Source organism: Myxocyprinus asiaticus, chromosome 34 (genome assembly GCF_019703515.2).
Source record: "Myxocyprinus asiaticus isolate MX2 ecotype Aquarium Trade chromosome 34, UBuf_Myxa_2, whole genome shotgun sequence".
Taxonomy (NCBI): Eukaryota; Metazoa; Chordata; class Actinopteri; order Cypriniformes; family Catostomidae; genus Myxocyprinus; species Myxocyprinus asiaticus.
In genome coordinates, this window is record NC_059377.1 from 10,045,087 (window position 1) to 10,189,265 (window position 144,179).

A 144,179-nucleotide genomic window follows, 5' to 3' on the forward strand; every position below is an offset into this window, starting at 1 on the left:
TCAAAGAAATCATAGTATAACGGGCCACTGATCCAGAGATTATTATTTTATTTTTTTTTAAATATGGATTTTGCTAAGAAAGAAAGAAAAACTGAGAAAGTTGTGCAGTTGTGTGTTACACAAATCTAACTGGGATCAAATTCAAATGTGCAAAATTGTATCTCCACCTGTCAAAACAGAAGTGAGGTGCAATAGAAACTTTGTAATGCAGCACTTTTAGTAATACTAGCTCCTTAAGATGAATCGCTTATGTTGTGTCCTTCCACATTTTGTCAGTCACTTTGGATAAAAGCATCTGCTAAATGAATAAATGTAAATGTAAAAGTAGGTGCTGAACTGTAATTAAGTATAACTGAGGTTCAGTAATTTTTTCATTCTTCTGTGGAACACAAAAAGAGATATTAGGCAGAATGTTCAGTCACATTCACTTTTATTGTATCCTTTTTTCTTTTCTTTTTTCCATACAATGAAATGGTTTGAATGAATGGTGACTGAGGGTAGCATTCTTCCTAACATCTCCTTTTGTGTTCCACAGAAGCAAGAAAGTCATAAAGGTTTTGGACCAACATGGAGGTGAGTAAATGATGACAGAATACACATTTTTGTGTGGCATCCCTTTAATGTTCTCTTTTTCTATTTTGTACTTAGTTCCATATGTGTGTGTGGTCAAGAACAAGATTTGTATAGCACATACTGTACCTAAGGTAGGTTAAATTATAACATTTTGTCTAACAAGAATTTTGCTGCTGCTCTCCTCATTATCATGACTTCATTTATAATTAAACTAAAGCAGGTATTTATAATTTGTATCTTTGATCTGACAACATGCTATTGATAAGCTACAAATGCCATGACTTGGGACCAACAGAAGACATGTCAAACATTTCCCACGACCATTTATATAAATCGACACACAGGCAAATAAACAACTCTGGAAAACGATTTGAAAAGTATGTGATGGCCTACAGAGTGGCAGTAATAACCCCAAAATTAGGAAATTAATTAATATCAAAATTGGACATGAAATAAATAGAGATACAAACAGGAAAACATTGACTAATAAATATTCATGAGAATGAACACCCTAAAAACATGAAAAAGTTATCTCATTGTAATATAAAACTATTATTACATGTATGTATAGGAATATATTGTGTTTTATTTCTTAATTTTGATTTTAATCATTTGTGGCATGCTCTAACTTTTCCATGCACTGACACCCTGAAAAAGAGCAAAGAGCATCTCAAGAACACGTGAAAGATGTCCTTACAAGGGTTACCATTTGCTGTTTCACATAATTCATTTAATTATTGATATATAATGTACATAATTCTGTTTTACCATCACTCTTTTGATGGATTTGCATGCTTTTCCACGCTGATGCATGGCTCCACAGAGGAATACTGGACAAAAACAATTAAGATCATAAAATACAGTCTTAAGTTTATACAGTCATGGTTAAACATTTGCAAAAGTTCTGATTTGTTACAAATAAATATAAATGTACAGGGACACATTATTTTATTTCAAATTAAAGAATACATAATAATCTACTATGCACAGTTGTATAGGTTTTATTTTGGGCCAAAAAACACTAAATATGTTGGTAACACTTTACAAAAAGGTTCCATATGTTACATAAGTAAACAACATTAGTTAACTTGAACTAACAATGAAGAATAATTTTACAGCATTTGCTAATGTTGGTTATTGTTAATTTCAGCATATAGTAATAGATTTTTTAAATCAAACGTTGTATATATATTAGCATTAGTTAATGCACTATAAACTAAAATGAACTAACAATGAACAATTGAATTTTAATTAACTAACTTTAACAAAGATTTATAAATGTTATAAAAAATATATTGTTTGTTCATGATACCTAATGCATTAACTAATGTAAATGAATGAAACCTTAATGTAAAGTGTTACCAATTTATCAAACATAAAAAAATAAAAATCAGAAAAGAGTTGAAATTGTAGTAAAAGCACTAACAAGACAGCATGGCCTATATCTTGTTGTGTGAATTATTTCTTGGGGGGGGGTTAGGCTCCAAAAATGACAAAAACCATAAAAGTACCATAGCCTAAATCTAATCCATTTGACTCTTGCACCATATTGTGAGTCTTCTGAAGCTTTGTATTAGGAAATTCGGGTTGTCATTCGCTGATAATAAATTGGTATTTAGTGCGCATGTGGACTACTTTAACAGTACTTTAATGTTGCCTTTTAAAGCTTATTGAAGCTTTAATGGTGCTTTTCTGAGCTTGAGGGACACGGTCATGATAAACTGTCATTCTATGGAAAAGAACTGTGAATAGATTTTTTTATTTATTTTTTTATTCTTTTTTAGTGTTCCAAGGACAAAATAACAAGGTTTTGAATGATGGCGAGAAAATAATGATTTTCATTTTTTGAGTGAACTACTCCTTTAACTTTATTTTGTTATTACATGACTTATAATAGAACGTACTCTATAGGCCTATGTGTCTTGCTGCAGAAGCTGTCAAATGTTCAGGTGCTGAACAAAGGCTCAAACTTTGTCCAATATCAGCACTGAATGTTATTAAATATTACATAAGTATACACTGAATACAGTACTGGAAAAACAGAAACAGCAATATGCTAGTACTGTATGCCATTCCAAACATGCTGCTTCTCTTAAGGTCTTGGAAGCAAAAGGGTGTATGCACATCATAACAGACTTTACAGGACAGTCAAAACCAATTTACTTGAGCAAATCCTTAAGCACAATTTAACTGTTTTGTTAATGAACAAAATAATTCACTGTTAGGTCTTCCACTTTTTCATTCTTATTTTATTTTTGGCAATGGGCTATATTTGAAAAAAGTACATAGTGGCATATTTGCTGATTTTCTGAACAAAAGTAAGACAACATATGCAGAAATGTATGCTTCTTACCATGACAGACGAACTGTCTTCTCTCGGTGTGCTCTGTTTATCTGTTGAAGGGCAAATAAATTGAAACATTAACAGTTAATAGGTTAATATTTATTATTACATACATTAAAATACATAGGAAACATACCATATTTGGCTATACAGTTTTACAGAATAATGGTCATATTACCATAGTTCAGAATTTTGTGGTGAGCATCTTTTCTTGTGAGCCTGAAAAAAACAAAAAAAGAATTTCAGTTTGGTACTATTGCTTCATATTTGAATCATACATTAACGGTACTGTTTTTAAGTTAGGGGTACACATAATACTGACCCTTTGGACGTCTTTGTCGCACGCATCTCTGAGAATTGGAATGGAGAAAATTAAATGCATGATTGAATAGACTTTCCACAACCTCAACAACTAGTCCATTTTAGAGTATATGCCTCCTTTTCCTTTTATTCTTCCAAATTATTGTTATATTCCCCATTATATATACTGTATTTATTTGAATTCATACCCCAATAAATGTTTGTTTTGAATAATATACATTTACACAGTGGTTAAACCAGCACAAATATTTTCCGAATTAGATATTGTTTTGAGGATTGTAATATTTAAGCCTATAAAGTAGCCTATATGGTACCTGCAGTAGGTATCTGAAAATTTCATAAAATGTATTTAATATAACAAGCTTGACACATGTGTTCAGTTCACCATTAATTTAATAAATACATAGGTATAGGCCTATAAACACCTAAACATTTTCAAGATTCCCCATGTTACAACTCTTTAAGATTATCTCCAGGTTTTAGTTGTTCAGAAGATGCCATTTCGTTGCATTTTAAAGGAATATTCTGGGTTCAGTACAAGTTAAGCTCAACTGACAGCATAAGAAAAACAAAATATTTCAACTAGTCCTTCCTTTTCTTGAAAAAAAAAAAAAGAAAAGAAGCTCAAATCTGGGCACTAACAATGGAAGTGAATGGGGCCATACGTTAAAATACTCACTGTTTCAAAAGTATAGCCACAAGACGTAAACAATATGTGTTAACATGATTTTAGTGATAAAATCACTTACTAACCTTTTCTGTGTAAAGTTATAGCCAATTTTACAACTTCGTTGCCATGATGACATAACGTGGAACAGTAGACTGCCACAAAAACAATGATTTAAACAACTTTACAGCTGAAATAATACACAGGTTTTATCAGAAGAATTAATATAAGTGCTTTAATAAAATTACAAGCTTCACATTTTTGCCAGTAAACACTCAAAAAAAAAACAAAAAAAAAAAAAAAAAAACAAATTGGCCCCATTTGCTTCCATTGTAAGTGTCTCACTGTAACCTCGATTTTTGCCTTTTTAAAGAATAGGAGGGATGAGTCAAAATAAATTTTTCTGGTAATCAATATTATGCCACAAATGCTGTCGATTGAGCATAACTTGAATTGAACCTGGAACATTCCTTTAAAATCTTTCCTCTTACAACCAGTCTTGGTCAATAATTGTGAATAGTCTACATGTTTGTAAAGTCGTAGTCTGTAATTTGCCAGGCGACCACACTGAACAGGATTACCTCTCTCTAATCAAACAAACCTGACAAGGGCATGGCCAGCGAAACAAAATGTATCCACTGTACCCCAAACATCACATTTAGTGTTTATTCTGTAAGGTCGTATTCTTCATAATATGTAGGCCTACTATATTAGTACCAACTTAGTACACTCAAAAAAAAAAAAAGAAAAAAAAAAGAAATTGTGTAATGATTAACCAAATTAAATTAATAAAACTTAAAATTAGTAGTTTTATTTTTTTTTATTTGATTTCATTAAAGATTACTCAATTCAATTTGGTAGAATTTTGTTATGAAATTGAAATGCATACATCTTACTATATATATATATATATATATATATATTGTACAGAATGAAGAAATCCTGTCATTTTTAGTTTGGTAGAAAAAAAAATAACTATTCAAATCAGATGCGTTAAACCCTTACCTCGGTACAAACACACAGAGATAATGGCAGTTACAACCATGGTAAGGAATACTGCCCCACAGCCGCCGTACATAAGCCAGGAGCATATCTGTTCAGATTCTAAATGATAAGAGCACAATTATTATAGACCTATATAGGTGAATTACTAACTAATAGTGGGCAACGTTCCAGACTTAAAATGAGATTATGAAAAATGAGTGGACAAAAATACGTAAGACTAACATCTTGCTTCTTTCTTGTCTATCATCATTAACGTACCCCATCTCATCAGAGTTTTGGAGAAGTTCTCGCTATTATATTTAACAATGCACTGAATTTCATCATCTCTAGTCCACTCTTCAGCAGGAACAGAAAGATGAGCACGTGTGAATTCTGTGGCTGAATCAGTGGCGTTTGTCCAGGCTGACTCGGTCCATCCTGTGTGCTCTTTCTGACCAATCATCCAGAACACCCGGACCTGAGATGGGACAACTCCGGTCACAACACACTGCAGTGGGACGGGTGATATGACGGTTTCTTGTGGTGAGTATAGGATGGATAATTTAGGTGTAGGACGATCTACAAAAGAACAGAGTTAATTCAGCATGTAAAAGTGTTATAAGTTTCAGTAGCCTGAACGTGAATCTAGAAAAGTATAGATCAAATTTCTCTCCAAATTTACCTGTAACGATCACATTGGTTCCATTGCCGATGATGGTCAATGAATTTTGTTGGCTAATGCAATAGTACAAGCCCGAATCTTTCAGAGTTGCCTCTTTAATAGTTAAAATGCAAGTTTTATCATTGTACATAGAGATATTTGACTGAAACCTCAAGAGTGTGAGTTCACCAGTCCTTGGATTCACTTTGTACCAAGAAACTAAGGAATAGCAGTACATAACTGTCTGGTCAAATACACATCTTAATTCAATGCTATGGCCCACGGAGACATATGTGAGCGCTGGTGATTGAGTCACGATAAATGAGAGTGTAGCTGTAAGAGAATTAAATTACAAATTTAAAAACACAAAAATACATAGTCTGGATAAACAGTATGTTTAGAATATAATTAATTAACAAAAAGACACTTTACTACTTGATTGATGAGGTTAACCTAAAATGTAAGCAAAAAGACAGAAGACTTACTGTGTAAAGCAGAAATGCAAAACCATAACAGCATCCAACAGCTCTGCACAGTACCCATGTCAACACCTTAAAAGAATCCTATGCACCTCTTTTACCATTTAGAAGCAAAATAATGCAATCTTAATGTCAAAACCCACTCAATGCACCTGAGTTTGACTGAAAATGGCCTGTAAGGAGAAAAAATCTCTCTCTTTGTGGGTGGAACTTCCTTGCATATATATATGTAGCAAAGAGAAGGAAAGGGGAAAAGACCTGTTTCACAGTCTTCCCAGTGGTGTGGGGCTCATTACAATGGTGTCAACTTCTTATGCTAGTTATGATGCTTATGGGAAACATGTTGCAAAGATAAAGTAGCATCTATATACTGCTTACATTTAATTTGGTGGTTCTTGAAATGGGCCCAAAGCTTGACATACATAATCTCACTACTTTTGACTGCTTGATAGGGATGGGCGATACTACTTATTTTCTTTTTGATCCGATACCAGTAATTTCAAGTCCAATATCGTTGATACCGATACCAATACGATACTTCTATTAAATACTTATTTTATTTTATTTATTTATTTATTTATTTTCGATTTCTTTGGATAAAATGGGTAATTTCAAATATAATATGTCATAAATCAAGTCATTAATTTAATTTTATTTTTTTTTACATTTGTGAGCATAAACAGAAAATTATTAGACTTCTGTTTTGTTTACCCTTACAAAAATTAACCATAATTTCACTACAGTAACTATAGTTTAACCATGGGATTTATTTAAACTATAGTTACCACACAATTAACCATGGTTACTACAATGATATTACTGAAGTAAACTATAGTTTTAAACTATTTTTTTAATTACTTATTAAGAACAATTACACACAATTAGAAGAAATAAGAAATGTCACCTTTAGATATGTTGTTATTTTAGCATGAATTTACTCCAGAAGCAGTGTAGTAGTGTCTGAAGAGGTGGGCATACTGTGAATTTACCCCCCATAAAAAAACACATGCACCCCATCTCTAAAATTAATTTACATTTATATAGAGTACTTATGTAAAATGTGTAATATATAAATATATATATATATATATATATATATATATATATATATATATATATATATATATATATATATATATATATATATATATTTTTTTCATTAAAGTAATTATAGTCCCACATTAACTTACAAAATGTATATCAGGATACTAATAAGAACAATGATATGGTAGCTTGATGTTAAATATATATTTAAATTAGTAGGTGTCATTAATGTTCCTTTTATTAGGCTACTATGAAAATTGTAGTAATGTTCACATTAACACATTATCTTGTATTACCATATAGCCTACATAAGAATGAATGGTTATTTGTTTTATTTGTGTACTGTTATGTTGTTTTCTGTGTATTGTGAAATTGTTTTCCTAAATAGAAATATAAATTGAAATGATTTGATATCACATGAAAAAGGCACCACCGACAGCAGTAAAAGCAACAACAACAACAACAACAACAACAAAAATCTAGCAGGGGTGCAATAACATGAAGTTTAATTGCATAAGTTAAATGTAAATATACATATAGAGAGAGAGAGAGAGAGAGAGAGAGAGAGAGAGAGAGAGAGAGAGAGAGAGAGAGAGAGGGAAATAAATTTACAGTGCAAATTATGGTTACTCAGGGATGCTTGCAAAATGCCCATCACGCCAAGAAATCACTTGACAGGGACCAAGGCAGCTGCAAGGAGAATCACACCATGTGAAGAAGGAGTGTCATCCGAAAGATGATATTTATTGACGGAGGTGCAAAATGTGGACATGAAAACAGTGTTAAAGAGTACATAAAACCAAGGTCATTAAAAGCTAAAAGCTAGACAGATTTTTGGGTACTAAAAGCAGTACCCACTCACCTCCCTCAACAACAGAGTATATCGTGCTCAAGCAGCGCTAACATAATCCGTCAACTAGTCTAGTGCCTCTAGAGGCAGCAGGCTCATATGCACACAATTTTTCCCACCTATATGATTTGGAACATACCATTTATATAAAATAAACTTTTGCCTTATCATTCAATTTATGAGGATAAATAATGACTAAGAACAAGAGTTAAAAAATGAAAGTTAAAATAAACACCAATGAATACAATAAATGGGACAGATAAAACATCTGCACACTAAAATAGCTCAAATGAGCACCCCCCCACAGGTGCCCGCTTCCTTGGAAGTTATGATCTTGGAAATCAACAATGCAAACCTAAAATAAATACTGAAAACACATTAAAATCCAGTGATGTGAGACTGACCCACAGGCCTTATGAACTTGAAACCTGATGGACTCAGAGGCCATAAGGATGTTGTGTTATTGTGTTAAATAATATACCCAGACAGGAGCTCCAAAATAATGGGTAGTTGATATCCACAGGTTCATCCAGAAAATTTCAGCATATAACCCACAAACAAAATCACTATTGCTTTTACTATAAATTGGTTGGTGTGGCTTTCTCTGTGTTGCACATTTAATACTGTTTTTATCATTGCAACATGATCACAGGGGAAGTCGGCATGTTATGTCCGAGATTTCTGGTACCCTTGGATCGAACACATTATGCCGACTGACGAGCGCCATCTCCTAACTTACATTTTTGCATCATCTCTAGCATGTTTACTTTCCCCCAGTGGCACAACCGAAAGCGTGTTGTATCAGCAGTGTGGGAGACCTGAGTTCATTACATTTTTACTCCACTGATAGTTAGGTTTAGGTTTGAGTTTTGGGTTGGGGAGTGCAGTTTATAAAATATGCATTCCTCTTCACTGTATTACAGTCTGTACAGCTGAAAACAACTTGCTTCACAACTTGCTTTTGGCACCCCTCCGTGGACATTACACCCGGTAAAAGGAGCTCACACTTGCTCATACACCCAACAATACTTACAGTTTTGTCCACTGGAGGCAGTGTTTTGTATTTCGGTAAGCACAGACTGATTTTAGCCAAAGAAATGTCAACCTACTGTTCCCGATTTCACCAGAAAGGTCAATACTCAGCAGGTGTTCCTCTTGTCAGTTGCTCTTTTTGGCAAGTGAAGTTGGAGGCTGCCACTTGTTTTGATCTAACCACACGGAGGGGAGATGAAAAAGAACAGCATGGTGAGAGAAGAAGGCCAATGCTCAACACCCACACCTTTGCTTGCAAATTGACAATATGGTTTCTACACCCTGCTCTTCAGACACCTATATGTGCATAAAATATGTATTTTATGAACAGTGTATATATAAATTATTGTAAAATATATTTAATTTCCCACTGAATAGTTCAAGTGTTTCTGAATATGTTATAAGCAATTCACCAAAAAGGGATTTTTACAATCGAGGTCGTAAAGCACTACAGGGTGCTATATACTAATGAACAAAACAAAACAGAATGCAATGTTTCTCCAGTGTGGAAATAAGGTACTCTGTGTTATTGACTTTTTTGCTGTAATTCACTTCAGTTTCTGACTCATTTATTTTTTTCATTTTTTGTTATTGTTTACTGTCTTACATTAAGAATACATATCATTTTAATCATTACATTCCTTAAACAAATGCGAGCCCATTTATTGGTCAGCACATCATAACACCCACAACAATGCAGTTATTTAGGTGGCAGTCTTTAGGAATGTATATGTCATGGTACACCCTCATCTCTAACATCCTGCTATGTATGTCTGCATGCACTTTTTTACTTTGGCCGAACCACACGGTGCTCAGAAAAGAACAGAAAGGCCATCATGATACCCAATGCGTTTTATTGTTAGCGTACATTGTGGTTTTTCAACCCTTCACAAAAGTTAAATGCATATGCACAAAATCTCAAACAAAGATGTTTCTACCCTGATCTAACTTAGGTAATAAACTTAAAATTAGTTTTGTTTGTGTAACCTAATGTATTTAGGTTGAAGTTAAATAACATTTTTGACTTAATAAAACCAGTTAATATAGATGTTAAGCTCATTTTTAGGTAAAAGAAAATTTCAGTGTAGCATTCAATGAGTAACTGATCCAATGTTAACCATTTTTAAGGTTTTTATTATTTATTTGTTTATTTATTTTTAACTAGCTTTGCTAAGAAGAATAGTGAAAGTGATAAACATGCTTAAAGGTGCTGTAAGCGATTTTTTCATGAAAAGGTATGCAAAAAGATATTAATGAAATAAGTGTCCTGAGATATCTCACCTGTCTCTGTGACAGCTCTAGACTCTGTAAACAGCAAATAAAAATGTATACGCCATCCACGAGCAATGAGGTTTTCGACCTGTCAATGATTTTGCGGGTTCTCATAGTGTTGTAATTAAGGCAAACTATTGAGGCTTAATGCCATTTTTCTGCCATGCTGTTCATAACAGTTGCCAGTTGAGGGTGCTATTTTGCTGCTGTTGTTTTTAACAACCGTTTCTGCATGATGTCGGTCTCAATAAAGTTCATATGGTACCTTTGGAGTGCAGGGTTTTGGAAAGAGGGGGCGTGGCTAATTCAGTGGCTCAGTTTGTGGAAGTAGAACGGTTAAAATCGCTAACAGATCCTTTAAGGATTATTAGATTTTATTATACAGCTTTTTGTTTCTCTGCAAAGGCCTGTGAATTTTCCAGTTCATTCCCTCTGAATCCCTCAGGCTACCAATTTACTTACTGCTTTACATAGCAACTGTACATCCAATGGCGCTGCACGGCCTTATTTTGCTTCCGGACAAAAAAGGACATCTGAATAATCTTTTCTTTTGCACTATTTTTTTTATTCTATCTTTTTTTTTTTTAACACCCAAAACAAAAAAAGAAATACAACTGATTTTACTCTCCATCAAAAATTCCTGTACAGTACATACAAGTCATTGCCTAAATCAAGTGAAAACTGAATGTTTACATTTGTAGGCTTTCATCTAATTTTGGCTGAATTGTTGCGGTTCTGTGTTGCAGAAATCTGATAGGTTCCAAATCTGCATATATCACTTCCTGTTAAGAAAGAAGGTATAGATTACTGAAATGTCATTATAAGTCAATAATAATAAAAATAAAATACTACAAACGATAGGTTTCTTCACAGTTAATCGATGACAGATGCAAATGAATGCCTCAGTTTTACTCCACAAGGTTCTGTAAGAATGTGAGAATTTAATAGTGTAATTATTGTCTTCCATGTAAAATCTAGGCTATGGGGTTTTCAATCTAGGGTCCAGGGCCGTGAGGGGGTGCTAAGGGGTCTGTGGAAAATTTCAGAGAAAGAAAAATAGTGTTCATAAATGTAAAAAATAAAACAAAAATAATAGTAATTCAAGTAATTTGAAAATTTTAATGTTGTACTGTTTTTTTGTGTGTGTGTGTGTGTGTTTTTCTCTTTAGGTTTATACATTCAACATTGCTCAATGCAAGGCAGAAAAAAGATACACTGTCACCTTAATATAAAATAGGCTAAATATTTTCCTGACAATATTAAAAGATTTCTTTTGGCTTTTGTACAATAACAATATAAAAGCCAATAGTTTAAATTGTCTCTATACAATAATATATATATATATTTTTTTAATCAGTTTAATTGGCCTATATACATGAAAATATGACGACCTATATGTTTTAGGAGTATTTGGGGGTCCTTGGCATCAAAAAGTTTGAAAACTCTATTAGGCAACAACCCAAACTGATCATTTAGCTACAAAAAAAGAAAATGGACTGGAATAATGCACTGTATAGATACCGCATGGATGCCTGTGTGTTCACCTGCTGCCAGACCTGAAATAATAAAACAGTTAACAACTCATTCAGCAGCTCAGATTAATATTGAGCAACATTTCATTGTCAAGGAAGAATCCACAAATATAGCTGTAGCCAGGGGCGGAGCAATCATTTCAAAAGTGAGGGGGACAGAATGATTAGCGCAAGCCGAACATAAATATATAAGATATATATATTTTTAGGGCTCTCAATCGATTACATTTTTTTTTTTTTATTGAATTAATTACATGAATGAGCAGTGAATTTTAACTTTTGCATTTACACATTTGCTGTAAAAACATTTGCCATCTGAAAACGTGCAGGGGACGAACTTTGGTTTTATGGAAATTTAGGGGGACACGTCACCCACACCCCCAGCGTATTGTACGCCCTTGGCTGTAGCCGATGTCGATGTTCATTTTCGTAGCTACTCTGGTATCGCATATAGCTATAGTATTTAGTATATAGCCTATAGGCTAGTATAGTAAACTAAATAGATATGTTTTTACCTCGGCGTGAGTACGCGAATACGATCACAGCTACAGCAATGATAAGTAAAGCTGCTCCAGAGCCCGCGTACAGCAACAATGCGCATGCTGAAATTGAGCCTGAACGGTGAAGTATAGTGTGTTAAGACAAGAATTAAAAATTATTACCGCTTAAACGTAGGCACGTATGTAAAGAAAGACTTCACCTCTAATTTGCAGACTTTTAGAGATTGTATTTCCATTAAATGTGACGATGCACTTAAATTCAAAACCCTTTGTACATTCCTCAGCTGAAACAGAGGCATGAGCTCGTATGTATGGTGTTGAAGAATCACTGTTGTCTATCCAGCTCGACTCCGTCCATTCAGTGCGCTCTTTCTGATCTATCATCCATACCACGCGGATTTGAGAGTGAACTACCCCCATCACCAGACACTGGAGAGGGATGATGGATGGGTATTTCTCGTTTGAAATGGCTCCGGTGTTGTCCTCTGAGATGTACAGTGTTAAGGAGGGTTTGGTACTGGGATCTAGACGTAACAATCACAATCGAGTTGTTCAAAGAAATAATGCAGTGATTAATAAAAGTCAAGTAATAAATATTATTGATTGTAATTACAAAATTCTACCTCTGCTTTGTGCACGTACCCATGATAACAACGATGGTGCCATTGCCAACATAAGATAAAACACCGTAATATACAGAGCAATAGTAAGCGCCGGAGTCCTTCAGGGTGGCATTAGGGATGATGCCAGTGCACAGTTGGCTCTTATGAATGTTGGGTTGCGACCCAGTTGGGTTGCTTTGATGAGCCCTCACAACGGTTATTGCTTTCATCTCTCTTGTACTTTTGGATACTTTAAACCAAGAAATGCGGTCACAAGATATCAACAAGTCCGATATGTGGCAGGTGAGATTAATGTCGCTACCGATCGGCACCTCCATTAACCCGGGAAGCTGCTGTAAATAACTGTAAACAGCTGTAAAAGAAGCAAACAAACGGATTAAAATGAAACCCCACGTCCAATAATAGACTAATACTGTAGTGATGATAAGTGATAAATGTACTGTAGCTTATATTGGCCACACTCATAAAAATGAATTTAAATTATTCATTTATACATTTATTTATATACTGAAAAAAAAAGATTACAAATGGAGAAGCAGTGTGTGTGTGTATATATATATATATATATATATATATAAACAAGTGTTCCTACACAACTGTAGATACTGAATTTCTAAATAAGTTAACATAAAGGTGCTTCATGTGATAAATAAACTGGTTTTATTCAGTCAAAACAATAAAAACTGCTTATAATTAAAGTATAAAAAAAAATCTACTTTTTATTCAAATGTAAAGTATTTAAGGGTTAGATAAGCTAGAAAGAGTTTTGTAAGGTACCAAACAAACACGTTCAGTTTAACAGTGTGCAAATGAAAAGATCAAAATAATAACCATTACTTCATTGTGGCTTCCTTATCAAACAGGCTGCTGTATATTTTAGAGCGAGACTTTTTATTTTTATTTTTTTATGTTAATTACATAAAGAGAAATGCAATTCACTTACCTTCTAAAGCAAAGACATACAAAAGAAACATTGTGCCAGCTGCCATGATGAAAATACAAAATGTCCAGCGTTCACTTCACCTGGCTGGTGTTTGTGAGAATTGTTTTTCAACAAACCTCAAACTGTCCAAATTGACACTGGGATCAGTGAGACTCAACATCACATGATATCTAGTGTCGGACCACATATGATCAGATAACAGCGAGATTAGTACATTCAATACATGCTGAAATACTTAGATATAAATACTTACTAATATAAAGCATAAACAGGATACAGGGCTATAGGCCTATATATTAAGTACTTTAATTTTAATGCCCGTATTATACAGACCAGTGGACTGGCTTGCAGTTAAATGCAACTGCAATCTACAACTGATGCTGACAAGATGACATGACACTGCACTGATGGAAATGAACCATAGAATATGCAACCTTATCCCCCTTCAATGCATTTGAAATCTAGATGCTTATAAGTTTTAAGACTACTTTTTTTTTTTTTCCAAGTAAATTATAATTGTATTTATAGTTTACATTTTAAATGGTTGATATATATTTATTCAATTCAGAAGACTTTCAGACACATTAGAAATGAAGAGTATTGGGTGATGGTGTTAAATGGGAAAACATGTTTGGTGGTAAAATAGCCTACATAAATCTTCAAAGTGGTGAAGGGTACTGTGAAAAGAAATTTGCAGATTCAAACACACTGCTGAGTGGTCCAGGAGCTGACCATTGTGCCCTTGCCATGAACTGGGCATAACCTCAGGTTGCTCTATGAGGACTGTCCCTGTAAAAGTCATATTGTCATGCACTTTGGATAAAAGCATCAGCTGAATGATAACTTTCTATTGCATATGACACATATGAAACATATGAAACATGTTTAATTACATAACAAATGGAAACTGAAAACAATCAGTAGCCCCATTCACACAAGTAACCAGGTAAATTACAGGAACATCGTTGGGTTGCATTTACTGGTAAATTTATTAAATGAGCTGTTCACACACACCATCATTCAGGAAATGTATAGGTTTATAAATTGGCAGAGCAAATTTTACCAGTATTTTCCAAAGGGTTGTGTTCACACATGACCTCTGAACTGGAAACTGAAGGTAATTTTCTGGGAAAAAAAACTGTGTAAACGGGACAATTGTGTAATTGATTAATTAATTGCAAAAATGCATTGAACACCACAGTAAACACATGGGTCATATACGACCCACATAAAGTAATGAAAATTCTCTTTATATATATAATATATATAAAATAAACTAAATGTTTAAAAAGCAAGTTCACATGGCCAAAGACACCTTAATTGAGGAATACCTGGAGTGGCAGATCAAAAGACCTCTTCATTTATAAACAGGGTTGGGGAGTAACGGAATACATGTAACAGGATTACGTATTTAAAATACAAAATATAAGTAACTGTATTCCACTACAGTTACAGTTTAAATCATTGGTAATTAGAATAGTTACATTCAAAAAGTATTTTGATTACTGAAGAGATTACTTTGCATTTTACTGACATTTGTTTCATTTCATATTTAGCCCTTTCAGATGGAAAACATTTATACATATAAATGATGCGATCCAAAGTGCATTTGAACAGCAGTGAAACACTTTCTTATGATGTGTTACATTCATACGAGCAGACAGAGAAGTACGTTTAAAGTAAGTCTGGAGCAGAAGAAATAGAAATAATCCTTGTGTAAATTGTCAGCTTTACCCTAAGCTAAAATGCTATTTCTAGCCATTTTGCATGCACATGTTACCAGGCACAATCATATTTTTTTTTATCAAGAAAATTCACGTTAGATCATAATTTCTTTTTTTCTAGTAAGACCTTTGATATTAGGGCAAAAATCTTATTCTTGATAATAATGTTTGTATTGTTTTCCTGTAAAAATATAAAAAAATCCTTAAAACAAGATCAATTTGATGTATCTTGTTTTAGAAACAACACTGCATAAGATATTTAGGTTTTTCAGAGAATGTATTTTTAACATGTGTATTTTGTCTTAATGTACTGGTAGAGTTTTTATAGTCAAAACAAGTGAAAAAATCTATCAGTGCTGAAGAAGTAATCCAAAGTATTTAGAATACGTTACTGACCTTGTGTAATCTAACGGAATATGTTACAAATGACATTTTACAGCATGTTTTCTGTAATCTGTAGTGGAATACATTTCAAATGTAACCCTTTCAAAAAGCATTTTGGGGTTTAAGCATGATCGAGTGAGGATAAGGTCAGGTGTATTATTGCGTCAGAATGCTCTTTTTAAAATATTTTCAATAGAGACAGATTTGTTTTGATTAAGCAATCAACAAATACATAAATCGATAATTACATTAAAGCAAATAAACTGAGATAAGACTTTAACATACCCAAGCACATTGCACATATGTCCTATTTCAAATCAGACAATGATATCAGCACACCACAGATTTGATTTCAGCCACAATACTAGTCAAACAGACAATAAGCAACATTACAGTGAAGTGCACAAGCAACCTTTTGCGCACAAAATCCAGTTTCGAGGTCGGTGCTAATCCTCAAATCTTCTTTGCTCCTATTAGTAATCTTACCGCCCGCTTGCCTGTCGTGTTCGTTCATGACCTATAGATGAAAGCCAGTCTCGGTCATTATTGAATATACTGACTTGCATAACCTGCTCAGCAAATATAACAGAATATAACAGCGGGACTGGGATTTGAGAGAGCTGTAAAAGTAATCACCTGGCTCTATCATTTAAGTCACTTAAATAAACACGGACTGCACAGACGGAACAGATGCGATGACAGTTGCGTGTCTCTTCGAAGTTCTTCTGAGTAATAAACTGTGTTGCACTGTGTAGCCTAACTTATACACGCGTTTAATATTGCGCGTTTGGCTTGGTGGGCTTTAGTGTTACTCCAAGATAACACATGTGCTGAATGGTTAAGGCTTCATCTTTTATTTTAGCCTACATGAGCACGAACGCTAAATTGAGCTTTCAACCGATTAGAGAAGCCTTTGGATGTATCTGGGATAATCGAAGGAGAAATCGAGGTCAATGAAATTACATTAGCCTAATGTGTTGCCTTGAGAAAGCCAGGTAAGTTTACTATTTAATATATATATATATATATATATACATATATATAGGTTTATAAGTTTATGTGTAAATATTAATGCTAGTCAACCGCATTAAATCACACAGCTAAATACATTTTCGTCTGTCAGATGTGCTGACCTAACAACAAATACTTTGGCTATTTATAAGGGTTTTGAATTCTATCCATTAGGCCTATGCCCATAGTTTAAAAAAAAAAAAAAAAAAGGGCCTATTTTGAAAGACATTTAAGATTGAAGTTTGAAAATTCTCCTTATAATTTGCATATTGCGAATGACATGTATTTGCATATGGAATTGTGATTGGTCTTTTCTTTTTATCTGTCTTACATCATCTTTGCATATTACAATCAACATATCTCTCTCTCTTTTTCCCAAAGTGAAAGTGGAGATTTAGAGTAAAAAAAGGACTTAAATATTGATCTGTTTCTCACCCACACCTATCAAATCTCTTCAGAAGACATGGATTAAACCACTCAAGTCTTATGGATTACTTTTATGTTTCCTTAATGTGATTGTTGGAGCTACAAAGGTCTGATCGCCATTCATTTGCATTGTATGGACCTAAAAAGCTTATATATTCTTCTAAACGTCTTTGTGTTCTGTTGAAGAAAGAAAGTCACACACATCTGGGATGGCATGAGGGTCGGTAAATAATAAGAGAATTTTCATTTTTGGGTGAACTATCCCTTTAAGAACAAGATGCATTTACTTTTAAATTGTAACATATTTAGATACAAGTTTGGTGTGTACATGATAATCATGCATCAATATATTATCACAGTATATAAACAGAAACATTTGATAATTTATTTTTCACTACACAAAATAAAAAATTATGACAAAGGGACATTTTACCCCACTACTGAAGTAAGATGATCCTCCACCTGGGGCAAGAAGCCCCTTCAGAGAAAACTTGTCCCAGCTGTCATCTGACTTTTACAGCACTGTAAAAAAGAAATCTGTTAAATTTACGGTAAAATATCAGCAGCTGTTGTTGCCAGAAATTATACGGTGACCATGTTTCAGGCTTTAAGGGATGTTATTTTGATGCCTGTATATTTTATGGTTTACAACCGTTTCTATGATGAAATTATAGAAATGTAATATTCTAACCTTCTGGAACTTTAAAAGTCTGCTTTTTCACTTTAAAATATATTGTTAATCACTATAGTAACTACAAAAGGCCACATGATGACTTAAAGTTCATCAAGAGTGACCCTTCCAGGAGCAATAATTAATAAACATGTTTACAAACACAACACATGTAACACTAAAATGATGCAATAAACATTAACTAAACTACATAAAATATAGAACAGAATTTTGTATTATTAATATTTTTAATTGAAGGGAATTGATTGAATGATTCCACTCAATTAGCCTATAGGTTATAATGAATAGTGAAGATGCTTGAAATGTAAATGTATTAAACAATATCCAAATTCATTATAGTAATTGTTAAATTAATAAAAACATCAGCATCAACATGCCACTGGGGGGCTTTCTGCCCCAGTTCTGAGAGGCGGCATTTTACTTGACCTTTTCATATCAAAATAATAACAGTAGGTTAAATACATAAAAAAACAACAACAACAACAAAAAAAAAACAATCCCGCATTAACAAATAGACATCAAACATTTTAAATATCCAGCATGATAGAATGTCACAGATCACCATTCTCCTCTCATCTTCCCCAAGTATGTAAAGTCTGTACCCTATATACTGTACATAATGATAAATTAGTAAATGTAAATAGTGTAGTAGGAAAAGAGCCTTCAGTAGGCGCCATGCTGTTCTGTATTTGACCGCTAGATGGCGCTCGTGTAAAGTGTAACAGCCCCCAGTGGACACAACGATAATCAATTATCAACAGCGTGGACAGACACAAAGATACTGGCGTTGACATGAAGACGAGCAACTCTGGATTATAACGAGTTCTGCCACTAAACACCGGCTTTATGTTACTGATTTTCTAACATCGATTGGGAAAGTCGGTTTGAGGATTTTTGTAATTCAGAAACAATATTCATGATCGGAGGACTATCATAACAGACCCCGGAGACGCACATTTTGATGTAAGTACAACCGTGAAACCGTTGCACAGCCTTTAAAAGTTAAAATGCATTGGTCAAATTTGAGCTCAAGATAGTAAAGACTTTTCTTTTGTTGGTGAAAACCTGAACTGTTATAATGATCAATACAAGAGAGTAAAATGTGTTTGTGCTGAAAGTGGACGGTTGGCGTCATGCAAAGTTGAGTTGTACAACCATGTAAGTCTTGCGTCAATCATACTGATGATTTAGCATTTGAGTAGCGGTTAGTATTGTTTAGATGAACTTTGGTGAAAAGAGGGAGAAAGAAAAACACGTGCTTCTCACCCTGTATGTCCATGTTTGCCGGATGTTTTAGTTTTCGACTGGTGGGCTTGTTGGTTGATTCTGTTTGTGTCCAGAGTTCATTTGGCAGTTTTCATGTTTTCCTAAACTGACATTTGTCCAGGTCTTGCCGGTTGCTCACAGTGAGATATCGAATTAATACTATAGATCCCAATTATAGGTATTAATACACCTAATAATGATCATTCTTTCATCATGTACTCACAGAAATGCAAGTCAGTGGGGTCTAAAATGGACAAATATCGGCAGCAAAGTCGAGTGGTTTAAAGAGATAGTTCACCCCAAAAAATGAAAATTCTCTCATCATTTACTCACCATCATGCCATCCCAGATGTATAGGACTTCCTTTTTTCTGCAAAACACATTTGAAGACAAACAGAAAAATATCTCAGCTCAGTAGGTCCTTATAATGGATGTGGATGGTAACACAATATTTGATGCTCCAAAAAGAACAGACAATCATGATTAACGTCATCCATACGACTCCAGTCATTAAATTAATGTCTTATAAAGCGATACGATTGCTTTTGGTGCGAAAAAGATGAATATTTAAGTATTTTTTAACTATAAATCATTATGTCCGGTAAGAAGCAGTATGCGCGTTCACGAGAGGGCTGAGGTCACGCGGTCTTTCCAGGGATGGCATGACAATGATTCGTTGCAGCAGACGCTCTCTACCTCTGTTGGCATTGCCTAAATGTGCTCCACCACTTCTCCTGAGCGCTCTATCTCTATTGGGGCTTTTCCACTGCACGGTACAACTCGACTCTGCTCGCTTTTGGGGGGGGGGGGGTTCCACTGTGGATGGTACCTAGTACTTTTTTTTTTTTTTTTTAGTACCACCTTAGTCGAGGTTCCAAGCGAGCCGAGCCAATACTAAATGTGACGTCAAAACCCTGCAGATCACTGATTGGTTAGAGAAAATCGTCACTACCATCATTTGCTATAAGCTAGAGGGCAGGTTAGCTTACCCTCGTGCGTTGTCTTTGAGCTAACACAGTGATGTCCTCGTCTGCGCTTTGGTGTATGATTTCCCAAACTCTCCTGTTTTTTTAACTGTATTTTGTCTTGCTGCCGTCCGCCTCTTTTGAAACAAAGTTTGTCGTCTTGCTGTGAAAAACAACCACATGGCGAGAATCAAGAATACCATTCCTTCGATATCCTCCAATGTTCCTTTATTGTGTGTTTGTGTTGAGTTTAAGATGATGTCACGGCAGTAGAGGCGGCGCAAATATGACGATCAGCATATAATCCCACCCACGTAGAGGCTGCACTAAACTGCTGTGGAAAAGCAAGCTTAGCAAAGTAAAGCGAGCAGAGTCGAGTCGAACCGTAACGTGCAGTGGAAAAGTGCCATATGAGGCTTGTTACTCCAGCCTCCTCCATCGCCCTGTGCTCCTGGTCAGAGTACTTGGGTTCAAATAAATATGGCTGTGCTAAAACTTGTATCTCCTCTTTGTTTACAGCATTCGGTCTGTACAGCGCACCTGTTCAGTTGTAAACAGCGCTGCTCTTTCGAGTGTGTCGCACATGCATCACTTCTCGCGTGAACATGCCAACGGCAATACGTCACACGAGAAACAGTGTGACCTCAATCCTCACATGAATGCACATACTGCTGCCTAACAGAAGCGATTATTTATAGTTAAAAACATACTTAAATATTGATCTTTTTCGCACCAAAAGCGATCGTAAAACATGAGACATTTAATGATTGGAGTTGTGTGGATGACATTAAAGCTGATTGTCTGTGCTTTTTTGAGCATCAAAAATCGTGTTACCATCCACATCCATTATAAGGACCTTCTGAGCTGAGATATTTATTCTATTTTATTATAATTTTTTTTTTTTCAAATGTGTTCTGCTGAAGAAAGGAAGTCCTATACATCTGGAATGGAATGAGGGTGAGTAAATGTTGAGAGAATTTTCATTTTTGGGTGAACGATCGCTTTAAGTCATGTCGTTTGAATTGATAAGATTGCTTTGGGTGAGAAACAGACCAAAATGTAACTTATTTTTCACTATATATCTTGACATCTGCAGTCTCCAGGGCACGTTCATGCAAGAAGCTCGATTTACGCCAAAGTATACTTAATTTTTCCGCGTGCCAATACATCTTGAGCACAGTACACTACGCATTAGGGGTGGGTAAAAATATCGATTTTCTGATGCATATTGATCTTTGTTTGAACGATCTCGATATTAATTCATAAATCCTAAGATTGATCTTTTACTCTGTGTGCAACCCTCCACTACAATGAGAGGAAATCACTCGCTTTAGCAACCAAATTTTACGCTATGCTACTGAAATGTATATTGTCAACTGGCTGGTAAATGTTTAGATTTCACTCACCAGTAATTGTCTTGTATAGTGGTGAAGAAGTTCAGCAGCAAAATCCTTTCACTGCATGTTGAGAGTAAAAGTTATTCCGTGTGATGTTTGTCCAAAGACGAGATCCACGCTACCCATTTGTCATTGAATAATGTCTCTCTTAATACCCTTTCTGTTCTCTACTGTAAGTTGTTAATCAAAAAGAAACATTTAATTCTAAGCATGCGTAGGACACATGAGATAAAGCCACTCTAGTCTCTCTAGTTAACATGCGCTAATTTAAAGACGCTGTTTACAGAAATGCCATCTTTCTTAAAGAGACAGTACCGGTTTTTAATGTGTCATCAACAAATCCATGTAAATACTTGTAAATAGTACAAATAATGCAAATAAACATGTAAAAATATAATAATATATTTATTGATTAAATACATTGATTTGTTCTTTTTAAAAAAGCTAAAATGTGACCAAAATGATGAAAAACGAATAAAATGTAATTATTAAAATTAATATTTTCATAAAGTAACTAGTTAGAAGGTCCCCTACAGCATTAGCTGGGAGAGAATTGATTTAATATGTAAGCAAAAGTGACATTATAACTGAAATATACCCATATTAATCTATATAGAAACGAAATCAGAACTGAATCGTGAGCGAATGAATCGAAATCGAATCTGGAATTCTGCATCAATACCCAGCCCTACTACACGTGAAAAATTTCGGCGGAGCATGCACCTGCAGTTGACCGTACTAAAAGAGTATCACAAAGCAATCATAATGTGCATGCGTCCAACGTGTCCATATGGGCTCGCAGCCAAAAGAGTGTACTTTGATATGCTGACCGTGTGCAAGAAAAGTAAGTATACTCTAGCTCTTATACTTCCTTGCGCTTGACACATGCACGGAGCTCATTTTTAGGTGAACTATCCCTTTAAGAGCATATGTGCAACAACATTAAACTTGTTTTAAAAGGCATCGATTACTTATAAGTTCACATTTCCCCTTGAGAACCTTTTATCGACTCTAGGGACTAATCGGTCGGTCTTCATGTGCTCAAATCTACTCAGTTGCCAGTCCTTACTATCAGACAGATGATTTTTCCACATTTAGAACTTTTAATTTTGTAGTTAGAACTGCATTTTATTCTATTACATTATGGGATTACCTAAACAAAAATGTCAATGTTACTACTATAATCTGTTCCTAAGATGCAGTTTAAAAATGCATTATAAACAAAATTTTAAGCTAAGTGGTGTGTATTTTTAAAGGAAAATAGATCAAGCACACTTTTAAGCCCAACATTTTACAAATTGGTTTTATAAAAAATAAAGGTAGGTATTCTGTTCAAAATGAAGACAAAAAAAATTCATAAAATATTATTCCTTGTCAAATCTGTCTGTCTACTCATTGTTATCCAGAGGCACAAATCACCCAAACTATACATCACAAACTGCCTGGAGCAGTATTGCAGGTTGTTTTGTTGGATTGCATTCAGAAAACAAATATGCACAAAAGTTTTTTTGCATTCTCACATTCTCGCACCATGCCTTTGTATGTCGGCTTTTATAACATGCATCAGCACACTGGCACACGCATAACACCAGTGCTGCCTGGTAATCATATCAGTTGTAGTCATGGCAACTGTGCATGGGGATCAGAGCTTTCACTGGGAGAGCAGTTTTCTTCCCCTTCACTGACTCATCGCTTTCCTCCAGGGACCAAGACGAGTTACCTTCTTGCACGCAAATGCCACCATCGTTTTCCCCTCAGGGCATCAGTGAATGCTCTTCCGGAGGCAGATTTTTCTGCATCATCTTGACGTAAATAACATATGGTGTAATTTTTTCTTTGGAACATTAAATGAGAATTTTTAATGAATCGTGACACGCAGTGTCATAAAAATAGTCCAAAGGACTTGTGCATTATATTCCAAGTGTGTGGCATTCATCCAGGTCTTTTTCACACAATGAAAGTTCATAGTGACCAGGGTAATCTGAAAGCTCATTTGTGTCTGCATTCATATACAAAAAAATGGTCTGAGCTCTAACGGCAAATACTGTTGGTGCTAGTGTGTTGTAACAGAAAACAGGTGCATGCCATTTCAAATATGGAGAATGAGATTTGAGAGCTGCAGCAGAGGGGAAGCTTTTCAGTGAGTAAAAACTTCTATCTGTTCCTCAAAGTTATTTCAGAAGATTTGGAATATAACACCCAAGTCATATGGACTACTTTAGATTAATCGTGTTTTGTGGACCTTTTTAGAGCTTGACAGACGTGGTCACAATGAACTGTCATGTAGTTCATGATATATTAGTGGCCAATATATTATGAACAGATAATTGGTATGATTAAAATGATTGTTATCGTGCCGATATTGGAATTAGTAGTTTTTTTTTTTTTTTTGCTTGTGGCAGTTAGTGTTAATTTAACGTCTCGTTTTGGTTTAATTCGTTATTACATCGGTCTCTCTATGTTTAACTTCACGATTCATCAGGATTGCAATGAATCCTCATTTGAATGGACATGATACAAGGTTTACAGTAAATAAATGGACACCCCACAATTTATGCATGTGTAATATCATTATTTCTCATTCAAATCAGCATGCATCTGTAAAATAGCCACAGTCTGGTTCACTTTACATCCGCCAAACCTTAAAATGCATGAGTTAAGAGTTGGTGAGATTGTAAAGTCTAGATTCCAAACTTTTAAACTAGGGGGTCTGGACCCACTAGGGGCCCTCAGCACACTTCCAGGGGGGCCTCAAAATCTCTTAAAATTATTTAAAATATGATAGATTATTATAATTTTAATATAACTATTATAATTCAACTTACTGAAAATGCTAAATATATGTAATAACTTCCTTCAACAACTTGCTTTTTATGAAGAATATACAGTTCTAGACATTTCTGGAATTACAAGTTTTATAATAGATTTGTCTTACAGATATCTAATAGCCTACATGGGGGGCCTTCGAATATTTTCTCCAACAATGGGAGGCCTTGGAGTCAAAAAGGTTAGAACCACTGTTTTAAAGGACACCTAATTTGTTTCAAGTGAGAAATGTACAATTAGTTAACTGACATTTCTGGTTTAGAGTTAAAATGCAAAAACTAAAATTATCTGTGTATTATTGGTTATCTGTATAGGACCAGAAATTCCATACACTGCTGAGTGTAAAAAGCTGTGTGAAGATTCATCAAATTTTCTCTTTGTATGTTCCATGTAAAAATAGCAGCTTATGGTTTAGGAATGACATGAGGTTGAGTAAATAATGACAGTTTTCTTTTTCTTTGGATGAACTGTTCCTTTAAGGTTTAGCCCTTTTTAAGCTTCATTCAGTTGTGTGAAATATTTGCCAGTGAAATATTATCTTACCTCTAGTCTAAGACCATTCCTCCCTTCAATCCTCTTCCCTTCTCCTTTTTTCACCTTTCATAAATCTATGTGTGACTGAGATTTGAGAGCTTACCAAAAAACACTGGAAAGGAATTTCTTTAGGCCCCTTGGGCACCCCAGTCAGCTTCAGAAGTCGGTACTTAATCATGTCATCAACACTGGGCTTTTTAGTCACCTTGTGAAGTCTTCACTCTTTGCTCTTCTTTAAAGTCCAGATTCTCCTCTAATGATCAGACCTGCTTTGATTACCTGTTATCACTGCCCTAAGGTGTTTCCCTGGTTCAGTTTCCTGAGGAATGTTGGTGTACCCCACCTAATATCCCACCATAACAACTTGCTTTTGGGCTTGTGCATGTTAAGTTGTGAATAGGGCTGGACGATATGGCTACAAAAATTATATTTAGATATTTTTCAGCTTATTGACGATATTCTATATTAGTGTTGTCACGGTACCAAAATTTCAGTAGTCTGTACCGACACCAGTGAAATTTCATGGTTCTCAATACCAATTTCAGTACCACAGCATAAATATGCTAATATGACAATGTGCTACTGAACACACCAGTTTAGCCTATTTTAAGTTACATTTCAGTGTAAATAATAAATTAAAAGAAATGCATGTTTCCTTCAAGTGTTTCACAATCAAGGATGCATTGCTTAAGTGTTTTTAAGTAGCGCCCTGAAATCTGTTTTATTCTTTACCAAATCATGCTTTCCTTTTTGTTGTTGTTATTATTATTATTATTATTATTATTATTATTTTCCAGAATTCAAAATGGTGTCTAATCAAATCATTCTTAAAACTTTTAACAAGTGAAAATAGAACTTTCCAACATGTCATTGCTTTTTTTTGCCAAATATTTATTCAACAGCGCTCTTGCTTGTGATATATTGCTTTATTATTATTTATTATTATCATTACAGTGAATATTACATTTTACTATACAGTTGTAATGTATTTCTGTCACTCTAGCTTATATTTTGAAACGTGCTTTTATTATAACGTGTATTTTTTGCCGGAAACTTCATTTTCCGTTTAAACAGTTTGCGACGCAGACATTTAAATCATGTCTGAAATCTCATCTCTTTACATTGACCTTTGAGTCTGACAAATTAAATGTAGGACACAGTTTTGGACTGTTTGTATTTTAGACTTTTAGAAAATTGGTGTTTGTGTATATGGTAATTTTTAAATGTTATGTTTTACATTTTATTACTGTGAAGCACTTTGGTCAACTCTGTTGTTTTAAATGCTTTATAAATAAAGTTGAGTTGAGATTAAAGTGCAAATGCTGTAATTTAATTATACACCAGTGTTTCTGCAGCACCGTTAGTACCGAGCACCGACTCGATCTGGTGCCAGCGCGCAGTATGACTGACACACGACTGCTTTAAAATGCTCATTTTGAGCGCGTGCTCTGTTACTGCTTACACTGAACTCGCATCTACTCGGCGGGCTATGGAAGTGATGAGGTAAATTAGGCCTTAATATGTTGTTGTGGAGGCAGTCAGATGCAAATGTCTACCACAGTGTGACATCACAATGTGGAGGAAGAAGAGAACATGTCATTTTGGGAGCTTGATTTCAACAAATGCTCTTTTTGCAGTTAGGAGGAAGTTTTGAGTTCTGAAACTTTACAGTACAATGACCTCTTGTATGTCAAAAGATCAAGGAAGATTTGATTCTTCATGTCTTGGACCCCTTTTGCAATTTACTTATCACATATTACCATATTGCTATTTTGATATTATTTTGTTAGTTATGCAGCCCTGAAGGATTGTGAAATTAGTCTACTGATGCGCTCTTTATGAAACTTTATGGCCAAATAAAAAGCACATTTAGATAATCATTCACGATATTGCTTAATTTTGTCTTGTCAACAAAATCATCACAATTTTATCGTAAAAATTTGATGTATCACCCAGCCCTAGTCGTGATTGTTATTGCCAGAGTCTTTGCATCAAGTATGGCAAGGATTCCTGATGCGATATGGTCTTGTACCTGTAGATATTACACCCATAATTTCAGTGAGTTATTTATTTTCAGTAGTTCTCTTCAAGGCCTCGTTAAAGCCTGAGCTGTCAGCTACACCGATGAAATATGTTTTTGAGTTAGATGTCAAAGAATGAGATGCACATAATTTGTCCTTAAATAATTTGGTTATGACTTATAGAAAGGCTGCTTGTTTCCAGAAATAGACAACAACTTAAAGGAATAGTTCACCCAAAAATGAAATTTTGTCATCATTTATTTACCGTCCGAGCTTTTCTTTTCTATAAAATGAAAGCATATTGTGACCATGGCCTGTCAAGCTCCAAAAAGGGCATAAAAAGCAGCATAAAGTAGCCTGTATTAGTGGTCAGCTGATACAAGTTTATTTTAATGTCCGATGCCCATACCAATATCTAGAGAGCAGGAAGACCATTATAAATGCAGATATAAATAATACAATTAAACATTAGCAAATAAGTGCACAACATTTCTTAAGTGACAGGTATGATGATTTTATACAATAATTACTCCTTTTCGCTTAAACTTGGAACAAACGAAACCTTAATCAGATTTTTACTATCCATTGACAAATTTGTTGGTCGATTTTGGGACTGACACAAGGGATTGGTAACACTTCTGTTAATCGGCCAAGTGAACATTATTATCGGCCGATTCTGATAATCGCAGAATGGCCAAATATCGGTCAATATATTGGTCTGTCACTAGTATGACTTTTCTATTCCCAGCTATATTCTATATTCCAAGTCTTCGGGAATTGTACTGTAACTTTGTGTAAGGAACATACCAAAATGTAAGTTATTAATGTGCCTTAATATGTTGATTTGCTGTCATTTTATGGAAAAGAGTAGCTTAGAGATTCTTCAAAATATCTTATGTTCAACCAATTTTATGTTTCAGAGAAAAGTCATACAGGTTTAGAATGACATGAGGGTGAGTAAATAATAACAAAATTTTCTATTTTAGGTGAACTATTCCTTTACCTATATGAAATAAATATTGTCATAGATCTCTATTTATGTTTATTTGGGATTAAACCAAAGCTGTGGAAAGTTTCCGTAATATGAAGTAGAATATTTCGGTTATGGGTGAGAGGCCATGCCATCACCTACATCTCCTTTTCTTGGTTTTAAAACAACACATACAGAAATGAAAATTGTCAAATGACCTTACAGTAATGAAGAAGAGGAACTCTCTTAGTTAAATGAGCCATTGTTTTGTCTTGAAACTCTTCTTGACCCCATGAAGTTTTCAGTTTAAATCTGGCATTGTTAATGAAGACATACTCCGTTTGCCTTGTGTATTTTTCTGCACCTTGTATTTTAATGCTGTATAGTATGACACACATGTGACTCTGTTTGTTTAGGGCAATGCAAAGAAAAGTACAGCAAGGCTCCGAGGTCTATGCTGGTTGTAATATAAAGTTTGTTGTGTTTGTACAGAGCTTGTGTGACTTCCTGCACTAGATGTGTCACCTGTCCACACAAACATTTGACAAACGATTGTTTATCATTTATCAAGAAGCTGAAGAGATCATCGCTGCATATCAACAGTGGCTCATCTTGAATTGACTAATTCTCAGTGTGCATACTTTTTATATCCACTTAACATGACTTCACCTAAAGGCCAGGGCAACACCTTGAATTCTTCATCATGTTCCTCAAACCATTCACGAACAATGTGTGCAGTGTGGCAGGGCACATTTTCCTGCTGAAAGAGGCCACTGCCATCAGGGAATACCATTGCCCTGAAGGGGTGTACCTGGTCTGCAACGATGTTTAGGTAGGTGGCATGTGTCAAATTGACATCCACATGAATGGCCAGACCCAGGGTTTCATAACAATTTGGTTACCTAGTATAAAGTTCCATCTTAACCACAAGTGGTTAGCCGAGACAGTTCGGCATTTACACCTGCTAGTAACATGCGTCTCTTATGCATCGACTATGACAACTTATGTTTGAATTTGAAGAGGATTGTCTCTCTGATTTCATGATTGCAACGGCAGTGTTTCTTTCCGGAATTTAATTTTAGCATTTTAATATACCGGTAAACACAGATGTGATGATTCAAGCAGTAATTTGAGTGGACTACTTGTATTAACTAAACTTCAGTTGCTTCATATTATCTGTGTCACTGCATGGTTGATATCAGGCATACTGAAGATGTTCTGTAAAGTCTGTAAGAAATTTTCCAAGATGCAGACGGTTATTTTTTTTTAAGCCGCACCTAACTCGCATTTTTATAACCCTTGTTTTAGTGCAGTGGGTGATTGGCAGGTGAGTCCCTCACTGTTTTCCAGGACACATTAGGATGGATTACTGTTTACAAATGCAGTGTGGTCACATGCGTTTTCTAACACTTCCAGATGTGGTTGAAGTGGATGAATTTTCAAAAAATTTTGCACCCCGTTTACTCCTGCCATACCGCCAGCCACAGGTAAAGTGGGACTGCATCATGGAAATGAGGAAAAAAAATACAGTCCTAATTTGTAACCAGAAAAACATGTATTGGCTTCCCCGTATTTGACCGTGGCATGGATATTTTTGGACTGGTTTGATCCTCCACTGGCTCAAAAAAACAACTCTGTGGTTAAACCTATTAAAGAGACTTGTCGGGGAATGGACAGTGGCAAAGATTTTGCACCTTTGGCTTTGATCTGTAAGCAATGCTTCCAGGTGCCTGTCAGTCCAAATTAGAAGAGGCTACATGATGCCATGATTGACTAGCAATAGCAAGTAGCAAGTCATGATTTTGCTGAGCTGTGACAAACTAAAGTGTATATTGGCTATTCAGAAAAAGACAAACCCTTTGATATATCCCATCCTAACTTATTTTTTCAGTGGAAAATGCATCAAAACAGGAATGAAAATTGCATTCGCAAAACTATTCCATGGGGTATTCAAGATCTCCGAGATCTTCTAAACTGAAGAACACTGCTGTATGATCACAAAAGAGGTGGAATAGAAACCCTGTCTGATGTTGTCATACTAGATGACTTGCGTACATCTCTAGAATCTTCACACTTCTCAGTAAATTGTGAAGTACTCATCTGACCTGTTCTCACCATGATTACTATCTGTAGGTTAATAGTGGCTGGAACTAGAGACCTGCACTCCCACGGGACACCCATCGGTAGCCGGCGCAACAGAGTGCGGCATGGGACAAGTTTTGATTGCTGTGTGCGGTTGCAGGCAGGAAGACACTGATGTGTGCGCGGGAAGCGGGAGAAAGAAATTACTCGCAGGACTCCCGCAAAACCTACAAATCTAAAAATAAAATAAGTTACTCATTTTATTTTATGCTTTTAAGGTACAGAATGTTATTCCTGATTTTCGTCTATTGAGTAAGAGCAAAAATAAATAATAATAATAATAGTAATAATATATATATTTACAGGTGCAGGGTTGGTGGTGACTAATTCATACAAATTCTTTCTCGTGCTCTATGTGGTGGAAACTTAAGTATCTGTGGAAAAATGTCTGAGCATGAAGATGGATCCCTTAGTGCCACATGTGGTAACTCTTTATTAAAGAAAGGAGCATACAAAACTTTGAAACCAACCAAAGACAAATTGGATTTTTGCCAACGTTTCTCGGTTGTTTGCGACAGCGAGGGAAAGCACCTTCCTTTTTCCTGTTGTGACAAATGCAACAAGGTGATAATATACAGTGGGCAGAAGTCTGGCAATTCAGGTCTTAAGCATCATGTGTGTTCAGTTTTTAAAGGCCAAACTTCCCTTGCATTCATGGCAAATCAATCAAGAGTGTCAAGTGCACTAAAAGATGAAACGACAAATGCATTGACTTTGATTGTGCAGACCTACGACCTTATGGCACTGTCTCTGGCAAGGGTTTCATTAAACTAACACAGCACCTCATAGACACGGCAACCAAGATAGGCAAATCTGATGTAAGGGAGATGTTGCCCCATCCAACAACAGGGTCACAACATCTGGGTGAAAGGGCACAAAAATGTAGAAGGACTGTTGTCAATGACATGATGGAGACAATAGTGAAATACGGGTGTGCTGTGACAACTGATATCTGGACTGAAAACTATCAGAAGACCTCTTTCCTATTCGCCACCAGACATTACATTGATTCAAACTACAACGTGGTGTCAAGGGTGCTCTTTGCAACCCTGTTCAAAGCAGGCACTTCAAAGACTGGCGAAAACATCCAAGCTGTCTTATTTTAAAACCTCAGAGTCTTTGGAATTGATTGTTTACAGGCAAAGAAACTCGTCGTCTTCACTGATAGAGGTGTGAACATGGTGGCAGCCCTGCATGGCTTCACAAGATTTAACTGTAGTGCCCACATTCTCAACGTGATTCTTTCACATGCATGCTCAACTGCTGTGATGGATAAAGCACCTGAAGTTTGCCAGCTTCTGAGAGATGTGAAAAAACTAGTCACCGACTTCAAAAAAATTCGTAAATATTAAATATTTACATATTCAGTAAGCCTTTTCTACTTAAGCCCATTGCTGTTTGTTATTTAAGGTTTGAGTAAAACTGTGACCAACAGGCAAATTAAGCAAGCTAAATACATTTATTTATTTCTTGAGTCACTATAGACCTAAATGGTTTACTGTTCTAAAGCTGTCTTTAAAAGATACATTTTATAGCTTGGTTGGAAATCAAAAAATCTAAAATTGTTAGGCACTATGCCTAAATATGGATGCTGTAAAAGTTTTTTTACAAAACATATTTTTCCCTTTACATGTCAGAATAAACAAATAAAAAGAGTATTGATGAAACACGTTTTCTTGTTCCGTTTGTTTTACAGGTGGGAATTGAAAATAGATGCATATGATGACACGAGCGGAACAAAAATCCACATAGACCTCTACCTGCGGGCTTTTGCGGGTTGGGAGCGGGACAAAACGTTAAAGTTGCGGGTGGGAGCGGGACAAACAATGGCATATTTTTTGCGGGAGAGCGGGTCTGAAAAATCCATCCCGCGCAGACCTCTAGCTGGAACTACCTTTGTGCTTCATCAGGTGTGAATGCCTCATTTGCAGTGATACAAATCTGCTGTCTTATGACGGGAAGTCAAGAATTACTCAGTTGAAATCCCATTCAGCACAGTCAGGTGGTACTATCTATTATATTTTCTAGCACTTAGTTTAGTTTCAATCATGCATCCAGCTGGAAACTGCACAGTTTTTTTTTTTGTTGTTTTTTTTTTTTTCGCTTTTTATAGTTTAATAGTTTTGTCAGCAAAGATAAAGTACAGTATGTAAATTGGGCCCAAAAATGGTTACTGCATAACCCAATTAAATCAAAACAATGTATTAAATCCATTCTTTTAAATCCATACATTTAAAAAAAAATGTTTTTTGTAATTGTTACTTTTGTAGAGAGATTCATATAGGCACATTTTATATTTGTTCACAGAAATGAATGGATTTCAGACTTTAGAATAAAATATTTTAATATCATGAGAAAATAATTCATGAATTCAACTGTGTCCAAACTACTGGCTGGTAGTGTATTCTGTTTTGTGCTTCAATTAATCATTAACATAGGATAGTTCAGCTGAGAATTGATTTTTTGGTCTGGGATCAAGTGTATTATACGGTTTCTTATTGACCTGCTGAAGCTGCAACATGAATCATGCTTCCAACATGAGCAAGTCTGACTAAATGAAACCACTAGTATTAACCAACCAATCATTGACTTTTGAGGAACTAATGGTGTATTGGGCAATTGTTATATGACTGTTCCGGTTTATGCCAGTGGGTGGATATACTAATGCATTGAGAGACTCTGACAAATGCGTGCTAATCCCACTGCCTGAATTATGAATGAATAATTTGGGTTTATATGTGGGGAGATTTCTGGGTCAAGAAGGTTGCAGAACGACATTGTAATTCACAAGAAATAAGATTGGCCAGTTTGTTTTGTTGTGTAGGTGTGTAGTTATTTAAAAAAGAAAAAGTTTCCCTCAAGCTAATGGACCAAAGCAGTGGTTAAACCTTAAGTTTTCTCTCTCATGTCTCTTTACGTTATGCAGACATGTCATTACTATTGCAACGGGCATAGATATAGCGGATAAATTAACAAATTTGATTTCATCATTTGCAAAATGATTTAAAAAGTTGGAATTATGTGTGAATCAATCCATAGAGACTTGGTGGTGGGCTGTTTTGACTTGGGCCAGTAATCAACCAACTAGGAACCAGCCAGAATACCATAGAAACAGTGTGCAAAAAAAAACAAACAAAAAAAACACACAAATACTTTAACCCACAAAAAATAAGTAATCAGTTACTCTAAATTTAAAATGTCAGTTATAAATATCAAGTATGAGACATACCTGAAATTATATTTTGTTTTATTCACAAACGTTACCAAGAACGGTTTCAAAATAAACTATCTTCAACAAATTTTGCTTTTCTTTTGGGGGAAAAAAGAAATTAACAATATGCATTAATAATAATAATTTAAAAAAAAAAGATTAAAAAACAAACGTTTGCACTCACCCGGAGCTTACATAGAAACCAATACTGATGGCATTAGCTAATGCACATATATAAACTCAGTCTACATAGGCAATCACTTTGTATCATTACACATGTTATTATTCAAGTGGTGAAAGTTGGCTTTTTATCAAATGTGCTCTGCCCATATTCAGATTTATCGCACATACACATAATGATCTGATAAGCTTCTGAGTTTCTTGTACCGTTTCGCAGTTTACTCGCCCATTGGTTTGCATGAGTCCAACAAGAACTGAATACCAATAGAGTAGAATTCAATAAAAGTTCAAATATTTCAAGTATTGCAGCACTTGGCTTTGCTTGAAGGCACACAAAGACCATCAAGTCTTCACTCTAATCCAACACATCTGATGACACACATCCACAGCGTCTCCCAGTGAACTAAATTCAGCTTTGTCCATGACAGGCAAATGCACAAAGAAAAATAAACTAGGGATTCTTTTAGTCGTGTTTTTAATAGTCGACTAGCTGGTGCAGAACGAGAACTTGATTAGTCAATTACTGATGAACATTCCTAGTTTGCAAAATGTGTAGTGCACAGTGTATAGTGCATCATTTGAGACAGCTTTAGAACACCTAATCAACCACATAGCAACACTCTGGCAACCACCCTAAACACCCAAGTATTGTTATTTACTGAAAACATAAAATTCATGTGATTCTCTTCCCAACAGATGGAACACTGTTCAGTTTTTTCCTTTCTTCCATATTAGTCTGTAGAAGATGAATGCATGATAGTCAAGAGAGCACTCCACATCAATAAGTGGTGAGTAAATCTTGGTTTGCCCAAGGCAAAGGATATGAGTCAAAATGTTTTTTGTTCTTGGCTCATAGAAATTTCCATCATAAAGCCATTAGATTAGCAGCAATATCACAGATAATTGCACTACGGCAATCATGTGCTTATTGATGTCATCCTTTAACCGCTTCTTAAACTTATGCAAAATACTGAAAGAGGAAGAGGCTACTGTGTCTTTAGAGGAAGTAATGACTTAAGTGCTGTCGCCTTCCTCTAGAGTCTAACACGCTTTACATTATTCCTGTTTAGATGAGATGACGGCTGACTACTTTGACTGTTGGAAGTTGTGTCGCTGTGGACTACTCGGAACTGAAAGGCCAGGAACAGAATCCAACACTGAATGATAGATCTGTCTCTGGATTTAGCTGTTCTGCTCAGCGGCCTCCTGATTTTCCAACAGGATGGCGCATTCGGGGTCACTCTGTGCCTGTTTGTCCTTTCTGATTGTCCTCAGCACATGCCATGTCATCCCCCGCATCTCTTTTCCCATGGGTAAGTTTATAGAAGTCTTTGTTTTATAAATTGGAAGATTTTTAAACTGATGTTATAGCAATTAAAAAATAAATAAATAAAATAAAATGTATGTGCCGTAGATATTGGAATAAAATAACCTTTTTGAGTTCCTAAGCACCTCTTGTACAACTGTGGTGCCAAATGCTGCTGCTCAGTTAGCTAGAAAGCAAGAGGCCTTGCTAAAATTTGTATATTTATATGTACAAGGGCTGCAACAATGTAAATAGGAAGAAAACAGTGGTTTTTTCCCTCTTTGTGTCACTGTTTTTTAGTGTAGCTCTTTGTTTGTTTGTAGCTAAAATGCAAAAGGTCTGAATTTGGTTCTTTTTTTAAAGGACTCAAATGTAAACTTTAAAGAGTAGCCAAAGTCTTTGGCAGCAGAACATGGGAAAACATGAAAACATTTTTATCAAAAGGAAACACTTGCTAGTTTTTATATCACTAGATACTATCGCAATCACTTACTAGTTTTTATATTTATATTTTCATATCGCTGTTCAAATCACAATCACAATATTTTTCAGAATAATTGCAATATGACTTCTATCATGCATCCCTAATATTTACGTATTTGTTACACTGATGAGCCAAAATATTATGACCACTCGCAGGTGAAGCGAATTACATTGATCATCTCCTAACAAGGCCACATGTCAAGGTCTGGGTAGATTATATGTTGAATGCAGGAGAAATGGGCAGGAGTAAAGACCTGAGTGACTTTGACAAGGGCCAAATTGTTATGGCCAGATGACTGGGTCAGAGCATCTCTGAAAAGGCAGTGTTTGTGGGTTGCTCCCGGTCAGCAGTGGTGAGTACCTACCGACAGTGGTCCGAGGAGGAACAAACCAGCGACAGGGTGTTAGGCGCCCAAATCTCATCAATGTGTGATCAAGTCTGGTCTGAACCAACAGAAGGTCTGCTGTGGCACAAGTCACAGAAAATGTTAATGATGGTTATGGGTGGAATGCTTCACAACACACAGTGCATCGTACCCTGCTGCATATGGAACTGCGTAGCCGCAGACCGGTCTGAGTGCCCATGATGAGCCGTTGAAAGCACCTGCAATGGCATGCAAGCATTGGAACTGGACCTTTGAGCAGTGGAAGAAGGTCGCCTGGTCCGAAGTGTCCCATTTTTTTTTGACATCATGTGGACGGCCGTGTACATGTACGCCGTTTACCTTGGGAAGTAATGGCACCAGAAGGCCGGTGGAGGGAGTGTGATGCTCTGCTCTGCTCTGCTTCTGCTGGGAAACCCTGGGTCCGGCCATTCATGTGGATGTCAATTTGACATATGCCACCTACCTAAACATCGTTGCAGCCCAGGTACACCCCTTCATGCCAATGGTATTCCCTGATGGAAGTGGCCTCTTTCAGCAGTATTATGCGCCCTGCCACACTGCACGTATTGAATGGTTTGAGGAACATGATGAAGAGTTCAAGGTGTTGCCCTGGCCTCCAAATTCCCCAGATCTCAATCCAACTGAGCATCTGTGGGATGTGCTGGACCAACAAGTCCGATCCACGGCAGCTCCACCTCGCAACTTACAGGTTTTGAAGGATCTGCTGTTAATGTCTTGATGCCCGATACAACAGGACACCTATAGGGTTCTTGTAGAGTCTATGTCTCAGCGGATCGGTGCTGTTTTGACGGCACGTGGAGGACCAACAGCATATTAGGCAGGTGATCATAAAGTTTTGGCTCATCGGTGTATGTCCCTAACACTTTAGAACAAAAGTGAAAGTAAAGTCGGTAATTTAAAATGATTTTGGGTTTGTTACATTTTGTGCTGCCTGAACAGAAATACACTGCAGATGAGCAATGCAAGAAAAATGTAACATTAAGTTTTTCTTGTGTTGCTCATTTGATTAAACCAAGGCATGGATGCGATGTAAGATAAGTGATTTATTGTGCTGTGTAGATAGCTTCATTTATAGCGGGAGCATTCGCGAGATTGCAGAACTATGTGCAGAGCATCAGTGAGCATTAGGGATGTTCCAATCAGGATTTTTACAGCCGATACCGATCATTTCACCTTTTATCAGGACCTCTGTCATAACTGGCTATATGCAAGCTTTCTGCACATTGGCACTATTAATTGAATTTTTTTCTTCCCAGTAATATCACTTTGCTTTGTTTTTGTTGACCCAGAATAGGTTAAAAAGTTTAAAAGGCTTATTAAAAAAGCTTTTTTAAAGACTTTATAACAAGTATAGGCTAAAAAATATTCTCTTTATTAAGATAGATAGCCCTATAAAAGAAAATGAAGCTTAGTGACAAACTGATGACCCATAAGTGCAATTAAACAATGTGACATTTTTGATTCATTGATTCATTATTTCATATAGTTATTATTATTCCTTATTTTTATTTCTATTTTATTTTTGCATTATATTCAGTACATTATATAATAGTATCTTAATATTGTATAAAGAATTATTATATTTATAAAAGAGATTTGTATTTGATGACTTACAGAAATCATTTCACTTTGTGATTTTTTTTTTTGTTTTTGTTTTTTGGAAGATTTTTCGAACTGTGGTATGAGGGAAACAAAATAGACTATACATTCGCATTTCTGAGAACTGAAGCGTTCATTTGATAAATGACTTTTCCATTTAAGTGCTGTGTGAACGACTTATTTTCATATAAATATTTCTACCCCGTTACCTCTAGGGGGCGCTTTATTTTGATATTAAGTAAGTAACATAAATGCAGAAGTGATGGTTATCTCTGAAGAGTTCAGATTCTAAGCTTTCAAATGATACCTCATATGCCTGACTTATGTATATGGAGACTTTAACGTTTTAAGTGTACATTTTTTTCACAAATTAGTGCCCCCCTTTGGACCTCCCGGCATGTCCAATAGAGATAAAGTGGTTAAGTATAGCATGGTAAGTTTAACCTATCATTGAGTTTTATTTTTTAGAAATTTGAAGTTGTAAATGCCTTCATGTTTTGAAGGACATAGCCGCATATGTTTTGGCTGTGCACTGCAGTAACTAGTTCTGGTAAGCTGATATTTTGAACCAAAAATCGAAACAAAAAGCAGTTGAAGGATAACGTGTTGTTAATTTAGTTATTTATCTGACTCCAATAAAATAACCTGACTCTATTTAACATTTTCAAATCAATGATAAAGGAGATATTGGAAAAACCTTTAAGCAATTAAAGTTATTTATTCACCAATGCAAACTCAACAATAAAACAACAGAATATTAGGATGGACGGAGTGACTATGCACCACATTGTGCACCACGAGCTGAGTAACAAGCAACTCCCTGAGCAAACTTTTAAGCCTGTAAAGTGGAAAGCTAAAACACAAAACAATTGAAAGTATATAGCAATACTTTACATGCAGAGATACAACATTAACTTTTACAGTGCATCTGGAAAGTATTCACAGCGCTTCACTTTTTCCACATTTTGTTATGTTACAGCCTTATTCCAAAATAGATTAAATTCATTATTTTCCTCAAAATTCTACAAACAATACCCCATAATGACAACATGAAAGAAGTTTGTTTGAAATCTTTGCAAATTTATTAAAAATAAAAAATGAAAAAAAAATCACATGTACATAAGTATTCACAGCCTTTGCCATGACACTCAAAATTGAGCTCAGGTGCATCCTGTTTCCACTGATCATCCTTGAGATGTTTCTACAACTTGATTGGAGTCCACCTGTGGTAAATTCAGTTGATTGGACATGATTTGGAAAGGCACACACCTGTCTATATAAGGTCCCACAGTTAACAGTGCATGTCAGAGCACAAACCAAGCCATGAAGTCCAAGGAATTGTCTGTAGACCTCTGAGACAGGATTGTATCGAGGCACAGATCTGGGGAAGGGTACAGAAAAATTTCTGCAGCATTGAAGGTCCCAATGAGCACAGTGGCCTCCATCATCCATAAATGGAAGAAGTTTGGAACCACCAGGACTCTTCCTAGAGCTGGCCGCCCAGGGGAGAAGGGCCTTAGTCAGGGAGGTGACCAAGAACCCGATGGTCACTCTGACAGAGCTCCAGCGTTTCTCTGTGGAGAGAGGAGAACCTTCCAGAAGAACAACCATCTCTGCAGCACTCCACCAATCAGGCCTGTATGGTAGAGTGGCCAGACAGAAGCCACTTCTCAGTAAAAGGCACCTGAAGGACTCTCAGACCATGAGAAACAAAGATTGAACTCTTTGGCCTGAATGGCAAGCGTCATGTCTGGAGGAAACCAGGCACCGCTCATCACCTGGCCAATACCATCCCTACAGTGAAGCATGGTGGTGGCAGCATCATGCTGTGGGGATGTTTTTCAGCGGCAGGAACTGGGAGACTAGTCAGGATCGAGGGAAAGATGAATGCAGCAATGTACAGAGACATCCTTGATGAAAACCTGCTCCAGAGCGCTCTGGACCTCAGACTGGGGCGAAGGTTCATCTTTCAACAGGACAACGACCCTAAGCACTTAGCCAAGATATAACAAAGGAGTGGCTCCGGGACAACTCTGTGAATGTCCTTGAGTGGCCCGGCCAGAGCCCAGACTTGAACCCGATTGAACATCTCTGGAGAGATCTGAAAATGGCTGTGCACCGACGCTCCCCATCCAACCTGATAGAGCTTGAGAGGTCCTGCAAAGAAGAATGGGAGAAACTGCCCAAAAATAGATGTGCCAAGCTTGTAGCATCGTACTCAAAAAGACTTGAGGCTGTAAATGGTGCCAAAGGTGCTTCAACAAAGTATTGAGCAAAGGCTGTGAATACTTATGTACATGTGATTTTGTTTTTTTGGGGTTTTTTTTAATAAATTTGCAAAGATTTCAAACAAACTTCTTTAACATTGTCATTATGGGGTATTGTTTGTAGAATTTTGAGGAAAATAATGAATTTAATCCATTTTGGAATAAGGCTGTAACATAACAAAATGTGGAAAAAGTGAAGCGCTGTGAATACTTTCCAGATGCACTGTAAATGCCAAAAGGCCTAGAAAAATTATCTTGGAACAAACATGCTCTAGTTTTTCACTAACAACAGAAGATAACAAGCATAGAGCTTAAGAGAGATCATAACAAATACGTTTTGATGTAAATCATATTTATTGCTGTGTTAGAAATCATTGACTGGAAGTGGAATGACAGACTCCATTGTTTTTCTTTTTGTCATCAAATTGCAGCAGTCCTTTTAAGAGGAAGCGTATATCCTTCACCTCAATGGGTGATTTGATGCATGGCAACTTTTTCTAAAACTTCTAGATTAGGTTTCATTTCTCCTGTGGCCACTCCTTTCAGTCACTAACTTCAAAAGCAAGGTTCATCTGTCAGGTTGTCAACATCTAAGAACTTGCAGTGGTCTTTATTTCCAGATATTGTCAATGATTTTGCACTTAACTAATTTTATCCTGTAACATTCATCAGGGATTTGCCATCCATATAAGCAGGGTAAGCGGTGCTTAACTAACTGAAGAGTGAAAAGAAAAATGACAATATGAAATATGATATAATGACTTCAATTCAAAGCATTGTTTACTGCCCTTTCATTCAACATTATACGTTCATTCAAACTGAATGACGCCTGCTATACTACAAATGGCCAAGGTAAGCATGCTTACCAAAATGAGTTAGCCAATCAGAATCTCCTTCCTTCAGTCATGCTATCTGATAGGCTAGGTTTTTGTTTTGTGTCAACATGTTCAAGTTCACGTAACTAATGTGTTAAGCGCTAAAATGGATATCGTGTAAGCATCGATGACCTACGTGGATTTGGCAAAGTTATTTTCAATAAAAAATCGAGAAAGAGAGGCTATCGAAACTTAAACAAGAAGGCGACTTTTACAACAATGTGACGGAGATATTCATCCGCAAGGAGAGACACATGGATTTTGTGTTCCAGTAAAGGTAAGTTAATATGTTTATTAAAAGTCTGTGTTATTGATACTAGGTCATTGTTTCTGGTTAGTCTGAGGCTATGGAGTGGTGATCTGGCAATCATATCCTTTTTGTGTTTTGCTCTGTCTGTTTTATAGTTCTATTGTTAGGGCGCAGTGTCTGTTTAAAAAAAAAATAATATTAAGGGATGTCTGCCATGTTTACGTTACATTTTGCCTTGTGCATTAAGGTTAAGATTGTTGTCTTTGGTGGTCAGATTAGTTAATTGCTGCTGTCCATTCCAGTGTTTCTGAACTGTGGGAGGAGTGACGGTGAACCTAGTAACTTGCAGTCTTTATTTCTTTTTGTTTTATATCAAAACAAGCTCTTCTGCCACTATGCTTCATTGATTTTGGCAGATTGATTTAGGGGTCATAAAATTAGGGTCACAGACAAGGAAGTAAAAATGGCCTACTTTGGAGATACTAAGTAAGCAAGCAAATGAATCCGCTGATGTAGGTGAAAACAGTTGTCTATTTTTAATGAATAGAGTCCCTTGTTCTCTGAACCACAGTTATTTGATAAGAGGCCTGTCCACAAGTTTTTAAAGCAGGGCTAAATGAGGCTGACCTGGCATGATTTTTCTGTGAGAGTCATGAGAATTTGATGCAATGAGCTTCTCCTTAGCGGACTTGACCATCTGAACGCATCAAGAACAGAGAGACAAGACTACAGATGCTTACCTATGCAGATATGATGGTTTTGCTGATTCAGGATCATTCATTTAACCTGTGAATGTTTGCTGCACCTCCAAATGTAAATTATTGATCGTTTGTGAGGATTAAAGGGTTTCATTCAGGTTGTTGTAGTCCTTGTGTTCCTGCAGTACCAATTACAGCCAATTCCAGGATGAAACAGGCCACACTTAAGCAGGTGACTGAGGCTGATTTTGTGCTGACAGGCAATATGCAGTGACATGTGCAAACTTAATAATTGCTGCTGGGATTTTAGAGTTTTAAAGTTTCAAATGCTTTCAAATTACAGTGAACTCCATCTCTCCATCTCAAGAACAAGAAAAATGTGATTTCTCATGATAAAGACTCATTTAAACACCTCTAGCATCACTTATGAATTAGGAAGCAGCATAAGTACAGGTTGGTAGCAAAACAAACTTCTCTTACTCTGCCATTTTGTCACTTTTGATGGGGGAAATATATAATTGTTGTAAAACATACATTTTTCCATCCACTGCATGTACAGCATGCATGAACACTGTACTAAAGTACTCTAACTAATGAATCTTATGAACTTGTACTTTTGAATCTGCATCATGAAACACACAGTGACCCCATTGTTTTCCCATTCCCGAACGAATCTAATGAGCCAGTTCTTTTAAATGTACTGCTCGAAACATCCGCTTCTTCTGATGTAGTCCTATTCCAGAATGAATTACACTTAAAGCCCCAGTATACTTCATACGAAGTTGTGACAGGTGTCTGAATGTTCGCAAACATTATAATGGTGCTCAGCTGTTTCAAAGTTCTTTTTACCCCTTTGAGCGAAGAACGAAGAGGAACTTCTCAGGGAGTATATCGGGGCCTTTATGAGCCAGTTCTTTTTAGGCAGTCCTATTCCAGAATGAATTACACTTAAAGCCCCAATATACTTCATACGAAATCAAAGAACGATCAGGTGTGATGTTATTTCGAACACAATCTGGCCAAAAAGGTGTTTCTGCGTTCATTCTGTGGTTCGTGACATCTCGCCTGGGCGAACTTTTTGGAAAACTTCTAACCGGCTGCTAAACACTTTCTTACTGCCATTGGCCACTTCATCAGTAGGTGTGACCTGGAGCTCCACCTACCTTGAGGCTGACAGCTAATTCAGTTTATGTTGTTCAGTTAGTCAACATGAACACACTGGCATTCAGTTATTTTCGAGCTGGTGCAAATGTACATGCATCGGTACGATCGTTCGTGTAGAGACATTTTCCAAGAACGTCATGCCTTTTTTTTTTCTTTTTTTTTTATTAGTCTACAAAAGGATTAAAAACTACTTGAATACTCTTAAGTGCCCATTTACTCATTTGTTTTAAATGCTGCTTCACTCATGTGCCTTTTGCTGTGAAAACCATTCGCACATCTGTCCATAATAAGGTATGCCTATCATCATTCTTTTGTCTGTATTCTACCCATTATACACCCTTCTTTTCAGTAGTGTCAGTGTCATCATAAATTACAACAACAGAGTGTAATTGGCACATATTATGGCTGTGTTTAGCGCATTCGCGCATTAGCGTCATGAATTCAGAATGTAAACAAATTGGGCATTTTCTATTGCATAGACTGTATATTACTTTAACTCATCATCGAGTGGTTGTGACAGGTGTCTGAATGTTCGCAAACATTATAATGGTGCTCAGCTGTTTCGAAGTTCTTTTTACCCCTTTGAGCGAAGAACGAAGAGGAACTTCTCAGGAAGTATATCGGGGCCTTTATGAGCCAGTTCTTTTTAGGCTACGCCCACAATAATCCAGATAAATTTGAAAACGTTTTACAAAAGTTGCTCGTTCACACTGAAACATCTGAAATTGCTTAAATCCCTTTACTGCGCATGTGGAAAAAAACAACTAAATAAAATGTGTCAAGCGTGGCCCTACGTCATTTCCATGAAGGGTGTGAAGCGCAATTGTTCTCATGTTCCGCCGCCGGACAGAAATTCTGAGTAAACTTCCCATCACCTTTAAAGGAATGCAGTGTGAAGGTTGTACAAAGTAACATTTATCTTTAACAACGCTATCAAAGTGGATAGCAGGCACAACAACACGGCTACAACATAGGCCGCCATCTTGATTTGATCACATGACTGCATCACATGACAACAAATACGTTATCATTTACGAATATCTCCCGTTTTCCCTGTCCCTGTGAGTTGATTGACAGGCGATATCTTTATCTAATAGGTGACTGGCTCTTTTACCTATAATGCGGGTCTTCCTTTCTACATCAGTTAACCATTGGGTGCTAGAGCTTCTTGGTTGGGCGTTCCAATTTCTCCATTCATTTAAGTGGAAGTGGTCCATCTCTGCTAAATAGTCTGTGGTTATAAATAGATTTTTTTGATGGCTAATAATTCTAAAAGAACTTTGTGAATGACAGACGTTCCAATTCTGTGGAAATCTGTGGCACTTTCTGTAAGCTTCTGCAGGCGGAGTTTCCGTGTGGGCCTGCTTATCACTAATTTATGATTATACAGAAGTTTTCATATGAAGTATGATGCATTGTAAAAAATAGGAGGAGGAAAAGTGCTGACGCCTCGCTTGCTCAGAGGGGTGCTTGGAGAAGACAGCTGGTATGCCATGACTCAGGCTCGGGGATTAGCCTCCCTATGGAGTGGAATGTTTTCATCCCAGGGTCACTCGTTCTTTGCCAAAAAAGAACTGCGCTTGGGGCTGAACTGTGTTGATTTTGATAGGACTTCGATTAGCTTTCTTTGTGAAGTCAGAGAGCTTCCTTTAAGATTTTACTCTCCCAAACACTCAGCAAAGGCCCAGATAGTGGTTTGTTTCTGCAAGCATTGGCAGGAATTTTCTAGACTCTCTGTTTTGAATTGTTTTGTTGCGTAACGCCACCTCTGTCCTTTTCCCCCAGATTCCTGTACAGAAGAATGTGTATGAATTCTTAGTTGAATACACACACTTCTGACATCTCTCTCTCTCTCTCTCTCTCTCTCTTTTTCCCTGAGTATTTACCTTTATTTACCTTCCAGTCCCATGCTTACAAATGTATGGATTGGGATTGGGGTTAAATCAATACTATATAATGTCCAGATAATATTTAAGTTGTTATATTTAAAGATTCAATTTTATATTAGTTATGTTTTGTTGCTCAAAAGTTACTCAGTACTCCGTATTTATGGTAACATTCTACAGTCTGCAAGTATGATATACTTGTTGATTCACTAACTCCATTTAGTTTATCTTGTGATTTGACAATTCATTTTGGTACATTAGAAGTATTTTATTTTATGGTGTAAGACTTTCAAATACTGAATGCGAAAAGTAACACTTTCTCATGGTGAGCAGTTTTTGCAACTGTGGCTTAGTGTTCGTTGTTCAGATACTACACAAATTAAATTTGACATGAAATTTGACATGAAAGTTTCATATTCAAGACTAGAGCTGACCAAGTGTCGGAAACAGACAAAGAAACGGTCGCTAAACTCATGCAGCTCTTTTTGTAGATGTAGACTAGACTTCACCCACACATAGATGCATTTTCCCATGTGTAAGAGGGGCTTTTGTGGTAGCTCTTTTAGACCTGACAGTATTCATGTTGTCTTACCTAAACCACAGTTTCACTTTCTTAACATGTCATAGCCCATAGCAGTGATGTATTTGGTTGTCTGTACTATCCTCACCAACCATGATGAGTTTTTTTTATTTATTTATTTTATATGTGATCAGACAAAATGGCAACAAAATTGAGTTTTGCATGACTGTTTTGCGTAAAAACAGCATAATTATAATTTGCAGGATTACAATTTTGAATGAAACTGCATTATGTGGGCATGCTACTTCAGGTAGATTAGGATGAAAATAGTGTGTTGTATAATGGTGAAAGTTTGTAATACACCTCTTCTATGATGAACCCTTATCCTAAACTCACACAAGCTATTCCACCGTTCACACACAACCCATGCACAACATTACTGCTTGCATGAATGCCAGTCTAGCATGCTCATTTTCGAATGTAGATCATGGGCTTGGGATATCATAGACATCACCAGTGGTAACAATCGTGTTGACAGGCGGCATCTAACCCTCACAGCATATATATGGATATATGCATCGTTTAGTTGCTAGAACAGAACAATCAATCAACAATTCATGTAGCCACTTACGTTTGCTGATCCCATTGTTCTTATTGATCTGTGTTGACAAAGGGTTCTATTGTGGTTTAGTTATTGGCTTTACAGTAGAATTTTTGTATTTGTGCACACGTGTGTTTTTAATGGATTAGTGGCCTTGAATCAGTGGTTTCAGTCACAAAAACTCAATTTAAGAAGGATGTCTCTAAGTCTTTTCTACCTTCATCAACCTAAAAGAATAGTTCATCCACAAAGTTCACCCTCATGTTGTTCCAAAGCCCTATGACTTCTGTGGAACACAAAAGGAGATATTTTGAAGAACGTATTGGTCGTTTTTATTTTTCCACGCAATTACTAAGAATGGGGACTGGAGCTTTCAAACATCAAAAAGGACGCAAAAGCATCATGAAAGTAGTCCATATGTGATTTATACTGTATATATTTCTTCTGAAGCCATACGATAGCTTTGTGTGAGTGTCACTTGTCCTACTCGACCCGCCCTGAGCGGAATTCAAACCTGCAGTCCCCGGCATGGGAGTCAGATGCGCTAGCAAGAAGGCTATAAAAGCCATGGTCTCTAGCCTCGGTCACTAGTGCATCTCTTAAGGCCAGAGAGTGAGGTTTACACACTGCATAGCTTTCATGGAACTGCTGGTTACTGTTATATGAGGAAGAGACTGAAATGTTAGTCTTTATTCACTGGAAATTAAGGCTGTCAAATTAAATTGTGAAATTGGAATATTTGTAAAATTTAAGATAAAAATGCTCATTCAAATGCTAAATTCTTGCATCTAATTTTAGATGTGTGCCAAGCACTGACTATGACTTTTGGGCCGTTCTGACCGATCTCATTCTTGGGTCAACACAGACAGCAGCACAACGAATAAAACCGAATGTATGTGTCCTAGGATGTGTTTAAAAGGTTGAATTTTCTTTTAAATCGACACAGCATCTAATAAGATGCAGAACTCCTGCATGAACGCGAAACAATATAGACGCAGCGCAACGGTCAAAGATGTCTGTCTAGCGCATGCGTTTTGAGTATATGGGCCTTGGGTAGAGGTCTTTGGCTGTTGTCTTGCTCTCTTATCAGCGTTTCGCTGCATAAGCATTATGTATGTACACACAAATGTATTTAATGAAAAATACAGTGGTTCCACCAGTATTATGAAGCTCGAGTCCGTGGTAGTACTATGGCACCGGTATAGGCTACTGTGCCGCACTAAGTTAACATAGAACCGTCTATTGAAAAGTTTGCTTTCTCCTTTTACTTTTTTATGTGAGATTTGAGAGAATGAACTGGCTAAATATTTATAATTTTACATATTTTATGAACAGCCAAATATGGTTTTTTTTTTTTTTTTTCAATAAGCAATAGCTACAACATGCTGTTTAGTTTCCTTTATATTGATTAATTGCGCCCACTTGTAGACGTAGCAGACAAATTTTGATTTAAAAATCAGATGTCTTGCTGCTTTTTTCCCCTACCTAAACTAATGTTTTTAAAATTCAAATTTAATTTGAACTTTGTGAATATTTAAGGCAAAATTTAGAATTTAGTTTCTTAGCCCTGTTGACAGCTCTATTGGAAATCTCAGATTGGGTGAATGAGAGAAGTAACAATGTCTGATTTGTGAGCGAATCATCCTTTCTGCTTTTTTTTTTAATCAATCGGTTGATTTGGTTCACGAACGGGTCTGAATAATTGGTCCATGACTCATTCGGTTCTCAAGCAGTGTTGGGTAAGATACTACAAAAAAGCAATCCACTACAAATTATTCTCTAAAGTCGTGATAAGATTACTTAACTGATTACCTAATCAATTATTCACATTTCTAATTACATTTGTTACTTTCTAAAACACTTCCCAGAAGTTTGTTTTACCGCTCAACAAATTTAAAATATAGTCTATATTTCCTGCTTGTTTATCGCGCACAAGTCACGTTTCTCCCTTATGCCTCCTACACACTACACGACTTTCAAAGGCATCGGATTGTGGTAATGCTCGTATTACACAACTATCTGTCTTGTCATGGAAGTCGTAGGGTTTTCAAATTACACGAGGAATCGGCAACAGGGGTGAACACATTACGAAATATTTCACTATTGACGAATCCCCGACGACTCTGCCTGGACTCCAAATTACGTTTCACAACAGAGTACACGCGAGAAGTGATACGAGAATTACACAAGATCACGCGTGAGTAGGCGTTCTTATGCTTGTCCGGGCGGGGTTTTGAAGCTTGCGATACACTTTGTTTGTGCGCTGATTTACAGCGAAAAGTCAAAAAAGAAGAAAAGACCATGGAGGAGGGAATGGTTGGGGAGACGCGGGCAGCAAGGATTGTCTGTTCTGCAGAGAGACTTGGAGGTAAATAAGAAATGTTGCAATGAACACCGGTGACTGCCTGCTGGTGTTTTTTTTTGTTTTTTTTTTTTGTTTTGTTTTTTATTTAAATTATTGAAAAAAGTTACATGCATGCAAAGTTATACTAATACAAGCTCTGTCTAGTTTATTCTCATTGAAACTATATTATTGTGCTCACCATACCATAAGATGCATGATAGGACTGGGTTCAAAACTTCCCGTGCCCCGTTTCTTGCTCTCTCATTGGCTGTAGGTCAACGCTGCAGTTGTATTCAGTCAAAACACATTTCACATCGCAGACAGGTCCAGATATTTAACATGCTAGATATCTCGCTGACATCAGCGACGCGTCGGCGCTTCTCTCAGATAGTGTCTTTGATAATTCATACATTGTGTTCGTCGCTCACGGAACGATCTCTGATTTGCCTATGATTTCGGGCTTTTGTCGGCGATCTCCACAAAACTGTCGGCGAGTGAAAATCGGGCCTAAAATCGTGTAGTGTAAACTCGACATTACAGTGACTCATTAGTGACTCTTCTGCTGTCACAGAAATGTAAGCTGACATATTTATTAACATAATGCTTTAAAAGTATTCTACATACATAATTTAAAACAAATTAAAAATTAACCACAGTAAGGCAATTTACTTAAATTTGAAAGTCAGTAACTGTAATCTGATTAAAATATGCAGCTTTACATGATTGTTTCTATTGTAATTACAAGATTACAATAATACATTACACTACTTTTAAACAAAAAAGTAATTAGATTACAGTAATCAATTTCTTTGTAATCAGATTATGGCCAACACTCGAAAAAATGCATTTCCATCTGTTCCTCACACAGCTACCATATGGCTAAAGAAGACTTGAGATATAGTGTACAAGTCTGTTTTATGATACTTTCAAGGTGCTTTTGCCTTTTAAAAAGCTCAAGTTCTTACAAATAGTACATTCTTCAAAATGTCTCCCTTTTTGTTTCACAGAAGAAAGAAATCCATATGGTTTGCAATGACATAAGGGGGTGATTAAATGATGACAAAAATTTTCATTTCTGGGGGAACTATTCCTTTAAGCATTCACTTGATCTCTGAACAAATCTAGAATAAACTTGATCCTTCCAAAATATATCTGTTGTGGTTTTTGAGTGAAGACTGTGCTACAGAAACCTGTCATTGGCTGCTTAAGCAAGTGTTTGCTCTGAGCAAGCAACACCAACCACATTCACTTTTACACACAAACATCAAACTTGAGGTGAGCAGTTCATATTTTTGAGAAACTACGTGACAATTTAAATCAAATTATAAAATGACCAAAAGCACATTAGGTATGCATGACAACGTGATACCATAAAGAGTCTCGACTTTAAAGAATAAACAAGAAGTGAAATTCTTCATACGCTTTGAGAATAGACTTCTCGGAAATAGCATAGTGCCTTTCATCTCAAGACATACTTCACGCCTCTCTGCTTCCTCAGACTGCTGTATATTTTTAACCTTAGATTTAACGCAAAGATGAACTTATGTCAGACATGATTGTAAAGAGCACATTCTGAGCTTTGACAAGCATTAAAGAAACAATCGCCAAATATCTTGCTTGTCCAGGGCTGCGTTGAACTAAATGTTATCTTGAAAAGCTAACTCATGGACGGAGCTCCTGAGATCCAGCTGTACCTCTGCCAGTCACTGCACTTAATGGGGTAATATATCGCTGCTCACCAAGCACTATTACTATTGCTCATATTTCGGGTTAGGGATTTGAACAAACCCCTTAGCCTAAATGTTAAAAATGGGTGTGTAATTTGTAGTATTGACATGAATGATACCTCAAATTGTTCAGCTTGATGAGGAGCTATCTGTGCTTTCTAAGACTGATGAGTGCATGGCAAACAATAAAATAATTGAGAAGATCCCACAGAAAATGTAAAAGACTGGTTGTTTATGTATTATGCGTTTGCATGTCTATCTTTGACCCAGATCTCTCCAACACAAGCACACAGACTGAAAGGACTCACTCTAATCAAAACACATCTGTCTGCGTCATTCTTTGTCATGCAAACTGTGATTTTTTTCACTTCTGTTTATAATTAATAAGCACATCTAGGTTTGCTTGGTGTCTGTATAGTGGTTTGGCTGCCCCCTGGTGTTTCTCCAGTATTTTGTCCATTTTATGTTTTACTCTTTTTATTTTTTTCCCTCAAGTTGTGTGTCCTAGAGAGTCTTTTCCCTTAAGTGTTTATTTATAATACATATCTCCATGGCTCACTTCATAGAGACCACCAGTTTTGACAAATTGAATGCGACACCTGTCATAATATCTTACATCAGCTGATGTTAATGGCAAATGAATGTGCTTGGAGTGATAAAGTCACTGTAAATGTATCTACTGTAGCTGTCGGGATCACTGTATCATAACAACATTGAGCTATTGCACTTGTCTGCTTTCATAGAGTATTTTAGTCATAGCTTTTGTAGTTAAGAGCTATGTATTGTAGTAACTTAGAATGCACCCAACTCTCCGCTTTGTAATGATGTATAAAAATTTTAAAATATTACAATATTTTTTACTGCATTACAGTAATTAGAAAAGAGATTTTTCACTCACATTAATTACTTTTTATTGATTTTACATATATATATATATATATATATATATATATAGAAGTCAGAAGTTTACATACACTTAGGTTGAAGTCATTAAAACTCATTTTTTTAACCACTCCATAGATTTAATATTAGCAAACTATAGTTTTGGCAAGTCATTTAGTACATCTACTTTGTGCATGACATGAGTAATTTTTCCAACAATTGTTTACAGACAGGTTCTTTCACTTTTAATTGACTATATCGCAATTCCAGTGGGTCAGAATTTTACATACACTAAGTTAACTGTGCCTTTAAGCATCTTGGAAAATTCCAGAAAATGATGTCAAGCCTTTAGACAAATTGCCAATTAGCTTCTGATAGGAGGTATACTGAATTGGAGGTGTACCTGTGGATGTACTTTAAGGCCTACCTTCAAACTCAGTGCCTCTTTGCTTGACATCATGGGAAAATCAAAAGAAATCAGCCAAGACCTCAGAAAAAAATTGTGGACCACCACATGTCTGGTTCATCCTTGGGAGCCTGAAGGTACCACGATCATCTGTACAAACAATAGAACGCAAGTATAAACACCATGGTACCATGCAGCCATCATACCGCTCAGGAAGCAGACGCATTCTGTCTCCTAGAGATGAACATAGTTTGGTGCGAAAAGTGCAAACCAATCCCAGAACAACAGCACAGGACCTTGTGAAGATGCTGGAGGAAACAGGCAGAAAAGTATCTATATCCACAGTAAAACGAGTCCTGCATCAACATAACCTGAAAGGCTGTTCAGCAAGGAAGAAGCCACTGCTCCAAAACCACCACAAAAAGCCAGACTACAGTTTGCAAGTGCACATGGGGACAAAGATCTTACTTTTTGTAGAAATGTCCTCTGGTCTGATGAAACACAAATGTAACTGTTTGGCCATAATGACCATTGTTATGTTTGGAGGAAAAAGGGTGAGGATTGCAAGCCGAAGAACACCATCCCAACCGTGAAGCATGGTGGTGGCAGCATCATGTTCTGGGGGTGTTTTGCTGCATGAGGGACTGGTGCACTCCACAAAATAGATGGCATCATGAGGAAGGAAAATTATGTGGATATATTGAAGCAACATCTCAAGACATCAGCCAGGAATTTAAAGCTCGGTCGCAAATGGGTCTTCCAAATGGACAATGACCCCAAGCATACCTCCAAAGTTGTGGCAAAATGGCTTAAGGACAGCAAAGTCAAGGTATTGGAGTGGCCATCACAAAGCCCAGACCTCAATCCGATTGAAAATTTGGCCCCCAAGAAGGGCCTACAAACCTGACTCAGTTACAGTATACCAGTTCTGGCTATAGGAATGGGCCAAAATTCCAGCAACTTATTGTGAGAAGCTTGTGGAAGGCTACCCAAAAAGTTTGGCCCAAGTTAATCAATTTAAAGGCAATACTATCAAATAGTAACAAAGTGTATGTAAACTTCTGACCCACTGGGAATGTGATGAAAGAAATAAAAGCTGAAATAAATCATTCTCTCTACTATTATTCTGATATTTCACATTCTTAAAATAAAGTAGTGATCCTAACTGACCTAAGACAGGGAATGTTTTCTATGATTAAAATGTCAGGAATTGTGAAAAACTGAGTTTAAATGTATTTGGCTAAGCTGTATGTAAACTTCTGACTTCAATTGTGTGTATGTATGTGTGTGTATATATATATATATGATATATATATATATATATATATATATATATATATATATATATATATATATATATATATATATATATATATATATATAGGTTTAATTTTATAATGTTTTTTCTTTTGGGGGAAATATGACATTCCTTGACATGTTTTGTTAGATTTACCCATCAATGAAATAAAAATAGTGGTAATTAGTGGAAAATCTGTAGTAATAATAGTTTTTTCCTGCTCTGTCACAGGTAGTCCAGGTCGTTCCCTGACTGTCTTCACAAACCCTGATGTTTACAACACCACCACGCTGTTGCTTAGCTCCGATGAGGGCACATTATTTGTTGGAGCACGAGATGCCATTCTCTCCATAGATGTCAGTCAGACTGACACTATGGCCATGAAGGAGAAGGTCAGTGTGGTTTTCTGTGGTACATGAATGGCTAAAGGATATAACGTGTATAACAATATAAAATATATTTCAGCACACCCAATCAGAGGTTCAACCTAATGATGCAAATACCTTTGTGATAAGCTTTCTTTGAGTCTGGTGAATGCACAAACTTACCCCATTTGTTTATTTCTTTATTACACTCCGATTTTAGATGGACTGGTCGCCCTCAGAAAAAGACCTAGCTGATTGTTCCATGAAAGGAAAAATGAAGGTATGGAAATGCATAAAGATAAATTCCTATTCTCAGATTCCTATAAATGAGCCCTATATGGAGAACGTTTTGGGAGGAAGTCATGCAAAGTGATTATAGCCTCTTATACAGTGATCATCCACAACATGAAAATCACCTGCCTAATATTGTGTAGGTCCCCCTCATGCCACTAAAACAGCACCAACCGGCATTCTGAGATGCTATTCTTCTCACCACAATTGTACAGAGCGGTTATCTGAGTTACTGTAGACTTTGTCAGTTCAAACCAGTCTGGCCATTCTCTGTTGACCTCTCTCATCAACAAGGAAATTTCCGTCCACAGAACTGCCGCTCACTGGATGTTTTTTGTTTTTGGCACCATTATGAGTAAATTCTAGAGACGGTTGTGTGTGAAAATCCCAGGAGATCAGCAGTTACAGAAGTACTCAAACCAGCCCATCTGGCACCAACAATCATCCATGTGATTATCTACTAAGCCAATCATGTGGCTGCAGTGCATAAAATCATGCAGATATGGGTCAGTTAATGTTCACATCAACCATAAGAATGGGGAAAAAATGTGATCTCAGTGATTTGGAGTGTGGCATGATTGGTGCCAGATGGGCTGGTATGAGTATTTCTGTAACTGCTGATCTTCTGGGATTTTCACACACAACAGTCTCTAGAATTTACTCTGAATGGTGCCAAAAACAAAAAACATCCAGTGAGCGGCAGTTCTGCTGATGGAAATGCCTTGTTGATGAGAAAGTTCAACAGAGAATGGCCAGACTGGTTCGAACTGACAAAGTCTACGGCAACTCAGATAACCGCTCTGTACAATTGTGGTGAGAAGAATAGATGCGCAATAGATGCGGGTTGGTGCTGATTTGGAGGCACGAGGGGGACCTACAGAATATTAGGCAGGTAATTTTAATGTTGTGGCTGTGTATAAGGGTTGGAACTGAAGCGTGTAGTGATGGCTTTAAATTTATCATTATTACTTGGTTTGTACCTCAATTGACAACCATTTTAATTTTTTCATTAGGGTTATGTTAGGGTTACTTAGGTTAGGGTTATGTGAAACAAAGTGGGGAAATGTCTGTATTTCTTAATCAAACACCCCTCTCCACCCCTAGACAGATTGTTACAACTTTGTGAGGGTTCTGCAAGTGCTCAACTCTACCCATATGTACACCTGCGGAACATTTGCCTTCAGCCCACGCTGCATCTACATCGTAAGACGTACTCCATCCATCTTTTTAGCTTTTCTTAGTTTTTTTTTTCTTTTTCCTGTTATTCTTTCTTTTGAAGTCTACATGAAATCTAACTTGATCCTATTAACTTTCTTAATACATGTTACGCATCTTATTGTTAGATTCTGGTGACTTTGAAGAGTATATGTAGCACTAGCTAAAACTTAAAAGACAGTAACCGTTCAGAACAAAAGCAAGAGCAGGTGTCTCGAGACGTGTTTTTAACAGTTGAAGTACTTTTTAACTTGACATGGCGTGTAAACATGCTGTTAGAGATGCTAAAAACAGTAAAAGTGATGTAGTGGTCAAAAACATCCATCTAGCCATGTTTGGAAAACGATTGAAAAACAGCGTCAGCGTGATCGACCCCTTATTCACATGGCACAGCACTAGCTCAAGTTTCTCAAAGTTACCTCCCAAAAGGGCAGCATTTTGTTTCAGTTGATTGTAGGTAAATATCCACTTCATTCAGTGCTTTTTGTTTTGTGTTCGTAAATATGCCAATACTGTTTTACTGTGTGAGAAACCGCTCCAAATGATTCAGTGAGAGTGTGTTCTGAACTAATTGTACCGAATCATGAATCGATTAAGACTGTTTTACAAACCCGTTTGACCAATACACTGAAAAGAATCACAATGGATAAAATCGAGTTTTACTCAGAAATCACATTAAAGTCACATTATGGAAATAAAATAGGTTGCGGATGCTGTTTCAGTTGACTTCACATGTTCATGGATGTTGTGTAGTATTCCAGTATCTACTGTATGTTGGGATATTGCATAACCCTGCTGTGTTTTTAATATGTTCAATCATCCACATTCTTTATAGAAACTTATTAGTAAGTTATTAGTAGTTTTTTTTATTACTATTATGTGTTAAATGCTTTTATGGTAATATCTACCTTTTAAGAAACTTGCGTGCTTGTTCTTTACACACCATTGACCATTCTGTAATCCTCTCATGCGAACACAGCAGTCTTGAGTGCTGGTTCCTCTGTGTGTGTGTGTGTGTGTGTGTGTGTGTGTGTGTGTGTGTGTGTGTGTGTGTGTGTGTGTGTGTGTGTGTGTGTGTGTCAGGAGAGATGTGCATGGCAAAAAGTAAACCTTGCATGAGAAACCATCTCAGCCTGTGCATGATTTTCTCAGTGTCTAGGTTTAGTGTGTGTGAATAGGGTTGGAAATCAAGAAACCGGTTCTTATTTATAATTGGTTTATAATTGGTTTTGTTTAAAAAAATAAAAATAAAAATACAGTTTTTTTAATGATATTCATGATGTTTGTTTCTGTTAAAAAAAAAAAAATTCTGGGTTCAATACAAGTTAATCTAAAGGCCTTAAAAAGTTTTAAATATCTTAAATAAATTACAAGAAGTCTTAAATTTCAGTTTGCTGAGGTCTTAAATTTTGGGGCGTGAATAGAGGACACGCAAAAAACAGCAGAATCTGCGCTAGTCATAATCATCTCTCTCTTTCTCGTGCGTTTAGCAGCTGACGCTTGAGTTTAGTGTGAGCGCGTGCAGGGAAATGCATTTTTACTGAACTTATGATGTTACACATGTATAAACCTTCATAACCCCATTAATCCGAAATGCAAATGCTGTTATTTTGTGTCTCTAACTGTTGCTCCTGCTTATAATCGACAAAGCGGTCAAGTGACAATTTGCAAGCGCGCGAGGTTGGAACGTCTTTTGACGCCTTTCAAATCTTTACGCTTCCTTATTTGACACTACCTTTTGACAATAGTTGTAAAGCTAACAGAACTACTCAGCTGCAGAGTTACACCTGTTATATCTCTCATCTCCATATCTCTAGATGTAGGGCTGAAAATGCAATTGACACTGTTCTCACCCTCTCATGCCACACGTCCGTTTTATCACGCAGTGATAATAACGTCGCGGTACAAAGAGGACATTGACAGCACACGGACAGACAAGACGGAGCAGACTGCATGATGCTGCGAGTTATTCCGACCAATCAGGGGGAAAACAACAGCAAAGCGTCTCTCCCTCTCCTTCTCTTTCATAATTTAATCTGTTAACATTTTCAATACATATTGTCAACTTTAAACGGCCATTTTTAAGGTAACTGATGAGTTTTTATTTGAGATATTTCACTCAAAAATGAAAATTGTCATCACTTACCTTCATGCTGTTGCAAACCTGTATGACTTTCTTATTTCAGTGGATATCAGAAGGAGATATTAGGGAGTTTCAGTCACCATTCACTTACATTGAATGAAAAATAAGATGCAGTGACTGAGACTAAACATTTTGCTTAACATCTCCTTTTTTGTTCCATGGCAGAGAAAAATTCATACACACTCAAGGGTGAGCAGTGATGACAGAAAATTCATTTTTAAATGACTACCTGTTAAAGTATTTGTTAAAGGTATCTGCCAAGAACAAATATATAAATGTTATTCAGCACATGCTGGATCTTATTCACAGCAGCGATATCTTTGATTTTTAATGACAATGACAACAAGGCTGTGCGGGATAGACGTACAGTCTCTTCGATGAGATGTGCTGCAGTTTAAAGTGTTTTTGGATCGTTCCCTGTACAAAACATTTAAAAAATATCTTTTCAAGGACACTCAGTAGACAAAAAAACTCCAGACAACATGAGTTGTGGAAAATCAGATGGGATATTGGAGCTTTTTACAGATTTATACCATGCATGCCATTGAAGAGATGGTAAGTCTATCCCTCACAGCCTCGATTCCATTCCCATTCAAAATCAAACATGGCGCTTCTGTGAATAAGGTCTATAGACCAATCCTCTTGTTTACAGTAAGTGGTTTGACAGATTAGAGGATTAAACGAAAGTATGACACAAAACCATCATAAATACAAACATATTCTTAGCAATACAATTACTATAATGATATGAGTTAATAACAAACATGTAAACGTGTTTGCTATAAATTGATGCTGCAAAGTTGTGAGTTGAAATGATCTCCTCAGTCCAGTCAGCTCTGTTGATGATCTTGAAGCCACAGCAGTCAATGAGACCCCTTCAACAATGTAATCCAACAAAAGTTTATTTTTTGCACATGGTTTTTGCCACCACTTCCGTGTTTGACATAAGCGGTGACATTGCCAAAGCATTGGTCTATTGCGTCACGTCTTGCTGGAAAGCAAGTAACTAAAGAGAAGGGTCACAATATAGACTACATACTTTAGGCTACATGCATTCTTAATGATTTCATTTAGAGTTTTAATGTTGTATTAACTTACTAACACACAAATGCACAATAAAATATATTAAAAAAAAAACATGTCCAGAGACATTCAAGTAACCTCAGTGGTTTTGTATTTACCTGCTAATGAATTAGTGTGTTACAGTCTTACATTTTTCTTTTATTTGGCCTTAAAAAGTCTTAAATTGTATTCCTTCAAACCTGCAGATACTCTGCTATAAGAAAATAGCTAAAGTGTTGAAAATACCCATTTCTACCATCAGGGCAATAATTAAGTTCCAATCAACTGGAGATCTTAAGAATCGGCCTGGGAGAGGATGCATGTCTATATTGTCTCCAAGCACAGTGAGGAGGATGGTTAGAGTGGCCAAAAATTCTCCAAGAATCACAATCTCCAAAGATGGAGAATTGCAGGAATTAGTTGGGTTTAGGGTTCAGAAAGTCTCCAAAACTACAATCAGACATCACCTACATCACAACAAGTTGTTTGGGGTGGTTTCGAGAAAAAAGCATCTTCTCTTATCCAACAACAAACTCAAGAGGCTTCAGTTTGCCAGACACTACTGGAACTTCAAATGGGACCGGGTTTTATGGTCAGATGAAACAAAAATAGAGCTTTTTTCAGCAAACACCAGAGTTTGGTTTGGCACACACAGAGAGGTAGCCATATGGAAAAGTATCCCATGCCCATGGTTAAATATGGTGGTGGATCTTTAATGTTGTGTGGCTGTTTTTATGCCAGAGGTCCTGGACATCTTGTTCGGATTAGGGCTGCAACTAACGATGAATGATTATTAGAACGATTATTCGACTATTCTGCGATTATTGCAATGATTAATCATTAGCTCTTAACCAATCTTTCAGCTTGTGCCCTGACTTAAAATGTTGTATTAAACGTGCTTACGAACAGTATAGAGGACAAAATCATCTTTTAAAAATACCTCTTAATGACATTCACTGAATTAAAGGGGGAAAAAAATACTTTTTATTAAATTTAATTCAGTAAAGAAATTCTCTGCAAAAAAATCCTATTGTCATCAAGTGTTTTTGTCTTGTTTTCCATTTCAAATCCTTAAAACTAGATACATTTACTTGAGAAGCATCATATAAGATGTTAAGAATTGCTTTCGGAGATTGTGTCTTGAATATAAGTGTATCTTGTATATAAGTGTATTTTTTCACTTGGTTATACATCTGCCAGTGCAATAAAGACAAAATATACTTATATTCAAGATCTATTCTCTAAAAGCAAGTCTAAATATCTTATATGCTGCTTCTCAGGTGAATGCATCTTTTTAAAGTAAGTTGTTTTAAGAGTTTTAGATATTTATATTGGTACCCTGTGGGGACCCGGGGTAGAATAGGTCCCTAGCACCCCCTTGCTGATTGTTAAAGGCCACAAATGGGGCGACTTCTTTGCCGTAAGTTGCAACCTGTGTCTGGGGAGGTTGAGAACCTGGTATTTGAGGAATGTGTATGCTGCGGCTGACTCAGATCCAACACAATACTTTGGCTTCGAATTCACATAGACGGGAGGTTGGAAGGGCCCGGTCCAACCAATCGGCTGGTCAAGATGTACCCGAAAGGGCTTTGGCTTAGGGTCAATTGAGTAAAATGAATTTTTTGTTCCTTTTGCTCAAGTATATCACCCCTGTATCCTTGGTGCATATCCGGATGATAACCGCGGCTCTGTGCATTCCCCTGTTGGGCTCCGAGGTGGGTGGGGAGCAGGAGTGATGAAATTCAAAAGTACAAACATGGCTAACAAAAAAAACCCAAAACGACAGATGACAGAACAAACATTGATGATTCAGATACTGGATGTATTTACTCACAAAAGAGTGAAAATTGGCAGAGATTTATACTGTTAGAATCACAAATAATAGACATGCCTCTTACAAAATTGTCTCCATTTGCAATATAGAAAGGCATTACAGGGATAGCAGGAACAGTTAAAGACGTTAAAAAGCTAAGATCCGGACAAATCCTAGTAGAATGCTCCAAGAAAAGCCATGCTGAAAACATCATGCGTGCAAATATGCTGGCAAATGTACCGATAAAGGCATTTTATCACCCATCATTGAACAGCAGCAAAGGAGTTATACGCACTAGACAGCTACACGACATGGATGAGGCTGAAATAGCATCAGAATTAACTCAACAAGGTGTAATGAATGTCAAGAGGATCACAATCAAAAAAGAAGAACAGATACATTATGACTTTTAATAAACCCCAACCTCCAGAGAGGATTTAAATTGGATATGTGAGTGTACCGGTCAATATCTTTAGTCCAAACCAATTGAGATGCCACAACTGTCAAACATTTGGCCACGGTTCTGCTTTCTGTAAAAGAAAAGCAATCTGCTGCAACTTTGGAGAAGGACATGAATCAGGATGTTCAAGACCGCCAAATTGCAGCAACTGTTCAGCTAATCACCCAGCTTCAACAAAAGAATGTCCGATTTGCATAAAGGAAAAAGAAGTCCAAAGAATAAAATGTGTTGAAAGGATCAGCTGTGTTGAAGCACGTAAAAAGGTTGAGGAGTCCGTATCCTTTAATTTGAGGAAAACATATGCTTCTGTGGTGAAACCAACCATGAGCACCACTGACTGTCAGACTGATTTGACCTGGGTGAATAGTGAGAAACCACAAAAAGAAGAATCAAGGAACACAAAGTCAAATAATGATAAATCAAATCCAAGCCAAGAAAGATGAAAGATCATCAAATTAGCACAACCAGTCCTTAAGAGGGAAAAAGATACAACAAAGTACAAAAACTCAATCAACAAAATCGATTCAAAAATCGGAATGTTTAAAGAATAACGATTTTGAAATGACAGAGACTACAAATTCCTGAAGTGGAAGCTTGTCTCCAAAATGTAAAGGTAAAGGGCAGATACTTGTCTTACCTACTTGAAAATGAGGAATATACCAGCATCTGACGTTAAACCCATATTGAATCTGTACATTCACAACAAATGGCGAATGGAATGAATGCATATATAACAAAGTACATGAGGTGAACCCAGTACTAAATCATGGAGTTTATTATTTTGAAAATAGATATGACCAGGTCGTGTATACAAGATGTTGAATCGGTCACTCAAGACTCACTCATTCATATTTATTGAAAGGGGAAGAGAAACCGGTTTGTGATTTATGTAAGAATTTCTTGAGTGTAAAACATTTGAATAGAATGTCCATTTCTAAATGATATTAGACAACGTTTTTATTCAGAAAATATATTAATGGACATTTTTAAAAAGGTTTCTCCTGGAATAATTTTAGAATATCTATCATATATTAAACTGAAAGATTCTATATAATTGTTATTATTGTTATAAATGTATATTTTTGTATATTGATTGTTTTTAAGACAAAATTGTTAAATTATTGTAAACAATGTTTAAATTGAAACACTGTTGTATTTGCCATGAATATAGCCATTGCTGCTGATATGGCATCAAATTATAAATAAGATCTTTATATTGGAAAACAAGACAAAACAAAAACAAATCAAAAACGTATTTTGCTGACATGTATAATGGGGCGAAGACTACCCTCTCTCAACTTTCTGTTCACTTCAATCCATCTGTAACTCACAAAAAACAAACTCTCTCTTATTAATAAAGCTGCGTATTGCCAATTTTCTTCATGATAAGAAACACACAGTGACACATTTATTATGATTCAAGAAGTCTCGAGTCATCACGTTATAATCTGGCTGCAGCAAGCACGTGCACTCGAGGGATGAGCGTCCCCGTGACAGTGTGCCTCGGCTGGGTGCAGTTTCAATCTCCCCCTTAGATTGGGACATTCACACAACTCATAGAAGAGGCACTGACCGCACAGAGAAATGCCAGTTTCAGAGTTTGTATTTATTTACATGATCTGCTTCCGTATTATTTGAACTTTAATAAAGCTATAACGCATTAAAAATAACTGCATTTAAGATGTAACGCTGGGATGTTTCCTTTAAAGATGCTCAGGCTCCGCTTATTCCACAATGAGAGTGCTTCTGTATTTACTTATTTTGTATTTTTGCATTATAATTCCCTCATACTTAAGGCGATCTACATCACCTGAAGCTGTTTGGAAGGTTTTGAGTGCATCTGGACTGTGAGCTTTGTAATTCTTCCTCTCCTCGGTCAGGCGTGAACTGCAGTGCTGCTCTTGCGCATCATCATTAGTGTTTCATATGATCTCATGTTACGTTAAATGAGATCAAACGACTATTCAACAACGAACATTTTTGTTGACAATTTTTTATTGTCGATGTTGCCGATAACATTGACTAATCGTTTCAGCCCTAGTTCAAATAAATGGCATTGTGGACTCTATCAAATACCAGCAGATAAAAAATCAAAACCTGACTGTCTCTGCCAGAAAGCTTCAAATGAGCTGTGGTTGGATATTCCAGCAGGACAATGATCCAAAACAAACATCAAAATCAACACAAAAATGGTTCACTGACCACAAAATCAAGGTTCTGTCATGGCCATCCCAGTCCTCTGACCTGAACTAGGATGGCCATGGCAGAAAAACCAATGGGTTGAACTGAAGAGGAGAGTCCACCAGCGTGGACCTCAGAATTTGAAGGATATGGAGAGATTCTGTATGGAGGAATGGTCTCAGATCCCTTTCCAGGTGTTCTCCAACCTCATTATGCATTATAGGAGAAGACTCAGAGCTGTTATCTTGGCAAAGGGAGGTTGCACAAAGTATTAAATAAAAGGGTGCCAATAAGTGTGCCACACATATATTTGAGGGGGAAAAAAATAGTTTTTGGTAAAACTTGTATTGTGATTGCAAATGTTTAATATCCATTAGAGGATAGATTTTTGTGTATATTTTGAATGAAAGATCAAAAGGATAAACAATATAAGACATATTTTTCACATTCGCCTTTGCTCATGTTTACCAAGGGTGCCAATATTTCTGGTCACAACTGTATGTCCTATTTATATTTGTACATGTATTTATCTATGAGTATCTTCCAAATGGACTCCAGAACCCAACTTCTATATAACACAAGGTACAGTGATATAAATTCATGTGGAATAATGTTAATTAAGAATAACAGTTTAGTATAAAATAGGATGCATATATTAAAAATTATATAAAAGAAAATACAGGCTCACTGCCTTTTTTTTTTTTTTTAATTATTGCAATACTTTGTTATATTATCCTTGCAATAACAATAGCAGTGTGATTCTGGAATCCGTTTGTCTAAAACACTGCATGTAACAAATCTTTTTATGGGATATTTTATTATGAGCTTAGTGCAAATGAATTGCTGAACCTCGCTGCTATTTTTAATGCCATGAGAATATAACAGGCACAGTGATATACATATTAAATAATTCACATCAAGACAGCATAAGCAGACTTTCAAAAACAGAACAAGTTTATGTTCTCAGTACAAAGGGTTCATGAACTGCAACTATTTATTTTTAAGTATGTAATTTTATGGGGGTAGCAGATGCACTTCCAATGTCGGTGTTTGCCAGTTGATTAGTGCCACCAACACGCTGGATTGAGCAGCTGCAGTGACTGTCAGATATCTCTTATCTGATTGGTCAGTCAGTTTTCATCAAAGTCTAAAAAATAAAAATAAATCAGAACACTCTCCGTGAAAAAAACTTTGGGATTGTCAGAGGACGATTTGTCGGACTCTATATGAAGAGCAGCATCGGAATCCATTGTTACCATACAATGGCTTGTAAAAATAAATAAAAAAAAAACAGGTTTGGTGTGAACAGGCCTTAAATCGACAGCATTTCTGGCATCATGTTGATTACCACAAAAAATACATTTAGAATCTGGGTTACAGTGAAGCACTTACAATGGAAGCAAATGGGGCCAATCCGTAAACAGTATACAACTAACTGTTCCTATGTAAAGCTATATCAAATTTTACAACTTGCCATAACGACATAATGCAGTAAACCCTAAAATGACTATACAAACAACTTCACAGCTCAAATAACACATGAGTTTTAACAGAAGAATTAATGTAAGTGCTTTTATAAAATCATAAGCTTCACATTTCTGCCTTTTAAACCCTCCAAAAATTGGCCCAGTTCACTTCTATTGTAAGTGCCTCACTGTAACCTTGATTTTTGCTTCTTTTCTTTTTTTTTCTAGAAAAGGAGGGATGAGCCAATTATTTTGTGTGGTAATCAACATTATGCTGCAAAAGCTGTTGATTTGAGCTTAACTTCTATTAAAATATTATTTTAAGAGTTCTTGATCATCCACATTCTTCCATCAAAGTGTGCAGAACCCTGTATTAAAATGGTAACTGTTATAATTATTTTAAAAATGACACTTAAATTAACTGATCGAAAAGACTCTCTTTCTAACATATGAGTTATCGGTTTATGTGTTCTTGAGGCTTGTGAGTCTCAGCATATCACAATATGTTACCATTTATTTTTTAATTTTTTTGGTTTTGCTTAGTATTTTGGGGGAACTTCAAAAATAATGAAAGAATCATTAAAAGAACTGTTTAAGAATCAGAATTGTTGGGGGTCCTGGGTAGCTCAGCGAGTATTGACGCTGACTACCACCCCTGAATCGTGAGTTCGAATTCAGGGCGTGCTGAGTGACTCAAGTCAGGTCTCCTAAGCAACCAAATTGACCCAGTTGCTAGGGTGGGTAGAGTCATGTTGGGTTAACCTCCTCGTGGTCACTATAATGTGGTTCTCGCTCTCGGTGGGGCGCGTGGCGAGTTGTGCGTGGATGCCGCGGAGAATAGTGTGGGCCTCCACACACGCTAAGTCTCCGCGGTAGTGCGCTCAACAAGACGTGATGAGATGCGCGGATTGATGGTCTCAGACGCGGAGGCAACTGAGATTCGTCCACCGCCACCCGCATTGAGGCGAGTCACTATGCCACCACGAGGGAATTGGGCATCCAAATTGGGGGGAAAAGGGGAGAAAAAAAAAAGAATTTGAATTGTTAAGTGAATCAAGTTTTGATCGCAGTTCATTTGAATGGTCAATTTATACATATGCTCCCCTTCCACAGAATTCAAAGACGTTCTCTATGGTCACAGGCCCCAACGGTAAGCCTGAAGAAGGCAGAGGTCGTTGCCCTTACGACCCATACCAGAAGAACACAGCCATCACTGTAGGTAAGAATCCCTCTACTACTAGAGCACACCAAGCAGACATTATATTATCAGCGTGAAAAAGAGTGAAGAGAGAGGAAGGCAGGCAGGCAGAGAAACAAAACTGTGAACAGACACTTGTAATCCTCTTACTCTTAAGTCCTAATCCTGATCTACTTATCTTTGGTTGGCCGACATGTGACTTGAGAGGCCTGAGAGTTTTCACTTCACATTTACCACTTCAGCTGTGACTCAATAATCAATCATTCAATTAATCCACTCAGGCCTACTGTCTGGTTTAAGTCTAGATGAATCCCAATTGGCATACTGTCCAACCTTTTGTAATGTAATTGTATTTTGTAATGTTTGAGTTTGGAAGTATGCATTTGTGCATGCCATTTGGCTAATATTGCTCCATAATAAAGAGTCATAAAAGTAGTCCATACATGCACTTCAATCCAGGATTTCTGAAGTCATACGATAGCATATGACTGTTTTGGTCATAACGCCAATGACCCCTAAACTCCATTGGTATTCATGTGTCATGTGACCTATCGTGGCACACTGATTTTTTAAATAGGTGACTGCGAATGATCAGTCTTTTAGAGTAATGAATTCTGCTAGAAGCTGATGGCCGAAATTATAAATGCTTAGGAGAGATGTGGATGTTTGTTTTTATTTGTATGTGATTTCACACAATATTATACATTTCTTTGTGCATTTCAGATGGAGAGCTGTACACAGGAACGGTAGCAGACTACAGGGGGAATCGACCAGTCATCTCACGACACTTGAGTGAGGGCAGCCATGTTGATCTCAAACTGGATGATACACTTGGCTGGTTAGAAGGTAAGAAAATATTTTTTTAATGGTGCCTAAAACACAAAGTGTGGGAGATTTGACTGATTTTAATTTAGCTGGAACAAGAGAGCTTTGTTTTCCTGACTTCTCGCCATTTACACGTCCTTTTTCTTTTTTCACGATAATGAAATTCCAGATCCTACATTCATCAGCTCCACCTATATTCCCAGTGAGGAGAAGGTGTATTTCTTTTTCAGTGAGACTGGAAGAGAGTACGACTTCATTGACAAGTTTACTGTGTCTCGTATTGCCCAAGTTTGCACCGTAAGTGTTACATAATACATCTCTCGTATGTGTGTGTGTGTATTTGTGTATGTGAGAGTGTGTTTATAAAAATGACAGTTATTCTCTTATGATGCCCCATATAGAGTGCATCAGTCTGGTTCCTTTAAAGCAGTAAACATCCCATTCATTTTTTCAATAGGTGAAATAATTTATAACGACAACTTTAACCTTTAAATACCGACCTACCATGAGCTTCGTTAATAGATTGTATATGCTTCTTTTCAAGCCATTAGTCCCTGTTATTTCAACGTAAAAACATTTTTTTAATCGTGTTTAATAGCAGAATTTCTGGTGAAGAACTACACTACCCATGATCCTAAAGAGAAATTACCCACTTATCAGAGAATTGCGCAAACAGTGCGTGACTTAGAATGCGTGACTTAGAATGCGCGACTTAGAATGCGCGACTTAGAATGCGCGACTTACAGAAACACTTTTTGTTTGTTATAACAAACTGGGATGAGTCAAAAACATTTTGGTATTAAATGACAGCACAGATGCTGTTGAAGATGAAAGGTATCTGGAACATTCCTTTAAAATATCATTGGTGTTAATCTCTGTTTAGAGTGATGTAGGTGGGCAGCGAACTCTGCAAAAACGCTGGACCACATTTGCCAAGGCTCAGCTGCTGTGTCAAGCTGACCAAGAGCTGCCATACAATGTCCTGCAGGATATTGTCACCCTTCCACCACCAGAGGGTGCTTCTGAGGACGAAACGCTATTCTATGGAATTTTCAGTTCTCAGTGGTGAGGAAACCTGCTAAAGTTTATTAAATTAGATTTTTTTTAAAACAATTTTCAATGAAAGTGGCGCAGGTTTATTTTTATTTATCTTAATAAGATGCTTTAATTGAAATTAACCCAATGTTTTTCTCTCTTTTTTTTTTTTTTTGGTTTGGTGTTGGCCAGGCGGGTAAACTTGGGTCGCTCAGTGGTGTGTGCTTTCAGCCTCAGAAGTATTAAAGAGGTGTTTGCAGGAAACTACAAGGTTTTGAATCGGGACACCCTGAAATGGAGCACAAGGGTGCAGGAGAAAGTGGCAAACCCTGGAGAGGTTAGTGTCATAGCACCCCGAGAGTGAAGCTGCATTCAATAAGTTTAGTCTTATGAAAGATATTACAACATTTGTCTATTTTGGAGAAGAAGAAAAAATAATTATGAGCATAAATATGCATCACTTAGTCAGATGGACAGGGATTGATGAGAACCTAACTCCTAGATCAATTTTTCATAAAGTGTTCTCAGTGGTTTAATGCTCATCTCAGCCCTACTCCCAACTCTAAACTTTCTGCTCCTCCTAACCAATGAACCAGTGTTTGCAGGAGGGTTGAATCCAATCTCTTGGCTGGGCTCTCCAATGTTTTTGTTTTATTTTTGTTTGTTTTTTGTTTTGTATTGGTTTGAGTTTTGTTTTGTTTCGTTTTTGTGTTTGTTTTTGGTTTTGGTTTGGTTTAATTTTTGTTTTGTTGTGCTTTTTGGTTTCGTTTGTTTTAGTTTGGTGTGGGTTTTGTTTTGTTGGTTTATTTATTTTATTTTTTTTGTTTGCTTTGATTTTAGTTTACTGTGCTTTTTGTTTTGTGTTTGGGATTTTTGTTGTTAGGTTTCGTTTAGTTTTATTGTCTTGTATTGTTGGTTTGGTTTTTGTTTTGGTTTGGTTTGTTTCATTTTGTTTCTTTGTGGTTCTGTCTAGATCTAATCAAATTATCTGGTTCTGTTAGATGGTTGCCCTTAACTCTATCAAGCTAGTCAAATTTCTGCTCTTTATCTCTGCAGTGTGGCCTCCATAATGCATCAGACAACACACTTCGCTTTGTTAAAGAGAACTTCCTAGCTGATATAAGTGTTCCGCCAGTCAATCAGGGCCTGTCTATGGTGTCACCTGATCAGAGCTACAGCAACATCGCAGCTCAGAGAGTGCGGGGAGCCCGCGGCAGAGATTACACTGTGCTTTACCTGCTCACAGGTAAATATTGGTGCATCATAGTCAGTCTGTGTCCAGTTAAACTGCATGATAATGGAAGAGTTTAAACCTTTGTCTGTAGGTTTATTGAAATAGCTGTAATAATTGGCAAAGATAAGGCCAAATGCATTGCTAATCATTTCTGTTACACACCTAAGTACCTGCACAAGTTTTTGCATTTTTTCCATTTATTGGTATAGCCTTAACACTTTACAACTTATCAAAAGAGAGACTGGCTTATACTAGCAGAAGTATGTTATACTTCAGACTAAAACAGTTTTTAGATTTTTATATTTCGAATTTGCTGTTTAGTAGACCTCAAAGCAAGGCCAGTTGCATGAAAATGAAACAATCTTCTTTGAGTATTGTTTTAAAGACACCACAGTGATCTGGTAAAGGTTTACCTTATGCTTGTGATTACCTGGGGATGGACCACCAACCCTTTGGCTGACGCTTCTTAAACTAACCACCACTACCAAAGTTAATAGGAGAAATATCTGTAATTCTTTACTACAATAGACTGTGTGCAAGCCAAACCACTCACATTTTCCTAAACATCAAAGAACTATGCTTTATTTTGTGCCTTGTTTTCTTTACTATTGTTAATTCTTTACAATTTACATGTTAATTGTCTTCATATGGAGGTTTCCCTAATTTTTAAATTATCGTAGTATTGTCTCAACACTGTTCCCTTTGTTCCCCTGTTAGAGTCGTGGTACCTGCACAAAGCTGTGGTTTTGGAGAAAGGAGCCCACATCATTGAAGAGATCCAGGTGTTCCATCAACCTCAGCCAGTGAAAAACCTCCTGCTTTCAATCTCTAAGGTACCTGTCTAATCATACTCTGACACAGGGCATGTTACAATCAATTCATACAAAATATCTGACTCTCTACCAGTCTGTTAAAGCCATTAAATCAGGTTTCCTAGGTTTTTATGTACTGGTTGGATGCACCTACTCATTCTTTATTATGACTATTTGCCACATTTTAGAATACAAATGGAAGTTGTATTTTCCCTTTTTTAAAGTTGCCACAATAATTGCTACACAAAGTTACTATGCCCCGTCAATGCCATAACTAAGTCCATCAGTTGCATTGGTAAGAGGGAGTCTGCTACACAATGAAAAGTAAATGTTCTCCTCTCTCCTGCAGGGTGCAGTGTTGATAGGCTCTTCAGAAGGAGTGGCATCAGTTCCTGTGTCCAACTGCTCATACTACTGGAGCTGTGCTGAGTGTATTCTGGCCAGAGACCCCTTCTGCGGCTGGGACCCTGTGATAAAAGTCTGCACAGACATAACAAAACAGAACCAACTGTAAGTATCATCCCTGCACCCCACCATTTAAGCCAACTGTTTTCAAACCTAACAAGCATGTTAACATTTAACAGCAATGTTAAATGTGGGGTTGGTTTAATTTGGTTGGATTCCAGATTTTCACGTTAACATTAATAGCCTCATCTTTCCAGTTCTGATAAAACCGTGTGTGTCCACAATACTAATTTCTCAAAATAGGAAAACGAAAGAGCGTTTTCTGGCCCCAAAAAAGTATTTGGACACTTAAGCCACACTTAAATGCTTGAATATCTGTACATTTGATGATAACAAAATATCAAACTAAGATGGAATAATCAAAAAAGAAAGATTAAAACAATACATGTACTGTTGAAAAGACAAAGTATTTGCACACTTTCTGGCTGTCAAACATTAATGAAACATGTCCATAGTTAATGTGCGAACCTGAGGGGAACTGACTTCATATGTTGACTGAAAAGAATCAACTTTACACCAGTTGAATTAAAAGTTAGTTCTGAAAAAAGCTGTAGCATCATTTGTTTGCAGATGCCATTTGATTGGATGTGCAGAATGACACTCATACATTTTTAAGTGTGGCTTAAGTGTCTAAGTACTTTTGGGGCCACTATAAGTGTTAAAAACAGTTTGTAGTTGGCTTAAGCAGTGCATAGTTGGGCTTAAACCTATCGTTTGTCATTGATGCCTTATTTTATTGTCCTTTCACAGTGTCCAGGATGTAGATGGGGGTAATGTTTCAGAACAGTGTAAATCTGTGACCCCAAGGTCACGCTCAGGCCAGGGCCGATCCTCCTCAGGTGAGCAGAATTGAAGTGTACATGTTTTCATGTTTAGACATCAGTACATGAATGCATCTATTATGGGGATTTATAACCTAAATTTCAGTCCTTGTTAAATCATAGATGATTGATATAAATATAGATACTTTTGTAACTGTTTGCACCATTTAGCAAGTAAACTTAGATCTTTGTGTTTAGGACTATTTTACAGCACTTTCCATGAAATTGAGGTTTTAGCCTGTCCCAACTCAGTGGTATTGACCATCATGAGTCATTTTTGACAATTATTTTCAATTAGAAAAGAATTATTGTTCAAATTATTAAAGGAATATTCCGGTTCAATACAAGTTAAAGAGCACCTATTATGGTTTTTCAGATATTACCTTTCATGTAGTATGCTATATAGCTGTTTGTGAATGCAAAAAAGTCTGCAAAGTTTAAAAAATCAAAGTGCAGGACAAATGGAGTTATTTTGAACACCTGAATCGAGTCGTTAGTAATTCCAGACTTCCTATACTAACCTACGTAATTTGGTAACAAAAAACCCTGCCTCTGATCTTCATTGGCTGCTTGCGAACAGCTTTGACCTGCCCTCAAACACTACACTAAGCGGTAGACCAATCACAACAGACTGGAACATCTGACCAATCAGAGCAGAGTAGGCTCTCTGAAAGGAGTTTAGAAGGAATCCTTTAGAACGGATCATTGAACGAGTCGTTTTTGACACTGGGAAAAAAAGGTAATGCTGCAATTTAAATTATGAGCAAATTAAAGTGTTTTTTGACCTTAGATGCATGTAAATCTATTGTATGAGACCTTTAAAACAAAATTAGGCACATTTAAAAACCATAATAGGTGCTCTTTAAAGGGATAGTTCACCCAAAAATGAAAATTCACTCATCATTTACTCACCCTCATGCCATCCCAAATGTGTATGACTTTCTTTCTTCTGCTGAACACAAAATAAGATCTTTAGAAGAATATTTCAGCTCTTTTGGTCCATACAATGCAAGTGAATGGTGTCCAGAACTTTGAAGGTCCAAAAAGCACATAAAGGCAGCATAGAAGTAATCCATAAGACTCCAGTGGATCCATAAGGTCCATGTCTTCAGAAGTGATATGATAGGTGTGGGTGAGAAACAGTTAAATATGTATGTCCTTTTTTACTATTAATCTCCACTTTCACATTTATCTTCTTTTGTTTTTGCCGATTCGCATTCTTTGTGTATATCGCCACCTACTGGTCAAGGAGGAGAATTTATAGCAAAAAAAAAAAAAAAAAGACTTAAATATTGATCTGTTTTCTCACCTGGTAAACTGCCGTAAAATCCCTGATTTTATTACACTAAAATCATGTTAACATGCAGATTGTTTGTTTTGTTGCTATACTTTTGAAATAGTAAGTATTTTAACGTTTACGAATTAGCCCCATTCACTTCCAATGTAACTGCCTCACTGTAACCCAGATTTTAGCGTTTTGTTGTTGTTGTGGTAGACAGCTTCATTTAGGCTATATCTACAACCCTGTCAAATGCAACCCTGTTACCCATTTTGGATTGATTGTTTGTTTGTTTGTTTATCTTTTTTAGAAGTTATATTTATTTTATTGTTTATTCTGTGTTTATTGCTAGAAAATGATGAAATGGTAGAAATCAGGGTTGTAAACTGTATTCATTTGTTAACAGGATTGGACAAAATGCAAACCTCATTAAAAATAAATATAAAATAAAGCTCATAATATTTACTTTGACCTCGTGAGGTAGTGGACAACTAACATTTTCTTTGATTTTAGCTTCAAAACGTAACTTAATTTTTTAAGAGTTTCAAGCCCTATTTTGTACTATTCATGGAAAGTGCCATTAAAAAAAAAATGTCTGTGTCACGGTGTCCTGTGTATGCTGACACTTGACCCCTGACCTCCTCGGCTGTGTGTCCTCCAGGTGAGGTGGTCTCTGTGTCTCTAAATGAGGTGGTACACCTGCAGTGTCCCGCAGCGTCACACCTCGCCAAGCGTCACTGGGAGCGTCTGAACAGCCAGCTCTCGCCCAAAATCTACATTCAACTAGACAACGGCAGCCTCAGTTTTGTGGCAACCCCATCCACCCTGGGACACTACCTGTGTCAGTCTGTGGAAAACGGCTACACCCAAACCCTAGTTGTCTACCACATTAAACAGAAAAGTAACCCCATCATTCTACCAGTAACCCCAAGCCGCCCACAGAGCACCCCGGCCGCTAATACAAGCAATAAAGCCTCGGTCTACACGACCAGGTGGACGACACCCAAACGGACCGAGCCAAGGCCTAAAACTGAGGAGCCAGAGCCCACTGTTGCCCACAAAGTTACGCCGGTGGTCACCACACTGAAAAACAGGAACTTTACTCGCTGGTTTGGATCTGAAGAGGAGAAGCCACGCGTGAGCGAGCCTGGTGGAAATCTCAAGTTTGCTGACAAGCCCAGCTACTTGCAGGAACTTGTGGTGGTGTCTGTTTTGTTAGCTCTGTGTGTCAGCGCCTTGCTAACTATCGCCCTCTACAAGTTAAGGCAACCGTGTCACAGCAGGACGGTCCCACAGACGCCCTCTTCTCTCAGGGATGCGGAGAGGGGTGGAGCTGCAACACCGCAGGAAAGAGAGGCTCTCCAAAAGCAGTCGCCACGTGGGGAAAAACGGAATGGACAAGCACCCAACGGACAATCACATAATGGTCAGACGCACAATGGCAAATCTCCCATCACACTGAGCAACAGTATGCTGAACGGTTCGAATGGCCATCTACCCAACACACCCATCTGAGGTCAGACACTTGTGCTGTTTAGCCCTTTTTTATCCTGTGTTTATCCTCTTTTCTGAGCCATATTTGGGCTTGTGCTGTGTCTGACCTTGAGCTTTGTTTCTAAACAACTTAATTGGCAGGATCACTTTGCCATCAAAAAGAAAAAACTGCTAAAAAAAAATGGCATATTGCAACTTTTAACAAACCTTTGGACCTGTAAGATTCAAAGATCCACTCTCAGACCTTTCTATAAGTCAATACAAATGTAAATTGTTTTGGTTTGTAAATATTTAAGCTGTAATTTATGTGACAACTGTTTCTTTCTGTGTAAAGTGTTTCATAGATTTTATACCTCTCTCAAACCACTTTCAGACAAACTCATGTGAACTGAGCAATGAAATTTCTTTTTTTTTTTTTTATTGAGCTCAACAGTTTTAAGTTGGTATTTTAGTCCAATCAGTTTGTAACAGTCATATGCCTGCTACAGGGTATTGCAGAAGTGATCCCCCCCTTTATTTCATCTAGCACCCTCGGCTCAAAGCAGTTGGGACAGTTAGAAGTTCAGTTAAATAAACCTTTATTACAATTGTAATTTTGATGAACCTAAATGGTAAAGACATCTTTAGAGAGATGACATAACTAATTAACTTATCATACATCTTTATTAACAGGTAACTGAAAAATGAAGGTACTGAATCGTTGTCAGCTTTTGATATCAACAACAGCTTGGAGTTGATTCACTAGTTCCTTTTGAAAAATACATAAATTTTCATGTTTATCCATTACAACACAATTTCTTGTTGTTCAGAGTTGCCACGTCGCACATCTAACTTTCTTTTTTAATTATTATTCTATTGTAATCTATGCGGGTAATTCTTGTGAAACATGTTAGAGAAATGTATTGGTCCTGTTTTACTCCAGAATCAAAAGAAACAAAAACATATATTTTGTGTATAAAAAAAAAATGAAGCCTATTTTGCTTAAAGGGATAGTTCACCCAGAAATGAAAATTCTCTCATTATTTACTCACCCTCATGCCATCTCAGATGTGTATGACTTTCTTCTGCAGAACACAAATGAAGATTTTTAGAAGAATATTTCATCTCTGTAGGTCCACACAATACAAGTGAATGGTGACCAAAACTTTGAAGCTCCAAAAAGCACAAAGTCAGCATAAAAGTAATCGATATGATTACATGGTTAAATCCATATCTTCAGAAGCGATATCATAGGTGTGTTTATGAGAGACAAATCAATATTTAAGTCCTTTTTTTACTATAAATTCTCCTCCCTGCCCAGTAGGTGGCAGTATGCACGAAGAATGTGAATCGCCAAAAACAAAAGAAGAATGTGGAAGTGAAAGTGAAAGTGGAGATTTTATATTAAAGAAAAAGGACTTAAATATTGATCTGTTTCTCACACACACTTATATCGCCTCTGAAGACATTAACCACTGGAGTCTTATGGATTACTTTTATGCTGATTTATGTGCTTTTTGGAGCTTCAAAGTTCTGGCCACCATTCACTTGCATTGTGTGGACCTACAGAGCGGAAATATTCTTCTAAAAATCTTTGTGTTCAGCAGAAGAAAGTAAGTCATACACATCTGGGATGGCATGAGGGTTAGTATGAGTTTTAATTTTTGGGTGAACCCCTTTAAGTGTCCTGAAAATGAAGTCACAATGCAAAATATCACAGTGGTCCTAAATGTAGGCTTAATTTTCTTAATGCTGAATAGCATTTTTTTTTTTTTTTTTTTTTTTTTTTTGGTGTGTTAAATATAACCAAGACATTTTCTTGATACGTTTCGTGAGAATCGCCCATGCCTTGTTCCACGTTCTTGTCTAATTCCTAATTTTGAATGTTAAGACAAGTCACTATTGTTTAACTTTTTTCATTTCATAGTCTTAACTTTGATCCAGTGGAAAAATTCAAAGACAAAGTGGTTTAATTTAATTGCTGTTAATTGTGTTTTTTTTTATTTTGTAAAGAGTTGTGCCGGGTCAGGTATGTAGAAATACGGGTACTGATGATTTATTATTTACATTTTTATGTTTCTCTATCATTTATATCTATCTCAAAATATAAAAGTATCTCAACATAGAAATAATACTCAAAAAAAGTCTTATGGTACTTTGGACCTGATATAGAGGTGTGCAGCCTATTGGCCACTCATCTAAATGCAAACAATTCCAATCACTCATCTGTTAGTTTGTTTTCCCCAGACTGTGATGTAATGCTGAATATTATTGAAATCCTCATTCTGGGGAAATCACTTGTAAATTGTGATATTGCCAAATTTGAGTTTTGTAATCCAATGATGGATAACGTGTTGTTGCTAGACTGTTCTTTCTGTGGTTCAAAGAAAAGTTTCATTTTTCTTTGTTTTAGCTGGATAACAGTCAAATCAAAGCCCGATATGTGAAGCCTGTCAAAGGACTAAATACATTGACCTGCACACCACTGTTTTTAACAGAGTATTTTATGTTTATTTTTTTATACAAAATGAACAGGCTGTTTGAAAATAAAAGATGATTTAAAGAGTTTGACTTCTAGAAGTTTTCTAAGAATTGACCGTCTTTTATGTTTGCTTTTTTATTGCCACTAGGTGGCCCCAAAGAATGCCAGCAAAAGAAAAAAATAATAATAAATAAATAAAAATCTATAGCGGCAGAAATCTTCAACTGATGATTTGTTTAGAAATTTTTGTTCTAGGCTACATTCGATTATATTTAAAGAAAATCTTGAAGATGATGACTAGTCTTTTTGAAAGGTCACTATTCCATCATGCTGGGATCACCCTTTTACCATTAAAACAGTTTTCACCAAAGTACTAAAGCAAGTAATTGTTACTGAAATACAATTCATGCATTTTTTATAGGAGACCTATAGTATTTGCCACCACTGTTATAAATAGAAGAAAATAAATTACTAAATGAACAAAAATCAATTACAGTTAAATTACAGAAAGATTGTGAAAACCTCTTTCACTGTTTGAAGGAGATCCTATGTTTATTATGATTTCACAGTAACGTATTTTGGCTGAAACTATTGTAAATATTTTTTAAGGGTGAACAGGCCAATGCAATAATTTTTGAAGCTGGCATTTATTGTACAAAGTGAATATAAATGTATATAAAATTGAAATTAAATAGTATTACATTTTGGATGGGACCGTACTCATCACACTGCAAGTGTATACAGTATATAAAATCATTCTCCTAAAGAATTATTTACAATTTTGCACTTCTGGATGTTTCAAACACAGCCATGGATTTCATTTAACTACCATAATGTTGTTCCAAACCTGTTTGGCTTTCTTTCAGGAGTAGGGACTGATAGCCTCAGTCACCATTCACGTTCACTGTTTTTTTTTATTTATTTATTTTTTATTTTTTTTCCATAAAAGGAAAGTAAATGTTGACTGAGGGTAACATTCTGCTAAACATCTTTTGTGTTCCACGGGGGAAAAAATTCATAAGGGTTTGGAACAACAAGAGGGTGAGTAAATGATGACAGGAATTTTATTTTTGTGATGAACTATTCATTGAGCAAAAAAAAAAAAGCTTCATATTTCTCATTTTCAAAGCTGTAGTTTGTAACTTCTGCGCCACTAGCATTACCAAACAGAATTGCTAAAATAGCTCAAATAAACATTGTTGTCAAACAGCTTTTCTGAACAACCCTCCTGTCTGCCATTGGTCGAACAAACGGATAGTCCCGCCCCAAACTCCCGCTATTTGTGTCAAGCTGGAGGGGTTGCTCAAAAGGAAACAAATGTCCATAGCACCACAGAGACACAGTGTTTATCGTTTTTTTTTTTTTTTTTTCTTCTTTTTTCCAAGAGATTAGCATACGGTTAGCTTATAGGCTAGTTGTTTCTGTAGGCTAGGATAAGAGAAAGTATTTCAACATCAAAAAAGTTACACGGGACAGCTTTAAACCTTGCAAGGGTTCATTGAATATAGGGTGCAACCTAAAAAGCTCTGATCAGATATTCCTTTACTAGATTTATTTTCATCTCAACAACTCCGCAAGTCCAAAAAGCTTGACATTAAATTGCTTTCATCGACTATGCCTACACGAACGTGCGCGCTTCGTTGATTATACAATGCGAAATATTTGAGTTCGTCGCGTGGCTAATACAGTATATGAGACTGAGAGTTATGGAAGTTGCCTGCGCTGCATCACTTGCAGTCTCCATCCCGATGCAGAGCATCACACACACACACCCCTCCTCACTGCGGCACTGCACGTAAGCTGCATGTCACACACATTGATTTAAATAGTTCTTTCTCTTTAACCGCATCGCAGATGGAATAACTGTATGCCGTTCTTCATTTAAAGAGAAAAAAGGATAATACAACGCGTTTTTATTGAGCCGAGGACAGGTAAGCGCCATCACATCCTGGAACAGACACGTGTGTTTGAAGGAATCTCTATTTGGGACAGGTCATACATGTGCTCGGCCCCACCTATGACGGTGCTCAAGGTTACAGTCAGTGTGGATTTGGAAACGCGTCGGACAATACAGCATTAGAGAGATTCCTAATCGGTTTATAAACGTTATTCGTGTCGCAGTGAATTGATTGGGAAATAAAGTTGCATGTTGTGTCATAGTGCGGGCCTCTGCGGATGTGCATGATGCTGCGTCTGTATTTGGCTGCTTCTCTCGAATCGATGTCCAATCTTATCTCTGAAGCCACAAACCACTTAATATCGTGTGAAATGTTCTGTGCTCTATATAATATGAAGACTACATACAAATACTTTTTGCACTGTAAAAATGCGCAAGGTTTTTCTCTCAAATCGATTTAAAATGCAAATGAAGTCTCGGGACGTTATATAGATATAAAGTGGTACACAAGTGATACACTAAATAAATATGGAATTGTGAATAGTTTTATATACGGAGTATGTACTTTAAATACGTATTTAGGCTACATTATAAAACATTTGCTATGATGGGTTTTGGACTGAAGTAGAAATGATTGCATGGTCTCTATGGAGTTTGATAGGACTCAAGAATCTGTTCTTTTAAGTGCTGTGATATTGGGTAATGTTACAATAACAATGGGTTCACCTGCACTCCCTTGAAACCCAGTAAAAAAATTAACATTGTCCTGGGCAATTTTTTCTTTTTCTTTTTTTTTTTTTTTTTTTTTTGTGGCAATTTGTAAATTGTTTAATATTTAAATGCTTTTTTTTTTTAAACAACATTTTAAAGCTTATTTTCACCCCATTGGAGTTCATGTTAAAGAATTTACATTGTGCATCAATGTCAAAGATATACACTTAAAGGGATAGTTCACCCAAAATGAAAATTCTCTCATTATTTGGGAAACACTCTTCTGCCATCTCAAACTCTTCTATTGCACACAAACAAACATTTATTTTGAAGAATGTATGAGATGTTTTTGTCTATACAATGCAAGTCAATGGGGTCCGAAACTTTCAAACTCCAAAAAGGACATAAAGGCAGCATAAAAGTTATTCATACAACTCATGTGGTTTAATCAAAGTCTTCTGAAGCGTGGTCCTTGGTAGCTCGGTGAGTTTTGACGCTGTCTACCACCCCTGGAGTCGCGAGTTCGAATCCAGGGCGTGCTGAGTAACTCCAGTCAGGTCTCCTAAGCAACCAAATTGGCCTGGTTGCTAGGGAGGGTAGAGTCACATGGGGTGGTTGTACATATATACGCATAATGTGTGGTTCTTGCTCTCGGTGGGGTGCATGGTGAGTTGTGCGTGGATGCCGCGGAGAATAGCGTGAAGCCTCCACATGCACTAGGTCTCAGCGGTAATGCACGCAACAAGCCATGTGATAAGATGTGTGGATTGACTGTCTCAGATGCGGAGGCAACTGAGATTCGTCCTCCGCCACCCGGATTGAGGCGAGTCACTACACCACCAGGATGACTTAGAGAGTGCATTGTGAATTGGGCATTCCAAACTGGGGAGAGGGGGAAAAAAAAAAGTCTTCTGAAGCAATACAATCGGTTTTGTGTGAGAGACAGACCAAAATGACTCTTGACATCCACAGTCTCCTTGGCACGTTCATGAGAGAAACTCACACTTTTTCGCGCTTGACGCATTCGCAGAGCGCTGTACACAAACAAGATACAATGTTGCCAGGTTCGCAGTTTTTCACCCAGTTGGGTTATTGTGAAAATGCAAATGACAGTGTTCTGCAGAGGAAAGAGAATCATACGAGTTCAAAACGATGAGAGAATGACCTTTGAGTGAACTATTCCCTTAACCTCTGTCCTCATCTCTCTGTTTCCCTCTTGAGTTTGGTTTCCTTCTGTATAAACTGTTCTTTCACTCCTTATATCAAACTATTTTTCTGATGTTAGCATAGACACGCCTTAAACTGACTGACATCAGCATGGGCATTGAGAGTCAGGGCCCTGCCCAGCCTGCAGGAAATCTCACACCAAAACAAGTGAAGACCTTTCAGAATGTGGAGCCAAAGGCACTGGGGGTGAGTGTCAAATTCAAAACGGCAACAAACCAAGAAATGCCTTGAATGCAGAAAAAGTGGGCTATTTTTAGTTTAGGTCCTTTAATATCATATAAGCCATGTCCTGGTCATTTTTGTACAATATGAAAGGTTAATTAAATAAAAAAATTAAAAAAATCTCACAAATTTAAATGCTAGAATGGCTCTGTAATAACTGTATCATGACAAATTAATAAAACAAATGTTTGTTTTTTTAAAAGAGTGGCAAAAAATGTGTCAGATTATAGATTATACGTTATTTGACATCAAATTATTATACTTGTTTTTCAGTTATAAAACCTTCACCTCAGCTGCATATCAGAAATTCATGAACGTCACTGTTCTGTTGTTTTCTTCAGTCCATTCAGATCATCATTGCTGTCTTGTGTCTGTGTCTGAGCATCACTATTCTTCAGCTCTATGAAGAGGTCCACTTCTCTCCCGATGTCATTGTCGTAGTAGTGATTGTTTTTCAGGTAAGATGAATGTTGTTTTATGTTAAAATGTGCTTATTAAATACACATGCAGGTCTGTTTGATTCTAGACAAAAAAAAAAAAAAACATTTGAAATGTGCTACTAGGGATGTTGTGAACTTTAATAATTTTTAAATCTGTTGTTTTCAGTTGCTTGTGTCTGGATCGATTTTAATCCATGCTGGAAGGTTCCCTTCCCTGTTCTGGGTAAGTAAAGGTAGAAAAGTGTTCAGGATAAATAAAACTACCTACGACTTACCTAACTGCTCTGAACCTGTGATCAATGTGTTTCAGTATTGTATTGTATAGCAATTCCTTCTTCATTTTTTACTGACAAATGACAGTAAATGGACTCTGTGTTATTGAACATTCCGAGTTCAATACAAGTTAAGCTCAATCGACAGCATCCCCCACCCTTTCTTTAAAGAAAATACAAAAATCGAGGTTACAGTGAGACACTTACAATGGAAGTGAATGGGGACAATTTTTTTAGGTTTTAAAGGCAGAAATGTGAAGCTTAAAATTTCATAAAAGCACTTACATTAATTCTTCTTTTAAAACTCATGTGTTATTTGAGCTGTGAAGTTGTTTAAATCGTTCACAATTATTGTAATATCCCTGTATGTAATCAGTAGGTATGTGCCAGAAGCCGAATACCTTATTCGGAAAGGCACGAATAATGACTTCAAAACGAATAACGGATTAATCCGAATAATAGAACAAATATTTGGAAGACTGATCATCCAACGAGCACAGGAATTAAGCGATATATTAAATGAACATATAGAAAATTACAAAGCAATGATGATTCTGTGAAGCCAATATTGCTACAGTGTAAACCTTACGAATGAAAATGCACATGGGGATTTTAAGTTCAGATCGGATTGCCGTATTCTCGACTGTCTTTGTTAATTGTGCGTGTCTTAGATATCTAAGCTTGTAAAGAGTATTAACTATATCATTCACATTTTCCAGTTCTTGAAATATCTGATCACATTAACGGCAAATGTTTCACACAATTCACACATAAGGATTTATAAACCAACCTGAGCGCAATGTTTAATTCCTGACCAAAGAAGTGACGATTTTATAGTGGAGCTCGACAGTAAGTTGACCACATTTATATCCACATTAAGTTAATTATCTGGTCAATCCTTTATTCCAAAAATGTTTCAGTGCTGCATAGAGGTTTAATTACTTCATTGCATGTAAATCTGTTCAGAATATTCATGCACATGGAGGATTTTTTCACTTTTTATTTCTAGAAATATATAGAGGCTCGATCTTGCAATTTATTCCACTGCATTTCACTAATTCTGCACATGTAGTTTAACTAATAAATTATGTCCTCCACAAAAATATGTGACCAAAATAAGCCTCGAGTGTATCAGAAAACTTTCTGTTAGAGATTTACAGTGCTTTAAATGCTATATACATTTATTCTCATTTATTTATTTATTTATTTATTTATTTTTATTTTCTCCCCAATTTGGAATGCCCAATTCCCAGTGCGCTCTAAGTCCTCGTGGTGGCGTAGTGACTCGCCTCAATCTGAGTGGTGGAGGACGAATCTCAGTTGCCTCCGCGTCTGAGACCGTCAATCCGCGCATCTTATCATGTGGCTTGTTGAGCGCATTACCGCGGAGACTTAGCGCACGTGGAGCATCCACGCACAACTCGCCACGTGCCCCACCGAGATTGAGAACCACATTATAGCGACAACGAGGAGGTTACCCCATGTGACTCTACCCTCCTTAGCAACCGGGCCAATTTGGTTGCTTAGGAGACCTGGTTGGTGTCACTCAGCACGCTCTGGATTCAAACTCACTACTCCAGGGGTGGTAGTCAGCATCTCTACTCACTGAGCTACCCAGGCCCCCCTTCTCATTTCTTTTAATATTCGTATTTGTATTTGATATTCGCTGCAAAATGTGTACTTGTCTGAAATGCCAGGAGAAACCATTTGATTTATATTGATCATTTTAATATTCATTTCTTTTAATCAATCAAATTCTGATTTTGAAAATTCTGCCGTTGCACATGTGAAGATCTAAATTAATTTCAGATTAATACAGGCATGTGCCAGCTGTTTTATTTGGATTTCTAAAAATCAGAATATTGGCTTAATCGGATTATGGCAATCGTATACATGGCACATGCATAATCAGAATACATGACCAATTTCTGTTTAATATAGGAATATTCTTGTGCATGTAAACAGTCATTTCAGACTAAATAAATCCAAATCTAATCTGACTCAGTTAATCAAGCTATGTCTAGTTGTGCAGTAATTGTTGTCCATGTGAAGGTGAAAGCCACACTGGTTGCTCACCTGGTTAGCGCAGCATTTTCCACTGCCGTTCTTGGCCTGCTGTCCCGCCACCTGCCTTACCGTCAGGACACGTACCATTGTGAGCACTGCAGGAGAATGGAGATCTATGCTGTGGTGAGCACACAAAACTGATACTCTGCTAATGCTCTGCTGGCTTTTCTGCACATGTAATTAATAGATGAGGAATGCATGTGGATGAGTTTTGGGTTGAGTGGGAATGATGAAACATTTTTAACTGGGTGTGATGTGATGAACTGGCTACATCAACTTCTTACAACAACAATCTTGTTACAGTTTTTTCTTTAAAACATTTCCTTGATGCCTTTTCAAAGGACTGTACCAAAGTGCAAAACGTTGTATCTTCAATATATTAAACTTTCAAAACAGAATCTAGTGATGTGTGTCTGTCAAAAGACCAGGCTCATATCTTCAACCCCAAATATGTCATTCAGGTCAAAGAGTCTTTAAGAATGTGAATAATGTGAAGTTGAGTGACTACAAAAATGGATACAACTTGTCGGAAATGTTTGACCTAAAATAGCCTTTTTAGGTTCATTTTGCTTTGATTAAAACCAGTTGTGCAAAGGGAGAGAAATGTTCAAATTTATGACAAAGCCCCTCTTTTTTAATATATTGAACATATTGCAAGGAATTAGGATTCATCTACATGAGTACTAATTCATTTTAGCCAATATAAAGAGCTGAGGTGAAGAATGAAGCAAATAAAGGCATTTTTAAGTGATAAAGATATTTAGACATGTGAGATAAATATATTCAGCTGTGACTACACTAGTAGTTTGGTGTGGGTGTTAATGTATATTCCGCTCTGTGTTTTGTTAAATCTGAGAATAATTGCATAGATAGACATGGAAAGATGTTTTTCATTGGGATGTTTATTGGTGTATCATAATTGTTGAGATGATATTTTTCAATTATATATTACATTTATTTGCATATTTCTTCATATATAATCTTAATGTGTTTAGATTTGACCTGTTTATTTATTAACGCTCTATAATGTATGTAAAAGTGTGTATATTTTGGTTTGTATTTTTATTTTCTTTTTTTATTATATTTATAACCTTACGAGTCTTGCATCTTGCATCTAATTAACTTTAAAACACCTGATTAGAGATAACCCTAAAAATAGTGACCCTTTGCACTTGGTACAGACTTTTTTCATTCTAGAGAAATAAAATACAAAAATACAAACAGCGCCCTTCCAAGGTATTTGGACTGTGACACTATACTTTTTGAACAAACAGCATTTCAGATCTGAAATGAAACAATAAGTGCAATTTTTAGATGTAGATATTGCTGTTTTGGAAAATCCTTAGCTTTATTTGTTTATTTAAAAAAACATTTAATTCACATATGTAACAAAATGTCAAAACTAAAATAAAAATTTTATTGTTTTTAGCATTAATTTCATGTTTTACGTCGCAATCTCAGAAGTCCAAAAGCCTTCTGAGGGCACTGTAGTTTGTCAAGGAAGCCAAAAAACTGTAACAGTTTCACTTGGTTGGTTAATTGGGTTTGATGGGCAGAATTTCAAGCTGTAAAGCTTTTTTTGTTAACTGAGCCTGGTCTTTGATTAAATTCAACACCATTTTGTCTTTTGTGTCTGCTTTTCCAAAGCAACAATATTGTTTCAAGAAGTGCACGTATACTATCGAGAGAAATTGTAAAGTAAGTAATTGTGATCTTTTTTTGTATTTTCTTTGTTGACATGAATATGCTCTTTTGTTGGTAATGCATTTAACAAGAAAAATATCTAAACATGAACTGATTGTGACATCATAGTGACACAAGTCTCAACACACAATAGAGGGTCTATATTTTATTGTCTTTACCAAACAATTATCAGTTTTGTGTATATTTGTGTTTGAGCCACTTAGTATAGTGAATACATGTGGTAACAGGGTTTGCTTTGAGGGTTTGGCTCATTAAGATTATTTTGTCAGTTTTGCACTTTGGGTCAGTTGTCTGAAAATGCTTCAAAATAACAGAAGCTGTGGAATTTTCTTTTTTTTTTCTTTTTTTTTTTTTTTTTGTCGAAACTGCAGTTATTAACAAATGTGCTATGAGAACTTAAATTGTATGACTTGTGGATATTCAATATGCCTAACTGATGTGCTTTTCCGCATGGTTATAAGTTACCAAAGAGATCTAGTATTAATTGACATGGCCAGCATACATGCCTTGTATGTTTTTGAGGTACTGTAGATAGACAGGATTTGTGGTAGAGGTTTATAAACCACAATGCTTACTCTTTCCTTTTCTGTCTGCCTTGCTTTTGTGGTATCAGCTCTTGATTGATGGCTTCTTGGCCACCTTGGTGCTGTTTCTGGTGGTGGAGTTGTCAATCTGCATTGTGACCATTTTGTTTGGACTCAGTGCTCTGACTAAAGGTGGCCTGCAGGTAGTTAAACACATGCACAATAAACTACTAGGCAACATAACCCTAACATTAACCCAGACAGAGAGAATATGTGATGACTGATCAATCTGGCACTGCACTGAAAAAAAAAGACTTCGTTTTTATTTCGCAAGTTTTTGCAAACAGTTTTTCTAATTACATATAATGGTATAGAATTAAGTAAAATCTACTCAAAGGTGCTGTAAGCGAAACAAAAAATGTTTGTCAGGGTGCTATTGTGCCACTGTTGAATTTGACAGCCACAGAAACAAACAGTGCTGCTTTTTTGATCGGTTTTGGTCAGTTGTGTCTAGAAGGGATCCCTCTCTCGTCAATCTTGCGAGATTTTTACACGGTGTTAATTTGAAGTCTCACAGCAACGAGGAGCACTCGTGAAATATTATTTTAAATCATCTGTTTATATAAACAGTCAGTTTTGATGTTAATTCAAGTTGTAAATTAAATATTTCACAAAGTAAATTTGATAACTTTAACTCTATGTCTGTTACATTCAGCCATGAGATATTGTTGGTCACTGGAGAAGTACATCAATCAGTTCAGGTGTTGAAAGTCTGACTGGGTGTTCAAGTGGTAAAATATTCACTTCTAGTATAAGAAGTCCCGGGTTTTACTCAGATGCAATGTTATATTTTAATAAACAAAGATTGCATCCGCACTTTAGTGGACATATATCTTGAGTGGGGACACATTTGTTTGCATTTTTCGCATTTGTTTTTGCATTTTCATTGCGATTCGACTGGACAGGAACGCAAACTGCGGGACACAAACAAGATCTCCACAAGATTTGTTTTACATTTTCCAGCTCTAAAAGAGATAAACATCTTTAAACAGCAGCTAGTTTTTTTCAACACAAACATTTTTTAATTCATGAATTACTATTAATGTCAATTAAGTCACAATAACAGAATCTGTGATTTAAAGTAATATGTGCCTTAACGTGAACTTATGTCAAAATATTACTGTATCCAAGAAACATGGGATGCTATATGAGATTTCAAGAAGACAACAGGATTTCTTAATAATAAGAATAATAATAATAAGGCAGAGGCTATTTGCACTAAGTGTAAATAGGGTTAGACAGATACTATTTGCACCCCTAATTAAATACTAACAAGGCATCACTGCAGTGTGTTTATTTAGAGTCCCACAGACCCCCAAGACCAACCTACCACTGCGAGGAAATCAACCTTTATATTCATTTTATTTTGTATTATTAGTATTAAAGAAAAACATTAAGAGTGGAGACAGGAAACAAGATGGGGAAAACTGGGTCAAAAGGTGGATTAGAACCCAGGTCATCCGCATAGAAAAAGCATATTCACACCATCTTATCACACTAAACCGTTGCAGAGACACTCAAGGAGCAGTTTGTCTTTAATTTCTTTGTTTCCACCAGACTATTTCAGTCAAATAGCTGCACTATGTGGCAGATATTTACACCTAGTGCAAAAAGTCACTCTACGATAATGATAATAATAATGTTATATTATTGATATAATTGAAGTTTCTAATGCTTTCCATCATTAATACTCTGAGATGCGAGCAAAAAAAGCACAGGCGAAAGCATCTTAACAGAATGCACATGCACGAGAAGAAGACGAGAGAGGGATCCCTTCTAGACACCACCATTTTGTTCACAAAATTATCTTTGTAGGGTGGGGTTTTGGAATGAGGGTGCATGGCCAATTCAACGGCTCAGACACGTGAAAGCTTCAGAACACTAAAATCGCTTACAGCACCTTTCACTTCATGACAAAATATTGATTTTGAGCAAGATTTAACTTAAACATTTCAGTTAATACAGTAACCTTCTTTACTTACAAATCTGAGGTACTTAAACTTAGTAAAATGTAAATGCTTAGTTGATGCTGTGTAGCCTATTAAACTCTAAACTGTAGTCTATGTAGTCTATTAGACAATATCACCTTGCATTACTGGCGATAGAAAAAAGATACAGGGCTGGGCACGCATACCTCTAAACTTGGTGCACAAAACGATGGAAACAATCAACAGATCATGAACAGTACATTTTAAGTAGAAAATGAACTTTAGACCACACAAAACAAGAAGTTCCCAAACTTAACAACAATATCAACAATAAAAACAGTGTAAATAAACTTGCAAACCGTGAAACCATGCAAGCTCATTAATTATTCAAGCATTCAACTCATTATTCAAGCATGCTGGACTAAAATGTACTTATTTACCTGTGAAATTTACTCAATTAAGCAAATAAATATGACAAGTAATAATGACTATAAATAATATGTACTTAAAAACTAGAGCATTAATCTTTACATGTTTGAATTGAGTACAAATGTAAAATTTACTGAATAATTTCAAGTTCACGATTAAACTAACTTATTTAATGCAGAAAGTACTTAATCTTTTCTGTTATATTAACTTAACCAAAATTATTTATTTATTTTTTCCAGTGTATTTAGTGCAATTATTGTGGCAGATTTGGTAGAGTTTTGTTATACATGTGAAATTCTTCACATGTTTTGTACTGTAAACATTAAATTTGGTAAAGTAATTGCAGCTCTACTCTTTATTTATTATATTATTTTATTTTTTGCTCTCTAATTCTTAGCATTACCTTAATATATCTATGTTTAACTTGAAGAATACAATGATAATCCCTCTGTTGTTTGCAGTTGCCTGGTTTTGGACAGCGTGCAGCCCCATCTCAGCCTGAGGTAGCCACCCCTAGCCAACCCCAGGTACAATAATGCTATCCTTACAAAAAAAGACTGTAGTACAAGTGTGGTAAATTTGATGCAGTACAACTTCCATATGAAAATTGTAGTAATACTGCATCCATATTACCACACTTGTACTGCATTGCTAAAACTATAATTGTAGAATTATAATAATTACAGTCACTCCAATTATATTATGGTAAAGGCAATAGACTGCATTGAACGGCAGCTGTACTGCAGTTAAACTAAAGGGGACTTCAAGGATATTGTACTTGAATGTAGCAGTACTGCAGTCTATTAAGTACTTCAGTTTAAAAGCTTTTCATTGTGCAGTACAGCGTCATTCTACCACACAAAGTTGCAGTCATCGTAGGCCAGGCTTACCTATGGGATGCCGTTTTCAGCGCTACTGAACATACGTTTACTACACTCAACCAGGTGGCAAATTTCATTGAAAATGAACATTTCCCCTTGGAATTGATAATGTCCTATCCTTTAGTTTTTAGTTTTGGTCTGAAAAGGAAGACTATTAAGTTTTGTTCCAAAACCTAGTGAGCGGTCTACCTAGACAGCATTTTAAAGTGTCTTTAAATTAAACCCCCCTAGTTCAGCACCAGTCGTTCACACATCAGACTTAAAAAAATGGCTCATGAAATGGGCGTGAAAAGATGTAAAAAGCTGTGAGGGTGGTGGAAGCGAAAGGAAGGGAGGACAGGAGGTGGTCAAGCACAGCAATTCACTTTTTACTCATGATAGAGATGGCTGAACATCCAAACGTGAGAGGAAACAAAGTTCTGTATATCAATCATGGGACGAAGGTGTGAAAAGTGAAGATGATAGAACAGTTTGCAAATCAAAGATTCAGATATTTTGTTAAAACTTTTGAGAGTGAAAGCAGGCATTGCCACCAAAACTTGGTGTACTATTACTATTTACAATAGCATATTTATGCTAGTGCTATTAATGCTAGTGTACTTCTAAATGTAGTTTTCGGAAGTTTTAAACATTTAAAATCTGCCATCTCTCTCTTCCAGCTAAAAAGATGCAGCAAAACCCATGACGTCACATAGAGGTTCAGATGCCTTGTCCAATCAAATGCTTTCTCGAACTAAAACGTACCCGCAAAGGCCGCGATGAGCTGTGTGCGTTTGTGGGCTGGTTATGGATTAATGCTGTCAGATCATCACCGTTAATCAAAAGTCAGTGAAAAAGCTGGCCAGTATTGAGATTGCTTCTCAAGTTTCCCCCTCTGAAATTAGCAGTACGGTGGAAAGGGGTATGTGTGTGTCTCTGTGTGGGTCTCTGTAAACTAAAGTCTATTGGCTATTTTAAAAAATGGGATGAGTCGTTCGACATGTCCCACCCCCACTTCCTGTTTCAGTAGGAAATACGTCAAAACACCAAATCAAACCACGCTCGTCAAAGCACTTCATGGGGACTTTAAGCATAATGCGTATAAACATGACTCTAGTATGATAAAATCATTTACTAACCTTGTCTATGTAAAGTTATCCAGTATTTCAACTTTGTTGCCTTGACGACGGAGTGCCGGAAAACCCTGTAATCCGAAATTCTGGTAATTTTCACACGATGTAAAGGAAACCAAAAAGAGAGTTCACATGGCTTTGAGTTTTTGGTTTTAATCATTGTCTTCTGTTTTTGAACAGTCTAAACAGCTGCTTCATGTTTGGCGCGCTGAAGTAGCAGAACTGTGGCCAACAGACATGCTCGTTCCGGTCCAGTTATGGACTGCTGTCCATTCTGATGAGTGATTTCGATCTTGGTGTTTAGTGCAAAAGTTCGTTCCATATCTGTTCCACGAGTGCTGTTGAAAGTGTGCCAGCCAGGAACCGCTGTCACATCCGTGTATGATTTTAAATTCTCTGCTGTAATGCAAGCTCATGCATGAGGCAGCACTGTGATTGGATGGAAGCGTTCCTTCTCATGAATAATGTGCTCAGAATCTAATGACATATTAGTGTACTCTACCACCAATCACAACTCCGAGTTTACACATATACCTCATATTTTATGACATTGCTGCAAGTTTTGTTTTTAAACTGGAAGAACGAAATGGCTCAAAAAAATGAAAAATATCCACTTTACTAATAAACATAATGAGTGCTATTATTTATTATTTTTTTATGTGGAACCTGTACATATCTGTTAACATCTTAAAAAAAAACTGTGTTTGGGGGTTTTATGACCCTTTAAAGCATCATGGTCACTTTCCTGATGTAAAGGCTGCTCCAACAGTTATGCAGCAAAATTATGCTGCTGCCTTTTGGCCAAATTCTAAGTTAGCATTGCATGTATTCTTCACTGAGAATGCAATTCCACAATTCCTTGAGACAAGCTCAGTGAAAAAAAAAAAAAAAATCCATTTAAGTTGGTGGACAATTCGACAGAAATGTCAGCTTTAAAAGCCATTGATATACGTAAGTTATGATTATTATAAATTCATTAAAAACCAGAAAATATTGATAAAACAATTGTTCAGTCTAGTTAAAATTGACTATTTGACCTAATAATGGTGTTCATTGTGTTTTTATGTTTATCAAAGTATCTCATTTTTAGCCTAGCAACATGCTAACGTTAAATTCTATTGGAATCAATTGTGAGTTGAGTCAATTGAGATGTGAGAAATGCTATTTGTGTGGAGCAAATTTTTTTGCATATCTAGAGCGTTCTAAATTGGTCACTAATGAGGTTCCGTTTAAGTTAGGATGATGCTTTAGTTGGCAGCAAACAGCAAGGTTTTGGAACAGAACTAACGTGAAGTTAGAGCTAGCCAGTCCTTTCCCCTCTCTCTTGTCTTAAAGGGTGAAGTTTGTAAAAAAAAAAATGTAAGTTAAAATACTTTCTCCTATCCCAGCTAAATATGCAAAGACAACTCTTAAGTAAAACATTTGTAGATTTATTCCCTAGAAAAGTGTAAACACTGGCTCTTCCCGACATTGTTGTGTTTCTTTGAGAATCTCAGCCAGTCCAACATAGCAACACTGTCTCATTCATTGGCATGAGTTTTGGGGCTGGATCATCTGTTTTACAACCAATGCAAGACCGAGGAGTGTTCAGGAAACCTATTTTAAGTTCAGTCATTATTTTTGCAATTCCCTTTGGTGCCATTACTGGTGCAGAAATGACAAACTTTAATTTTAAGCAGTCAAACTTCTGTCTCTTCCCTCTATCTTACAAACCCCAAACTCTGTAGGTGGAGGTGATGTTTTCAGAGGTGGAGCCGTTGCCAGAACGTGAGCCTGAACCAAAATCTGAGCCAATCGAAGAAATCCCCAGCCCCCCGACTGAACCTCAAGTGGCCCCCATTGACTCTATAACAGACGTTTGACACTTCTTGTTCATGTGCTCTGTATGTACATGCAGAGATCAATGAGGGTTTTGCAGTGGGGTTTTTTTTTTTTTTTTTCAGTGGTTTATGAAATCGACACGGTAGGACTTTATAATATAGGGTGATGTCATTATGCTTAACAATGTATTACCTACTATAAAAGGCTGCAGTCCGTCTGCGGCTGTCAGCTAAGGTAGTTAACCTCGCATGCCTGACATTTATGCCTGGTAACACGATGCGGCCTCTATCTGGATAATGTACTGGATGATGAAGAATCACATTAATACAAGATGCAAAAGCGGAGGTACAGCTGATGTAAATAAAACCCCTACAGGCTACTCGATGACTGATGGCCAATTGTAGATATAGCAGGTTTAAATCATGTTATAACTGTACAGAACTGTACATTTCAACATACTGCATCGCAGGTATACATATGTCAGGTGAGAAATGGCATCAGACTAACTGCAACAGTAAATATGTACATGGAGAAACACTACAAGTGAAAAAAAAACACGTGTTGCTATGAATATGTTAATATATGTTAAACAATGTAACATATTCTCTTAGTTTGTAAGTTTATTTGGCCTCTTCAGTGTTAGTCATTATGAATCTGTGATATAACCTGATGACTTTTAGTATTTATTTTAAACCCATAGGCTCACCTAAAACCATGAACAGTATCTTGGCAGAGTAGTGTAAACTGGTCTTAATCATGGTCTGAAAAAACTTTAACACATAAGATATGTGGCCATGTCTGTATTTGTGCTCTCTACTGTTGATCTTCTTCTTTAAGAATCACTTCCCTGTTCATATAATGTACTTCCTTATGTCATTGGTGCACTTTGAAAATCTGTCTTTCATTACCAATGGTTGATCAACTGGAGAGAGTTTGTGGAGGTGTTTTATGTGTCATTTTTGCCAATTAATAGAGTGACAGCTCACTTTTTCAGAAGTACTTTCTCACTGACTCACTCATCAGACTCACATAATGTTATTTTTAGCATCTTTCTTGTATGTAATTCACCGTATGAAATGAAATGCTAATAATACAGTCATAATCCAAGGTAATATATCTTAAAGATCTTACAAAGCCAAAGCATTTTATTGTTTCTCTTCTGCTCTACCCAAGATGTGCACACATCGTTTCACTTTTTATTTACTTTCTTACTTCGTTTGCACTCGTTTACCTGATGTCTCATTTCAGATATTTTCTGGTCTTTTCTGACTATATCATCAGTTATTCGTTCATTCTCATGTTGAGCATGGTGCTATGACTTCAGTTTCCACTAGATGGAATCAAAGAAACTGGTTTGACATTGTAAAGCATTCTCATAGTGTGTATTGTATTTTTGTGAAGTGTATTGTATTTTAGGTGCACTCATTAAACTACTTTGTGCACTAATAATATCAGATTATTGTATCTAATTTTACATTTTAACCTCTTCATTGCATAAAAAGATGCTGCTTAGAGTTGTAGTTAGCTGATGTTCGTCATGATAGTTTTATTAAGGGTACACTTGTCGCACGCACACACACATACACACAAAGATCAATGTGGATGTGTAACACTTCTCTGAGATTCCATGTGTTATCCAACTTGGAGTTAAATATGGAAGAACACAACACTCAAATATGTCCAAAGTAAACTGCCATACAAAACCAAAGCACAGTAATGACACCAACATCGTAAATTAGAAATATGGAAAAGGTTTTTTGATGTCCAGCCAAATGTGGATTATAAAATAGTCTCACTCCATTTTCTCTGAATCTGAGCATAGTTGAGCCAAAACTGTCTGTCATAAAGCCTCTTTCGGTTTTAACTCAGTTTAGACAAAATGTGTAGTTAGTGTTTTGCCTTGGCTGGAAAATAAAGTTCAGGTTGCTTGAATGCAATTATTGAATGACCATACACTCACCGACCGCTTTACTAGGAACACCTGTACACCTTCTTATTTATGCGATTATCTAATCAGCCAATTGTGTGGCAGCAGTGCAATGCATAAAATCATGCAGGTATGGGTCAGGCGCTTCAGTTAATGTTCACATCAACCATCAGAATGGGAAAATTATGTGATCTCAGTGATTTAGACCGTGGCATGATTGTTGGTGCCAGATGGGCTGGTTTGAGTATTTCTGTAGCTGCTGATCTCCTGGGATTTTCATGCACAACAGTCTCTAGAGCAGGGCTAGTCAACTGGTGGCCCGTGGGCCAAATTTGGCCTGCCAATCATCAATTGACTGATTTTTGATCAAATTGTTTTGCCATCTGAAATAACAAAGTTCATATGCGTGAGCCTCAGCAATCAGCGGTGAGTTTAACAACGCTCAATGGCATGTGAAACAGCATTCAGCCATAATCAGTTGTGTGGACCGGAGCGTGCGTTTAAACTTTTCTGCTGATAGTTTAGTTACACTGCTTTGCTAAACATGGATCGCACTGTTTAGATGAGCATTTGATAGCGTCTTTTTCAATCACATGTATTTATATAAAATTGCTTAGTTGTGTAGAGTGTGGTCAAATCTACAGATGTAAAAAATGATCACCGTAGTTGTGACAGAAATGTTGTCAGCACATAAGGCAACAAAAACAGTCGATTATGGATACTGAAGGTTAAAAGAAAATGCACTATTCTTGAAGTGTCAAACGATCATGTCTCATCTGTTCAGGGTCTGTAGGGCTTGGGAAAAAAATTAGAATGTGAAACTGAACTTGCAAATATCTGGATTATTTTTGGTTATATACAGCTGTGAATCAGCCCTCTCAATCATGAACAGCATCAACTCAGTTTGTTCTTTTCCCTATGATTATCTACACAAAAATCTGGCTCCTGCACTGGCTATTGTGTTCAGCTTCACAATATTTGCAGGACTAATTGTTTCCTCACTGAACAGGATGATACTTTATAGAGAAAATGGAAGAATAGACATTTTATCTCTTCCCCCCCCCCCAAAAAGAAAATTCAATTTAAATGCATTCTTTAGTAAACATGACATTTTTATATGACCATTGTTTTCATATGTGGGTTGATATTGTGAGAGGGTTTTAGCAGGTCTAAATGTTTCTCATAAGTTTTAATAATTTGTAAACAATAGCCCTAAAATGTTAAAATGATTATTATATTTTTTGTTTTGTTTTTTAAAGTTGATCGAATATTATTTGTTAGTTAAGAGTATAAGTCATGTTTGTTCTTCAGCCAGATCTTGTGAAGGAATTTATGACCTGACCTTAAAGAATTATAATTCAATATACAATATACCCTGTTACTATTTTAATATAAATAAATGCCCTGTATTAAGGTTTTGTTTTTTTAAGTAACATGTTACTTGCGATGAAAGTGTTAACTAAGATAAATACGGACAAATTTTGGGCCCCCGCCAAGTTTTCATCTGGATAATCTGGCCCCCGCAAGAAAGTAGTTGAAGAGCCCTGCTCTAGAGTTTACTCAGAATGGTGCCAAAAACAAAAAACATCCAGTGAGTGACAGTTCTGCGGACATAAACACCTTTTTGGTGAGAGAGGTCAACGGAGAATGGCCAGACTGGTTTGAGCTGACAGAAGGGCTACAGTAACTCAGATAACCACTCTGTACAATTGTGTAGAGTTAAAGACTGGAAAAACATAGCCTGGTCTGATGAATCTCGAGTTCTGCTGAGGTACACAAATGGTAGGCCCACTGCAGCCTCAATTTTCTGTTCTTGTCTGACAGAAGTGGAACACGACGTGGTCTTCTGCTGTTGTAGCCTATCCGCCTCAAGGTTCAATGTGTTGTGCATTCTGAGTTGCTGTTCTGCTCACTACAATTGTGACATCACACTTAACAGCTATTTGCAAAAAAAAAAAAAAAAAAAAACATAAGTAATGCTACAAAAGAGCTAAAACGTCTGTGAAGTCTTAATAACAACAATTTAAACAATTCAAGCGCAAGGGATTATGGGATTATTCCCCATAGACTCAAGTTTTGTACTCAGTTGTTTGAGTTATTAACACTTAAAATCTATGAGTCTAAAGTCTATGGATTTTTAACATAATAAAGTTTTGAGCCCAAAACTTGACATTTGAAGTGATGTTTAAGTTAATTAAACTTGAATTTTTCCAGTAATGACAACATTAGGGTTTACAGTATAAGCAGATATATATGTGTTTTTGATTGCTTTGAAACAGATCCTTGTGATAAGAAAAGTCTGGAAGCAAGCTGCAGCACCTATCAACATTGTAAACTAACAGTTGATTTATCAGCTATGTTAGTATGAACCTTTAGGAGTGTGAGTCATAAATCAAATGCCCAGAACCTCCAATGACTGTTTCTCTTGTAGATTTAATAAATATTGCTGTTGAATAGTAATCCTCCCTGATTAATAACCATACATAATGTCTTTGTTTCCTTTTCTGATTATCTTTTGACGCAGAACTGTTACTAAAGATAGAACTGGGTGCAGCACCTGCGACTTTAAGCTTAGAAACCAAACACAAACTTCTGGATGACAAGTGTTTTCGTGATAAAATACACTGAATGTGAAACACAATTGTATTGATGGTAAGCCTATATCAGGGTCTTTGTCCAACTTTTAGGGTGTGCTGAGAATTCTAGCATGCAGTTGTTGTTTTTCTGCTTTGACATGAATATTCGGTATTATATTATATTTTTTTTTCTTTCTTTCTTTCACTGGGAATCACTTCAAAATTATGTGTTTATTATACAGTGGCCCAAAAATATTTGGACTCTGAAGCCACACTGTACAAATGTTATTGTATTAGAAAAACTAAATATGTAATAAAGTGGCATAGAGAGTGTGTTGCACAAGTACTTATTTCAAGCTTTTTCAAAAATAAGTTTGCTAGATTTTAAATCAGCGGCGTAGCAGTCATTTTAAAAGTGGGGGGGACACAGCTCGCACAGACCCAACATTTACAGTGCAGTATTAATATATTACATAATATATAAATATTAATATATAAGTATTGTATTAATATATACATATTATTTACTTTTAATATTTGCAGTATTTTAAAGATTCAAGTATTGAAAAATAATTGCAAAATTTCACAAAATTTGCTGCAAAAATAAAGGGCATCTTGTGGAGCACTTGCTTCTGTTTCATACATGACAGTAAAAGACTGAGCACAAGCTGGTCCTGAATAAATTATTTAATCAATTACAATAATGACAATTGTGCATGTGCAATTTATTCATGAGCCACTTGGACACATTTAAATCCCTCAATGAAAAACATTTAAATGTGTCCAAGTGGCTCAAGTGTTTTGACTACGTTTACCAAAATTCGTTCAGATCCATTTAATGATTCAGTGACTGTTTCTGGTGATGCCAGAAGGTGGTGACAAATGAGTGTCTTGTGTGAAATTAATTAGTCACTGAATCAAAGATCAAAAGAAAATTTTAATCCTTTAAAATGTGTATGTCTACAGACCTACAAAGAGACTTTAGTAGAGGTTTTAAGCATTATAAGTACAAAGTTTGTATGCTGCTGAGCATGAGTTTTATCAAAAGATAACAATAATAGTCTTATAATAATTATGAGTTTGAATAATATCCATATGTTTTCATGTATAAAAAAGTGTGTCTACAGTATCTATTCACTTCAGTAAAATGCCTAAGAAAAGTGTTCTAAGAACACAGCAGATCTATCTTTTTTCCTACAGTTTGTCGAGTGCACACCAACATAGAGGTAAAAAACAGGAGCTGATATTAAAAATAGCTTTACATATTTAACACAGATCTAGTAATCTGCTTGAATTGGCAAAAACAACCAATCAAACTTTTGCCTCATAAACATAATGTGAAAAGAATAACTTAATGAAGACTCATGCACTGATATAAACTCCACTTACAATGTATGCTCAAAAGAAGAATTGTCCTTTGTTTTGTTTTTCTGCAGTGCATTTCACATAGAGGTCGACCGATAACTAAGTTGGGCAGTACCTGACGATAGCCGATTAATTAACCGATAGTTTTTAAAATTGATACTGAATGAAAACATAACACTCATAGTAAAATAGTGCCGAACATTATTACAAAAATAAACAGTACTGACCGAACCATGAAAATGTATTGTACTATTTTAAATTAAATAAATATATAAATATTAATATATAAAAACTAATATTCTAATTTAAAAGTCAGCTGATTTAGTCCACAAGAGGGCGCAATAAATACATAAACCATTCAGCACCATTATATTATTGCACAGAACATTCCTATCCTGGCTGTTAAAAAAAAAATAATAATAATAATTTAATTTTCAACTAATGTGCATAAAATAATTAAATAAAAACGTTAGTCGGTCTATATTCTCAAATGTTAAGTCAAACGTAAAATGAGGGGGGAAAAGGCTTCAATAGACAGTTCACATGGCCACACTGATTCCAACTACTCCAGACTTCATAATAACAGTGAAATATCACATTGATTTTTATTCAGTACAGTTGTATGTAGAGTAGCAATATTCACAGATATCAGTGGCATTCGGCTGAACTCGTGGTGAAGCGTCTCAGACTATGAGCCCAGGCCAGGGGCTGTTCAAACAGACAGAACACAACAGACTGGAACCAAACAGGAGGTTTTCGAGACCCATATTTCCAAGTTGAACATCTTTCCTGAAAAAGCATTTAAACAACTCATTGCTTAATCTGAGAAATGCTTATAAGAGAGCAAGATGCAACAACCAAAGACCTCCACCAACTGTAAGGGGCTGTTCACACGGAACGCTTTTGCAACCATCCATTTGTTTTTCTATGTAAACGTGCGCTAGACAAACGTCTTTGTTTCCCTTTGTTTTTATTTATTCAGCATCTCGTACAGGAGCGCTGTTTATTAGATGATGTGTCTAATTAAAAAGAACTTTAAAAGCATCTTTAGACAACTGCTTTCTGTTCAGCTGTATTTGTTGCACTGTGTCTAGTCTTTTTTAGCGCACGAATGTGATCAATCTGAAGTCATCGTATTACAGTTATGATAAAAAAAATTGAATTGAAGTCAGATTCGTTTCTGATTTGCTTATACGTTTCTCACGTCACCAGCTTTAAATATGCAACTTAGCTGGCTAACGAATGCATAAACATGACCAGCTGGATATAAACTAATGCAAATAGATGGTAACAGTCGTGACATATAAACATTTGGGTAGGACTTCTGTATATTTTTGTCATATTGTTCTAACTGCTTGAGGTTAGCTTTAATGTTAGCGTCCTCTCAGCCTTGTTGGTAAACATACTGCTGTTCTCTATTAATGCAGGATCTAGTCAACAAATTAATTACTCTATAATGATATGACAACATGTACTGTAGTGTACTGTATACATACCTGTTCATTGTTGATGTTTTAAATCCGCATCTGAAGTGTTCCACTCCATGCAGAGTGTAGTCTCACGTCAAAACAAACGCCACAAGGCATCAGTGAAGTGATAGTTTTTATTTCGCCTCTAGAGGCCGCTCTCATACTGTATAATGACAGCAAACCCTTCCCAGCTGCTCCAGCACTGGACGCAATGGGGAAAACTATTGGTGTGAATTTTTGCAGATAACCGATAGTTCCAGAAATCTGTTATCGCTGCCGATTAATCGGCAAAACGGATATATCGGTTGACCTCTAATTTTGCATAATCAAGAACGATATGCCGATAAATAACTCTCGTTTGTATGTTCCTCAACTGTAGATTATTCATTTAGATCAACATCAATGGCGATAAAAAACAAGGGTAAATGAGCATGGTTGAAAGCAACTTTGTAGAAATGAATGGAGCTGTATTGATTAGACTGTCTGACTGATGGCCTATTATGGCCTATTGTGTTTCGGCTCATGAAACTCACCTGTGATTGGTTGGATGGTCACTCAATCAGCCCAAAGTAACAAAACACAAAGAATACTGCATACAAATCCACCATTTGGACTCAGTATGGGTTTAGCTTGGAAAAGTGCAGGGGACAAAAATCACCTTTTTAAAGAGTGCGGGGGACGTGTCCCCCACTTTGTCCGTGGCTGCTACGCCCTTGTTTTAAATGATAGATTAAGTGACAAAATACTTTTTGGGATTATGAAACTATTGATTGCATGACCTTAAATTATTTGTTGGCACTATCCGAAGAGAGAACTTCATTACTGTTATAACTGAGAACTCCAACTGCCATATAAAGGAATATTCATTTTTACAGAAATTATTAGAACTCTGTAGAAGTCAATTCTCCAGTGCGAGTCATTACATCAGGGTGGCCTGTATACATACCGATTTATCTACAAAAACAAGTTTAAATTTTTTTAAGATTTGCAATGTTTAAATGTACATTTTAATGTCAAACAACATGTTACATTTTGTCATTAAGCTATTAATGGTATTGAAAACAATGTAATGTTGAATATGTAATGAGTTATGCTGTGTTATTACTTTAAATGGAGATTAATTAAACCCTTCACTTTCACTAGCTCATATGAGAGGTCATGAAATCGTTTCCACCTGTGGGAGAATGTTTTCACCACCTTCTCTTAAACACTTGGACTGTTTGGTTACACCTACCATTGTTCGACATTAACGTCTTCATTGTCTCTGACTCTTTCCTCTGTAGTGTTCTTAATAGATTTTAATGACTCTTAATGCAAACTGACCTTATTTAACCATGAGGATAAACAATGAAAGTGGAAGTGTGTTTGTGATGGCTAATCATGTCTCTAGGGGTTTTACCTGTTCATTGTGTACAAAGAGGGAATGACGTAATGTTTGTAGCAATAGTGTTTTTAGAAATAATTTTATATATATATATATATACATACACACACACAGGCAGCCAAAAGTTTGGAATAATGTACAGATTTTGCTCTTATGGAAAGAAATTGGTACTTTTATTCACCAAAGTGGCATTCAGCTGATCACAATGTATAGTCAGGACATTAATAACATGAAAAATTACTATTACAATTTGACAAATATGTTCAGAACTTCTTAAAAGAGTTCTCATCAAATAATCCTCCACGTGCAGCAATGACAGCTTTGCAGATCCTTGGCATTCTAGCTGTCAGTTTGTCCAGATACCCAGGTGTCATTTCACCCCACACTTCCTGTAGCACTTGCCATAGATGTGGCTGTCTTGTCGGGCACTTCTCACGCATCTTACAGTCTAGCTGATCCCACAAAAGCTCAATGGGGTTAAGATCCATAACACTCTTTTCCAATTACCTGTTGTCCAATGTCTGTGTTTCTTTGCCCACTCTAACCTTTTCTTTTTGTTTTTGTTTCAAAAGTGGCTTTTTCTTTGCAATTCTTCCCATAAGGCCTGCACCCCTGAGTCTTCTCTTTACTGTTGTACATGAAACTGGTGTTGAGCGGGTAGAATTCAATGAAGCTGTCAGCTGAGGACATGTGAGGCGTCTATTTCTCAAACTAGAGACTCTGATGTACTTATCCTCTTGTTTAGTTGTACATTTTGGTCTTCCACATCTCTTTCTGTCCTTGTTAGAGCCAGTTGTCCTTTGTCGTTGAAGACTGTAGTTTACACCTTTGTATGAAATCTTCAGTTTTTTTTTCAATTTCAAGCATTGTATAGCCTTCATTCCTCAAAACAATGACTGACTGACGAGTTTCTAGAGAAAGCTGTTTCTTTTTTGCCATTTTTGACCTAATATTGACCTTAAGACATGCCAGTCTATTGCATACTGTGGTAACTCCAAACCGACACAAAGACGATGTTAAGCTTCATTTAACAAACCAAATAGCTTTCAGCTGTTTTTGATATAAATGCAAGTGATTTTCTAGTACCAAATTAGCAATTTAGCATGATTACTCAAGGATAAGGTGTTGGAGTGATGGCTGCTGGAAATCAGTAATGTCCTGACTATACTTTGTGATCAGTTGAATACCACTTTGGTAAAGTACCAATTTCCTTCCGAAACAGCAAAATCTGTACATTATTCCACACTTTTGGCTGCCAGTGTATACATATACATATGTATTTTATGATTATACTGTATATGGATATCATGTCCAGTCATTTTTCTATGCATTCTCCGCCTGTGTCTAGTTGACAGATACAACAAGAGGGAGAGTGCCTCAGATTACAGAATAAAACCTCTTTTAAATAGGTTGTGCAAGACCATCTTAGACAGTTTGTTGGCTTTTGCTTCCTCATTAAACAGAAGTGCACCTGAACTTTTGCTTGCTATGTACTGCTGCTACTCCAGAGCATGTATGAAGACTTGCTAAGGCTAGAACATATACAGACATACTGCGTTAAGCATGTGGACATACTGCTGCTGCTGAAGAATTAGACAAAATCAAGACTTGCTGCATCAAGCATTTATGACATGCTGCTGCATATTTAGACATACACACAATCCCCAAACAAAGCAGGGAAGCTGCACAAACACATAAATCAAAACACAAACCCCTCCAACCAAGCTGATCTATCTCCATTACATGTGCACTGCTGCTGCTCTGAAGAGCCATGTGCACCGAGTCTATACTAGCTTGGTATGCCTTGCCAGCTTGGCCAAATGGCGTAATGCTAATGAACTAAATCTTTATGTGTGCCTGTGCCAGCATAGCTGAATGACTTTAACAACTAATTACCTGATTCATAATGTGTACCTGGACCAAGAAACCAAGAATGTATTTAACTAGTGACTTAGCCTAGCATTGTGTATATTTATTTAAACTAATAAGATAGCTGTGTGCCTGTGCCAGATTTGGCAAAGGCTTACTGTACCTTGTTAAAGGAATGTTCTGACTTCAATACAAGTTAGGCTCAGTCAACAGCATTTGTGGCATAATGTTGATTACCACAAAAGATAGTTTTGACTTGTTCCTCCTTTTCTTTTATAAAAGCAAAATTCAAGTTTACAGTGAGACACTTACAATGGAAGTGAATGGGACCAATTTTTGGAGGGTTTAAACAGAAATGTGAAGCTTATTATTTTATAAAAGCACTTACATTAATTCTGCTGTTACACTTTGTGTAATATTTGAGTTGGAAAGTTGTTTAAATCATCATTTTTACAGTCGTTTTAGGGTTTGTTGACATTAAATCGTCATGGTAACGAAGTTCTAAAATTGGCAATAACTTTACACAGAAAAGGTTTGTAAGTGATTTTATCACACTAAAATCATGTTTACATGCATATCCTTTATGTATTGTGGCTTTTGAAACAGTACGTATTTTAAAGTCTAAAAATTGGCCCCCCCATTCACTTCCATTATAAGTGCCTCATTGGAAACAAGTTTTTATTATTTTTTTAAAGAAAATGTTCTTGTTTTGAACCCGAAACATTCCTTTAAAGACACATTTCTATGTGTCATGGCCAAAAGCAGACCTTATCATACAAGTTGATAAGAGCTTTTTCAGATAAAATAAAACTCTTGCAGCATGTTGCAGTGAAAATGGCTTACAGTATCTGCAAAACTGAGAAATTTAAATGATAGACAAAGAGAGAATAAATGAGTTGATTGGCTACCCGATTACATGTAAAAGTATCTGTCAGCTTCCGCCATGTGAGCTCATTGAGTGAGCAGTTTGGTTAAGAGATATCAAGTTGAAAGAACCTATCAGCTTACGTCATGTAGAGTTTCATGCCTGAACTTTAGCCATGTATTCAGGTTGATTCAGTGATTTTAAATCATATTTTTAAGCTGTATAAAACCAGTTTATATAGATGATACCACATGAAGCAAAATGTTAAAGTTAAAAACATTTCAGTGTTGAGAGGAGTTTGGCGGTAAACTTGAGAGAATAAAGACAGAAAAGTATTGGGAAAGAACTCATCAGTGTCCAGGGGTTTTATTTAAACTTGTACCTGAACTTTTGTGTATGGAGCCCAATTTCTTGACTAGGGTAACACCACACTATGCCTATATAAGCTGTGCTATTTACAGTGAAGTCCAAAAGTCTGGACAGCTAGTTAAAATGTCTCTGTTTTGCATTTTTTATTTTTTTATTAATATTTAGTTTATTATTTATTTTTCAGTCATTCATTTCAGACTATTCCAATTATCAGCATAACAATCTGAGTGAAACGTTTAACTGTAGTTACATTTGATTTTGCTTTAATTACATAATCCACTCAAGATGGCTTGTGCAAATCCTGATGATGATCCATGTTATACCAGCATGATCCAGCAACTTGTGTGCCAGACGTCTTACCTTTTTTCTAAGAGTGAACATGGTAAATGTTACAAATTAGCTTTTTTGTGATCTAGAAATAGTGCAGAATCTTGAATGTTTCTTATTTATTTAATGGCATAACATTTGATTGTTAAATGTTTTTCAAAATCCTAAAACTTTGTATATTTCCAATTTTAAATAAAATGTAAATCCCAAATGTTAAATGTGATTCCAGACTGTTAGTCCCCAGACTATATATATGTTTACTATGTATTTTGTGTAATAAAAGGCTCATAATTACTTGCCACATAATAGTGTTGGAGAGTAGGCTCCGTTAGCCAAACTGCATTAATGAATATCCACATCACTGCAATAGGTTTGGAATTTCACGGCTGTGTAATAATTTTGCAAGGGGACAGAAACCTAAATAAATTAATCAATAAATAAAAATGTTAAAAAAAAGAAAAGAAAAAAAGAACTTCATCATGATACTGTATGCAGTTTATTAAGTGTTGCTATGATGAATACATTTTTAATTGGTAACATATGGTATTTCAGAAGTTTTGTAAGTTGCATAACATATCTCAACAGATTTTCCCACAGAAAGTATACATGAGTGTATATGACAATACAAATGCAATACAAATGAAATTACATTTACAAATTGATGCCCTTGAAATCAGGAGATACAAAAGAGCAGACCACCACATGTAGTATCAAAAATATAGCCTTTAAAATCCTCAGATCAGTCATGTTAATTTAAGACCTCTACTCTTTTATGGTAGCCTGTACATTACTGAGGCAACAGTTATATAAGAGTTGAGATATGGGGGAGACCAGGGCTAGGTGTTATATTTGAGAAATTGTCACAAGGGCTATATATCAGTAACTATTAGGGTTTTTAGTCAAAATTCCAGTTAAATTAATGTTCATCTCTAGCAGTGGGGTTTTGTAGGTTGGTTTTAAACACCTATAGTTCAAAGCTGTTGACTTAAATCCTCCAAACTAAAGCTTCTATTCCAATCATCACAATTTTTTGTTATAGCTCATGGGTAAACAAGTGAACACACTAAAATCATACTGGGATACATTAAGGCAGGAGGCACTATGGTCTCAGAACATTGGTATTTATCACAAATATAAGGTCAGGGCAGGTTGTAACAAAGTTAATTAAAGTTACTGCTAAGTATTAACAGTATTTGACAATTTATTAATTGCATTTAAAAAATACTTTTTTATTTTTTATTTTTGCTAAAATAATGGTTTAATATTTCTGTATGTTACCTTCTAAAAAATGTAATCATTTTAGTTTCATAAATTCATTGTGCTTCATAATTGGTTTACTATATAAATGATGCTGAAAAGCCTTGAAATAGCCTAATATTTTTTTAAATACAGATATACTGTGGAACATGACTTCTTTACAGCAAATAGTATTTCATAAACAAAACAAAACTGTTCAAAGTATTCTTCTCAGATGAGTGTAAATAAACAGCAGGTTGCCATTATAACATCTTATACAGTTATACAGTTTGCCAAAATAGTAGCATAAATTGAACTGTATCCTTTTTTCCTGGGCAATAATGGAGGGAATGTTCAGAATATTTTTGTAGTCAAGACTTCAGTGAACGTGCCTACACAGAAATTGACTTTCAAAAATAAACCTTGTCTGTGAAATAGTCACTGGAGTAAAAAGTGTGACAGCTAGCCCCAGTATCCCCTACATATTGAGATTCAAATGATTACAGACCCATATCCCTATATCTGTGCTTCATAAATAATACAGAAATAAATATTCCAAAAGCAGTCCATTTATTGTAAAAGCTGAGTATAATACTTCTATTATACATGGTAATGATGACACATTGCAGAACCTTGAAGAGTCCAGCATCTTCTTTACCATTCTGAACCTTCATATGCATCGGTTTCTTCATGGCTCTGGAACAAGGACACATATTTATATTTATTAAGCCGCTATTTGTACAACAGTTACTGACAATGTGATGTCACAATTCCTGAACGATTTCTTAGAAAGGAAACACATTAAGTCAGGTTTAGTAGAAAATGCAAAAGATCAAATTTTATATTAAAAGAAATTATTGAAACTGTTAAATACAATCTATATTTAGTAGCATGGAGCCATTAAAACTAAATAGCTATAAATCATTGCCATCCACCATTTGACAATGTAGGAACATATTAGTATTATGTAAAAGAAATGAAAACAGTGTTTAATCCTAATTCAATACTACCTTTCTGAAATATGTTTACTAGCTTTAAATCCCATCTTTGTGCAACCACATTGAGCAAGCATTATGCTCACTAATGTAAACAGCTCAGTGAATGGAGAGCTTCACCTCATGGTTCTGAATGCAGTTTACGTTAATGGATTTGCATTGTATTGCTGGTTTCTCTTTGTAAAGGTTAGATCTGCTCTGCCCACAAGTGTTTGCAAAAATGTAAGCCATCATCACAGGCAAACCAGCCAGATTCTCCAGACTGATCGCTTGGTTTCTGAGTGCCTTTTCAGTTTAAACCCTTTTAAATAAAATATCATTATTATGAAAATGAAACCTTTCTTTGTTTATGAAATGTTGATCTATTGATCTTGATTCCATTTTTTTTACAAGCATTATTATGAAGATATGTGTTGGTCAATCTGTTAATTATTGTCTAACATTCACACAAACATCACACCTAATTGCTATGAACTATTTGTCTCAGGGCTGGTTTACTGTAGATGTTTGTTTTTTTTATAAGGGATTAACTTACATCTCTTACAGTGGCGTCCTGGTTATCATCTGGTTGGGTTTAGCACATACATCCCTGGACGGTTGCCATTCAGTCCTTCCGGTTCTCCCTGCTAAACAGAAGACACAGCCTGGGTCAATGACCAGGTCTATAAGCTATTGTAATAGCTAACCAACATGTAAAATGTCCCAAAAACACAATGTGGAGCTTAAAAATCATGATCATTGACTATGACTCGACTTACCACAACTAAAGTTGATTGTTTCTTTAAAGTGTAATGAACCTCAAGAATGACATAATGAATGTATTTCTATAGGAATATCTAATAAAAACAACTTTCAGTGTCGTACGCATCCTAAGTTTCCTACAGAAGATTTTCAGCATGCACCAACTAAAAAGAAATGTTGAAAATGAAAATGGTGACCTGATTCAAAAGGATGTAAACAAAGGATTTTTAACGGTAGTGGCGTGATGATATGTCTCAGATCATCTTGATTTTGAAAGACATGAACATATATCAGGCAGACAGAATGAAGGGTAACAGAGCTATTCTTACAAAGACTGGGAGGTTTGGGTTCTTCTGAGGTGAGTGTGGATTGTATGGGGGATTGGCGAGATGTTCTTTGAAAGACGTTCTCTCATAAGGTGCATGTTCTGTCAGCTTTGTAGTTTCTTCCTTTTTGTGTTTCCTCCTACAACACCAACAACATATCTGAAGAGAGAATTGAGAGATCACATTTTGTAGTACACCTGGGCATATATCAACATGATATACTAGTAAAATCCTCTACAAAGTGTTTGAATTGCAAAGATGCTTCAAGAAATAAGCCAGTCTAGTAAGAGTTTCCCATTACAGTGTTATACACTGTGACCATTCTTTTATTTTTATTTTATTTTAAAGTCATGAACGATATTCAGGCAGATGTTTAAATCTTCAAACGTTTTAAAACAGGGTTGGGCAAAATCCCCAAACTTTCACTTCATGAGTTGGAATTTGAAACTAATTGGCCATGCCCCCTGATGTTGAATTGGATTTTGAATTGGAATGATAGGAAGAGGACTGAATAGCAATGAAATCAAAGGAAGTCAGCAAAATGTGTTGGTTCAATAAAATACGTAAGAAGAGAGAACTTATTTCCATTTTGTAAGTCATTCTAAATTTAGGAGTAAATCTTTACATTATTGTTCCCTTTGTAAAGGGTTTATTAATGACTAATAAGCCATTTACAAATGCATTATAAATCACTGATATGCAGTTATAACAGCATGCATAAAAACAGACTTTCATGCAATACTTGCCAGATTGTGAGCCATTTTACCTCACATGTTTTAAATACTTAACACATATTCAACACATATTCAGCATGACTGTAGTACCTATGAAAATGTACCTTAATGTAAAGTGAACACATTTAAAGTATTTATTAAGCAGTTGCCGACATAGAAATCCATGTACATAGAGTTCAGTTTGGTTTAATGGTTATCAGGCTTTATTATATGATATATGCTGTGAATGAGCATGAAGACCTGAAAAGTGCTTTGCAGTGGACTTTAAGTAACAAGGACTAGATAAGTTGGGACTCGCAGTAGCAACATTCTTATGAAATCAATGTGACAAGGAAAGTGGCAACACGAGGGCGTCAAAACATTCCAGTAATGAATATATACACAAAGTGAACTGTAGCAAAATGACACAGTCCCTCCTTTTAATCTCACTATAATAATCTAATTTTGCTGCATTGTGACAGAAAATCATGAATTTTATGTTTGTAATATAAGTATGGATAAGTGTATTTACTAATAACATGTAGTTAAAATGCTCACTGTTTGGTAGGTATTGCATGAACTCACCCTTTTTGTTCATGTTGTTATAACTGCATATTAATTATTTATAATACATCAGTAAATTATTTATTAGTCCTTAATTAACCCCTTTATAAACCCTTAACAAAGGGAACTTTTGTTTTTCTCCCCTTTTTTCTCCCCAATTTGGAACGCCCAATTCCCAATGTGCTCTAAGTCCTTGTGGTAGTGTAATAACTCGCCTCAATCCAGGCGGCGGAGAACAAATCTCAGTTGCCTCCGCGTCTGAGACCGTCAGTCTGCACATTTTATAACGTGGCTTGTTGAGCAAGTTACCGTGGAGACATAGTGCGTGTGGAGGCTTCACGCTATTCTCCACAGCATCCACGCTCAACACACCACGCACCCCATCGAGAGCGCACCACATTATAGTGACCACGAGGAGGTTACCTCATGTGACTCTACCCTCCCTAGCAACCGGGCAAATTTGGTTGCTTAGGAGACCTGGCTGGAGTCACTCAGCACGCCCTGGATTCAGACTCGCGACTCCAGGGGAGGTAGTCAGCGTAAATACTCGCTGAGCTACCCAGGCCCCAACAAAGGGAACATTAATATAAAGTGTTACTAATCTAGTTGGTAACATTGACTATTAATATAATCTAATATTTCAGGAAATATGATTATAGGTAATTCCTACTAAGAAATTATTATTAATAAATATTAACAATGACACTTACGTCAGTTAAATGAATTTCTTTGAATTTTGTTCCATTTTAATTCTACTTCCTTAAATTCAAAGTTTGACATACAATTATGTATCTTTGCCACCTCAATTCAATTTAAATTCAAATTCAGCAATTCAATTCTGAATGCTTCACAACCCTGCTTTGAAAGCAATGTATAAAAATATAAAGTTTGTTGTTTTACCAGTAGTATGAGAAGGATGATGAGGAGCAGTAGGATGACACATGCCAGCACTAGCAAAGCAATGGCCCAACCAGGAATCCCATAATAATAATGTGTCACAGTGTCAGTGGTGTCATTTTGACCTGAAGGTATCGTTCTTGCTGTGGCCCCACCTAAGTCCTTGATTGCAGAGTGAGTTGTTCTAGACATAGGAGTTGTCGGAGCATCAGTCTTCGGAAAATACCAGACAGGTGTGACTGTTTCTGCATAGGAAGTTACATTTAAGAATGAATGTTTGTATTCAAATAACGGTCTCAAATTTTAAAGAAAAATAATATTTTGCAAATATTTGTCTCATGTCCACACTAATAAAAATCTTTTGAAAATGCATTGATTTCGCCGCGTTTGCGCCTCTTATCCACACTAGAACAGCGTAGCGTTTTCCTCCAATGCAAATGCAGCATTTTCGAAAAAGTACAAAAAAAAAACGAAAACAGATTATTGTGGATGTGGCCTCAGTTTCATTGTTCTTTCAAAGAGGCAGCAGTTTAAATGTTTTTTAATCATTTGAAGGAAATGTCTTGACTGAACTTAAAATCTGTCATCATTGTATTACTTATTTAGATTAAGTAACCTAAAAAAAATAAATAATGCAAATTGTTCCCTTTATTTACACGGTTTCAAATTGTTCAATATTATGTGCCTCATCTAATGTATACTATTAGAAATGTACAGCTCATAGAACTATTGAAAACATCACATGAAAACTTAACACATGAGCACTCATGAGAAAAAACACACTCATGAACTACTATAAAATGTCACATACAGACCTCTGCAACAGCTCTAGACTCTGTAAACAGCAAACAAAAATGTGTACACGGGCTGCGGTCAATGAAGCTTTCTGCCTGTCAATCATTTTGCGCGTTTTCATAGTATTGTAGTTGCAGCAAGTTATTGAGGCTTAATGTCATTTTTATGCAATGTTGTTCATAAGAGTTGTCAGATGAGGGCGCTATTTTACTACTGTTGTTTTTAACAACCGTTTCTGATTGTATGGGTCTCAATTAAGCTCATTTGTTATCTTTGTAGTAGGGGTTTTGGAAAAGGGGGTATGGCTAATCCAATGGCTCAGCTTGTGGAAATTTGCTTACAGGACCTTTAAGTAGAGTTGTAATTATTTTCAGCATTATTAACTTAATCTTTAGAATCATTTTTGGAAAAGATGTGTGTATACTTACCACTGGTGAACTGTTTGTTCATTTCAAGCCCATTTGGTCGAGGATTTTTTTCAATGGCCACAGTGAACAAATTTTTGACCACAATATTGTTGATAAAAATGGTCTTAAATGAAATGCTGCAATTCGCGATCACAGACCCCTTTCTGTAATCAAACAAGAATCACAATATTGGCAAATGAGTGATTATTATAACATAAAATGCATTAACATCATACATTAGTATCCTCGTTTCATTTAGGAGTGATTAACAAACATAAGCTTTACCTGAACCGCATGTCTGTCACTCCTCTGTAGCTGTCTCTTGTGTCACAGGTAGAGCAATTATATATGATGTTCAGCTGTGAAGGTTTAACAAGGTCATATTTAGAAATCTGTTTTATGGTAAAGAAAAGTCCTCAAAATTATAAATAGTGATGAGATAATTAATTCTTGAAAACAAGTTACTCTCTATGCAGTTTTATCTCCTATTTTTAAAGATGTTATACTCTACAATATCCCTGTCCTGTTATAGTCCTGTAACACTCAGCAACTGCCCTGCAAATTCCTCATAGAGCATTCAGACATACTTTACAGTGTCAGTGTTACAGTTGCCTAATTATGTGAGTAAACAAGCAGGCAACTGAACAACACGTATTAAGTATGTAATTATTTTGTGGAGCACTTTGTAATCACATATTGTTATTGCTGTTGCTATTATATTTATTTTTAATATGTGTACCATTGACACTGTTGTACAGTTGTTACAATCTTTCTCATTCAATATAACTGCCATTTATTAATCAGACATTCATTGGTAAGACTTACAGCTCCAGCCACCTCTGCATACATCTGCTTGTAATCTTTAGTGGCTGGGTTGAGGAGCGAGTCATTGAAGACACGGTTGGTGATCTCCATACAGAGGAAAAATGAATATGTGGGCATGGAGTAGTTCTTCGGGGCCTCCTGGATTGCTTGAAGAATATCTAAAATGGTGATGGGCTGAGCACCTAAAAGGTTCAGGAACAGACTTTAAGAAATGTAACATGAATTGCTCAAGCATTGTCATATGGATAACTCCATCGTCTGCATTGAAGTGCATAAAGTTAATTTATTTACTATTCGACTTCATTTTTCATTATTTGATACTTTGCCATTCATTACTTTTTATTATTTTATTTTTTATTTTTTGACAGAAATGAAATGAAGGAAATGTCTGTTCTAGAAATAGTCAGGAGGTAAAATGTTGCTCTTTGTGTCAAACATTTACTGATATATTAGTCTATCACTATTAACCTCACTTAATTTTAATAAACAGGCTTTTAGAAAATGCAGTAGAAACATGCAATCGTCAATTAATTTGTTAATTAATTAGTAAATTACATATAAAAATCTGTTCATGTTTAACTATTTTTTAATTACATTACACATTTATCTTTTCAAAATGATAAAAATAACATGATTACATTTTACACCTTTTTTTAAATGATCAAAATAACATGATAAAATGAGATCATGAAATTTGTCATCTAAATATTTCTCTATGGATACTTCCAATTACATTTATTTATGTCAAAATAAGTTCACTAACCCCACAGTTTCAACCTGTACATGAAACTGATCTCTATTTAGTATTTTTTTATTTTTTATTTATTAAATAAAAAAAGATTGAGGTCAGATATTTTCTACAAATCATAGATGAGGATGTCTTAAAGGAATATTCCGGGTTTAGTACAAGTTAAGTTCAATCAACAGCATTTGTGGTATAATACTGATTACCAAAAAAATAAAAAATAAATAAAAAAATAAATACAATTCGTCCCTCGTTTTCTTTATTTAAAAAAAAAAAAACATAAATTGAGGCACTTACAATGGAAGTGAATGGGGACCAATTTTGGAGGGTTTAAATGCAGAAATGTGAAGCTTATAATTTTATAAAATCACTTACATTAATTCTTCTGTTAAAACTTGTGTATTATTTGAACTGCAATGTTGTTTAAATCATTCTTTTTTGGTCGTTTTAGGGTTTAAGGGCTTTACAGTGTTACGTCGTAATGAAAGCAAAGTTGTAAAATTGGCTGTAACTTTACACAGAAAAGGTTAGCAAGTGATTTTATCACTAAAATCATGTTAACACATATTGTTTACATCTTGAAACAGTGAGTATTTTTATGTTTACGGATTGGCCCCCCATTCACTTCCATTGTAAGAGCCTCACTGTAACAGATTCGAAATTAATTTTGTGTGGTAATCAACATTATGCCACAAATGCTGTCGATTGAGCTTAACTTGTATTAAACCCAGAATATTCATTTAATGCCAAACTAATATGCACATATTATATACAGTATGCACTCATTACTTCTTATGAAATCACGAAGCCATTTCATTAAATTGAAACTTCATTACTCACTTGATGCAACAAACAGCATGATGCAAAATGCTGCCCCAGTGTAAGGTAACCCAGTCTGCCCCATCCTGAAGAAAAGGGATCTCTGAAAGATGTCTGACACCAAAGTCTCAAAATCAGCTCAAAATTCACAGAATGATGAAGTATTCCTCTGGGTGAATATGAAGTCACTGTGAGCCGCTTGTGTACATTGGTACTGATGGTGAATTAAGTGTAAACTATCATTTGAAGAGCTTTTATCCAGAGGCAGGTTGTCAGCGGATGGGTGAAGGTGTGGCTTCACGGGGCATGGGCAAAAGCCAAAAGTTGCAAAGAATAATGAATCATATTTCTAATTCTTTTGTTTTACTCTCCTCTTTTTCATTGTTCATCACTGTGAACTGGCATCAGAGTTTGTTTGACCTGCGCTCGCTACACCACCTTGAAATATGATTGCGTCAAATCAGTATAGCTTGGCTATATTTGGCCAGGGGTTAATGCGACAATGGTCTGCTGCACCTTACTGAGAGGGATATCTTAGCTCACTACACAGGATGTGTTGTCATGGAAATATAATGCAAACAAGTGAAAAATGGTTTTAAGGGCTTTTTAACTACCATTTAACCTAATGTTGACCCAAGAAACTTTTACCATTCATAATCCATTACAAATTCAAAAATGTATGATTAGGGTACAACAGGCAATAGACTCCCTTTAGGAAAATGTGTGGGATTTGTTTTTGGTCCCAATGTTTCCAGTAGAAACCATACAGTATATCTTTCAGACCCTAAAGCAGACTCTTTAGGGTCTGAAAGAGGTGGACACAAGAAACATATATCTCTGTCTCTGTCTCTGCCAACTGCACACACCACAAGTCATTATTTGACATGTAACAGTTGATATAAAATTTCTCACACATAGTTATTATAACCCAAGTGTTTTCTAGAGATTTCCTTTTTAAGCTGACTTTGGGGTAGGGTTAGTCATTAGCTTAACATAAAAACAATAGATGTCCTCATTTAGAATAGCTAAGTCTAAAGTCCACTAACTGCATTTGGAACCATTGCTCATCCCTTTCTACAGTGACCTCATGTGTTTTGTTAATCACAGGTTATAACAGTACATTCTTACTCTGAGAGGTCTTAGTAACTAACATCATCATCTGAAGGGCAACCCTGCTGGAAAAAAAAAAAAAAAAAAAAAATCATCAACAGAAATTCCAGTGGTTTCCACTACAAATGCCATTACCCGTGTAGTGTGTTTTGGGGGCCATATTCCAATATGGTTTGTATAGGTATGTATTGGTCCCTAATGGTCTCCACTGGACATTGCATGCCAACATCCCCTAACCCTTATCAGTAGAGACCCACAGGGAACACTATAATTCCATTAAACCCAACAATTCACATTATCCCCTAAACATTAAAGCCATTAGAATTTCTGTGAGGGTTTCTATTGTTCTTTTCAGAAGGGAAGTTAGAACACTCTATTGGGTTAGGGAGTGTCTAAACAGAATTAGTTACAATAAAGCGAATAATCATGAAAGTAGTAGATGATGGCACGATCATGCCACCTGCTGAACTAAGCAAATAAATGTTGTGCGAAGGTTAATTTGTATGTTGGCTAAAAACTTTTAGCTCTAGGACATACAGTACATGAAACTGTTGGTACACAATTCAATAAAAATTCTTATATTTTTTCCCTCGTCAGATCTGTATTAAAATATCAAGGCCTTTTTAGTCCTACTGCAGATATTCGTTAAAAATAGTATAATCCTTTCATTCTTTTACTTCCAATAAATGGTCTCATGACATATAAAAGTAAATCCTCCAAAAAAAAAATATCTCTTTAAAACAGTCCAGTGCCTTAGCCTGTAATTTTAAACAACTGTGATTGGTTCATCCTTTCAAGCGCTGAGAAAAGTAACAACTACCATGTGATAACGCCGTCTATGCGCTTCATCATGAGCGGCATAAGCAACAATTAACACTTGGATAATAACATTGAGAAACTTTAATGGCTGAATTTAAATTGAAAATACAGAGTGAAGATTTAAAACAACAGTTTAAAAAAAAAAAAAAAAAAACAAAACAACAAAAAAACGTATTATATCGACAACTTCCGGGCCGCTAAGCCCCGCACTTTTTACACAAATTGTTGCATTGAGTTCTACCCGCTTATTCGGTCTCTATGGCAAGTTTATCGTTTACTCTACATATTCAGTCTGGTACATCAAACGAAGACAATGTCTTAGTTAAACCAGTTTTAATAAACATTTAATTACAAGTGTAATAGCAATGTACTCCTCCGATGCTAAGCTGTTCATGTAAGGAATGTTTCCGGAGTCCAACCACAACTGCACATGTGTACCACACACGTACATGTGCAGGATGTAAACACAGCAACCCATGTGTTACAACTACTAATGATGGTGTCCAAAGACCCTTTCAAGGCAAGTACGTCCACTCGGCGGCCATCTTTAGACCGTTCCCGAGCAGGCTGAGCAGCTATTTTCTATGTACACAAGCGGCATAAAAGAACAGCTCCTATCTTCTTGACCAGAATCTCCAAAACGGTTGTTCAAGATTATGATCAAATAACATATTTTAAATCAGCAGTAACAATTGACAACAGCTGTATCATACATTGCGCTTATGCTGCTCAGGTGACGCTTAAAAAAACCGCTATTTTCAGGCTGGTTCAGCTAATGCGCATGCGCGTTCTCGAGTCAATCAACTGTTTCTAAAAGCTGATTGGCTTTTTCTACCTGTAAGGCGGGACTTCTTTGTCTACAACCGCTGGGCGTTCCAATTTCTTCCATTCATTTTTATGGAAGTGGCCCATCTCTGCTAAATACTCTCTGCTGTGCCTCACACATGGTCTTACAGTAAGTGTGTAGCTGTTGATCTATGCACACGTGTAGTGGACAGCTACATGAGTTACATGAATTTGGTCCATTGAAACTGAAACACATTTTGAGGTAAGCTGTTTTGTGACTAATATAAACAAAATATTGCATGGATTGTTCATCAGTGTGATTTGGGTCTTGCATAATGCTTCGTGTAATTATTGCTGTAAGTTAAGTATGTACCAATTCTGGTGTATTGACTGTAGAGGTGCAGAAATCAAGTCATGGCAGGAAGGGGTCGTGGAAGAAGCCAGTTTACCTTCAATGTGGACGCTCTGGGTTTTGGGAGAGGAGACGCTTTACCCACAAGCTCACAAACACCTTCTCCTCTGTTTCCTGTAAGTATTTCAGCGTAATTACGAGTGTTATTACGTTGTAACTTTTATCCAGCAGTTTAACATCACGGCCAGGTCGTTATTACACATGTATTGTGCTATGAACGTCTTTATGTCGTTAAAAAAAAAAAAACAGCTTAAAAAAAAAAAAGTCAAGCCGGTTTCAGCCAGAGATCATATATTCGATATAACAATCTCCGTGCTTTTAATACTGGAGAGAGCGTGACGGTCAACTAGCGAATTACGACAGTAAACCACCGTTTGCGGATACCATACAAATTAATGGGAGAGCCGTAAACTAGCACAAAATTGTCCGTGTCTTCTCTTATAAAACAGCGACTTTCGTATTAACCTCAAAATGTAGTTCACCCCGAAAAGATTGTTTAGTAGTGTAAAACATGTTGAAAATGGGCGGACATACGGTCAATTGACTCAAATCATTAAGTAATTAACTGTTTCTTCACAAAAGCAGTTTATTCAGCGTCGGGGAGCATCTCTTCCATAGACGTCCATTTAAAAAATGTCCTCGTCTCCCCACCAGTAGAATGTCTGTGGGACCACTGCGTTACGCTGTTTCATGCTGAGCTTGTAGGCTCCTCTATGCAGAAGGGTTCTGTTTTAGATGGTCGGCCATCTGGTCGCCCAACCTAACCTGCTGACAAGTGTCAAATTAGACCAGTCTGACTAGTATAAACCAGCTTGGCCTTGTTTTTAAGCAAGGTTAATTGATGTTTTTGTGTGGTTATGTGAAGTACAGCGAAAAATTATTATATCATCACACAAAGCGTTGCACTGTGACAGTTTAATAAAAGTCAGTATACAGTATCAGACATCTGTGTCTTTGCTTCTAGTGACGTTTGTGTATTATCAGTTTAATAAAAGTCAGTATACAGTATCAGACATCTGTGTCTTTGCTTCTAGCCTATGCAGTTTCGTCCAGTGCCTCTGCATACAGGAGAAGAGGTGGAGTATATGCTTGCACTTAAACAAGAGTTGAGAGCCTCCAGTAAGAATCTGCCTTTCCACATCAGAGCAGCCCAAACAAAGAAAGGTGAGACGGGCTGGGGCAAAGGGAGGGTGCATAAAGAATGGCCAGTTTTGAGCACAAAGGATAAAGGCAGTGATAGTTAAAATGACTTAAATAATGAGGGCATGCAGTCTCTGTATTTGCATTTGAACTACGGGCAGTCGACTGAAATATTCAAGGCAGCCGATGGCCCATCAGGCGTTGATGGTTGAAGATCATGACTGAACTGCTTTTTTCTTCTTTTTTAGATGTTGCTCGTTACTCTGATAAATATCAAAATGGAGAGCCAAAGAACAACATCATTGAATGGAGTCCAGGTGAGAAGTGGAAATTGCCTTTTCTTTTTGTCAATTTTAAAGGTGCACTCAGTTTTTTTTTACTTTTATTAAAAGGTTTAACTCCTAAAGGCATGAATGTAATTTTGCAATATATGTAGGAATCATGAGCACTCACATTAAATTGAAGACTCCAGTCATATCGGTAACCTTATAAAAGCTGTTTTATTCTACATGGAGAGGGTCCACACATGGGGGCTGCCATGTTAGAATCACATGACCAGCCGAATACTACTCACTTAATCTCAGTAACCGTCCTGTTATTTGACACTTTCACTCGTGGATTAAATTAATCACTATGACTGTGTATAGTGAATTTCTACAATGACATCTGAAACTTAAAAATATTGTGGTGATGCTGCATCCACACAACTAGGTGTCAGTGTAAGTCCAAGTCTACTGCCATATTGACCAGTGCAACATAAACAAAAAATCACTGAGTGCACCTTTGACCATACAAATAACCTTAAAAATGTCCTTCTGTAATTGCCGAAAAATGTATGGGTATTTAATATATGTGATATTTGCCGTATATACGGTATATACTGTACACCTTTTTCAGTACTGACAGGATCAAAGGAGGATGTATATATAGGATTTCTTAAAAAAAAAAAAAAAAAAAAATATATATATATATATATATATATATATATATATATATATATATATATATATATATATTATTATTATTATTATTATTTTTATTTATTTATTTATTTTAAAGAAAATTATTTAATTTTAATGATTCAATTTGGGATTTTTATTTATTTATATATAAATCTATTTTTAGGATTTTATGCATTCTGGCATTATTTCTGTGACAAATTATTACACCCCCCACTTTCTCATTATTTCAAAGCAAAAAAATAAATTTATAAAATACAAGTGTGAGTATAAATAATGAGTACATCAGATGTTACAATTATGTATACAATGTATCATATGTTTTCGCATTACAGTAATGAGAATTTGTGGGGAAAATGTTATGTAAATTTGGCTTTATTGTTATGTAAATAATTTCAGAAAGCCAAAAAAAAATAAATCTTAGAGGTCCTAAAATAGGCTGTATTTCTTTATGGAAAAAATAATGTTTTTTTTTTTGTGTGTGTGTGTGTGTGTGTGTGTGTGTGTGTGTGTGTGGATCTTTTGGTGAGATATGACATGTACATTTTATTTTATGCATAATGAGTAGGGCTGCACGATTTGCCCAAAAAGTCATATTGTGATTATTTCAAAAAGTATTTGTGATTACAACAAAATACTAGTAAGTGATTACTTTTGACCACAATTTGGTAATGTTTTGCCCATGCTCATGCTCCAATTTAATCGCTGCTCTTTGCGGTTTAATATATCGCGATTAATTGTGCAGCCCTAGTAATGCCTTTTCCAGAAATGTATCACCAAGTCTCTCTTTTCTCTGTTCTCTTTTCCAGACTGGAGTCGACTGCCTAAAGAGCTTTGCATTAAAGTACGAAAACCCCGGAAACCAAGTGAGAGAAACTCTTTTATTATTTTTACTAATGCTTAAAGGTTCAAAGTCTTGATATTAATTTAAATGCTACCTAAAATATGTTTTTTGTAAACTATGTTTTTCAGTATTTTTTCTCTAATTTATTATGTTACAGGTGCCAAACCACAACTCAAGCAAAGACCAAAAATATCTGTGGGCAAAGAAGAGGTTCTCAAAACACTAGAGGTAGAAAATCTTCTTGTTCTATGTCACTTGCTCGAACTGATTCTTTGAGATAATGCTGCTAGTTGTTACATCTTAACTACACTTTGACACTCCAATATATCAGAAAAATATACGAACTGAAAGGCTTTTTAAATGAAAGGCAAGATATCCAAAAGCTGTTCTAAATAACCTTGAAAATTGAAAGCTTGTAAATACAGTTTTGGTTCGTGGATCTCCTGACCTCCAGTTTTATGCTCAAATTGATTGTCTGTATATGTAGTACATATTATTAATCATAATATTGTGAAATGACATACAGACTCTGGAGAAGAAAGAGCAGGAGCAGCATTCTGAGGAAGAGGATGAGGAGAAGAAGAAACAGAACAATGAGGAGGAGGAGCTGGACGGGGATGAAGATTATGATGAGGAAGAGCTTGAAGATGTAAGGAGAAAAACATTTTGTCAGATCATCATAATTTTCTAGAGACATCTTACAATCTTTTGTCAGCTTTGCTTATTTTCAAAATATGTCAGAATCAGAAGTAGTCTAAAATTCCAAGCAATGGTCAAATTGCAGTGTTTTTAACAGCACAATATCTGTGTTGTTTTTCAGGAGACTGACTACATCATGTCTTACTTTGACAACGGAGAAGATTTAGGAGCAGATAGTGATGACAATATGGATGAAGCCGTCTACTAATGATTTTAAGATACATTTTATGTAAGGTTTTTGTCATTAGGGATGGCAATTTGAAATGAATGAGTTCTGGAGTACCAAGCTATGAGGTTCAACATACCAAAAAACAAGGAGAGGACGCATGCGAACAAGAAGTGTCTTAATTCAAGCACATTCTCTGTCCTAACTGTCACATATTGAATCAAGCCATGACAAGTGACTGACTTCAGTTTCATTGCTAATACTATTGAGACACAGATGCTGCTACTGAGATGTTGAGTTCATCTTTTTGTGCTGTGATTTCTACGCTGCTTGACATAAACTGCAAAAGTGATCAACATACACTACTGGTCAAAAGTTTTGAAACACTTGACTGAAATGTTTCTCATGATTTTAAAAATCTTTTGATCTGAAGGCGTATGCTTAAATGTTTGAAATCAGTTTTGTAGATAAAAATATAATTGTGCCACCATATTAATTTATTTCATAACAAAACTAAAATTGTATTTAAAAAAAATTTTTTTTTGAAATTGATGACTTGGAACAAATAATAAAGAAAAGCAGCCAATAAGTGCCCAACATAGATGGGAACTCCTTCAGTACTGTTTAAAAAGCATCCCAGGGTGATACCTCAAGAAGTTGGTTGAGAAAATGTCAAGAGTTCATGTCTGCAAATTCTAGGCAAAGGGTGACTACTTTGAAGATGCTAAAATATAACACAGTTTTGATTTATTTTGGATTTTGTTTAGTCACAACATAATTCCCATAGTTCCATTGATGTTATTCCATAGTTTTGATGACTTTACTATTATTCTAAAATGTGAAAAATACAATTATAATAAAGAATGAGTAAGTGTTTCAAAACTTTTGACCAGTAGTGAACATGCTGCTGCTTTTCTGGCTGTGTGCTGTAATGTTACTGAAACAACCAAGACAATCTCATTGAGTACTTTTATATTAAGAAAAATATATTGGCTCAAATGGACCAGCTTTAAAAAAAGGAAAGAGGTCATCATTCCTGTTTGTGCAGGAGAGGACACTATAAAACATTTTAGTTTGTGTATTTAGTGCACCACTCGTTTACACCTGATAATGTCTAGATTTGTGAATTACTGCTGTTTAAGACTATTTTAAATGGTTTTAGACTAATTTAAACCTTTAAGTTTTTTTGAGCGTTCCTTGTGTGTAAATGTTATTTAAAGTAATAATTCACCCAAAAGTGAATCATTTTGCCATTATTTACTGATAAGGGAAGATCATCAGTGAATAAAGACATACATTTCAGTCCTGCAGTGCAATAGGCAGGGTTGGGAGGGTTACTTTTGAAATGTATTCAACTACAGATTACAGAATACATGCTGTAAAATGTAATTTGAAACGTATTCCGTTAGATTACACAAGGTCAGTAACATATTCTAAATACTTTGGATTACTTCTTCAGCACTGGTAGATTTTTTCACTTGTTTTTACTATAAACAAGTGAATAAAGTAAGAAAATACACTTCACTGTAAAAATACATTCTTTGAAAAAAAACTTATGCAGTTTTGCTGCTCAACTAAACTTATTTGTTTTTAAGGATTTTTAGATATTTTTACAGAAAAACAATGTTTAAATTCTCATTAATACCATTTTTGCAGTTAGGATTAGGTTAGACTAAATATTAAATGAAACAAATGACAATAAAATGCAAAGTAATCTCTTCAGTAATCAAAATACTTTTTGAATGTAACTATATTCTAATGACCATTGGAATACAGTTACTAATATTTAGTATTTTACATACGTAATCCTGTTACATGTATTCCGTTACTCCCCAACACTGGCAATAGACCGTATCAAAGTCTTTCTAGCAAGTCAGTCCACTGTCGGCCATCTTTGGAACGCTCTCGGGACGCTATTTCCAGTCATGCCAGTGCAGCTCCTATCGACTTGAATGGGGGAACGCTTGGTCAAGATTACGATCAAAGAACATATTTCAAATAAGCAATAAAATCTGACAATACTGGAATCATAAATTGTGATGCTTTACCTCATATTTCACTAAAAAACTATTTTCCCAGCTTGTATAGCTAATGCACATGCACATTCTAGAGTTGATTGACAGGTGATGTCTGTCTCTAAAAGGTGATTGGCTCTTTTACCTGTAAGGCGGGACTTCCTTATCTACATCAGTTGACAGTTGGGCACTCAGAGCTCCTTTGTTGAGCGTTCCAATTTCTCCCATTTATTTGAAAAGAAGTGGCCCATCTCTGCTAAATATTCTCTGACCTTATTCGCAGCAGCGCCATCTTTGATTTTTGACAGGAATGACAACGAGGCTGTGAGGGACAGACGTACAGTCTCTTCAATGGGTTTAAGTTGTTTAAGTGTTTTTGGATCATTCTGCTTACAAAACATTAAAAAATATCTTTCCAGAAAGTTTCAGTAGACAAAAACCTCCAGACAACATGAGCTTTGGAAAATTAGATGATGAATTTGGAGTTTTCTGATAGTTTTATACAATAAAAAAGGACTTGCAACTGGCTGTCACCCATGCGACACCCAAGACAATAGTTGAATCATACTGTTCATGTGTTACACTTGCTATAGTTTACTTCAGTGTTGATTCTACGTCAGCTAGCAATGTCAAATGTAAATCAAATCAATCACTGTAACATCAGTGCCACGTTGAGTAAGTAATAACAAGTATAATATGTATGTGTACACGCATATGGGATACTGATAATTCACCATTGTTGATAATTCATTGTTGCATGGAAAATCAACATGATATAGTGATTATTTGTATGAATACAGTAGTCATTTCTCTTGTAATAAACAAAGAAATAGATATCCTGTGATAGTAAACTTAAATAGATATGAAATAATCATAAAAAATATAATTTATGGAAGTGCGGGGAAGAAACTACACTCTTATATACCTCAGGCCTCTAGAGACCCTATACACTTTTTGTACTTAAACCATTATAAAAAAAAAAAAAAGTGTTGCAATTTTGACTTTTTTTCCCCCCTAAATAAGAGATAGACTGAGGAATACTAAAGAGGTCTGGGCACAACTCCAAAAAATGAGGTTCAGGGGGTGGAATGAGGTCCTGGGTCTCTAAAGACCCAATATATGCGTTTTAGAGTTAATGCTGTGTTTATATACTTTTTGGACCTTTAAAGTTCTGGCCACCATTCACTTGTATTGTATGGACCTACAGAGCTGAAATATTCTTCTAAAAATCTTCATTTGTGTTCAGAAGAAGAAAGTAAGTCATACACATCTGGGATGGCATGGGGGTGAGTAAATGATGAGATAATATTCATTTTTGGGTGAACTATCCCTTTTTTAATTCCGTATGATTCCATTCCATAGTAACTATAAACAGTCGTAAACAGAAAGACCTAAGTTAACTTATTATTTTGTGCTCTACAAAAAATAATCATTGCATATGGGTAACCTTTGGAACATGAGAACTGCATGAGGTTGAGTAAACTTTTTCAAATATTTTTCATCACGTTTACACCAGACAGCCAGCAGGTGGCGAGCTTACTCTTCAGTGTATAAAGTGCAGGCAAACCACGAGCTCTTAATAAGTCACCTGATTATGGAACATTTTACATCCACATATTTTTCTGTGTTTGCACTGTACTGTACAAAGCAACGTTAAATGTAATCATTAGTGCTTTATTTTCACAGCTGAACGTGGTGGACACCTCAGGAAGTATATATGCATGTACGACGCATGAGTATTTCTGACTTTACCAGATATTTTACTGAATTTTTGTCAGCCACCTGTTTTTTCTTTCTGAGGACTTTGCAGTGACGGCCCTGGGGTGTGCTGCCTGAGATGTCTACGTGTAGTCAGGCATACATCAAAAAAACAATCTCTAGCCATCCATCTGGTTTTACTGTGTTGTTTGTGCTCTGTGTGCTCAGCAGATCAGAGATCAAGGTTGAGGTTGACACAACAACTTCCTGGAAAATATCAGCTCCTTTCTAACACTAAACACAATTCACAAAGTGTCAAACCAGATTTCAAGGCCCTATTTGCAGAATGGGCAAAATGTCATATCCAGAATCTAAAAATTATACATTACCTATAAACCTATATGCATGCATTTGTTAAGCATATGAGTATACAGTGTCCCCAAACAATATTTTGATACTTTTGGACAATTAGATCACACTCTAACATTTATGAATTTCACTGCATTATATGGCATTAGTTGCACTGAACAACATATTGTTTTATTAAGTGTCCAAAGAATTAGTCGGGCCTCTGCATATCGATATACATATGCTAAAATTCATCCAGTTCTGCAATGTTGATTATAACACCCATCCATCATTTGATAAGGGAAAATTAGTCCAAGCTTCAAGCAGTGTAAAACAGCACCAGCTTAGATCTTTCATGCATTGTAGCACGTACAATAGCTCCTGCAAGCACCGTCTGCACACACCTACAGTGCTACAAGTCTTGCATGTGGCATTTTCCATCAGGGCCTGCGAAAAACATGTTATACAACACTTGCCGTGCACTGTGCAGGACAACGTTGTGGAAGTTAAATCATCAGACAGGAGAAAAATTAGAAATGTCACCTCAGGGTATCTGTCCCCTTACCTGCGAGGTGACCTTAAACACAACCAAGATATAAACATTTGCCACAACCTAGAAGAGTCTGAGGAAAGACCTTGTTTAATTTTTGGAACGTTTTTGTACCAGCATGTGACTTTGTTGAATAAACAGATATGGAATATTGCTAATAGCAAAGCTGAAGAAAATATGTACAAAGGTGAAGTAAAATGCATACAGCCATGAACTCAAATTAAAGGTGATTTTAAAATTGTGAGAAAACACATAGAAATAATCACAAGCCAGAGTGTTAACATCTGTCTGTCCATTGAGGATCTCAAGGGAGAGACATTTGTGCACAAACAAGTATAATCTTTTAAATGTATAAACCTCTGCTGCATATTTTAGCTGCCATCTGTAATTTTCAAGCCCAAATTTAAAAGTTCACCTTACACACATACAGTAGACTAACTGCAAAATATTGGTCATTTTACAGAAAAAAAAAAAAAAAGAAAAAAGTAAAGATTCCACTAATTCATAAATAATAGTGTATGTTTACAATCTTATGATGAACATATTTGTTTTTTTTTTTTAAATAATAAAATATTTTTTTGTTGTCCTATATTTAAAAGCCTGTCATTCAGGCTCTGTTTGCTCTATCTCCCTGCAAAAAGCATTAGTTCATTCTACTAGATGGCAGCAAGTACTAGGAAATATAAATTTTCCTCTATCACCTTCCATCACAATATACAGATCTGAAATGCAGGTGGCACTCTAATGCAGCTGAGCACTCAACTAAATGTTCGTATATGTAGGCATTCAGTCCATTTTGTGATCCAACACACCTTCCCTAATGTTTCATCGAATATCTCGGCCTCTGAGTGGACTAGAAGCTTAATCTAGGTGTCGTTGTTTATCATGCTTTTTTTCTGCTGGATTTACCCAAGCAAACTAATTTGAAAGAAAATAGCCAAAGGTAAGAGCTGATATAGAATTTGTGGCTATATGGGGCTTACAGAAACAGTGATCGGCGCAGACGTGAGATGTTTGTCTTTGTTGTCTTAAAAGATCATAATTAACTTAGTAATTCTTTTAATAATCATTCGAACTTTGGTGTTGTGGCAACAAACATTCCCGAGATCGAGAGCTTTCATTTGATAAATGTCTTGACTATTTTAGCGCAATTTGAAAAACATTTATATTCACATCACTACCACAAGGTGGAGCTCATTTGTGACGCAGAGGTTTTCAGGTCTTATCTTGTCATTTTATGTAACATAAATGCAAAGTGATGGAGTTCTGTAAAAAAAATTAAGCTTTCAAATGGTACCACATTAGACTTAATTATGTATCCAGACACGTTTACATTTTAAATGTAAACTTATTACACTCTCCTGGCCCCACCCACAGACCTGCCAGCTAGTTTAAGGGTTTAATAAAGGATTGGCACCTGAAATAAAAAATTTGCCCAGCAATCTTTATCAAATGATTTTTAGAAAATCCTGAAGTATTCATGAATGACTGTAAAGATCACAGAAAAGGCACTGAAATTCACTGGACAAAAAGTAGGTTAACATTGAATACTGGGTCAAGATTATGCATTCTTCATTGTATGTTTTAAATATCAACATTAAAGTTAACATTAAACAACAATTCATATATTTTATCATGAAAGTCTCTTTGCAAGTCTCTTTTTTAGGCCCAAATGTTCAGTTCATTATATCTGCACATTTTAACATTTGCCCACATGCATGGGCATTTAGGACGTGGTGCTGTACTATGCATAGGAACCTCCTGTTGCTTAAACTACACTAGGCATGTGTCAGTGCCAGGCAGGAGGCTGTGAATTTACAGCTTTGGACAGCTCCCATATATTTAACAGGCATTTATTCTGTCAGCAAGCTTAATATTGCGGATCCCCCAAAATATGTCTCAGTATGCCATGCATGGCACTTGAATATTTAATTACATTTCATGAGCACACTTAAAGGCTTTGACAAGTAAACTTTAAAAAGTTTATTTTTCAGTAGATTGGAGAACGAGTCATTATTTGTTTATGTAGAACATTTTGTTATATAATTAGTAACATAGCATGTTGACAACACATGTGTGAGCTGAGATTATTTGTGTGACTTCCTCTTCCACAGAGGACATTGCTATGAACACATTGTGCCTTTTTGGTGAGACAGAGAGAATGCTGTGTACACCCACGAGCAGAACAAAGCTAATGCACGTATCGCAGCAAGAATAACTAATTTTTGCTGAGTCCAGCTCACATAGGATCTGACTGGTTTGATGTTGACCTTGTTCATACATTTGCTTTTCTTTTTTCTTAAGTGAGTTTTGGGTGGTTGGAGATGAGATGGCTGGTGGACATCAGTTGTGTGGGTGCCCCGTGCCGCCCCAGGCAAGATGCCACCCAGGGCGTCTGCCCATGTCGCCCCTGACTGTCAGACTATGTAATATCTGTTGTTATAGGTAGGTTAAATTAAATATAAACAAACACACCTCTTAAAGTGTAGATCTTTGCAGATATTTTGCAGATTAATTGCTCATATTTTTACTCTATGTGAGTTTTTTGCATCTTTATATCTGCAGTGTTTTAATTCCTTCCCCAGATTATTCTTCAGAAAAACTGAAAAGCCCAATGCTTTGACAAGTGCTGTTTCTGCAATCCTTTAAACAAAATAAGCCTCAAAGTCTCAAATAGCCCAAAAGTAATATTGTTCATGACTTATTTTCTGCATTTTTATCAGGCATGAGCATTATTCAGCAAGCCACACTTCTGCTCCCATACATTGCGGTATGAATAAATTATGCAAATGGTGTGTACTGTTCACAGTTTTACTGTTTGCCGATTTTATTTATGCTGCTGTAATTGTATTTGTTGTAACTTGCAGTTATTTGTCATTTTGTGATTATTCAGAGCTCAACTCACACTTAATGGTTGTCACCATTATTGTGATTTGTATGTCAGTTCCACATGAAATATGGAGTTCATACGCTCTTATGGATATGAGTTTTGATGTGTAAATAATTTCAAAATAAAAGCCATTGAATTTACTTACCTTGCAGAGTTTATTGAATTTTTGTTTTGTTAAGGGGTCCGCGTGGGTATGTTAGAGCCAAGGGAGGCCGTACAGTCATCTTGCAGCTTCTCCGTGTCTTCCTTTCTTTCTGCTAGAGGTTAAGCCGATTAGTTGGTCTGCTTTGTCACTTTGTCATCACCTGACATTTTTGCCTTGAGGCCACTTCTGAGGAATTTCAATATATCACATGCATTAGCTTCAGGGCAGCATGCCAAAAAATTCAAGTACTCCTCGCTGCAGACTGTAGCGTGATGACGTAGTGCATCTAATCCCATGCATATTGGATTTTAGTGACGTAGTGGATGTTTTAATGCGCATGTGTATTCACATTTTAATGTTTTGTTTTATAACTGTAGTGTACTTAACGGTAATTAATACAGTATATATACATATAACACACATTTATATCTTAGGGCTGCACAATTAATACAAATAAAATCACGGTATGACATTGTGCGATTATTTAACCGCAAAGGGCTACGACAATTAAATTAAATTAATAAATAAATCAAGCTGATCACTTCAAAGTCTATGCACGCTGCATATTACAGTGTATTCAGAGCGGTTCTGTGCTCCACAACTCCATCTCATGCTCAAAGTAACAGATGCGCTCCATTCGGTTCTGTGTGCTGAGTGTGTCATTTTTAAAGCGCTCCAGATTCATTTTAAATTCACTTTTGCATACTTCCAAGTATGTTTGACCACTGCATGTTAATATAAAATACAAATAATTCACCCCATGGCATTTATGTACAGTGGAGGAGATGTTAAAACGAGGAGCATATTATAGGAGTTTATTGCTTAATTTATATATTTGTTTTCTGTGGGTGAAGAGGAAAAACAAGGAAAAGTAATTTACAAAATCCATGGTTATGACCATTTTTAAAGCTAAGCAATATTATACAATATTATAGTGTAATACTTTAATACTAAGTAATAATTTACACAGTGTAACGCATAAAAACCAAAACATCCACTACATCACCAAAATCGAATACGCAGAGGATTAGATCCACTACATCATTGCGCTACAGTCTGCAGCAAGGACCCTCTCAAAAAATTAGGTCAGGAAAGGAGATTTAGAGAACCATGCTGCTCTGTGTCAATCCTGTTAGCAAAACTATAAAGCCCTGTTCACACAGTCAGCAATTCACAGCAACAAAGTGACCTGATCTCCTTTATTTTCAATGAGAGTTGACGACACAGGCGACAGCGAGCATTGGCGACACGATGTGGGTGTGCTGATCTTCGGCAGCAACTACTAATGGGAGTAAAGATTGTGTAGCTCATAGATTCCATCTCCTGATTACACAGGAAGTCTACATGTTGCTACCAAATGTTCCAGTACCATGAAATTGACCCTACTCTTCCAAGTTACTGACAAGTGCCATGTCCTATCAGACATTATTGCATCAATTCAAGTTTGTTTACCTCTAGCTCGAATTATATTGTGTTGCCTCAGCAGTCTCAAAGACCCAGGTTCTTGTCCTGTTTTGAAACAAGGAAGTAACTGTCTTTACATAATCAATGACAATCTCGATTTGGAGATTGCATTTCTCCTCTAAGACTACATTTTCACTCCACTGATGGTTAGGTTTAGGATTGGGGTGTGGAGTTGGTAGTAGAGTTAATAAAATATGCGTTCCTCTGTACTGTATTACATCATTTGCAATGAACAATGAGTACAGCTCACTTTTGGCACCAACCCATACATTCAAGTAGGTATAGCTGAAGGCCGGAGACCTCTAAATGGGAGTGGAATGGGTTAGTTCAGAAGGGGCGAGGTAGCTCCAAAAGGGGGTTGCGCCAACTCCAAAAGGGAGTTTCCACTCCCATTTAGAGGTCACTTCCACTCACGGTTAGGGTTAGGGATTCTGATGTTGAGATTCAAAAGAGAGAACCTTTGGCTCTTTATCTGTTCTGCAGTGTTAAAAACATCAAACATTAGTTTAAAGAATATATCTTGCACATGCATAATGATCAGCCCAAATCACTCATGTTAGATCAAGATCTGACCACATAAAAGCTTCTCACAGTCACTCTGAATGGGATGTGATTCAGTCCTGCAATCTAATATTAGAAGCTACATTAATGACAAACTGTCAACACTTGTGGCTTCATTCACTGGTCCTTAATGAGTTGTTGACAAGCCCTGGTAGTCAGTCAGTGTCATGATTTATCACAGTCGTGCTGTCAGCAAGAACAGCCAATGCTGTGGGTAACTAAGCTCACACAGTGGTGAAATAAATCAATGCAGGAGGGAAGTTTAAGTTTGCGCATTTAGTTTAAGTCTAACCAAATGCAATTATTTGGTACTGTTTTTGTTATTATGGGTGGTGAGTAATTTTATCCTGAGGTCATCCTCCACATTATTAAAACATTTAAGCAATGCAGCTTTAATTAAGATCCTGGAAAGACAAAGACATCAGTGAGAAAAGCTGATATAATGTGCAGCCTAATGCCCTTGATTACGTCTATATTTTATTCGCCTGTTTAGTCTAAGGTCTGCTGATTTCTCTTCAGTGTACTAATCAGAGAGGTCTAAGCAAACAACAGCCACTTCTTCTTGCTTTCACGTGGTTGCCCATCTTTTATAATTGTTATTGTTGTACTTATTAAACATGAAAGAATTATTCTACAATATCATCATTTCATGTTATGACCAGCTGACTGTGCATTATCCCTTATTTAGATTGTAACCAAACAGTCATATACCAGACAGTTTTAAGCAATGTTATTTACTGCACTATTATTACAGATGGATCCCCGCTGGTGCAACCAGGGGTTTGAACCAATAACTGTATAGTTACCAGCTCAAATCTCCACTGTGCTGTTCCACTCCTACAGCCTCTAAGGTTTAAACATGCCAATTTTAATTTTAATATTTGGATCCACTTTCAAAAATGAGCCACCTCTACTGAAAAGCAGGGCTAAATAATAGACCATCCTCCTGTTTCTATGTTTGACATAATGACAATCTACACAAGCCTCTTTTTTCCCCTTTATTTAGAAATGTCATACTGCATGTTGACAAAAAGAATAAATGACAAATGATTGTTTTTTCAACCAGTAACAAGCATAAACTGGTTACTTTGTTCATAAAAAGCATGGTCTCTTATTGGTTTTCATTTTGCTGATGATGACACAAATCGGGCAACACATGCCTGCATCTAGTCTTCAATTCACTCCAAATGCATTATTGCATTTTCATTTGATTATGATATATTTATCAATACTTTGAACACTTTCATTAATCTGTATGAAGTTGAGCAAAATATTTCTTACCAAAGGCACAAACATTAATTTGATTAAATTCAAATATATTTAAAAACTTGCAGGACCTCTACATGAACAAGAACATCCTATGGGATTCACAAGTGGGACAACAACTTACTCTACAAAGCCACTTCATCTTTGGGCCTTCGTTTAAGCTTGGCCAAAGGAGGCAAGCGTTCTGCTTGTTATTTTGTGAAATAATGCTTAGTTTTTAGTTGTCTGTATTTATGAATAAATCCAAGCTGTAAAGGTTTCCTGTTTCAAAACTTTAAATCTTTGGAAAGCAGCATGATCTCAAGGTGTACTTGTACAAGAAGGATATGTTGGAACACAGACACTGGGCTTAGGTTCAGTAAGCATTGAGTTCTTCCTGGCTTGTCCTCTGCCATTTGTTTTTAAGCACTTTTGCAAAATCCCTCACCTTATCATAACATATTATAATTTCCCAGCATTTTGGGACTGCAGTGGTTTGGAGAAAGAGTGGATTTTTATAACTTGAGCTGGACCCAATTGAGAAGGCTGTAAGGAGCCAAAACCAGAGACTACCCTTGTTGAGCAGATAAAGGAGAGCACCTTGGTCATTGTGTTTTTGAGGACTTTTGCAAAATGCATGTGTCAAGGGCCTCATCTACCTGTGTTAATGGAATAGTGGTGAACATAAAGGCTATATTTATGAACTTCTTGGAATTTTCCATCTGTGCTGGGAGACAAAACATGATTAATTTTTTCATGGGCCCCTTTCAGCTGGTATTTGAACCCAAGTCAACTGCAAAAAGGTTGCCCATGAACAATAAAATCCATGTTATGTCTCCCAGCACATGAAAAACACCAGGAAGTTAATAAATACTTTATACAATTTTTTAAATTATAGAACTGATACTTCAGTGGAATCTCCTCAAATTGTGATTATTTGGATCCTGGAAGGGAACTTTATGAATCTGGCTGCACCTAATTAGACTGGTCCTTTGATTAAAATCAGGCTGGGTGGAGCATGCACTAGAGATCACCCTTGTTGAGCATTATGGTGTAGTAGAGGGAGAGAACTGGCCATAAGAAGGAAATCTTGTTCTGGAATCGAACCCAAGTCATCCACGTGACAGGTGAAATTATTGTCCCCTCTACTAATGAGGAATTTAAAATGCCATGTCATGTTTGGACCTTCATTTAATATCGGCCAAAGGAGGCATGCGTTCTGCAGATATGTTGTTATGTTAAGCAGTTTTTATTCATCTGGTGTTGTGAATTCATCCAATCTGTGAGGGTTTCCCGTTTCACAACTTCATTTCTTTTGTAAGCACCTCACATTATTGGGAGGACTTTTCTCATACAAGAAGTATATGTGGGAATGCAGACTAAAACTGCTGTATGATTGCAAGGTTTAGCTAGTGTTAAAGGGAGCACTTCTCTGAAATAAGATGGCTGGGCATTAGTTTCATATGGCTACCTCTATACAAGCATTTAGTTCTTCCAGGTTTTCCCTGGACATTATGTTTTTGAGTACTTAAATAGTCTGGGACTATATCGACCTGCTTTGGTGGTATAGTGTTGAGCATAGTAGACTTCCAAGCATTTGAGCTTGGTTAGATTCCCGGCCAATGCATTGTCTTTGGATCAAGCTGTACCTTTAACTTCTTTAAGCAGGGCAAGTTGTTTAGCTGCCCTAAAGAATGAACCCTTCCCATCTCAGAACTGTACCCTGGAGGAGATACTAACAAGAAATGGTGTCTGAAAGAGCGTCCCAAAGCGAAACAGCAACTTATGTAAACATCCTCCCTATTTGCAAGAATTTTAATATAAGAGCTAATTACTGTGCAGAAATTATCAACAGACACGTCAATGAATCTGAGGAATTGTTGATCAATTCAATGAAGAATTAAAATATTTGTATGTGTACTAAGCTTGATTTAGACATATTTTTCACATACAAAATGTGCATCCCAAAACACACACCTGTGCACTATTTTACGTAATTTTGTCAGGTGTAAGTATTGCGTCAAGTATAAATATTGTGAGTAGTATGTTAACACTAAAAGGCATCAAAAAGAAGTGTACTATGAGTACCCAGATGATGCACTTTTTCTACCTTCAAAACGGAGTGCGTAATGTTGGACACTTCATGCACTCAGCGCTCGTGGCTTGCCATGCATAGCAAAAGGGGCGGAGTTACCTGGCCGTGTTGCTGATCTGATAAAAGAATTGTAAATAATGAAGAATGTAGAAACTAGTGAAACATCAGTGAAGACAGAATCTTACAAATGTGAGTTGAATGATTTACCATCACCCCATGTGTGTGAATATGAATATGTACGAATATGTAAGTGTTGAACTAAGGTTGGCTAATGCGCTAAAGCTAGTGGCAACACATCACGTGTGTTTGAAACATCACTTCCATCAGCTGTTAAACAGCGAATGCTTCTGTGTAATAGACATTTCATTTGGGATGACACTACACTTTAAAATTCATACACTACATGGCTGAGTGCATAGTGTATAATGTAAGTGCATAGTGTATAGTGTGACATTTGGGACGTTAATGTTGTGTTGACACCAATAATCTTTGTTTGGTCCTCAATACTATTGGGCACAGCGTATCACACTATCACATGCTATTAGCCGATTCTTGAAAAAGCTAAAGCTAAAGTTAGTTCCTCCAGCCTTGTCCTCAGCCATTGTGTTTTTAAACACTTTAGCAGAATGCAATGGCTTAATCCTAACTTTAAGTATGAGCAGTAGTAAAAGTGATTCTGCAAACACCACTAATAAGTATCTGTTACTAATTGACTGTGTAAAACATGGGTCATGTTTTTAGTGCAGTAGAAAATGACATGCTATATCTGCAGACAAGTATGTTTGGCAAAGCTTTGCACATGCTGTGGTGTTTATTATTTTAGTTGAAGATTTGCATGGTTTAATTAACTGGCCTGTTTATTGGAATAACAATAACAGTAAGTATCAGTATCAGATCAAGGCTGGGGAGGAAACAAGAATTGTAAAGCAACCAAACAGAGGAAGCACATTGCAATACATTACCTTCCATATTAGAACAATTGAGAGGCTGGTTTTTGACCTGGTATGAATACGGAATGTTCCTCTAGTGTGTGGAAACAGGAAATGGGTAGTTGCCAAGTCAGCTCTCCTGTTAGGGAGGAGTTTGAGAGGGTGTCTGAAAAACCAAACCAAAGGGGCAACTAAAGGTAAAGTTTTAGGAATCAATCATTGGTCGACCCACATTGGTTGACCACTTATCTGGATATTGGTGGGGACAATGCGTTAACCTTAATGTCTGTGGTGCATAAGGAACTGCTGAGTTCATAAGTGCTGGGGATGTAGGTTTACTTGTTATTTCTGGCAAATTAGGCAGGGAAAGTAAATTCAAGCAGTCTACGAGCAATATGTGATAATGCAGCATATGATGTGATTTAAGTCTTATTAAGCAGAGGGGGGAATTCATAACTGTTAGCACTTTCCAAAGTCAGCACTTTACACCATCTTGTTCCTAAAGTTTAAATAAAACTATATGTTTAAATGTGCAAGGAGAACCAAAATGTGGAAGATGTGGAAAAATCAAACACAGAAACAGGAAAAATGCCCAGCAATGAAATCTACATGCAATAAATGTAAAAGAATGTGTCACAGTAAGAGAAGTGACAGAGACTGTTGCCAAGAAACCATATTTCCTGGGTGCTTTTCCACTGGAGTAACACCAGTCAAATTTAAAATTGATACTGGTGCTGATGCAAACATCATGTGAAGAAAATTTCAGCATGTTAAATTCTGAGAGAGTGTTAGAGCAGTCAAATGTTACATTGTGTAGTCCTGGAGGTCAACTGCATTGCTTGGGGAAGTTTCAAGCATGCACAACATATAAAGGAAATTTGTACACGTTCCCATTGTATGTCATCCGTGAACAAAGTGTGAACAATTTGCTAAGCTGAGCCACAGCATCCTCAATGGGGCTAGTCAAATGCAATGGAGAAGTTCACAATGCATTTGGTGAGCATGGAATTCTTAAAACAGAGCCAGTTAAAATCCAGCAGAAGGAGAATGCTCAGCTATATCTGGTGCACACAGCGCACAGAGTTCCCCTGCCACTCATACAAAAGGTAAAGGAGGACTGAACTCTACAAGGGCTTGATGGAGAATCTGTGTACATGGATGATATATTGGTGTATGGAGACACCTTAGAACAGCATGACCAGCGCCTCACAAAGGTATTGGAGATGCTTGAGTCTGCTGGATTGAGGTTAAACCTTGAAAAGTGTTTGCTGAGACAAAGCCAGCTCCACTTCCTTGGTAACCATATTGACAAATCAGATGTGAGACCTGATCCTGAAAATGTCAAAGCAGTCCTTGAGCTCTCATCTCCACACAATGTTCAAGAATTAAAACGTGTTCTTGTGAACTGCTGAGGTCGACAACTGTGTGAACGTGGGCCCATCCTCAGGAGGAGGCGTTTCAGCACATCAAAGACATCCTTTCCACTGTCTTGGCTCTACCAACCGCTGTTTCAGCTGACGCAAGCAGTTGTGGCATAGATGGCGTGTTGGTACAGTTGCATGTTGGAGACTGGAAACCGGTGGTGTATTGCTCACGTAGTCTATCTGAAGCTGAGATCAGATATGCCCAGATTGAAAAAGAATGTCTGGTGAGCGTTTGGGCTTGTGAAAAGTTCAAAAAGTACCTGATTGGCCTTAAGAACTTCAAACTAGTGGCATCATAAACCTCTAGTGCCTCTCATGAATAAAAAAGACTTGGACAATGTTCTGTTGTGTTGTCAGAGACTACTTATGAGGCTTATGAGATTCAAACTGACCACAGAATATGCTCCAGGCAAGACTTTGTTGGTGGCTGATACCCCAAAGTTCCCTTGCCTGTAAGGAAAATGACACAACACTCACTCAGATGTTGGGTGTTATATTGCGGCTGTTGTTGATGGCATACCCGCAAGCCCACCAAGACTCGAGGCCATCAGGGAAGCTACAGCGGCTGACAACAATTTGCAAACTGTGCTGAAGTATATCCAGTCAAGATGTCCGAATTATGTAGGTGATGTTCCAGCTGCAGTTAGACAGTTTTCCCCTTTCAAGAATGAGTTGTCAGAGCACAATGGAATAGTGACCAGAGGAAGTTCATTTCAGATGTTTTGAGAGCAGATATTCTTATCAGAATAAATGATGGACATCAAGGTCAGACAACCCTTACAAAATTGAACTGCAGTTAAACTGTAGTCTGATTGCAGTATTACTGCAATCTATGTAGTAAAAAATGCAGTTTTGTGTAGTACAATGATTTTGTACTGCACAATGACAAATTGTTCTGCACTTACAATTCCTTTTAACTGCAGTACTGATATAGTGCACTACAGTACAATTGCAGGTCACTGTAGTACTACTACAGTTCAGTGAAGTATATCTGCATTCCACACTGGTATACCTGCAGTATAGTGCACAGCAATAGCAGTGAAGTGAAGTACAATTTAAATACAATGCAGTACAGCTGTAGTTTGTGTAGTTCACCTGCAGTTCCATGCAGCTAAACAGCTGTACTGCAGTATAAATGGAGCTTCAATTGCAAATGCAGTTTTCACACTGAACAAAACTACAGTTCTAAAGCATCTAAACGCATGCGATTAATTCACAATGTTTGACACATTGTTTATTTTTTTAACGTGATTATCGTAATTATCAATTTTACATTAGATTCTGGCATTCTATTCTATTCTGTGTGAGATCTATCTAAACACTAGTTGTAATAGGGCAAAACCTTTGCGATGTAACTGGGGGGACCTTACACAGAGATGCACACACCACAAACAAACAAACAGCATCAAACTGATGGAGAAAGGACCTCTTAATGGTAATTTTTTGTACAAAACAAACACAGATGCAGCAAACAAAAGACTCATTCACATGACTCGTGGAGTGAAGCAGCCAGCATTTCCTCGGCGCCTCGTTGCGTTTCTGTCTTACCAAACTATTTGGATAAAGTATGATTATGAGGGCAGTAGTAGTGCTAAAAGCAAAACAAAGCCCTATTTGGATGGTCAGAGTGATGTCTGTGAAACAAAATTTGCATGTCTCCTCTGAGATAAAACTCATGCTTTCGGGTAAAAATTAATTCACGGTGGGTGAGATCGGTCATCCCACGAACCCGGAAGTTTGCTTCTCATGTGGTTAGTCGCATGTATTGTTTGTAATATTTGTATTAGAGAGTATACAGTTTAGTTGACTTGTTGGTTAGTTCTCCCACTAGTCAACGCATTGGGTTGGTGCCTACTAGTCAAGGATCACATTAATTAATTTGCTCTTGTTCCATATGGTAATAGCAAGAGGAATATCCGTTAGTCCACAAACTGCGTTCTGTGTATTTTGTGAAAATACATTTTCAAATACATTTTCTATTTTTCTTCTATGTAAAAGCTCCCACTCAGTGTGGTGGAGTGGGAATGTAACTTGATTAATGTGAATAATTTCCAACATATCTACACATGCACATATACATCTTGACAAATAAGACGTATATACTGTATATAATGTCATATTTCAGCATTTTCAAAATCTGTGATTAACTAATCATCACAATCATTCAGTTAAATATTTTAAACAACATTGCCAATGATGGGTGTTCTTTACATTACAGTACTGTAGTAAAGTGGTCATGTACTGTTTTGTGCACTGCATGTACTGTATCACATGTTCATGACACTTGGTCTGATAATTTGTGAAAAAGGATGCCTTTAACTTTTTCATGTTTTTAACTTTTTCATGTTTAACTTTTTCCAATTTTTTCATGTTTATTTTATACTTTTATATTTGCTAGTGAATGTTTAATTTGAAGTATAGCGTTGCTGATGCTCAGGTGTCTTAATGGCCAGACACATCTTTAAAAGCTTTTAAACCTTATTAAACATTTGAATGTCAATACATTGCTGATTGCTAATAACCCACATTGTGTTTGCAGTCACTGGTCAAGTTTTGAAGAATTTACGGAAGTACGGCACATGTATTAGTTGTAGGAGTGCAGAGTGCAGTTCTAGAGAACAACAGTTGAACTGCAGTACAAGTGTAGTAATTTAGACACAATATTCCTGCAGTTTTCAGTATTGCAGTACAAGCATGGTAATTTGGATGCAGTATTCCTGCAGTTTTCAGCACTGCAGTACAAGTGTGGTAATTTGGATGCAGTATTCCTGCAGTTTTCAGCACTGCAGTACAAGTGTGGTAATTTGGATGCAGTATTCCTGCAGTTTTCAGCACTGCAGTACAAGTGTGGTAATTTGGACGCAGCATTCCTGCAGTTTTCAGCACTGCAGTACAAGTGTGGTAATTTGGACACAGTATTCCAGCAGTTTTCAGTACTGCAGTACAAGTGTGGTAATTTAGACGGAGTATTCCTGCAGTTTTCAGTACTGCAGTAAAAGTGTGGTAATACTGCTTCCAATTTACCACACTTGTACTACAGTTAAAAAACTGCAGTTATTTTATTAAGGGAAAGTGTAGGGAGTGGTCCAACACATCAGTATGGTGGCCTGGCATCTTGTCTGAAATCAAACAAAAGGTTCAGTGCTGTCAAATATGACTTATGGTTAAACGAACACAGCAAAAGGACCTCTCATCTCAACTCCTCTCCCAGACAGGCCTTGGAAAACACTTGCCATTGACCTGTGTGAGCATGACAAGCACACTTACCTTGTTGTGTCAGACTATTTCTCGCGAATCCTTGAGATACTTCACATGTCAACAACTACTGCCTCAGCAGTAGTGTTAAAACTGAAAGCACTTTTTGCGAGATTTGGCTGCCCTGACAAAAGTGTTTCGGACAATTGCCCTCAATTTGTAAGCTCTATTTACATGCTGTACATGTGTTGAATGTTTTTCAGTACTAAAGAGATGTGTTTAAGGTATACTTTAATGTTAATGTAAAAAAAAGTTAAAAAGGGAGATGTAATGAGTGTATGCCTTTAAGAGAACGTAAATATATTGTTAGTTCATTACACTTCAGGCAGGAGTGTGTTTGGCTGTCCTCCTTGAGAATAAAACGTTTCTCTGTTGCTCTGTTCAGACAAGTGGCATTTATTGAAGATCATTACAACATTTAATTTTGCACTGTGAACTCCCGCAGGCAAAATGTAGACATCTCAATTGGAATCTGCATGAATAGGGATTTCGGTGGTGAAGAATTTCTCTAAGCAGACTGTGTAATCTGCGTATAAGAAGCGGCGGCCTGGGTGAGGGCCATTTTCCCACACCTTTGTCTCTCCTACTAGAGACGAATCCTCTTTCACCCTTAAGCACCAAGACTTTCTCGCTTGATGTCACTAGTCTCTGTACTGAATGTTGCTAGTGGGCATTCCTGCTGTTGGTCGCACAAATGTTATTGATGGGCAGCACAACTGGCCATGGCTTTTGAAAATCTGATTACAAGTGAGATACATTGCCGGTAAAAAGAGGATATCATTCTACTATTATAAGGAATCAGTTTTCTTGCTGCTAAAAAAATAAACATTCTGAAAGGGAGAGTGTTTTTACATTAACTACATTGCATTAACATAACTATTGCATCTTATCATGATCAAGATGAAAAAACTATCAATGTGTGAATCAAACTCACTCAAAATACCAACAATTTCTGACAAGCTTTTCCATGCATAATTTTTTTAATTATATACATGTGGTTCCAGTCAAATCATATAGAACAATGAAATTGCTCACAGTGTTAATTCCCCCTCCATCTTCCCTGCACTTAGCTCCAGTATCTGACAGGACAGACTGATCTCAAAATGAATTCGGCAACAGTAGGTCAAACATTCTTCAGATAATCTCTGTCTGTATTTGCCAAAATTCTAATCACTGCCTCCAGCGGTCTTAAGGCCTGTGTACTTCCAATTAGACGCAAACACTCAGCGTCTGCGTACAGTCGAACGTGAGCCTGTCATATACCATTTAACTGTGCGCGCATACATAGGCGGTTGGAAAATGTGCGCAACGACTGCTATGAGACACCGGACTTTCTCTTCAGAACTTTAGAGACATAAAGATGTCTTTATATTCCTTCAAATTCGAGTTATACAAATGCAGGAATCTTCAGATCCCCTTACACACGCTCTCTTGACTTGTACATCCACTGTTGTTGTTTTTACCTCCATCTCCTGATGTTTAGCGGCGATTACATCTTCTTCTAGCACTTTTTCGTGATAGCAATGGCTCAAAATGTAAGTGTTGCCACCTTGTGGACCCACTAATTAGTGCATATAACTCCAGGTGTATGTGCATATGGCTCGTGGTTAGAAAAATTGGGCTGCGCGCGTACAGTGCAGTGTTAGCGTCTGAGCGAAGCATACTTTGGGTTTGTTGTGGAATGTATGCAAGTAGGTATAGATGCGGAGTCTCCAAAAGAGGGCAGGGTTACTCCAGGATGGGGCTGGTTTACTCCAAAAGGGGGTTGTGCCAACTTCAAAACAGGGTGTCACATCCACACACTGAAAGGTTAAGGGAAAGGTTTAAATTAGGAGCTCCATAGAGCTCCCTCCCATTTTTGGAGCTCTGCCTGCAGCTATATACTTCTCAGTGTATGGAGAGATATATAGTTGCAGGCAGCGCTCCAAAAAGGGGTGGGAGATCCAAACCACCATTGAAGATATAGGGAACCCCTAACCTAACCCTTTCCCTAACCTTAACAACCAACATGGCATGGTGGTTGTGTCCTCATTAATATGAGGTTGTGTGGGTGGGGATTTCTGCTTTAGAGAACGTCATTTCATATTGCTTCAAAATTGTGAAGTGTGGGGTAAAAGGCTCCCTCGCCACCTTTTTTTAAAAACTGAATTTTCATCAAAACTACTTTCTGTTATTATTTATTTTCACAAATTATGTTGCTCAATCAATATCCAATGAAAAGACATACATTTTTTCGATCTTGATACATACTGTGTCCAGAATATTATTTTTTTTCCCCTTAAGGTGTGGCTTTAGCCAAGTTTTACCCTATCTATGGCGAGAAACCAAATTTGTTCACAGACATTTCCATTCTTAAAATAAAGTGTTGGATGGGATGCTAGCTAAAATTTGGTGCCTATATTGTATAGATTTCAAATTCTGTTTGTTGACTGGTTGGTCTCTATGGGAATAAAATTCACTGAAAGTAGAGAGAATTCAGAAAGCCTGAGTAGAAACACCACATTTTTATAGTGTAAAATCGTAACAGGTGGCTCCTAATGAAGTTGGTTGAGAGAATGTACAGAGTGTGCAGAGCTGTTCAAGACAAAGGGTGTATATTTTTGAAGATAAAAAAGTAGGTAGTTTATTTATTTAACAGTTTTTTGGTCATTGCATATTTCCCATACTTACAATTATTTTTATGCTATTATTCTAAAATGTGGAAAATAGTAAAATGAAAGAATCAGTTGGTAAGTTTATACTTCTGACTAATTGTTTTAATTTTTGTAATTTTGTTTAATTTAATTTGGCATCTGCATTTCCGTCATAAACCACTAGGGGCTCACAAACTCGCGGTTTGGAATCCCTAAACTATGTTGCCTAAAGTCAAATTGTGAGTTGTTATGACCAGTGCTGGGTGGATTACTTGTGAATTGTAATCAGGTACTGATTACAAATTACATGACAAAAAAAAAAAAAAAAAAATGAAATCAGTAATGTAATCTCATATATTACATTTTTGGGGTAATCTAATCCAATTACCTTTGGATTACTTTCAAACTAATTCTATTTTATTTTATGTCACATGCATTTGAGTAGGATAATAATTTTAACATAAAAGTACACAGAGGAAGAAAATGTTTTCCATTCTTTATTACTAACAAAAAGAGCCTCACAAAAAAAGCTCCTTGTGACATTTTTAAAAAGTGCATTAAACATTACATGAATGAAATAAACATTAAATCTAACCGTAATGACAGTGCATGGCCAAAGTTTATTAAAGCCAAAGAGAAGTTAAGTTCATTTTAAGTGCATAAAACAATAGCAGCATTACTAACATTAACGACCATAAAATCAACATAAAATGATCATAAAATGAACAAAAATAATTGACTATAAAATCAACAGCAACGACGTTTCTTAGGTCAAAGCTTTCATCTAAAAACACTGAAACACTTTTAACTCTTACTGCCTACTGAAAGTCCATTGGCTATTCCAAAGCTGAGGTGCAAGCTATTATCTTTCGAACAGTAAGAATATTCTAAAAAAGCAGAATATTTTAAAGCATTCCACCGAGTTCCACCGAGTCACACAAGGAACAATAGTGTCAAGTTTTATGTCAAGTTTCATGCAGTGGACTCAGCATCAGCAGCAACAGCACAGCAATGAGCTTTTTTCCATATTGCTGCATATTTTGTGGTTGAGCTATTGTGTACCCAGCGGGCAGGACCCTTAAAGATGGCATCCAATAGACCCTAGAAGCAATTAAGTTCAATGTGGTGAGTTAGTAAGAAATAATACATTTATATTTAAAAACATATCTAGTTCATTTTAAGTGCATAAAACAATAGAAACATTACATGAACAAACAGTAATGAACCTGAAATCAACAGCAATGATATTGCTAGGTCAAAGCTGACAGCTCAAAACTCTGACACACTTACATTTAACCCTTACTACTTAGTAATAGTCCATCACCTATTCGTCAGCAGAGGTGCATATCTTACTGTTGCAATGTAAAAGGAGCACAAAAGGTTAATCTATGAGACTATTGCATTTCGAGGTAAGAATATGATGATATTGATATGAAAATGATCAATAAATTATTAGCAATTTACTGCCATTGCCTTGTTAATATGTAATCATGTTATCTATAAAAAGTAACTGTAGTCCGATTGCGAGTATTTTAAAATGTAATTTAATCCGATTACAAGTACTTGATTTTTGTAATCTTATTACATAATCCAGATTACATGTAATCTGTTACCCAGCACTGGTTATGACTAATGTTGTCTGCTGAATTACAGGTAACTGATGGTACCTTTTTCATGATAAACTGATTTATTTATTTTTTTTTTTTTCGATTTGGAATGCCCAATTCCCAATGCGCTCTAAGTCCTTGTGGTGGCGTAGTGACTCGCCTTAATCCGGGTGGCAGAGGACGAATCTCAGTGTCCTCCGTGTCTGAGACGTCAATCCGCATATTTTATCACGTGGCTTGTTGAGCGCGTTACCGCGGAGACATAGCGCGTGTGGAGGCCCATGCTATTCTCCGCGGCATCCACGCACAAGTCACCACGTGCCCCACTGAGATCGAGAACCACATTATAGCGACCACGAGGAGGTTACCCCATGTGACTCTACCCTCCCTAGCAACCTGGCAAATTTGGTTGCTTAGGAGACCTGGCTGGAGTCACTCAGCACGCCCTGAATTCGAACTTGCGACTCCAGGGGGGGTAGTCAGCGTCAACATGATAAGCTGATTTCTGAAATGGTTGTGCTTTCAGAAAAAAAGAAGAAGATAATTCATATGATAATTTTAATATAAAGTTTGTCAACATTGTTTCTATGCCATTTCTGTTTCTCCATAACAAAACACTGATATTATCAAATCTTTGTGCAATACAGTACAGGTCAAGGTTAGGTGAAGGGATATTTCCTATTTCTCTAAATGTTTTTCTCCTCTCACCGTAAACAGAACATTCCGATCTCATTGAGAGTCAGCATGGGAGGTGTGTGTTTGTTATTCTTGCTTTGCAAGCCAACAGACGTCCTCAACACCACAGATACACACAAGCAATTACATGTCTGTGTACATTTCTGCAGCTCATGCCAAGCCCTGAGGTTGTTTTGATGACACAGGTGAAATCTGAAAGGGGTGGTGTTAGGGTTCCCCCTCCTCAAAAATCCCAATTTAACCCCCGGTTATATGTAACTGATATGCTAATGTGGCATGTAGTTCAAGAAGTGTCAAAAACTAAAATTAGATCATAACCTTTTTTGGTCTTGTTTGTATCTTTATTAAAGGCTGCAGGACAGATTCAGATGCCAGAGTCAGTATCCTGATGCATAGTCAATGTAGTGTTTAAAAAAACAACACTAAATGTGCTTATTTGGAAAATTCCTATTTCCCTATCTTAAAATCAGTTTTTTCTTGTTTTAGCTGTCTCTGTCTAAATTTGCTGAGCCAGCTATTTAAATTTACCATCATCATGTTGTAATGTGGTCTTCAATTCCTCATGTAAGCCATTCAACAGCTTCCCATTTCTTTGCACTGCTATGCAGGCTATGCTTAGTTTTTAGACACAGACCTGGCCTAAATTGTTACTTGATTTAACTTGACATTTTTAAGTAATGCAGAATTAATTACTAGGCCTATATAATAACAATAATAATAATAATAATAATAATAATAATAATAATAAATAATAATAAAATTATTATTATTAGTAGTAGTAGTAGTAATATAATAATTTTATAATAATAATTATATTATATTATTATTATTAATCTGTGTAATAAAATAAAAAACATTTACTTTTACTCATAAAGATGTAATAGATCAAAGAAAGAAAAAATAAATAGTAATAATAATTAATATAACTGAATAACAACCATAATTATTATTAATATTATTAATAATATAATTAGTATTATACTTATTATTATTTATGTTATCATCTTAATGTATCTGTGTCAACACCCCCCCCCAAGAGATAGGTAGGTGCTTTATTACATAGAGTGTACCGAAATGAACCAGAGAAATCATCACTGCCATTAAAAATCAATTAGGTCAACAATGAGCTGTTGGTGTTTTACAAAAGAAACAGGAACAGCATTTGGCAGAGAACAGGATGAGTCAAGCACAGGAATCAACAGGGGATGCTAGCATGCGTTTACATCATGATCGCAGCATGCTAAAGCCATCCAGCCAATGGGGTGGAGCGTGATCACATTCAACCACCAGTCAAATTTCAGAGGCATTTCGTGCTGTTGAGACTGAGCATGTACAAATCTGGGAGAAGCAGTGTTCTCTGTCTCACACTATAGAGAGGAATGACAGGGGTGGGGTAAAAAACGGCCACTTGGCAGAACAGAGGAATTGTGAGAGTGTAAACAAGGAACATTTTTTGGAATCTGTGAGTTTGTACAAAAGTGCACGGGTTCAAATTATGCCTGGTCTGTACATTTTCTGTAAATGTAAATCTAAAATCTCTGATGCTTAACAGTTCACTAAATGACAATGCGAAGTATAACAGGTAAAATTAAAATATTTTTTATATAAATGTAAATGTATGTAGTCAGTTCCCCTGAAGTTCACACAGACGTTCATCACATTATATACAGTATATATACTGTATACACTGATGAGACAAAACATTATGACCACCTGCCTAATATGCTGTTGATCCTTTGCGTGCTGCCAAAACAGCGTCGACCAGCCGAGGCATGGACTCATCAAGATCCCTGAAGGTGTCCTGTGGTATCTGGCACCAATACATTATCCTGCTGAAAGAGGCCACTGCCATCAGGGAACACCACTGCCATCAGGGAACACCACTGGCATGAAGGAGTGTACCTGGTCTGCAACAATGTTTAAGTAGGCGGCACATGTCAAACTGAAGTCCACATGAATGGCCAGACCCAGGGTTTCCCAGCAGAACATTGCACAAAGCATCACACTCCCTCCACCGGCTTGTCATCTTCCCACAGTGCATCCTGGTGCCATCGCTTCCCCAGGTAAACGGCGCACACGTACACGGCCATCCACGTAATGTAAAAGAAAACGTGACTCATCGGACCAGGCGAACATCTTCCACTGCTCCAAGGTCCAGTTCCGACACTCACGTTCCCATTGTAGGCACTTTCAATGGTGGACAGGGGTCATCATGGGCACTCTGACCGGTCTGCGGCTACACAGCCCCGTACGCAGCAGGGTGTCAAATTGTGTG

The 144,179-nt window shown here is 36.4% G+C and overlaps 6 protein-coding genes across 19 annotated transcripts in view; 3 read left to right on the forward strand and 3 right to left on the reverse strand.

Moving 5' to 3' along the window:
* Positions 1-605: 605 nt before the first annotated feature.
* LOC127425370 (uncharacterized) lies at positions 606-7,037 on the reverse strand. Of its 3 annotated transcripts, XM_051671299.1 has the most exons (9): positions 6,036-7,037; positions 5,572-5,883; positions 5,169-5,468; positions 4,911-5,009; positions 3,240-3,267; positions 3,096-3,136; positions 2,927-2,967; positions 1,342-1,403; positions 606-1,221 (listed from the first exon to the last, which is right to left on the reverse strand). In XM_051671299.1, the coding sequence occupies exons 1-8, from the start codon at positions 6,091-6,093 to the stop codon at positions 1,344-1,346; spliced, it is 939 nt and encodes a 312-aa protein (XP_051527259.1). In that variant the 5' UTR covers positions 6,094-7,037; the 3' UTR covers positions 606-1,221; positions 1,342-1,343. The 3 variants fall into 3 exon arrangements, with proteins under 3 accessions (XP_051527259.1, XP_051527258.1, XP_051527260.1); XM_051671298.1 differs by having other exon boundaries at positions 606-1,403; XM_051671300.1 differs by lacking the exon at positions 5,572-5,883 and having other exon boundaries at positions 606-1,403.
* Positions 7,038-7,257: 220 nt separating this feature from the next.
* On the reverse strand, positions 7,258-19,469 carry LOC127425005 (uncharacterized). 7 transcript variants are annotated; one of them, XM_051670575.1, is made up of 10 exons: positions 19,328-19,469; positions 17,804-17,892; positions 14,889-14,963; positions 13,826-14,614; positions 12,902-13,234; positions 12,460-12,783; positions 12,275-12,373; positions 11,749-11,783; positions 10,921-11,009; positions 7,261-9,131 (listed from the first exon to the last, which is right to left on the reverse strand). In XM_051670575.1, exons 4-10 carry the CDS (start codon positions 13,869-13,871, stop codon positions 9,056-9,058), a joined length of 1,002 nt encoding a protein of 333 aa, XP_051526535.1. In that variant the 5' UTR covers positions 13,872-14,614; positions 14,889-14,963; positions 17,804-17,892; positions 19,328-19,469; the 3' UTR covers positions 7,261-9,055. The 7 variants fall into 7 exon arrangements, 6 of the variants coding, with proteins under 6 accessions (XP_051526535.1, XP_051526533.1, XP_051526534.1 ...); XM_051670573.1 differs by lacking the exons at positions 17,804-17,892; positions 19,328-19,469 and adding exons at positions 16,346-16,450; positions 16,570-16,671; XM_051670574.1 differs by having other exon boundaries at positions 13,826-14,963.
* On the forward strand, positions 18,835-73,594 carry LOC127425003 (semaphorin-4A-like). 2 transcript variants are annotated; one of them, XM_051670567.1, is made up of 16 exons: positions 18,835-19,024; positions 34,270-34,361; positions 34,644-34,886; positions 52,517-52,677; positions 52,871-52,930; positions 54,046-54,144; positions 64,395-64,500; positions 65,203-65,325; positions 65,474-65,601; positions 66,188-66,369; positions 66,532-66,676; positions 67,396-67,585; positions 68,291-68,406; positions 68,735-68,895; positions 69,601-69,689; positions 71,612-73,594. In XM_051670567.1, the coding sequence occupies exons 3-16, from the start codon at positions 34,796-34,798 to the stop codon at positions 72,463-72,465; spliced, it is 2,505 nt and encodes an 834-aa protein (XP_051526527.1). In that variant the 5' UTR covers positions 18,835-19,024; positions 34,270-34,361; positions 34,644-34,795; the 3' UTR covers positions 72,466-73,594. The 2 variants fall into 2 exon arrangements, with proteins under 2 accessions (XP_051526527.1, XP_051526528.1); XM_051670568.1 differs by having other exon boundaries at positions 34,309-34,361.
* A 2,842-nt stretch (positions 73,595-76,436) lies between these two features.
* Positions 76,437-94,105, forward strand: LOC127425561 (uncharacterized). Of its 3 annotated transcripts, none has more exons than XM_051671683.1 (9): positions 76,437-76,700; positions 78,799-78,926; positions 79,304-79,420; positions 79,569-79,625; positions 81,727-81,864; positions 83,389-83,439; positions 84,059-84,172; positions 86,848-86,913; positions 90,107-94,105. In XM_051671683.1, the coding sequence occupies exons 2-9, from the start codon at positions 78,831-78,833 to the stop codon at positions 90,239-90,241; spliced, it is 774 nt and encodes a 257-aa protein (XP_051527643.1). In that variant the 5' UTR covers positions 76,437-76,700; positions 78,799-78,830; the 3' UTR covers positions 90,242-94,105. The 3 variants fall into 3 exon arrangements, with proteins under 3 accessions (XP_051527643.1, XP_051527642.1, XP_051527644.1); XM_051671682.1 differs by having other exon boundaries at positions 76,438-76,836; XM_051671684.1 differs by lacking the exon at positions 83,389-83,439 and having other exon boundaries at positions 76,439-76,836.
* Positions 94,106-103,890: 9,785 nt separating this feature from the next.
* si:dkeyp-92c9.4 (mucin-1) lies at positions 103,891-111,513 on the reverse strand. Its single transcript, XM_051671297.1, has 8 exons — positions 111,436-111,513; positions 109,851-110,032; positions 109,311-109,384; positions 109,047-109,189; positions 107,827-108,068; positions 105,653-105,808; positions 105,118-105,208; positions 103,891-104,283 (listed from the first exon to the last, which is right to left on the reverse strand). Exons 1-7 carry the CDS (start codon positions 111,497-111,499, stop codon positions 105,143-105,145), a joined length of 927 nt encoding a protein of 308 aa, XP_051527257.1. The 5' UTR covers positions 111,500-111,513; the 3' UTR covers positions 103,891-104,283; positions 105,118-105,142.
* Positions 111,514-114,250: 2,737 nt separating this feature from the next.
* LOC127425669 (DNA-directed RNA polymerase III subunit RPC7-like) overlaps positions 114,251-144,179 on the forward strand; it is a 307,967-nt gene continuing 278,038 nt past the window's right edge. The window contains exons 1-8 of one of the 3 annotated variants that reach the window (XM_051671872.1): positions 114,251-114,391; positions 114,526-114,657; positions 115,576-115,705; positions 115,930-115,998; positions 117,450-117,506; positions 117,642-117,712; positions 118,011-118,133; positions 118,305-120,368. In XM_051671872.1, the coding sequence (XP_051527832.1) occupies positions 114,544-114,657; positions 115,576-115,705; positions 115,930-115,998; positions 117,450-117,506; positions 117,642-117,712; positions 118,011-118,133; positions 118,305-118,391 (651 nt within the window). In that variant the 5' untranslated portion in view covers positions 114,251-114,391; positions 114,526-114,543 and the 3' untranslated portion in view covers positions 118,392-120,368. Of the gene's footprint in view, positions 114,392-114,525; positions 114,658-115,575; positions 115,706-115,929; positions 115,999-117,449; positions 117,507-117,641; positions 117,713-118,010; positions 118,134-118,304; positions 120,369-144,179 lie in introns of those variants that run through there. The other 2 variants (XR_007894648.1, XM_051671870.1) reach the window with 2 other exon arrangements.

What these genes read in the sequence shown, in the direction of transcription:
- LOC127425005 (XM_051670575.1), bottom strand. Translation starts at nt 13,871, where the DNA reads ATGGCAGCTGGCACAATGTTTCTTTTGTATGTCTTTGCTTTAGAAG. An exon ending in ATTCGCGTACTCACGCCGAG is followed by an intron (nt 11,784 to 12,274) that starts GTAAAAACATAT and finishes TTATTATTTCAG; the next exon opens with GTCTGGCAGCAGGTGAACAC. An exon ending in AACACACAGGCATCCATGCG is followed by an intron (nt 11,010 to 11,748) that starts GTATCTATACAG and finishes CTTTCTTAACAG; the next exon opens with GAAGTGATATATGCAGATTT.
- LOC127425561 (XM_051671683.1), top strand. Translation starts at nt 78,831, where the DNA reads ATGGGCATTGAGAGTCAGGGCCCTGCCCAGCCTGCAGGAAATCTCACA. An exon ending in TAGTAGTGATTGTTTTTCAG is followed by an intron (nt 79,421 to 79,568) that starts GTAAGATGAATG and finishes TGTTGTTTTCAG; the next exon opens with TTGCTTGTGTCTGGATCGAT. An exon ending in GAATGGAGATCTATGCTGTG is followed by an intron (nt 81,865 to 83,388) that starts GTGAGCACACAA and finishes GCTTTTCCAAAG; the next exon opens with CAACAATATTGTTTCAAGAA.
- LOC127425370 (XM_051671299.1), bottom strand. Translation starts at nt 6,093, where the DNA reads ATGGGTACTGTGCAGAGCTGTTGGATGCTGTTATGGTTTTGCATTTCT. An exon ending in CAAAACTCTGATGAGATGGG is followed by an intron (nt 5,010 to 5,168) that starts GTACGTTAATGA and finishes CTTATCATTTAG; the next exon opens with AATCTGAACAGATATGCTCC. An exon ending in CCACAAAATTCTGAACTATG is followed by an intron (nt 2,968 to 3,095) that starts GTAATATGACCA and finishes GCCCTTCAACAG; the next exon opens with ATAAACAGAGCACACCGAGA.
- LOC127425003 (XM_051670567.1), top strand. Translation starts at nt 34,796, where the DNA reads ATGGCGCATTCGGGGTCACTCTGTGCCTGTTTGTCCTTTCTGATTGTC. An exon ending in AAGTGGCAAACCCTGGAGAG is followed by an intron (nt 66,677 to 67,395) that starts GTTAGTGTCATA and finishes TTATCTCTGCAG; the next exon opens with TGTGGCCTCCATAATGCATC. An exon ending in TCCTGCTTTCAATCTCTAAG is followed by an intron (nt 68,407 to 68,734) that starts GTACCTGTCTAA and finishes TCTCTCCTGCAG; the next exon opens with GGTGCAGTGTTGATAGGCTC.
- si:dkeyp-92c9.4 (XM_051671297.1), bottom strand. Translation starts at nt 111,499, where the DNA reads ATGGGGCAGACTGGGTTACCTTACACTGGGGCAGCATTTTGCATCATG. An exon ending in CATGCTGTTTGTTGCATCAA is followed by an intron (nt 110,033 to 111,435) that starts GTGAGTAATGAA and finishes TGAACCTTTTAG; the next exon opens with GTGCTCAGCCCATCACCATT. An exon ending in GTGACAGACATGCGGTTCAG is followed by an intron (nt 109,190 to 109,310) that starts GTAAAGCTTATG and finishes GTTTGATTACAG; the next exon opens with AAAGGGGTCTGTGATCGCGA.